General features: G+C 40.6%; 2 protein-coding genes and 1 pseudogene across 2 annotated transcripts; 2 read left to right on the forward strand and 1 right to left on the reverse strand.

Moving 5' to 3' along the window:
* Positions 1–26,436: 26,436 nt before the first annotated feature.
* LOC147441973 (uncharacterized) lies at positions 26,437–117,097 on the forward strand (annotated as a pseudogene).
* An 8,027-nt stretch (positions 117,098–125,124) lies between these two features.
* LOC147441974 (uncharacterized) lies at positions 125,125–126,959 on the reverse strand. The gene is made up of 3 exons (XM_086529316.1): positions 126,732–126,959; positions 126,537–126,638; positions 125,125–125,163 (listed from the first exon to the last, which is right to left on the reverse strand). The coding sequence occupies exons 1-3, from the start codon at positions 126,957–126,959 to the stop codon at positions 125,125–125,127; spliced, it is 369 nt and encodes a 122-aa protein (XP_086385442.1).
* A 2,470-nt stretch (positions 126,960–129,429) lies between these two features.
* On the forward strand, positions 129,430–129,880 carry LOC147441975 (uncharacterized). The gene is made up of 2 exons (XM_086529553.1): positions 129,430–129,563; positions 129,646–129,880. The coding sequence occupies exons 1-2, from the start codon at positions 129,430–129,432 to the stop codon at positions 129,878–129,880; spliced, it is 369 nt and encodes a 122-aa protein (XP_086385679.1).
* The last annotated feature ends 14,299 nt before the right edge of the window (positions 129,881–144,179 follow it).

Raw genomic sequence — 144,179 nt, forward strand, 5'->3', positions numbered from 1 at the left:
TCCCTCATCTATCACATCATCAAGAAAAGCATTAGTAAAGTAATGATGTAAAATTATCGATTGACCAAACACAAGTGAAAAACTCCACCAATGATGAGGCAACAATCATGTAATCAAGATTTGATGTGGATACCACAAGGCCTTGACGGCGATGATGCTACTTGACATATGAACACATAAAATTACATGAAGTATTTTATAACAAATTGCAATGAGATCAAAAGTATGCACAATCGTAAATTGCATCTAATGGTATGATGATATTTTTTAAAAATATCAAAAATTGCACTCAAAGTGCTGAGGCTCATGCAACTTAAGACGACTCGATGAGCAAGACACTAATGATAGGCTTGTCAACTAAAGATGACTGGACGAGCACGTTCTTGCATGTCTTAGAAGCCAATAATAATAGGCTTGTCAAATGAAGGTGGCACATTGAAGGTCTCTCTTTTTTTTGTGCCTGGGTAAATTAGCTTTGCATCTTTCTGCAAATCCTCTCCCTGTACGCATGCAACTCAAAGCTTATAAATAGCAAAGGAACACAAATTAATTAGCCAAGGTACGTAAACTACTTCAATTAGCAAGAATGCGTTAAATAAAGCAAAATTTTGTGTGTGGAGTCCGCAACCTGTCTTCATTAGCGTTGAGTTCTGCTTACGCAAAATAGAAGGCAGAGTCCTCGACTTCAACGCTTTTGAACTTCTCTACTGAGAGAAGCCCATTAAGTGTGTGGGCGCCATGCCGCTTCTCTCAACTACTCTCTCACTTTCATCCCTGTCTCTCCTGCAAAGTCTCTATATAATGGTACTGAGGCATCTTTGCTTGAGGAGGGTTGCCCTGATTGGTCGGATCTTGGATGCAATACCTTTCTCTGTCTATAAACTTCGCTTTTGGTCAGAATAAGCTCGGCATGAGCTAGTGCTTTCCTTCTTTACACACGTCCTTCTTTTGCATGCTCAGAAAAATCATGCCGATCCTTCACACACACATCTTTCTGCGTGCTACTACCACATCCCTCTTCTATCATGGCTACACAAGCACGCACTAATTCGTGAGCACCCATCCAACTTTTTTGGTCTAATTGTTGTAAAGGTCATGGGTTCTATCCTCAAAAAAAATTCTTGCTCCAAACTCCACGAAGTAAAGCATCTCGCCACTGAATATTTTGATGAAGCTTAGTACGTGTGGAACGTCTGTTTTTGAAAATTTCTTAACTCCTTCACTCACCCAAGATGATACAAAGCTCGGAAAACGGGCTCTAAATAAAGATAAGATAAAAACAAAAAGCAGTATATATCAAAGCTCCAAACACAACAGCGTGTAGAGAAAGCGAACAAAAGGTAACAAAAAGCAGCTACAAAACCGTGGCTTTGCTACCCAGATCAAAGAAAAGCCAACACAAAATATAGACATTGATGTAGATGAGTAAATATGGCCATTGACGTAGACCAGTAGGATGACTTCATGGTCATTGACATAGACGAGTGTGAAGTATGGCCATTAACAAAATCACTTCATGGCCATTGACGTAGACGAGTGTGAAGTTATCATAAATTTTTTGTCTCTTTGTCCCATCCCATACAATTACCCTGCACAGCTCCACCATTAATTAATCTCTATATCAGACCATCTGGCCTCCCACAAGAAGTTTTGGATAAATTCTCACAATAATTCCCACATTGTGACTTACCTCAACATCATGAGCTTTTGTGAGGGAGGCACTGCATACCTAGCTAGGTACGATTGGGGGCAGGGGACCGCCGGCCTGGTGGGGGGGCAGGGGGTCCCCTGCCCAATCGTACCTACCTACGTATGCGGTGCCTCTCGAGCAGAAGCTCATGATGTTATGCATCGTATAAAAAACACTGAAAAAGACTTTGTTTTTCTACATGAGAAAATTTCTAAATCTTCTTGTGTCCCTCGCAACAGTATGGTGATGGTGGTTGATCTTGCTAACACTATTTGTAAGGTGAGGTCGAGTTGTGTACGAAGGCTTGATTGTAGGACAGGGTCAAGGAGCTATCAAGCAAAGCTTAATGATCAAAATGAGGTCTCTCTTCTCAATTTATTTGAAAGTCTAAGTACAAGACCTACAAGGTTTTTTACCATGCTCGTGAGGCTCAAGTGGGGACCACTTTAAGGCAATGGTTTGGGATGGGGCTGCAGACCCGGATTGAGGTCTTGGTGGTCACTAAGGCTCTCCACTACAACTACATTGACCTCGCCTAGACACAGGGTGAGTTTGTTAACTCACCAAAATATTTGAATAACGCTTTCTCACGTAGCCTATATGTAGGCAGGGATAGTAAATTTTCTACTTTAAACTATAGAAATACCTATACTTTTCCAAATTATGCAAATATGAAAAACATGTAAAAGTTTGTGTAACACATCCTCTCCTCCTTTGTTCTCTCCTTAGACCTTTATATGGAGAGTGTGGGTTATTAAACCCACCGTGTGAAGGCCCTCTAAGCACGACTCAATACAAATTGATTGTTCCATGAGAGTGTACAACCATTGACCCTTGAGGTTGCATCTACGCACAAAAAATAAATCAATTCTTGTAATTCGTTTCTACATTAATGATCTACTAAAGTCGCACCATTAGATGCAATTTACGAGCGTGCATGCTTCTAATCTCGTCGTAATTTGTTATTAAATACTTCATGTAATTTTACAATAATTTTATGAAGGTACACTAACGCGTGTGTTCATATGTCAATTAGTATCATTGCCATCAAGGCCTTGTTCTAAGCACATTTAATCTTGATAACATGATTGCTACCTCGTCATTGGTGAATTTTTTCACTTGCGTTTGGTCAATCGATACTTTTACATCATTACTTTACTAATGCTTTTCTTGATGATGTGATAGATGAGGAATGTGACAAGGTTTGTGCGTACTTGGAGCTCGGTGTCTTGTTTTATGATAGAGACCTTGTCTGTGTACTTGAGAGCTCAGTGCCTAGTACTCACCATTGGTGTTATATTTATTTTGTCGTCATATTGCAAGTGAAGATATTCACGGCATCAAGGATGAGGGATGTGACAAAGTTTATGCATACTTGGGAGCCTGTTGTCGTCATCTTGATTGGTGCTATGGTTGTTATCGTCTTATTGCACCCTCGTCATGGTGCTATGGTTGTTATCATCTTATTGCACTCTCGTCGTTGTGGTGCTATGGCTGCTATTGTCTTATTGCACCCTCATCATCATTGGTGCTATGGCTGTCATCAAAATTTACCAGTTGTCACTATGGATCACTTGTGTTTCACGTATTTGTGTCCCAACTTGTGTTTATGTGCGTTTTGAATGCAACAATTTTAGGAACTTTGCCAAGGAGTGTCCCATGAAGGCTAAAGTAAGTACCAATACTAAAGTGCAAGAGTCCAATCTAAGGAGCGAAAATCAAGTTCTTGTTAGGGAAGCACTTGTGGAAGAGAGTGAGAAACGGACAAAGAAGGATGAAGAGACAAAAATAGGGGAGGAAAATGAGGCCATTATTTGCAATTGGGCGATGAATAAAATACAAAAATGAAGCATAAGTCAATGGAAAAGTAGAGTATGAGACCGCAAATCATTGACGGTCCAAGCAATAAAAATATTTTTGTATTTCCTTTTATTGCATCTAAGCTTCTAGCAATTACAACTACCTCGACCGTGCAAGTTCTAAGGTTGAATGTTGGAGCTATATATGGCTCACTATACTCAACTTGGTCTCACCTATATATGTGTATCTTGTCCTCAACATGAATCCATCCTTGGGAGTGTACATGGTGTGTCTCTTGTATCCTCTTCACCTCTCTCTCTCTCTCTCTCTCTCTCTCTCTCTCTCTCTACATCTCATCATGGTATCAGAGCAAGAATGATCACTCGACAATTAAAGTACTGGTGAAGAAATAGAGTATGTGTATGCGGTTTACTTGTAAGATCATAATTACTACAAATTTTATTTTTAAGGATCGATTCTTGTTAATTATGATTTTTTAATGTTCAAAGGAATATAATTAGTATTTTGTAAACCATTTATTACTAATTAAATTTTGAGGGTCTTGTGCTCAAAGTTGGTTGTTCGTCTACTCGTGCTTTTTGTTTTGACTCCTCAATTGTAGCAAACGGAGTTGGCAGTAGAAAGTTATGCTATTATTATTGCAATCGCTTGACATAGGTTTTGTCTTTGTGATGAGGACTCTTTTATTATTGACTTCTCCTTTCACCTATTTTTTTGGGTGTCGCTTCTCGTCATCTTTCAACTTTTGCAGATTGGAAAAATTGTAGTTATCTTTGAACTTTTGCAAATTGAGAAGAAATGACTGCAACATTTGTCTTTTGTCCTTAGTCGTGGCCTTCATCATACATAGTGTGAGAATTTTGCGATCTTATCTAATACGTCCTTGTATCCGTATATGGCTATCACCATTCTTATGTGTTTTTCCTCAGGACTCTTTGACGTTGTTCTTGGAAATCATGTATGGTCATTTCAGCCTATTGACCTGGACCATGATAACGGTTGTTAGTGTGCAAACAAGAAGGAAAAAAAGTACCTTTATAGCCTTGCACACACCACACCATCGGAAGGAAACATCATAAAGCTCCGGAAAACACCTATGTCGAACACTTGTAAAGTCGGGCGGGAAACAACCCTACCCCCACCCACAATTAAAATTGCTGAAAACTGAGACCATAAAGATGAATTTCTTGTCGTGTAGACCTCCGTAGAGTATCCATATGCTTGATTCCGACAATAGAGGGAGAGAGTTACAAGCTTTCGAAGTTGGGGTATCTCTCAAAAGCTCCAAAAAAGCTTGTCTCTTCAAGCAAAAAAGGTATGCAGGGAATTGTAGCTATTAAAAGGGGGATTTTTTTGACTCTTATCCCAAGGTATTTTCTCTCCCCTCTTAGCCGACTTGGATCTCTTCTTGGTCACCTTTTTATTGGCTCATTTTGGGCTTAATTTGGGTGGAAAATGGCATGTCGGCCACTTTTTGATCAAGGAAAAGAGGGGAGGGGAAGTGTCCAGAGGACCAAAAAGCATGTCCAGGCGCCTGTCCAGCTGGTGGGAACCCAAAATGGGCACCCCCTCTCTCCCTCAACACCCATGAGCCCCCATTAGCAAGGCAAGAGAGCACCATTTCCCATTTGATACAACCTTAGGGGGTACCCACTCCCCCCCTTATATCCTCCATTTCCACTTGCTCCCCCCCATGTGGGATTACTCCATTGCCACTTGTCACCATCCCCCCATCTCTTCACTTAAGCACATAAATTTTCTATTTTTTGCTACCCACACCGAGCAATTTTGACGGAGGTGTGGCAGGTGATTCTGAGGACCGAATGCGACGCTGTAAAGCCCAGCAAGGAGCTTATTACTTCGGCCATTTCCAAAAATCTTTGACCACACATTTTCTAATTAATTCTATCAAATTGGCCCACTTGACTTTCCTTGCATGCATCTGCACCCACTTTCTAAGTTAGGAACCGCCCATTTCAAATGCACGTAACTCATGATGTATGAGTCCGATTCACTGGCTATCAAGCACGACTGAAAATACTCATTGAAAACCACCTTTTAGAAGTTTGACCAACCCAAAAATCTTACAAAGGACTAGCAGAGCCAAGCCTTTATACATAAATTTTACAAGAGCACTCTGAAAACTCAAGAATTATGTACATTTATGTACTCAAGGCTTTTGAGCAAGCTTTTTAGCATGGATTAGGGACTTGAGAGCAGGAATATCCACTTCAATTGGCAATAAAGCTTCCTTGTTATGGACCACGTGGTAAGGGGAAAATATTGTGCTCGTTTTGAAAGCAGTTCTGTAGGCCCATAACGCACACATCAACTCTAAATCCCAAGTCTTCCCATGTGTCTGAGTCATCTTTGTCAAGATCTTTACCAACTCTCCATTCAGCCTTTCATTAAGACCATTGCATTGTGGATAATAGGGAGAAATGTACCTATGTTGTATATTGAGCTTTTTGCATAAGAAATCAAACAGATCTCCTCTAAATCCTGGTCCTCTATCAGAAAGTAGCTCTAGTGGCACAACATATGTACTCAGAAACAAATTTTCCTATCTCTTTACTTGTACTCTGTTTGACAGCCTTGGCTTCTGCCCATCATGACAAATAATCCACTGCTGTCAAAATGTAAGCATTTCTTTTGCTAGTCATAGGTAAGGGTCCAATAGCATCAAGACCCCATTTTTTAAACACATCAAAAGATAAAATTATCTTTCACAATTTAGGCTTCCAAATTTTCTTTCCCATCCTTCTGACGAGGCAAACACGACTTCCACCAATGACTAACATCCCATTGAATACTCGGCCATATGTAACCTTCTTGCAAGACCTTATGCAACATGATCTTCATAGCAAAATGGCCTCCACAAGATCCCTCATTATTTTCTTCCAGGATTTTGTAAGTTTCCTCTTTCCAAGGCACACAACACAAAACCAGATCACCTCCTTTCATGTAAAGCACATCATCAAGAATTTTGTATTTCCAGGCTTTTCTTATGAACGCATACTTTTTAGAAGACGGTAAACCTTTAGGTAGAGCACCTATCAATAGAAAGTCCACTTCCTTTGATAAGATTTCTCTCCCATGATATAAAGGGGCATCTGCCTTTACCACAAACACACAAGTGATCATCTCTTGGGCAGCATCATGAGCTTCTTCATTTAGAGACCTCTCAATATGCTGCAAAATCCATGCTTCAAGTTTTTGAGCAATGCTTTCACTTTGAAGCATAAATTTTTCAGTTTAGGGTTCTTATTCTTCCATACTCCCAACACTTGCTTCACAACCAACAAAGCATATCCTTTATTTTGCAAGCATTGTCAGGCACCTTTTGGATAAGCATGAAATCATTGATTCGTGCTAAAAATCTTTCCCACTAGCCTCATGTATATATGTGTACATAGCCCTACGAGTTTTGAAAATGGCTCTGTAAAAATTCATGTACAAAGGTATGATTTTGCCAAGCTTGAGTGATAATGTTTTGGGTTTTTCAAGACTTCAAAATATTCTTTTAAATAATTATTTTCATCCGTGCTTTATAGCTTGTGAATCGGACTTGTACATCATGAGTTATGAGCATCTGAAGCGGGCGGTCTCAACTTAGAAGGTGATTGCAAGTGCATGCGAGCAAGGAAGCTAGGCCAACTTGGGGGTCTAAGATTAGAAATGTTGAAGTTTTATATTTATGGAGATAGCAAGGTGATGGGATTCGAGCCGTGTGTCACGGTGCGTCATTCAGTGTCCGGAGCAGCAAGGTATGCCTCGGGGAAAATTGTCCAAGAAGTCCTCTCATGCTTTGGGAGAAGCTGAATTTTTGGGGAATTTGGGGAGCTTGGGGAGAGTTACCATGTGTCATGGAAGTAATCCCACATGATAAGAGTAAAGGGGAAAGTGAAGGGTACATAGGGCACTTTGGGAGCCCATTATGGTGTATCAAAGGTGTGAGGAGCTCTCTCATGGCTTGGTTGTCGGGGCTCGTGGGCCCTATAGTCCTTCTCCTCATCACTCTGAAAGGCAAGAGAGGAAACAAAGGAAGAAAAGGGCTAGGAAGAGGTCACCCTCTTCTCCTTCTTCTTCACCTTCCGCCTCTTCTGATGAAAGTTATGGCTATTCAGCTAGAGAATAAAAGAGGGGAGGACATCGCAAATCATTTCCTGCATGGCGAAGGTCACAAAAGCTAAAGAAGTTCAAGGAGGGAGGAAAGAGTATCTCTTTTCTCACCTACGATGGCACCTTTGGTGCTACCGACAAAGTGTTGGCCTTCATCCAGCAATTTGATGCGGCCTTTGGGGACGAGGGCTTCACAGAGTCCTCCAAGCTACGCCATGTAGCTATGCACTTCCAAAAATCAGCTCGTCAATGGTGGGCTAGCCTTCGCGGCAATGGAGAAGCCCCAAAGACATGGAAAACTCTACGAGTTTCCATCATGAAGCAATTTCTGCCAAGCGATACTAAAGATAAAGTTCTTACCGAATGGCGCGGCTTGAAGCTTCTCTCTCATGAGTCTATCAACAGGTATGTAGACAAGTTTTGGGATTTACATCTCAAAGCTACTATCTTTCAAAAGATAGAGTTTGCCGAGCAAAGACAACAATTCTATGAGGGATTACCTGAAGAGATGGCCGAATATATCAACTCTCAACGGCCCGGTACTATTACCGAAGTAATCCACCACACCATGGTTGCTTCACGCATCAATTTCCATCAAGGGGCTAGATGTAATGTCAAGCCCATGGAAAACAAGGATAAAAATGATGCAAAGGGGAAATCCAATGCTCAAAATAACTCCCAAAGCACTTCCAACAACAACAACAAAAACAATCGGTCCAAGGAGAAGGGAGTTTACAAAGGTAAAAACAAACTCTCTCCTGAAGAGCTTGAAGCTTTTTGCAAGGACCATAAGTGTTTCAAGTGTGGAGAGCAAGGACATGGCTATCGTTCTTGCCCCAAGAAGAATACTCGCAATGAGACTCCTAGAGCTTCCACCATCGAAGCTCCAAACGAGGATGCTCATTGCAAAGTATCATCACTCTCCTATGCTTGGGGAAAGGTAAGAGAGCATGATGCCTTCATCTTGTTTGACCCAGGCTCTACTCTCAACTTCATATCAATAGAGTTGGCCACCAAGTTGGGCATTCAAGCTTTTGAGATGGGAGATATAGTAGCGCTGATTCAGCTTTCAAGGGACAACAAGCCTCCGTTACTCCCTTGATTGGGAAGTTGAGGCTTCATGTCCAAAGCTATGTCGACAAAGAAGACTTCTTCATCTCTCCTCTCCAACATCAGGATGTTATCCTAGGGGCACCATGGTTTGATCGCATGGCTGCCCACATGAAGTTCCCTGAAAGGAGAATTTACTTCACTTACAGGGGAAAGAACATGTATATAGATGCTAGTGACCGTGGTTGCACTATTCCACTTGTAAATCCTCTTTCTTTTGATAAGTCAATGAAGAGCTCACTTTCTGCGTACATGATTTTTGTCAAAGAGTCTCCAAAAGATACTAATGTTTCATCAAATGTAAATGATAGGAATCAAGAAGAGTTAGACTTGTCTAATTTTCTAAAAGGATTCCAAGATGTGTTCATCGATGATATCCCTATGGACTTACCTCCAAAACGAGGGGATGATGACCATCGTATTGAGATCCTTCCTGGAAGCTCACCACCTAACAAGCCTCCTTATTGAGTCTCACAAGCTCAACAAGAGGAGATCATGAGGCAAGTACAAGAGCTGGTAGACAAAGGGATGGTGAGACCTAGTTCCTCTCCCTTTTGTTCTCCAGTCCTTTTAGTGCAAAAGAAAGATGGTACATACTGTATGTGTGTGGACTATCGAGCACTAAACCATATCACTATCAAAAACAGATTTCCCGTACCTCGGATAGAAGATCTGTTTGATAAGCTACAAGGCTCTACCTACTTCAGTAGGATTGACCTTAAGAGTGGCTATCATCAAATAAGGATAGTGGATGAAGATATCTTAAAGATCGCGTTTCGCACAACGTTTGGTCTTTATGAATATCTAGTCATGCCTTTTGGCTTGACTAATGCACCAGCTACGTTCAATCGTTTGATGGAGAAAATTTTTAGACCATATCGAAAATTCACTGGAGTGTTCTTTGATGATATCATCATCTACTCCAAGTCTTTGGAGGAACATAAGTAGCATCTCCAAGTGATTTTTCAAGCATTGAGGGAGAACAAGCTTTATCTCAACCAAAAGAAAAGCGAATTCTTCCTTCAAGAGATTCAATATTTAGGTCATATTATCTCTAAAGATGGTATCCAAATGGATCCATCAAAGTTAGAGGTAATAAAAGCATGGCCTAACCCAAGAAATCTACATGAGCTAAGAAGCTTTATTGGTATGTGTGCATACTATAGACGCTTCATAGCAAAATTCTCTCAAGTAGCAGGACCACTACACGACTTAACTAAGAAGAACGTTAAGTTTGCATGGACTGCTAAGGAGCAAAATGATTTTGAAAAACTCAAAGAGAAGCTTACTTCCCAACCAGTCCTCGTGCTTCCAGATCTCTCAAAGCCATTTGAGGTCCAATGTGATGCTTGTGGTGATTGCCTTGGAGCGGTTTTGCTTCAAGAAGGGCATGCCATAGCATATGAGAGCCGAAGGCTCAATGGTGATGAACGAGTCTTGGTCATTTATGAGAAAGAGCTTTTAGTTGTTCTACATGCCCTGGACACATGGAAGCACTACCTATTGGGGACTCCATTTATCCTACAAACCGACCACCAAAGTCTCAAGTATTTCATGACGCAAACCAAGCTTTCCGACAAACAAATGAGGTGGGCAAATTTTCTTTCGCAATTTAATTTCCATATTGCTCACATAGCTGGTAAGCACAATCAAGTTGCCAATGCACTTTCACGACGACCAAAAGTTAATGCGGTGTCTATAGCTACTCACAATGATCTATCCTCTATGATAGATGAGTATGCTACTAACCCTGACTTTAGAGACATAATGTCAGCCCTTGCTTTGGGGAAGAAAGAGGAACCATTCACCTTGCAGGATGGTTATCTTCTCCACGGCAATAGGCTATGTGTTACTCATTCCCTTCGTGAGAAGGTTATGTATGAATCCCATGCTCCTCCATATGCAGGGCATAGAGGTATTCAACCTACTCTCCGAGGAGTAGAGACGTATTTCTATTGGCCTACCATGAAAGTGGACATACAAGAGTATGTTTCAAAATGTGTCGTATGCCAAAAGACCAAGTATGATAGAGGGAAGCAACCTGAATTACTCCAGCCATTGCCTATTCCAAATTCACCATGGGAGAGTATATCCATGGATTGCCCAAGTATATACATGGGAATATAGGAATATGGACAATAGTCGAAAGGTTTAGCAAGCAAGCACATTTCATTCCTATCAAAAAGACTATTAAGGCACACCAAATGGCAACTCTCTTCATATCTCAGATTTTCAAGCACCATGGATTACCCACATCCATCGTGTCAGATAGAGATCCTAGAATGACCAGTAATTTCTGGAAAGGTCTCTTTGAAAATCTAGGCACAAGATTGAATTTCTCTTCGGCCTATCACCCACAAACGGATGGCCAAAGTGAGATAGCCAATCTTACGATACTCGATCTACTCAAAACTTATGTTACCGAAGTAGATCAACGCTCACAATGGAAAAAGTATTTACCGCTAGTAGAGTATGCCTACAATAATACTGTACATACTTCTACGGGGAAAGCACCTTTCGAGATCATAGAGGGGAGACCTAAAAGTCCCTTGCTACTGAAAGTACATGGGAAGATCTTCGCCGCCAATGAGTATAGCCGTGACCTACAAGAATCTTTTCAAAAGATTAGGGAGGCTATAGCCATCTCTCAACAAAGGCAAAAAGCTGCTGCTGATAAGCACAGAAGAGCCTTAATGTTCAAAGAAAATGATTGGGTCTTACTCAAGTTTCCTAAGGCTCGATTAAGGCAAACGACGGGCAAAAATCCTACGGGCCATCAAAAGTATTATGCTAAACTAGCAAAAAGATACTATGGTCCTTTCCAAATCTTAAAGCCTATCAATGAGACGGCTTATCAACTCAAGTTGCCCAACCATTGGTTTATACACAATGCCTTTCATGTAAGCTTACTTAAGCCCTACAAAGGAGAGCCACCAATTGAACCAATTATTGAAGACCCTCCCGAAGTCGAAGACCAAGAAGAGGTGCTACAACCCAAAGCTGTCCTTCGGCATAAAGACAAGGTACTACGACATGGTAAGATAATCCGACGGTATCTTATTAAGTTCAAAAATTATCCTTTTGAAGATGCTAAATGGATGCAAGGACAGTATGAACCTTGTCAATGCTTACAATGCTACATTAGAGTAAGCAAATGTACAAATTTCTTTTAAATGACTCATGTTTTTGTCTTATATGACTAGTCCTCTTTTTAATTGTGCACAAATTTAACTAGTATGCATGCTTAGAATCATGTTTGTGATGACGACGTCTCTCAAACACCAAGTAGAATTTGTCACTCTACTTTGGGAGAATGAAATGGACTAAAGAGCAGACATGATTGCGGCACCTATGTCTCCCAAGCACCAAATGGATTAGTCATCCACCTTGGAAAGATGTCGTAGGGTAAAAAGGGATCCTTTACCCGCTAAGTACGATTGACTAATGACTAAGACTTTATCTCTTCTACCTCATAGTCGAGGACGACTATGATTTCAAGAGAGAGGTAATGTCATAAAATCTAACATCTAACCAACCCAAATGATTTTCTAATATTAAATTGATCACTTAATGTGGGAGAATAAACGGGAACAAGTGTTAGGATATAGATATGTGCTTATAGATCTATCTCAACACGGGGCCAATGGTAAAGGGGCCCAAAAGGGAGATGGTCTATCAAAGAGCAAGGCTAACCAATGGAGAATAAGACCTTATGGTTAGCTTCATTGAAGACCTCCAATAAATGTGTGTAAAAGTCCTTTGACCTTAGGTAAGCTAGGGCTGAGCTTTAGGTGGGAACCCGGCCCAAGCTCGAGGTGCTTGTCCTGCTTGAGGTGTTTGTCATGCTTGAGGTGCTTGACTGGCTCCATGCTTGAGGTGCTTGACTTGCTGCATGATTAAGGTACTTGAGGTGCCTTGAGAAGCTTGCCTGAGATGCTTGTGGGAACACCCCCTAGTTCAAGTGCTTTGTCATGCTTGGTGAGTAAGGTGCTTGATCACCTAAAGTCAAAAGCATTCCTACAAGAGGGGGGGCGAGTCCTTTTCCTAGGGGCTAGAGAGAGAACACCCACTCACACACACAAGGGAAGCCCCAACTTGAAGAGGCAGCAAGGACACATGTCAGGCCCCTACGCATGTTACCTTCATATGTTGCTTGAAGCCTATTGGATAAGCTTCAAAGGGGTCCAATGATAAATTACATGAATTATCTAGTTGTTTTAGCATTTATCTAGCCCTCTCTCTCAGAAAGGAAAGGGGGACACTTGTCTCAAGGCTACCCCTGCTGCTTGTAATGCTTATTGCTCATGATTGGCTAGGCCTGGGAGGGTCCAATTAGCTTCAAGCATGAGCTACAAGGGGGGGTCGACCCAAGCTAGATAGGGGCTTGCTTGAGGGGTATACTCACCCACACACACTCACAATCACTCTCATTGTGTGCTATGCAAAGGGCAAGAGCTCCCTCTCCAAGCAAGTAGAGGTTGAGAGCCTACACCAACACTCTTGGCTATGGAGTGCAAATCCAACCAAGAGCCATGCTTCAATGCTTGAGCTTGTCATCTCCTTCTTCTTCATTACTATGCTATTATGTATGCTAGCAACAAGAGTATGATAAGTGAGGAACTAGTTCTTTCTCCTATGAAATGTTTCTTCTTCCTCTTCCCTACCCTCATTCCCTGCTAGCTCTCTCCACCTTCGAAGGTGTTTGAGGTCTTGGGACTGAGGCTTGGGACAATTAAAGCTTTCTTCAAGTTCATGTTATGCTATGATTGTGATGCATGAAGCTTTCCATCTTCATTGCATCACCTAGGTCACAAGGAACACAAAGAATGTATTGTAACAAGTCTCTCTTAATGGGAGAAATCATAATACAAATGCCTATTGGAGGGGGGACCGGCTCCACATAAATCCGGTCCTCATCTGTTGTCATGTTCTCTAAATTCTCTCTCTTGCAAAAGTATTGTTCATGCCAAGTTAACTAATTGCTATGATTATGTTGCTATCTTCAATTATGTCTACCCGCTATGCTCACAAAGTTATTTCTCGAAAGTATTCTCATTAATTTCCGCTATTCTCAAGTTGAATAGGCTAATTCCATTACATAGAGGGATGGCTCAGGCATGTGAAGCTCGTCCTAATGATAATGCGGGTCATGGACAAGGGGGTTGTGATCCGCAGAGGAGGTTCATTCCTACTTGTTATAATTGTGGTGAGCTTGGTCACATTAGCACTTATTGTCCAAAGACAACAAGGATGGCAGGGGATATGTTTCCACTTCATCAGCAGATTCCGAATAGAGCTAATGATTATGCATTAGATATATGAGGAGATCAAAGTACTGGACAAGAAAATCAGGTCTCAACCTCTGGTGATCATGTGGGCATTGTGCGAGTCAAAAAGAAAGAAGCAGATGTGCTGCTAGTAGGCAAAAGAGAGAGGGAAGGCTATGCAGTACCAGGGCCTAGCAGAAAGAAAGGGAAGGAGAAAGAGGGTGAAGATGCAAAAGCCAAGAGAAAGAGATAGCCTCATAGACAATTTGAAGTTGCAAATTTATTGTTGGGAGAAGGCCAAACAGCTTACAGTTTAAAGGAAGACCTGATTGGGAGGAAAGTAGATTGTACTTTTGGAAATTTGATGAATATGGTGCCCAAATTGAAAAGGCAATGGAAGTCAATAGGGAATCCAGAAAAAGAGTTGAAGCATGGATAAGTGAGAGTGTTGTTTGTGGGAGAGTTACCCGACATCTGTCTTGTGGTGAACGCTTGGCACAAAAATGTGGGCATGAGAGAAGCCTACATTGATGGAGGTGCTCAAGTTTGTGTGATCACAAAGTCATGTGTGGAGACTAGGTCTCATTACTTGTGGAAGCTCTGCGTTTTGGATTTGACTAGCAAACCATGCCAAAGTGAAATGTTTGGGAATGATTAAGAATTTGGGAGTCAAAATCTGTAACATGAAGGTTATAGTAAATTTTTATGTTATGCCAGCTGGTCTGGGAGCCTTTCCTTTCGTTTTGGGATGATCTTGGTTGAGAGTTGTGGGTGTTGGGCAAGATTGACGCAAGGGCACAATCCGTGTGCATGCAAGAAGTTTGAAAAGCGATTGTTTGATATGACTACCAAATAGCCTATGGCACTTGAAGATGTGAGTGAGAATGATGAGTCCAAAACTACCAGTGATGATAGTTCTGAAGACTCAAAAAGTAGCACTACTTCGAGTTCCAGTGATGAGGGTGAAGTGTCATTCTTGTTGTTGGATGAGGAATAGAAAGAAATTACGGAAGTGTTTCAAATATCAGGGAATATAAATGCTTCAAGCCGTTTAGAGAAACTTGAAGAGTTGATGCAACCTAAATAGGAACTACCAGTGAAGAAAGAGTTGATTAAGAATATGCTGAGTACTGATTTGAACAAGGAGAAAGAAGGGAGTACTTAGCAATGTTGGACAGGTTTCCAAATATTTTCCTTACCTCATGTCAAGAAAATAAGGGGTTTTGTTGGGGACCCTGTGAAGATCAAGCTGGTTGAAGGGGCAAAGCCAATACGATAGAACTTAAGAAGGATGGGTAAGGACCGAATGAATGCTTTAAAGGAAGAAATGGATAAGCTTTTGGATGTAGGGTTCATTGTGCCAGTGCGTAATGCTGAATGGGTGAGCTCTGTAGAGTAGTCACTTCAAAGAAAGATGGGCGTTGGAGAGTTTGTGTTAATTACAAGCCACTAAATGCGGTGACCAAGAAAGATCCTTAACCTTTGCCTTTTATTGATCAATTGTTAGATGTAGTGGTTGGTTTTGAGAGATACAGTGTCCGTGATGGGTATTCATGATACTTTTATCTTATCCTTGCTCCTGAATATCGGAAAAAGACTACTTTTATCACACCATGGGGTTGTCTCTGTTTTTGTTGCCTTCCTTTTGGGTTGACAAATGGGCCTAGAGATTCTGAAAGGAAAGTGGATTGGGTCCTTACCCCGTTCCTTGGAAAGTTTATCAAAGGGTTCATAGATGATTTCTGCGTATACAGTTCAAGGAAAGAGAATGTTGAAAATCTTGAAATGACTTTTGCTAGATATGATGAATGCGGGGGTCAGCTCAATCCTAAAAAATCTCAGTTGGCATAGCCACGGGTGAAGCTTCTTGGGCATGTTATTTCAGAAAATGAAATTTAAGCAGATTCAGAGAAAGTGGAGGCTTTGCTATTACTTTCATCTCCAAAAGATACCAGACAGTTGGCCACTTTCATATAAAAAGTTAAATATATGTCTCGCTTCATATTTTTGGCATCACAGCTATTGTATCCATCGCAGCAAATAGTTAATAATGATCCTTTTGGAGTGGTCTCATGACTATGACGATGTTTTTGACAAAGTTAAAGAGGTTTTGAGTACGTTACCTTTTATGGAAGCTCCTGACTGGGAAAAGGAGTTTTATGTCAACCCATCAATGGGAGATGATGCTATTAGAGCTATGTTATTGCAAAGGGGGAAGGAATCTCAGTATATGAAGCCTGTTCATTATTCTAGCAGAGTGAAGACTCCTCATGAAAGATATTTTTCTGAAATTGAATTGGTGATGAACAGTATGGTTTATGCTTGCAGACGATTCAGACACTACTTGCTGCAAAAATCATTCACTTTTCTCACCAGTTATTCATTGCTTCCCCAATTGTTCAATAATTCAAATATATCAAAAATAGTTATGAAATGGGTTATTGAGCTTCATGATTTTTAGTTCACCCTTTGGGTGGAGGAAACTACTCGAGCTACCCTGGCAGATCTTCTCACTTATAAGGATACTCCAGTTTTGCTTAAAGAAGTGGTGGTGCGAAAGAAGGAACTCAAGACTCATGCCATCCCTAATGCTTCACTGCTATACTTTGATGGTTCTTATCAAAGAAGTCATGATGCTGCTTCAGGAGGCATTTTTATTTATGATGCACAAGGAAAGCTTTTGAGGAAGCAAGGGCTAAAACTTGATGCAAAGATTAACAATGAAGTAGAATACATGGATCTTGAAGGTGGTTTGCATATTTGCTTACAATTGGGAAGTAGACGCTTGCAAATTATTGGAGATGCTTTATTGGTTGTGAAGAAAGTGTTGGGAGTATGGAAGAATAAGAACCCTAACTGAAGAATTTATGCTTCAAAAGTGAAGGCGTTGCTAAAAAAGCTTGAAGCATGGAGTTTGCAGCATACTGAGAGCTCTCCAAATGAAGAAGCTCATGATGCTACCCAAGAGATGATCACTTGTGCGTTTGTAGTAAAGTTAGATGCCCCTTTATATCGTGGGAGGGAAATCTTATCAAAGAAAGTGAATTTTCTGTTGACAGGTGTTCTACCTGAAGGTTTACCATCTTCTAAAACGTATGTGCTCATAAGGAAAGCAAGGAGATACAAAATGTTGGATGATATGCTTTACATGAAAGGAGGTGATTTGGTTTTGTGTCATGTGCCTTGGAAAGAGGAAATTTACAAAATCCTGGAAGAAAATCATGAGGGATCTTGTGGAGGCCATTTTGCTACGAAGATCATGTTGCATAGGGTCTTGCAAGAAGGTTATATATGGCCAAGTATCCAACGGGATGTTAATCATTGGTGCAAGTCGTGTTTGCCTTGTCAGACTATGGGAAAAAGAATTTTGAAGCGTGAATTGCGGAAGACAATTCTAGCTTTTGATGCGTTTGAGAATGGAGTCTCGATGCCATTGGACCCTTACCTATGACTAGCAAACGAAATCCTTACTTCTTGACCGTAGTGGAATATTTTTCACGATGGGTAGAAGCCAAGATTGTCAAACAAAATAATAGTAAAGATATGGGAAAATTTGTTTATGAGTACATATGTTGCAAATTTGGTGTGCCACTAGAGCTACTTTCTGATAGAGGACCAGGATTTAGAGGAGAGTTGTTTGATTTCTTATGCAAAAATCTCAATATACAACATAGGTAGAATTCTCCCTATTATCCACAATGCAATGGTCTTAATAGAATGTTCAATGGAGAGTAGGTAAAGATTTTGGCAAAGATGACTCAGACACATGGGAAGACTTGGGATTCAGAGTTGCCTTGTGCGTTATGGGCCTACAGAATTGCTATCAAACGAGCACAGGATTTTCCCCATACCACTTGGTTTATGGCAAGGAAGCTTTGTTGCCGATTGAAGTGGAAATTCCTGCTCTCAAGTTGTTGTCATTGGAAGATGAGGAGCAAACAAATGCATGGCTACTAGATTTACAATGCTTGCAATTGGATAGAGTTTTAGCTTATGAGGAAGTGTCAAGGAAGGCTCATCTAAAAGCCAATGAGTGCATGGTGGATTAAAAAATTGGGAAGGGTGATTTGGGGTTGGGATACAATAGTATTTATACAATACCTTTCAGAAGAAATTTCAAATCAAATGGGAAGGTCCTTTTACTGTTGTAAACAAATTTGAAAATGGCATATATCAATTGACAGACTTAAATGATGCAAAGCATAAATATCATGTCAATGGTTATAGATTGAAGAAGTATCTAGCATGTTTGATGACAATTGTGACTGATGAAATGCTATGAATGGAAGGAGACAATGTCAAGACATTTGAAAATGTGGATGAGGTTTCTGGGGATGAAATGAAGCAGTTGTTCACCCTAGGAGCCTCTGCTTGTCATGAATGACTAAGCACGCTAGGCGGGATTAGCAAGCTATGTCAGGAATTTTTTGGATAAGCATAAAGTCATTGATTTGTGCTAAAAATCTTGCCCACTAACCTCGTGTATATATGTGTACATAGCCCTACGAGTTTTGGAAGTGACTATAAAAAATCATGTACAAAGGTATGATTTCTCCAAGCTTGAATGTTGATGTTTAAATTTGTTCAAGACTCCAAAATATGGTTTTTAATAAGTATTTTCATTCGTGCTTCATAGATTGTGAATCAGACTTCTACATCACGAGTTATGAGCATCCGAAGCGGGCACTCTCAACTTAGAAGGTAATCAGCAAGTGCATGCGAGAAGGGCAACTAGGCCAACTTGGGGGGGGGGGGGGGGGGGGGGGTCTAAGATTATAAATGCTGAAGTTTTATATTTTTGGAGATAGGCGAGGTGATGGGCTTGAAGCCGTGTGTCACGGTGCATCATTCGGTGACCGGAGCAGCAAGGTATGCCTAGGGGAAAATTGTCCAAGAAGTCCTCTCGTGCTTTGGGAGAAGCTGTGAGTTTTTGGGGAAGTTGGGGAGCTTGGGGAGATTTTCCATGTGGCATGGAAGTAATCCCACATGGGAAGAGAAAAGGGGAAAGTGGAGGGTACATATGGCAATTTGGGAGCCCATTATGGTGTATCAAAGGTGAGAGGAGCTCTCTCAAGGCTTGGCTATGGGGGCTTATGGGCTCATGGGGAAGGGGATGGCAAAATTTTCATTACACACCAGCTGCCCAGGCACCTGGCCACATTTTTTGTTCCCCGGACACTTGCCCCCACCCCATTCCTTGGTCAAAGGGTCACCGAGAGGTCATTTTTCACCCAAAAAAGGCCAAAATTGGACCAATTAAAAGGTGCCCAAGGAGAGAACCATGTCGGCTAAGAGGAGAGAGAAAATTCCTTGGGACAAGAGCCAGAATATCCCCCTTTTTGAATGGCTGCAATTCTTTGCAGACCTGCAAAAAACTTCTAGAGAGCTCATTTTTCAGCAAGAAAAAGGACACCTCCATGTTCGAGCGGCCGTAACTTCTTTGTTCTTCTCTGTTTTTTGCCTATGGATACTCTACGAACATCTCCACAAGAGGAGATTTGTCATGATGTCCTTTTTTTCTCATGATTTGGAGTGTGTTCGATTCTTCGAGGGTTTTTCATAAATCTCTACAGGTGTTTACTGCAGATGTTTTTGGTTGTGCAATAGTTCTTTGTTCCGATGGTGTAGCTCGTGCAAAGCTATAGGGGAATTTGTTTTCCTTCTTGTTTTCCCACTAACAACGTCTAATTCCCAATTGTAAGTAAATATGCAAACCACCTTCAAGAACCATGTATCCTGCTTCATTGTTACTTTTGGCATCAAGTTTCAGCCCTTGCTTCCTCATAAGCTTCCCTTGTGCATCATAAATAACAATGATTCCTGAAACAACATCATGACTTCTTTGATAAGAACCATCAAAGTATAATAATGAAGCATTAGGGATGGCAAGAGTCGCGACTTCCTTCTTTCACACCACCTCTTCTTTTACCAAAACCGGAGTATCCTTACAAGTGAGAAGGTTTGCCAGCGTAGCCCGAGTACTTTCATCCACCAAAAAGGTGAACTAAAACTCCTAAAGCTCTATAACTCATTTCATCACTATTTTTGATATATTTGAATTACCAAATAGCTGCAAAAGTAAAGAATAACTGGTGAGCAAGGTGAATGACTTTTGCAGCAAGTAGTGTCTGAATCATTTGCAAGCATAAATCATACTGGTCATCACCAATTTAATTTTTGGAAACAATCTTTCATGAGGAGTCTTTACTCTGCTAGCATAATGAACAGGCTTCATATACTGAGTTTCCTTCCCCCTTTGCAATAACATAGCCCCAATGGCATCATCTCCCACTGATGGGTTAGCATAAAACTCTTTTTACCAATTAGAAGCTTGCATAATGGGGATCGTACTCAAAACCTCTTTAACTCTGTCAAAAACCTCGTCACAATCATGAGATCATTCCAAGGGATCATTCTTGATTGTTTGCTGCAATGGATTTTATAGCTACGATGCCAAGGGTATTAAGCGAGACAGATATTTAACTTTCTGTAATATCCAACCTCCGACAAGTTTGGATCTTATTTGCAAAAAATTTACCGATCCCCACCTTTTGAAAGCTATGCCACATCAACAATTCTTACAAGGCCCATGTTTGAGTCCGAACTTTTCCTAATGTGACATGAAGACAAGGTATTGAGAGGCGGTAAGATTATCCAACGGTCTCTTATTAAGTTTAAGAACTATCCTTTTGAAGATGCTAGATGGATGCAAGGCATACAATTAAAGGATAACCTAAACCTTTTCAATGCTTACAATGCTTCCCTAGAGTAAGCAAATGTAAAATGAACAAAGTTTTTTGCCCGGGGAGGTCACCTAATGAAAATGTAACCTATCACGTGAGTTCAACAGAAGGGTATTTAAAGTTCTTAAAACTTACAGGAATATACAGAAGGGCATTATTTTTTCAAATTGGAAAAAAAACTTAGAGATTTTAAAAGAAAAGGGTACATTGTATTCCTTAAAAAATTCACAGATAAGGGGTTTTACAAACATGTCTTGAACGCACGTGATATGGTAGTTTTACACATAGTGAACCCCTCGAGGTTTTTTTGTCTTATAAGACTCTCTTTTTCTTTATTGTGCACAATGTTAAGAAGTATGCATGCTTAGAATCAAGTTTGTGGAGACGACATCTTCCAAACACCAAGTAGAACTTGTCACTCTACTATGGAAGATTGATAGGACTAATCCGCAGACATGCTTGTGGCAGCTTAGGCTCTCAAGCGCCAAATGGATTAGTCATCCATTATGGAAAGATGTCGTAGGGTAAGATAGGGATCCTCTACCAGCTAGAAAAATAAAAATAAATAGGCTTTATCTTCTCTACCCCATAGTTGAGGACAACTATGATTTCAAGAGAATGGTAATTTCATAATCACTAATATCTAATTCTCCTAAATGATTTTCTCATAATAAATTTATTATTTTATATGGGAAACTACCAGGGGAGAAAAAGATACAATATTGGTTAGGCTAGCAGACTGGCCACAGTAGGGATCCAAAGGAGAAAAAAAAGCACTACAAGAGGTACTTCACATTAGCGACGCTCGCAGTGCGATGCTTAAAAATGAAAATTCACGGCATTGCTATGGGCGTCGCTACAAGAGTCGCTAGTTTATTTGAAACATAGCGACCCTCATAGTGACGCCCATAGCGATGCGGACAGGGGTAAAAAATAAACTAAGAGCATCCAAAAACTCAAACCTCAGATCTGAGTTTTTGGCACTCAAGCAAGCAAAGAGGTAACCCACGCTCTCCCTCTCTCTCTTTCTTCTCCACACACACACACTTACACGAGGAGAGGAAGGAGAGCCACATATGCTCCTTCCTTCTCCTCTCTCTCATGTTCCCTTCCCCTCTTTCTCTCTCTCTCCCTCTCTCTCTCTCTCTCTCACACACACACACACACACATTGTGTTTTTGAGAGAGAGAGAGAGAGAGAGAGAGAGAGAGCACATGCATAAACAAAAAATACACACACACACACACATGCATAAACAAAGAATGCATACACACACACATTGAAAGAGGACAAGAGAGAGAGCGAGAGACAGAAAGATATAAAACAGAGAGAGAGAGGGAGAGAGAGAGAGAGAAGAGAGAAGAACAAGAAGAAGAAGAAGAGAGTTTTAACGTCATAGGAAACTATCCCAAGAGACCTTAAAGATCTAGCCGACGAGGAGTTGAACTCAAGACCTGTTATTCAAGAGGGAAATGGCATAACCAATCTACTACACTTGGGTGATAGAAATGTTATACCATTTTCCTCTTTTTATTGGCACACACACACACACACACACCCAAGAAGAAGAGTGTTTTAACATCATAGGAAACTATCCCAAGAGACCTTAAAGATCTAGCCAACGAGGAGTTGAACTCAAGACCTGTTATTCAAGATGGAAATGGCATAACCAATCTACCGCACGTGGATGATAGAAAGGTTATACCATTTTCCTCTTTTTATTGGCACACACACACACACCCACACACACACACCCAAGAAGAAGAGAGTTTTAACATCATAGGAAACTATCCCAAGAGACCTTAAAGATCTAGCCGAGGAGGAGTTGAACTCAAGACCTCTTATTCAAGAGGGAAATGGCATAGCCAATCTACGACACTTGGGTGATAGAAAGGTTATACCATCTTCCTCTTTTTATTGGCACACACACACACACCCACACATACACACACCCGAGGAGAAGAGAGTTTTAACGGCATAGGAAACTATCCCAAGAGATCTTAAAGATCTAGCTGACGAGGAGTTGAACTCAAGACCTGTTGAACAAAGAGAACGAGAGAGAGAATAAAAAACCAAAGAGAGAGAGGGGGGGAGAAGACGAAAGAGAGAGGTAAGGGGAGAAAACAAAGAGAGAAAGAGATTATGTTAAAATTTCAATTAGATGAGGTTAGATTACATTTAGCTTTATGTTTATGTTGAGTTTAAGATTATGTTAGATTTAAATTTAAATTAGATTAGATTTAGGTTTATTTAGGTTAGATTAGATTAGATTTAGGTTTATTTTGAGTTAGATTTACGTTAGATTAGATTTAGGTTTATTTACGTTAGATTTAGATTTAGGTTTATTTACGTTAGATTTAGATTTAGGTTATATTAAATTAGATTTAGGTTTATTTTGAGTTTAAGATTAAATTAGATCTAGATTTATGTTCAATGGACTAGCTTTTTTTAAGATTTAGGTTAGATTTTAGTGCATGTCAATGAAGGTGCGCTTTCCATGTCAATGAAGGTGCGCTCATGATGCTAAGCATTGTATGAAAAACACTTGCTCATATTATGAAAAACACTGAAAAAGACTCCGTTTTCCTACATAAGAAACTTTCATGTACTCACAACCTCCATAGTCCATACGGACCAGCAATTCCACCTGCATATTTGATTGTTGCTACCATACAATAAGTCGTCATGATCAGCCAATGGAAGAGCAAATTGAGTCTACACAGAAATTAGTGATGCAAGATGACGATTCCAAGGATCACACACACACACACACCACAGCCCGTCAAATCTAGAGTAAGAATTAAGTGCTTTGAGCATGCATCAGCTACATTGCAAGAATGGCGTACCTGCATGCTACAGACAAAGATCTACTATTAAGATGCTGTGAAATGCTATAGCTAGAGAAGAGGCAAAGGGGTTTTTTCCACTAAATGCACTATCATGTAGACGTGGGTGTGTAGATTTCTTGTACCCACAAATATAGGCATTGACCAATAAAGACGAGATGATAACCCGGTGGTTCTGATCTCTGTGCACCTCTAGACCGTGGTGTGTGGGGACTCGACATGACTAGAGAATGTGAGGTTGTTTACAGTGTGAACAAAGAGAGAGAGAGAGAGAGAGAGAGAGAGAGAGAATACGGAGGATGCCAATAGAAGATTAATTTTTTGTCCAGGTTATAAGGTTTTGACCCTCATTATGAGTAGTGACGAGGATGTGGGGCCGTCCAACCGAAACACCTATCTCTCAATTAGGATCTTATGTCCTTGTAATCAATGCAAGCATGATGTGCGACGGACAAGACATGTTTCTTTGCATCATGTTCGCGAATTTGGCGAGTTCGATCCATCTATTATAGATCGATTTGTTGCCAATTATAACTTGTCGGACTTTGACGCTAGCCAACAGGCAGCAATCTTGCAGCCCAATAGACGTGTTTGTGCAGGCGCTTTGGTCAAGCAGCATATGTGAGCCCACAAGATGTAGCCTCTGACAGCTCGGGGGATAATCATGCAGACCACATCCCCAAGGAGGCAATGTTTGAGCCTGAGATCGATGAAATGATCGAGATGATAATGGATTCAGAAAGGCTTATCTATGATGATATAAAAAGTGAAGCTGATGCACCATTTTATGATGGAGCACGTGTCTCTAGATTGAAGGTGCTCCTCGTTCTTCTCAACATGCAGACAAAGTTTGGATGGAGTGACACTAGCGTCACAACGCTTTTTAGGTGATCTATTACAATGAGTTTACTTTAATAAAAAACTCTAGATGTATAATGATCTGATAGATTTTTACACGATTGTACCGCTTTTTTTTCGCTGTGTAGATTGCTCAAGGGGCACATACTGCCAGCTGATAATGTGATGTCAGATTCCATAGAGGAAGCAAGAAAGATCTTATGAAACATGGGGATGGATTACAATTCGATCCATGTTTGTCCTAACGACTGTATTCTTTTTAGAGAGGAATACATAGACATGGAGAAGTGTCCGAAATGTGATTCGGAGAGATATCGAGAAGATCTTCACGGAACAAAAATTCCACAAAAGGTTTTGCGAAATTTTCCTCTGCTTCCTCGCATCAAGCATTTCTTTGAATGTAAGTCCATGGCCGCCCTAGCATCATGGCGTGCTACAGATGGTGTGCTACAGATTCCTGCAGATTGCGTAGCCTGGAAACATATAGATGAAACATGGTCGGATTTTTCGGATGGTGTGCTAGAATAAATCTTCGGATGGTGTGCTACAGATTCCTACAGATTGCGTAGCCTGGAAACATATAGATGAAACATGGTCGGATTTTTCCAGGGAAGCTGAAAATTTGCACCTAGGCCTGTCTATGGATGGCGTTAATCCATTTGGTCAAAGATCAATATCTTATAGTGTATGGCCCGTTGTCATCGTCAACTACAACATTCCCCACTGTTGACTACGAAGAAGGGGCACCTATGGCTAAGCTTGATTGTGCCGCGGCAATATAAAGTGAAGAATATGGATGTGTATCTTCGTCCACTATTGGAGGATCTACAACAATTGTAGATTGGCATAGAAGTGGTGGATATGAGTCGACACACAAGTTGACGGAATGCTTTGATCAGAGGCATCGAATGTGGACCATGCATGACTATCTCGGACTAACAGAATGCTCAGGTGACTTACACTTAAACTCAAACACTGTAAATCTTGGTTTTTCTCAAGCTTATCTATTATCATGAGTATACATGCAGGGCTTCAAACAAGCGGATACAGAGCATGTGTCACATGTGGACCTAGACTGAATGCACATCGGGCATCCTCATTGAAGAAGCAAATCTACGAAGGTCATCAAGCGTATCTTCTAGAGAATCATGTGTTACGCGATGGATTTTTGGGAAGAGAGCCACCGAGGATGTCTACACAAGCATGGTTAGAGTAGAAGGAGATGTGTGATGATGGTTTTCCCCCAAGGATGAAGAGACTCTCTCTATGGTACGAGTTACCATATTGGCCCCGACCCATGATCAATCACTTGCTCAATCCAATGCACATATTCAAGAATGTGGGTAATCTGCTATGGGAATGTCTGATCGACAAGAAAGATACTTTGGGAGCTAGGGTTGACCTTAGAAATGTGGATCGTATGGAGAAATATTGGCCGCAGACAACATCCGATGGATCGATAAAACTCCCTAAGGTGCCATGGATTTTCACAGGAGCCCAAGAATGCAAAGTAAAAGAGACCATTTGATATGTGTGGACCCCCATTGGCGTAATTCACTCGCTTCGAACGTGTTTTACTAAAGAAGGAAAGCTGACCGGTTTGAAGTCACATGACTGGCATAAAATGTGTCAGGTATGTTCATTGTGAAATATCTCATAGTGGGAATTGTGTAACAAATTTGTGTGTGGACTTTAATATCATTGCTGCACGTGTTTTGCAGTTTATGTTACCGGTGGCCATTGAGGGATGTTTGTCTCTTGACGGCCGTAACACAATCTACAAACTTGCGAAGTTGGTGCAATGGATCTCACTAAAGGAAATCAACATAGACTCCATACCATTTGCCAAACTAAACACTACGGAGGTTGTGTGCATCTTTGAGAAACACTTTCCTACTACCATGCTAACCATTCAGGTGCATCTTCTTGTTTACATAGTTGATGAGGTGGAAATAGATGGCATAGTACATTCCAGATGGATGTTTTTTTTAGAACGATTCATAAAAACGCTCAAGGGATATGTGCGTTAGAAGGCATGTCTGGAGGGTAGCATGGCAGAAGGTTGGCTGGTATCAGAGTCCCTGGTGTACATTGGAGACTGGCTAGACGGATTTGATAAAGCCCAGGACAGGCTATGGCGAACCATAGATGATGAGCGCATATCTGGGATTGTCATGTGCAATCTCGGTGTTGAGAAGAAGATGATGGAAGATCTAGAGGCTAAAATCAACCAATTTTGCATGCTTCACAATCCAGTGATGCAAAAGTGGATTTCACAATATGAGGATGCAAAGCAAGAGCGACAAAGGGCACGAATCGAGTGGAGACGGGGAAGACAACCACCGATGCACTATCCGACAGGTCTAGAGAGCCTACCAACATTCATGAGCTTAAGATGGTTGCACAACCAATTGAAAAGCGCACAACAATGCAGTGAATAAGTGACTGAGGAGGAGTGGGAGTACTCTCGAGGTTGCACGACCAAGGTAAGTTTTACTTTTGTGCTGGACCAAAAAGCCCAATTTTCAACAAATCGTCCTCACCTTGAATGTAATCCTGGTGCTATTTGCTCAGGTGCCCCTTTGGTTGAAGCTCACATTTTTAACCTTTCATCATGATAGAGTCAAGTGTGTCCACATTTTACAAGAGGGTAGCATGTATGATAGTTTCTTCAAGCTATATCTTGCCCATCAGGTAGGAGGTCCGTATTTGTGTCAATGGAGTTGCGAGCCTTTGCGACCAACTTGTGACAAATTATCTTCACAAGCTCTCTCACTTTGCCTTTGCACACCTTCAAGACTAATATGATACCCAACGGAAAGAGGGAGAGAAATTATAATCTCCGTTATTGCCTCTAGCATTATCACGCAATGATTTAGAGACAAAATCTACAAATTTGATAATTTTTTTCCATTTTCTTCAAAAATTTACCAAGCATGAATTTGTTATTTTTCATTAAAATTTTATATTAAAAATAAAGAGATATATTATCATTAAATCAATTAGAGCCACTTGATTTTCATTCTTTACAAAAATGAAGATTGTGTGTGTGTGTGTGTGTGTGTGTGTGTGTGTGTGTGTGTGTGTGTGTGTGTGAGAGAGAGAGAGAGAGAGAGAGAGAGAGAGAGAGAGAGAGAGAGAGAGAGAGAGAGAGAGAGAGAGAGAGAGGTATGAAGGAAAGAGACGACAAAACATTTTCATAGAGTAAATTATACAAAATATTTATAAATCATCATCCAAAAGATCTATCCAAATAGCTTGATCTAAATCTAAACTCTTGGCTCCTAAATCAGTAAGAGAGAAATCAAATTCTCATTTGTGAATGTGTTGGCTTCATGATCTTACATCTCATCATGGCAATCATCCTCACTGAGAATGGCAACACTAGGAATTGAATCATTGATCTCTCTGTCCATTGTCTCCCCCTCATTCAAAGTAGTAGGTGGCAGAGGTTTCAAGATGGTCTCTACTTCATTAATGCAAATGATGGTTCTTCTCGAGGTGTTATAAGAAATATTAAGCAAAGTTTTTGTTGATGTATTGATGGGATATAGAGGACGTATAGAAGAGACATCCAAAGTGAGTGGCATTGGTATTATGTTACCAGCAAATAAAGGTAAAGAAAGTTTACACTCACTTCGTCAATATTGTGTGGCAAAACTAAGTTGTCATGCCTCCCCGTGTGATAGACACTAGAGTCCACCATGTAGAGCCGTTTCTGATGCCGTCTACACAAATTTGCAAACCGCTTGCACTTACGGATGAAAATATGAAAGGTTCTAAAATTGACCTTTAGTATCCTTTCAATAGTCCCACAATATCTAGATTCATTTGTGCCAAAGTTGCGCATGATGCCACAATCCATGGTGGTTCGATGCTCATCAATGTGGCGTGTAGAAAAGTGTTGACCCTTTGACCACATAAAGTTAAAGGAAAGGTACTATAAAATAGAAAACATCATACAATCACTTACAAAGATAAAATCAAGAAAAAACTATGCAATATGGTTTAAGCATATGAGTACTATACCTTTGGTACGCAACCTCGTGCATACTCCTATTCTTTTTTGGTTTTTTGCAGATCGCCGCGACGGACGTCCATAGCATAGCTCTCACGCATCAACATTAAATATCAATACAAGGGAAGCGACCTGGATAAGGCATGGAAACTCACTAGGGATGTCATTCCTAATGAAGTGAACTCGATGAGATGCAGCTACTAACTCTGCAAGAAAATCGTGCGCATTAAAGCCAAGCAATCTGCCTATGTCCTTCTACACAGCTCTACAGTCATCACGGCCGTTTACCATGCAAATCATGTCGGATTGGCATGAAACTTGAAGGGGAGATACAGGGGACTATTTAGAACCTATCCTATCACTCTCATAGCATTCTGGAGAGGTACAAAGATAACGATTGTTCATCCCAAAGTCAACAAAAACAGTGAACATGTGATCCCAAAGGGTCGTTTTAGGGTCCCTAAAGCCTCTCCTAGGGTCAAAACAATATAAAATATGCATATAATCACTTAAAACAGCGATTTAAGACTCCAAACACGTAGTTGAAAACCTACACCAAATCTTGAATGAGTACACTTGAATGGAAGAGCAAAGTAAGAGAAACACAATGCAATAAACGAATCTGAATTTGGATTACCGTAGCCACAGTAGCGAAGATTACAAGTTGGAGCAAGAGGAAGCTCTGAAACGTACATTGTCTTCTCAGTTTTGTTATAAAAAAAGATAATGTTCAAACTTACAAAACTTGACCTTTATAGTTTAGGTCTGTACAAATGGCTTGTCCGACCAAAAGCTCCTAAACTTCTAGCTGGCTCTCTAATATACAATTGCTCCCAGGAAAATAATCATAAATTCTTTTACAAGTTCTCGGCTTAGAGATGCTCTCTTACAAAATAATTTGCAAGGAATTCCCACAAAAATGTGACTCTTTCTCTGGAGACCATCGATTTGTCCGCCAAACACTCCCCCCTTCCTTATCCTTGCACGTCCTTGTGCATGTTCAGAGCTTTGGTCGTTGATGGGGCTCCAAGGAGGCAAGTGTCGCAGAAAAGCTTTGCGTGCGGAGCTGTCTGAAAGGATTTTCACTTAATGTGTGTTGGTATGTTACGTACCATGCCTTGAGGTCCTTCGCCATAGGATGAAAGATTCTTGAGTCGATTTTGAAAAAACATGTGATGAAGGCCTCCTAGAATGTCTGTAATTAATGTGATGGTAGGTACATGAGTCTTGAGTACATTGCCATCAAAATATGTCGTGGCACTGAATCTTGGAGATTCCATCAGATCCCTCTATGCCCTTCAAGGAACAGGTTCCACGGATGATCGTCGCCTTTAGTTTCTTTGAACACCTGGATGCAGGTGGCGATCATCTGGGCTATCTTTACCAGCATCTGACAGGCCACATCTGGGACATCCCGCAGCAAGGTGATTTTTGAATTCAGAGTGTTGACTAAATACGCTATTGTAGGAGGATTTTGCGCTATCACGACTGGGTAGTTCAGCTTTTGCTGCCTCGAGCCTTTCCATGTGGCAAACTCCTTCCATGTGCGTCTTCTAGGTACTGGGCATAACGTAGGATCTATTTGAATGTGCTGAGGAGCGTTGTGGAAGTTGGTTAGATCCTGTGGCCGCTTGTCCAGCCACTTCTTCCTCCTCTTTGGGTGGTCGTCTATGAGTACCTGTGCTTCTTCAGCTATTAGCGCTACACCTTCGTCTATGAGTACCTATGCTTCTTCAGCTGTTAGTGCTACACCTTCGTAACCCTCGTCTTTGTTTTGTGGCAGGGTCAGCCACATCTTCTCCTCCCATAGGATTGCTTCCTGGCATATCATGGGAAAAGGTAGGTACTCATGGCCAAACCCCTCCACCTGCTCTTCTGGTTGTAACAAACGCTAGGGCCGCTGACTTCATTATCTTCTTTTCGTATATCATGTAATATTTTGTTGGTCCCTCTGGCATGTCCTTGATGGTCCGAGTTAGACCATCCTTATCTCCAGATTTTCCTCTGTTGATCCTTGCTCTTGTTCTCCTTGGTGTGATGTTTCAGGCAAGTCAGGCATTTCTTGTCCTGACAATAGTTGCGGTTGCACTTGGGCTTCCTCTGTTCTGATTTGGGGTTGAGAACTCAATGCTTCTTTCACTTTCAGAAATGTGTCACTGATCTCCTTCTGAGTCTCTAACTCGGCCCTTTCTTGTGCGAGTTGTTGCTCCAACTCTTTTACTTTTTGCTCGTAGGCCGCCATCTGGGCCATCGTTCCCGATAAGAGCAGCTATCTTTGAAGTTTTTCTTGCTCTAGCTCTCCTTTCAGCGCTGCAAGGGTGTTCACTGCTGCATCATTGTCTGATGAGGAGACCAATGCTCTAGCAGGTTCTTGGTTCGCCATTAAGGTTGTTAAAGTACTTTTGACAGTGAGGTATGAGTTGTTAACCCTCTGGAACCTTGCATTTTCGTAATCGAGCTGCTCCATTTCTTTCATTACCCTTGCTCTCAAATCCTGGCATTCCTTTTCCTCGAATGTCAACTCCGTCCCAACATCCACCAGATCTTTGATCAGAGACTGAGCCTATTGTCGCTCAGTGTCTCTTTCCTGCGTTGTGAGCTCTAGTTGTGCTCGCAAGCTCTCTAGCTCCTCTTGCCCAAATTTTTGCATGTTTTGAGCCTTCTGTACCAGCCTTTCCTTTTCTTCTAGCACCACATGCTGGCATCAAAACTGTTTTTCCAGATCTTGCAAGGTTTTTCTGTAGTCAAATTCAGCCATAACCTGACAGGCTTCTTGGTACCCTATTGCTTCAGTAGGGGGCAAAGAATCTTTGTGTGCAGATGATGGAGGAGGAGGTGGTGGTTTTTGGGTTGATGGAGAAGGAGGAGGAGGAGGAGATTTTGGCGAGAGAGGAGGTGGTGATTTAGGCGAGGGAAGAGGTGGTGATTTCTCCACTTCTTGTACATGCCTCTTTTTCGATGCATCTTCCCTTGGCTGTGAAGCAGACGCGTCCGCTTTTCTTTTCTTTAAAATCTTGATTATTCTTTGGTGAGTCCATTCCGCTGCTTGTCGTGCTTCCACATTCTTTTCTCTTTGAGCTTTCTTCCGTTGCTCTGCTTGGTTTGGGTCTCCAGCCACTTCTTTCTCCTTTGTTCCTTCAGTGGATTGAGAAGAAACGTCCACTTCTGCAGTCTTTTGTTCCGCTTCTAACCTTTGTTTTTCCGCCCGTATGCGAGCTGCATTTTCTATTCTTGCTTTTATTTCCTTCTCGAACCTTAGTTTTTCTGTTTGTTGTGTTGCAGCTGCTCTTACTTTTCTGTCAGCCCGCAACTTGGTCCTTCTTTCCTCAATTTTTTGTTGGGCCTCTGCATATGCTTTTTGAAGGTCGGTGGACTACGGCACTATACTTCTTTCTATTTTTCTTTTTTCAAGTGGTGTGGTGGAGTCTTCCTCTTCGCTTTCTTCAAATTCTGATGGTCCTTTGTCTTTTGACCCTTGAGAGTTTCCCTGGTCTTCAGTCTCCGTCTCTTCTTCACCACTTGAGCTTTTGTTGGATGCCTTGGTCGAGCGCGATGATGTTGTACTAGTGATTGTCCGTACTGAGTGAGCAACTAGCTTTGCTTTCTGAATCAAGGCCGTTTGAGAACTGGCCACCTGGAGGTCTTCAATCATGCCCAAAGCTTGATATGCTATTCTTGTTAGCATTGGCCTTGCACTCATGTAGCTTTTGTTCTTTGCCGAGCTTTTCAAATTTTCTTCGATCAAGTTCTCCAAGATGTAAGAACAATAATCGCATTGGATGGTTCTGTATTCCGCTGTTGCTAGAGACATGACCACTGCAATGTGCAGGATCGGCTCGGTGTAGCGAGGAGGCTTTTTTACCCTGAAATGTTGAGAGATCAATCTCATTGGTAACTCCAGCTCACTGTATATCACGTCACTGTACTTGTACTTGTTTCCTTTTGCTTTGATAAATGCCTTCTCGTTATCCACTAACTTGGTCTTTGCCAGCAAGTCGTGTTGCCCTGGAAGGAAGTGCAAAGCTTCGTTGATGATTTCTTTTGTGATCTTTACTTTTACCTTTGAGCCATCCTTGTCGGTGAGCATTGCTCGCCCATCATACTGTATCGAGCTCATGAGCTCGTGGGCCCTCATGTAGTCTGTTCCCCATGGCTGCAATCTCAAAAACTGCTCCAAATGAATAGTCTGCATGGCTTCAGTGACCTCCGGCCTTCTGTGGAGATTCCATGTAATAGGACTAGTCTTTGAAGTTATTAAAGTCGAAAAGAATGTAGCAGGGCATATCTTTCGTTAGTACGATTTGAAAGATTGTTGAATAGTCTATTAAATAGAGCTTATACGAATGAGTTGAGATATTAAGAGAGAACATATATTCTTTTTTTTAAAAAATAATACACTAAAGACGGATTTGATAAAGATTAATGAATAACAGATAGTCTGTCTATGAACAGTAAAATTGAGATTTTTATTAATATCAATGTTTTATATTTATGTGTTTTAGCTTAAAATGCATGGGTAGGCTTAAAATAAGTTGTAAAAGTAGTGGAGACCCAAAAATAGAGGTTTTATGAGTCGCGACCTAAAAGTTACGTTTTTAGCCAAACAGAGATGTTTTTCGCAATTCTGTCCGCGTTGCATTGTAGACCAGACCTATTCCCGTCGTTTTGAGTACCTGGATTGCTCTGTTCTGAGTTCGTTTGTAAAAGTTATGATGAAAACAAACAGAAGGCAGAAACAGTGTAGTGTACACAGGGACAGACAGACATACAACATCATACAGTTCTCCCTGCTATCAACCAAGAGGTGGATTGTTTTTTCATGATAGAGTATGAAAATTGAGATTATGAAGATATATAATTATGTTTTTTTACTTTGATTATCATGTTGAATTGGTTGCACGAGTATATTCTTTTGGCTATTTTGTAGGCGATGCAGAAATCAATGTGTGAAACAGGATCTGTGCAAAGTGTCATGATAGAAATCTAACCTTTACGGATCGCTTAGCGATCACGTTCTTATATTATTCTCGCAGGTATACTTGGTACGAAAATCGTGCAGGCTTTTCGAGGAAAAGAAGGATAAAAGCACGACGGGTGGTGCGTTTGGGGATCATTCACCGATCTCTTCTTCTGCGAGTGCGAGTGCGAGTGCGAGTGAGAGTGAGAGTGAGAGTGAGAGTGAGAGTGCGAGTGCGAGTGCGAGTGCGAGTGCGAGTGCGAGTGAGACGCTGCATGCAAGCGAACTGAAGCTCGGGGGTGGTCGGGAGGTTCGAGCTCCGTACAACGGAGTGCGCCCATATATTTTGCTCCTCTGTTGTATCAAATCTCTACAAAGATTCGTCAATACAAAGATCTCTTTCTCTATCTTTTGCTATCGATCTCTATTATTCGGTTCCCGTGACAATTGGTATCAGAGCAAGCGGTTGATTCTGGACATGGAAGGATACGAGAGGAGGATGAAGGAGCAAGAAGACCTGATTCGGCGACTATGAGAAGATCTCAAAATTGCAAATCAAGAGCGTGTTGAGGCTCTGCGGGGCAAAGCAGCACGAGAGCTTGATATCTATGTAGACTTGATGGCCAACATGAAGGTGAAAACCATGCTAATCCACCTGGAAACAATAATCATCGTGGTGGCGCTGGGGTACCTCCAAAAGAAACGATGACGATATGGGAGAAGCGACAACCAAATCATTCTTAACGAAGGCTAAGCTTAAAGAGTTTGATGGCATAAGAAAGATATGGGAAGATTTAGAAGCGTGGATTGAAGAACTCAAAGATTGGGATTATACTTTCAATATCGAGAACACGACCACGAGACTTTCGAATGCTCGAGCAAGGTGACCGGTAAGACAATACGTACCAAGATGACTCAATTGGAGACTTTTGGCGATGCGTACGATAAAGGTAAGTCATCTACCCCTTCTTCGTGATGTTTTATGTTTTTGATACGGCCTTTGAAAGCTTCTGTGAGATCGAATTTATGCGTAGAAGTTGAGATTAAAATTTGAATTTCTTAATTGATTTGGATAGTATTCATTGCTTCTTATCGTCTAAATTGATTGAGAAATTAAACTTGAAATTAAATCGAGAAGTTAAAAGTCTTGTGGATTTAACAAGTGGTAATAATAGTTTCACGAAAGAGTTAGTAGAAAAATTGTTTTTTTTTTTTTTTTTTGAAGAGTCGAAATCATAAAGATGATTTCTATAACATAAACATTGATATGCATGATGTTATCATTGGTATCAATTAGATCATTGAAAATCATGTTTTGATTGATTGTTAAGAAAGAAAAATATATCTTTAATCATTTGATGATGATAAGTCACACTCTTTGTGGAAAGAAAGAGATTCTAAATCTAGTTTTGGCAATGGAATTGATAAGGTGACTTAGATAAGAGTGTGAGACGTTGCTTGTGTTTGCTAATGAGATTAAAGAAGAATCTGGGGATAAACATAAAGAGACAAATCCTGAATTTATAGAGGATCTCTTACATGAATTTAAGGATGTGTTTTCGGACGATCTTCCTGGTATGCCTCCGCCTTGAGCGGTAGACCACGCCATAGATCTATATCCAGGAGCAACACCTTATTCAAGAGCTCCATACAGGTTCAATATTGATGAGCTTAAAGAGCTCAAGATACAACTTGATGATCTTTTGAAAAAAGGGTTTCATTAAGCTTAGTGTATCTCCTTGGGGTAGTCTTGTGTTATTCAAAAAGAAAAAGGATGGTACATATAGGTTATACATCGACTATAGGGGATTAAACAAACAGACCATTAAGAACAAATATCCTCTTCCTCACATAGATGAACTGCTTAGTCATTTGAGTGGTGCCACAATATTTTCAAAGGTTGATCTTCGTTCTGGCTACCATCAAATCTGCATTAAGGTCGAGGACATTCCAAAGATTTCTTTTCGTACACGTTATGGACATTATGAATTTAGAGTTCTTGCTTTTGGTTTGTCTAATGCACCAACAACTTTCATGTGCTTAATGAATAATATTTTTCACCCGTATCTTGAGGACTTCATTCTGGTATTCTTGGATAATATTTTGTGTATTCTACGAATGAAGAAGATCATGCATTGCACTTAAAGAAAATATTTGAGGTTTTGCGTGAACATAAATTATATGCCAAAGCAAGTAAGTATTCTTTTGCAAAGAATCAGATTGTGTAATTGGGAAGAGTGATTTCTAAAGAGGGGATTCACATTGATTTTGATAAAGTTAAGACTATGTTAGTAAGAGATGTAAGAAGCTTTATGGGTCTAGCACAATATGAGAGAGCACACATTAAAGATTTCTCTAAGATAGCAAGTCCTTTGACCGAATTGACCAAGAAAGACAAGGGTTTTGTGTGGACTTCTACCTGTGAGACTGCTTTTGAGACCTTGAAGGCTAAAATAGCAGAAAATTGTGTTTTGAAAGTTCCTGAGATGGGCAAACCGTTTGTTGTGTCATGTGATGCTAGTGGTGAACAACTAGGGTGTGTTTTGACACAAGAAGGAAGAGTGCTTGCATATGAGTCTAAGAAATTAAGACGACATGAATTGAACTATGCAACACATGATCTAGAATTGCTTGCTGTTGTTCATGCATTGAAACATTGGCGTCATCTTTTGCTTGGTGTCAAATTTTAATTGCGTACTGATCATCAAAGTTTGAAGTATATTTTCACGCAGCCATTGTTAAACAACAGACAAAGAAGATGGATTGAATTGCTGGCTGAGTATGACTTTGATTTGAAGTATTTGTGTGAAAAAGAAAATAAAGTTGCACATGCATTGAGTCGTAGGCCCATGTGTAATTTGTTGACTGTTGTGCGATCCAATTTGATTGATGAGATACATACTGAAGTTGAAAATGATTCCTTTTATATGCCTATTTTGAAATTCTTGCGTGAGATGTATGAAAATAGATATCACTTGTATAAGGGAAATCTGTATTGTTATGACCGCTTGTGTATTCCTGCAAATTCTTCTTTTAAGAGTCAAATTCTGCATGAGTGTCATAATTCACCTTTTTTCTGGTCATCCTGGATTAAATAAGACATATGAAAATATTAAAACCTTATTCTTTTGGCCGCGTATGAAATTGGATGTTAAGAATTATGTGTGTGAGTGCTTTCAATGTCAACAAGTTAAGATTGAGCATAAGAGGATGCCTGGTGACCTTCAACCCTTAGACATTCCTTTACAGAAGTGGGAGTGTATATCCATGGACTTTATCATTAGACTTCCTACTACTCGTGGAGGGTATGATTCGATCTTTCTGGTGGTAGATAGACTCACAACACAAGCTCACTTCTTTCCTGTAAAAATAACTTATACTGCATTGACCATTGCATACTTGTTTATGAAAGAGATATTTCCTTTGCATGGCATGCCCAAGAGCATAGTGTCTGACAGAGATTCTAAGTTCACTTCTCATTTCTGGAGAGCGACTTTTGACTCTATAGGTACCCAGTTACGCATGTCTACTGCTTTTCATCCTCAAATAGATGGGGAAACGGAGAGAGTGAATCGTATTCTAGAAGATATGTTACAAATGTATGTCAATGAAAACCAATCTAATTGGAATGAATATCTGCCTTTGGTGGTTGAATTTGCATATAACAGTTCATATCATTCATCTATTAGGATGACTCCGTTTGAGGCAATGTATGGCTATAACTATCCTACACCTATTCATTTTCTTAATTCGAGGAATAAGGTAGAACTGTCACGTGAGATGCTTGAGAAAATGGATAGCGAGTTGGCCAAAATCAAGGGGAATATTAGAGAATCTCAAAAGAGACATAAACTGTATTATGACAAGAAACATCGTGTTGTGGAGTATGAAACTGGTGATATGGTTTTTTAAAGGTTATTCCTGAGAAGTCTCGTTTGATTCTTGGAAATGATAGAAGATTGTCTCCACGATTTGTTGGTCCATTTAAAATTTTGAAGCGCATTGGTTCATTAGGTTACAAATTGGAATTGCCTTCTCATGTTAAAGTGCATCATGTATTCTATGTGAGTTTATTGAAAAAGTATGCTCCTAATGTGCATCATGTTTTAGAGGACAACTCTAAGTTGAAAGATGACGGATCATTGACTGTAGAACCAGACTTAGTACTAGATAGGCGTTTTAAACATCTGAGAAATAGAGACATTGTGGAAAATTTGGTTAAGTGACAGAACTATCCAGTAGAGGATGCATCATGGATTGATCTTAGTGTTTTGCAAACAGAATTTTCCTCTCTTTAGACCAACTCTGAGGACAGAGTTAATTTTGATAAGGGGAGAATGTAATAGGACTAGTCTTTGAAGTTATTAAAGTCGAAAAGAATGTAGCAGGGCATATCTTTCGTTAGTACGATTTGAAAGATTGTTGAATAGTTTATTAAATAGAGCTTATACGAATGAGTTGAGATATTAAGAGAGAACATATATTCTTTTTTTTAAAAAATAATACACTAAAGACGGATTTGATAAAGATTAATGAATAACAGATAGTCTGTCTATGAACAGTAAAATTGAGATTTTTATTAATATCAATGTTTTATATTTATGTGTTTTAGCTTAAAATGCATGGGTAGGCTTAAAATAAGTTGTAAAAGTAGTGGAGACCCAAAAATAGAGGTTTTATGAGTCGCGACCTAAAAGTTACGTTTTTAGCCAAACAGAGATGTTTTTCGCAATTCTGTCCGCGTTGCATTGTAGACCAGACCTATTCCCGTCGTTTTGAGTACCTGTATTGCTCTGTTCTGAGTTCGTTTGTAAAAGTTATGATGAAAACAAACAGAAGGCAGAAACAGTGTAGTGTACACAGGGACAGACAGACATACAACATCATACAGTTCTCCCTGCTATCAACCAAGAGGTGGATTGTTTTTTCATGATAGAGTATGAAAATTGAGATTATGAAGATATATAATTATGTTTTTTTACTTTGATTATCATGTTGAATTGGTTGCACGAGTATATTCTTTTGGCTATTTTGTAGGCGATGCAGAAATCAATGTGTGAAACAGGATCTGTGCAAAGTGTCATGATAGAAATCTAACCTTTACGGATCGCTTAGCGATCACGTTCTTATATTATTCTCGCAGGTATACTTGGTACGAAAATCGTGCAGGCTTTTCGAGGAAAAGAAGGATAAAAGCACGACGGGTGGTGCGTTTGGGGATCATTCACCGATCTCTTCTTTTGCGAGTGCGAGTGCGAGTGCGAGTGAGAGTGAGAGTGAGAGTGAGAGTGAGAGTGCGAGTGCGAGTGCGAGTGCGAGTGAGACGCTGCATGCAAGCGAACTGAAGCTCGGGGGTGGTCGGGAGGTTCGAGCTCCGTACAACGGAGTGCGCCCATATATTTTGCTCCTCTGTTGTATCAAATCTCTACAAAGATTCGTCAATACAAAGATCTCTTTCTCTATCTTTTGCTATCGATCTCTATTATTCGGTTCCCGTGACATTCCATATTTTTTGTGGCATGATAGTCGTCTTTACCATGTCACCATCAGCATCCCTAAACTTCGCGATGAAAATATAAGTAGGGATCTGAGCTAGTGTTTCATCTAAAATGTGAGCTTTTTTGTTCGTAGAGAGCTCATCCACTTCATATGGTGTTGCTATCCACTGCCTTGCTTGCTTTTGGCGAGGCATTCTGTGTCATTAGAATCACAAGCTGTCAGGATTTTCCTTTGGCAACCAGTAGCATTTAGACTTTAGTAAAAATCAATTCAAAAGTTAAAATTGATCATAACTTGAAAAAATCTCATCCATTCTTGTCCTTATTTCACCAGTGAGACTAGGAAGACTAGAGCTATGACTGATTGAAATCTGAGCCAAATCTGGGCCTGAGGTACACCGATCGCAATCGTAGTACAGAGGCCAAAATGAGATTTGATCACATGAGTGGTTTGCTAATAGCTAGAGGGTCATTTTGGTCCACTCTGTCTTTTATTTGAACCACTTTTGAGTTTATAAGTCCCAATTTTGGGTTACAAGGGAGTTTTGGACTAGACTTTGAATTTTCATGGGTTTTTGATGTCCAATTGGCTTGAAACTTGATGTGTGACTTGAAGAAGACGTGTACAAGAGATGTGTTAGGTTTTGGTCAAAATATGATGCTGAGGTACACCGATCGAGATCGTAGTACCTGGGCTTTTTTGGGTGAAAACTGGATGGCTTTGGTCCCCTATGCTTGCCTAGCCCACTGATGATTTATTTTCAAGTTTGGACTTAAAATGAACAAATTAGAGCAATTTTTCACTGTTTGACCTTATTTTACTAAGTCTAACCATATTGGGTTTTCCTGATGAATTCTGGTTAGATACTGGAGTTAGTTGATGTTAGTGTTTGGGCTTTTACTGCTTCCATGATGTGTTGCTATCACCAGCCCACTCCGCTGTCTGATTCTGACTTGATCAAGAACTTTTTACCCCGTCTTTGGAGATTTTCCAGAATTGGGTACTTTTTCAGGCATTCTTTGGATACCAATGGGATAATTGGGCATCTCTAAGTCGCCTTTTAGTCTTTGACATTAGTTCGGACAAATTCTTCCCTTGTGTAATCACTCGAGACTGAAATGGTCATCTCCGTCCTTGTAGGAGATTCCGAGCTCCAATCAGGGTGTTCTACTACCGTGCTGACTCCTAGTCGGACAGGTATGCCTTTCAAACCACGCGTCATAATTTTCAGTCGAATTTTGGTAGTTGTAGGTCAAATTTCCCGATTCGGGTGTGTTTGACAAATTTGGCCCATTCTATGAGCAAAATTTGTGCATTTTTCATGAAAATTCAAGAGAGTGTATCCCTCACTGAGTTCTAATTTTTGACACCTGCAGGTTGTTGATGAAGTTGAGGGGAGGCTTTTTGCAAATTTTGTGTCAATTTTGGTCTGTGGGGTACACCGATAGCGATCGTTGTACCTCCACCAAACTGAGATTTGATCACATGGCTTTATTCCTAACATTGCGTAATAGACTTGATCTTTACTTGATAAGGAACATACCTGTGAAATCTGGTATGAAATGCTGGCCCTGAACATCCGTATGGGGTAAAAATGTGGCAGCTCGCTCTAGGTCAAGAAGCTCTCTTCTTCTCTCTCAAAATGTGAAAATGAACAATGAGCTAGAATTTGGCCTACCTGACCCATATCTCCCGAGGTTTTCGTGACATAGGTATTATTTTCATTACCTTTGATCCCAATATAATTTGCATACCATCTATGGGTCGAAACGTTCATCATTCTGGTGTCGTATGACCATTTGATGCGATTGTGGTGAAATGTGGTCATGATCATTAAGGCTGAAATTCAACATCTTCAGATTATATTCATATCTTCCATGCTTGATAGCCCTATCATGATACTTCGGCGCTTGCTTCCAGAACTTGATTTTGACAGTGTGGCGATATTTTTTAATTTTGGAAAATTATTAACGAAAACCAAACAAAATAAATTGACAATACTTATTAACTGGCGAAAATTAGCCAAAAATTATTATACTCACCTTTAAGAATATATTTTCACTAGAAGCATCCCAATGCTCCAGATTTTGTCATTAGAGCTCATTATTATTCTGGTTGGATGATAAAAACACAAAAAATGCCAGATTTTGATCAAATTTGTTCGAAATTGAACTCTAAAAAATGAAAAAAAAACAACAAACACATGCATTGTGTACATATATACACGTTGGACCCCTCAATGGTCCTGACTGCTGCTAGATTCAGCAGTTACTCCCCCTTTTCTAAACTGAGTCGTCTCGGACGAAGGTTGTTTGCATGTGCATGGGTTTTGAAATCTGTGTCTATGCAGGACCGTGTAATGTGGCCCTATCCTCATGTTTGAGACAATACATTGGGAAACAAAGTGTTGTGAAAGATGCGTGGACTGAATGTAATTTTCAGTGGCTTTGGATGGCGAGGCTAGCTGTTTATGGAACAGAAGAGCTTGCAGTTTGATTGCTCTCTCCTTGATTGTTGGTTTTTTGATGGCAACTATTTTTGGAACCCATTTGTATTCAGTTTTTTTCATATTTTCCAATTTTAATGTAGGTTCCTAAATTTTCTTAGGTTTCCATTGCCATTTTGTTAGATTAGGCTTCCTGTGTTTACTTTTTGGTCTCTCTTCGATCTTTGACGCCGAATTGTTGGTCGTCTCCAGCTTTGGTTGCCATTTCCACTTTGGATTAGCTCCTGCAGGTCTTTGATATGGTGTTTCTTTTGTCAGGAGTTGTGCCTTGGGTAGCCATATCTGTCTTTGTTTGTTCTGCATGATGGTTTTCTTTATCCATACTTTCGAACAGCCGTTTTCGATGTTTCTGGCTGATAAGTTGATTGCTTTTTGTCAATGGGGATAATCGGCCACGAGTGATCTATTTTGGCGAATGGAGTCATATACGTGTTCGAGTTGTGTGTGTACATCAGCGCATGTGCTGACCATTCGGTAACTGCATTGTACGTTCTCATCCATGGAACTCCCAAAGATAGTGATTCTCTGATTCCTTCGTCTTTCATTACGAAAAATTGATGAGGACAACTATTTCCACAATATTGATTGGTAAGTTTACTAGTACCAATGTTGGCATTGTTGCCCCGTTTGCGGCTTGTAAATCTCATGTGGATTGCACTAGGGGTTCATCGGTAAGCATCTTGTAAGTGGAGAAGTTGACCAGATTGACTCTTGCCCCTGTGTCAATCAATGCTCTTTATATCTGCCATTCGGAAGTCTGATATTGATGTGAATATCGATTCCTATTTCCCATTGCTCGTCAGTGTGAATTATAGAAAGAGGAATTTGAGCCGTATCTGCTAGTTGAGGAAGTCTTTATTGTTGTAATTTCTGTTTGCGCTCTAAAATCTTGATTTTGGCCTCCTCTTGTGCTGAGCTTTTGTCTCATTTGCTTTGTTCTTGCGCTCCTTTGCAGCACGGATTTTGGCAAGCATCTCTGAGGTTAGTGGTAGGTTGTACTTCTTTAATCTGCAGCCACTAATCCAATTAGGCATCTCCTCTCCCTCTAACGTCGCAAGCTTAATGGCACCGCTAGATGATATGTCATGAATCACATAGGGTCCATTGCCTCGCTTTTTGAGTTTCCGGGAATGTTGTTTCAGGGTATACATTAAGATGTAATCCCCCATAGCAAATTCCTTGCTGATAACATGTTGATCAAAGAATGATTTCATGTTTTGTTTTTGCGTGTAGATTGATGCAATGGCTCTCAATCTAGTTTCATCCAGTTTTTCCAGGATATCTATTTGATTGGATAATTCATGGCATGTCCATTCTAATTATTTAGCTACCCGAAGGATGGGGATAAGAAATTCAAGTGGCAAAATTGCTTGAATTCCATAAACCATGTTGAACGGAGTCGTTCCGATCGAGGTTTTGTACGCTACTCTATATGCCCATAAAGCTGAATGCAGCTTTTGATCCCATTCGGCTCTCGATTCACTAACAGTTTTTGTGAGAATTGTCACCAAAATCTTGTTTGTACTTTCTGCTTGGCCGTTAGCTTGTGGATGATAGGGAGCTGACCTCTTGTGAATTATCATGAATTCATTCAATAGGAATTCGATCACTTCATTGACGAAATGAGTCCCTCTATCGCTCACTATCTCTATTGGTAAGCCATACCTGGTGAAAATGTTCTCATACAAAAACTGTGCTGTCGTTTTTGCATCATTTTTGGTAGTTACTTTCGCTTCAACCCACTTTGTTAGATAATCTGTTGCCACAATAATGTATTGAGCCTGCGTTTTATATCCAGGAGGCACAATTGGTCCTATAAAATCTATTCCCCATTTTGCAAACGCTCTTGCCCCCAAGGGCATGTCATCTCGTGCTCTAGGAATCTTTGTCCTTTGGCAATCATCACATCGTTTCACAAACTCTTCGGCGTCCATGAATAGTGTAGGCCACCATATGCCAGCAATAAGAATTGCTTTGGCCATTTTGTCAGCTGAGAAATGTCCTCCAGCTTGTCCGCCATGTGCTTGCTCTAAGATAGGAACACATTCCTCTTACGTCGCTCGCACACATTCTCAATGATTGTCTTTTTCCCTCTTGTAAAGATTGTCCTCAATCAATACATAGTTTTCTGCCTCTTTCATGATCGTTTTGATACGTGATCTACTCATCCCTTCAGGCAGTTTTCTGGTGGTGAGGTATTCTACAATGTAGTTACTCCATCTGGGTGCTACAGATAATTTGAATAGAGTCGCGTGTTCTTTCGGCTTTTGAAAAGTGCAGATAATACATGATTTGATATGCATATGAACACTTTGTTGCATTTTCGGCCAATATACACCCATTCTCATCAATCTTTGATACGTCTGTGCATGCCCATTGTGAATCCCCATTGTTTGTACATGAGACTGGTGTAGATACAAGTCCTGTTCACTTGATTCAAACAAGGCCTAAGGATTTGATCCGATCCCTGTTTGTATAGCCTTCCAGCCAACATTACCAATGATCTAGATGCTGCAATGGTAGATAGTTGTCTTGTCAAATTCAATGACCCAATAGTCAACAAAGGAATTACATCCTTGCTCCATCTTGGAACCATTTCTATGTTGAAGAGATATGCATCTGGAAAATCATCATCAACTCCTACAGGGTTTTCTCCATGAACCATTCTAAATAAATGATCCTCTCTTTGGTGTGTAGTTCCTTTTTTTACTACAATCGTGAAGTCAAACTCAAGCAGTATGATGAACCATCATACAATCTGCCCCATAATGCAAGGTTTGTTTACCAAGTACAACAGTTCTCGGTGATCAACGAAGAATAAAAATTTATTAGTAGGTAATGTCTAAACTTTTTCACAGCATAGACCATACCCAAAACCTCCCTTTCAGTTGCTGTGTAATTCTTCTCTGCACTGTTTAGTTGTCTACTGGAGTAATCGATTGGAAAATCCATGTTGTTTTCTCCAGGTTGTGCAAGTATGCATCCCATAGCATATGCTGATGCATCTACGTGGACGTGGAATATCTTTTCCCAATCTGGAGCCTTCAAAATTGGAGCCGATATCAATCTTTGCTTCAAAGTTTGAAAAGCTTTCTTCCACTCATCTGTCCACTCAAACTTAGTTATCAACACGTAAAGCGGTTTTGCAATTATAGGGTCTGAGTAGATAAATCTGTGATAATATCCACAATGCCCCATAAATGCCTGTACCTCCTTTACCTTTACTGGTCGTGGTAGATCAACAATTACGTCGATCTTCTGCATGTTTGTCGAAATACCATTTTTGGACACTATATGTCCCAATATTTTGCCTTGTCTTACCATGAAGACACATTTCTTCGGATTCAGGAAAATCCGATATAGTCTGCATTTGTTGAACACTTTGGTCAAGTGCTCTATGCGCTCCAATCTTATGAGAGAGTGAACGCACAAGTCATCCATGTAAATTTCTAAGAACTGTCTTAGATATTCTTTAAAAGCATGACCCATCAGCCTCTGAAATGTGGCTAGTGCATTCGTTAAGCCAAAAGCCATTTACCTTGAATGCAAAAATGCCCCATTCACTTGAAAAAGCTATCTTGTGCTGATCCTCTGGCTTTATTGCGAGTTGGTTGTAGCCTGAAAAGCCATCTAAGATACTGTAAGCTTCTTTTCATGCCACTCTTTCTATTACATGATCAGTAATGGGTAGGGGATAGTTGTCCCGAATTGTAGAAGCGTTTACTTTCTTGAGATTGATGCACACTCTCAACTTTCCATTTTTCTTTGGGACCACCACAATCGGTGAAATCCAGTCAGTGTGCTCAATTTCGTAAATAAACTCTGCCTCTTTCAGCTTATCTATCTCCTCCTAGATCTTCCTTGCAAACGTCTCATTGTAAGTATAAGGATGTTGTCTGCTTGGTTTGGCGTCATTCTTAAGGGGTATTGTGTGTTGACAGATACTTGGATCCACCCCCTTAAGATCTTTGTATGACCATGCAAACACATGTCTATACTGTTTTAGAGTAGCTATCAAAAGCTTTTCCTCCTCTTCAGTAAGATCCGTGGCAATATATGCAGGTTTTGGATCTTCTCCTGGCTCCGCTAGATCTATTCATTTGACTTTTTCAGGACCGTCGTATGATGTACCAGGTTCCCTCAATTCTCTCATCGGTTGTTGCACTATGATTTTTCTATCTTCTATGGTATACCTTCTCATAATGGGACAGCACATCCATCTTGTCAGAATTCGTGTCCTCATCTGTTTCCATTTCACTTGTCCATATGTCTTTGAGGGTCTGTTTGAGCTTATTGTACTCACGGGGCGGTCACTTTTTAGAATGTGTATGCTATCACGTGAGTTAACCGGAGAGGATTATTAAAAGATCAAAATGTATACATACAAAGGGGGGTGGGGGTTTTTTTAAATAAGCAGGTAGTGTAAATATAGTATGTATATTGAGGTATTATTAATAACCTATTCAACGCACGTGATATAGGAATATTTTGATAAGTGACCGCCCCAAGATTGTACTCTGCTTTCCTCTCTGTTTTGGTCATTCTAGACCTTGTTTCCCCCTCCTTATGTATCTCAGTCGTTTGCTTTTTGCGCTTGTTCTTCTTGTTGTTTTTCCATGGTTTAGTTTTGATAAACCGGCCAGTGACCTTGTCTTTGACACAATCGTCAGCTTTTACAAGCCTTAGATATCCATTCTGTCATTAACAAGAGGCATGGGTTTATGCGTATTTTCTCTTGATTTCCTTGTTCTCTTTGATCTATACCGCTCTTGTCGACTAGGTTTTTGGTTAGAAAACTCGTAAAACCTGTCCGGTCTCGATATGTACTTCATATTTGTCTCTGATCCACTTGACCGTTCATCATCAACATCTATCATTTGGATTTCATCACCCAGTGATGGAAGGTCATTGCTTAGTGAGTGTGTGAATTCCTCCTTTGTTCGATTCCTATCATCCAATACAGATATCTCATCAACTATTCTTTACACTCAGTCTCACGTAGTGGTTCTTCTTGTTCCTCGCTATCTGATCCTGACTCAAGGATGATGCTAGCCATTTGCAACATTATTAGTTCGTATCCTTCATCGTCACAAATTTTATAGGCGTGCATTCGTTAACGTATACATCCAAGGTTGACAATATTTGAGTCCACCCAAATGGCTCAAATAAATGTTCAGGGAAAGGTTCTTGGAGATAAGCCTCGTCTTCTACTGACCTTTCCAACACACATTCCTCTTTGATTAAGTCTCCACAATCGGATTCTCCACACATCTAGAGATAAGCTTTCGTTTGTAACCATGCAGGTATTTCTTTTCCAATCACTGTGGTTGAATCAAATTCTTGCACTAGTGTTTTTGCAACGTCTTTATAGCTGTGATCCTTCATGTTGATTTTCGTTATTAGCTCCTCATGCCTTAGGTAAATTTGGTTGTACCCCCAATCTTGTATCATTTTGAGTTGACACATAAAAGGTCGCCCTAAAATAACGTCAAAGTTGTTCATTTTCCCGAAATCTACCACAGCAAAGGTGTGCTCATAGTTAATTCCACACGAAGTTACAACTATTTGGTCCATGACTCCCAATGGTCTCTCTCAATACCCATCTGCAAGTTTCATTTTCATTCTTGTCTTTCTGAGAGCTGGACGGCCCCATTTCTCCCAGATTTGCTTTGTAGCAATCGCAACTCCCGCTCCACTGTCTAGGATAGCTATCGTCTTTGTATCCCGATATTCGACACGTAAGGTTGTATTACCTTCCTCACCTTCACAGTAATCTCTGACCTTGTTTATGGGCAGAGGTTGGGCTTTGGGTTGACCTTCCCGTTTGTTTTCTTCTACCGTAGGGTTTGTCTGAAGAGGAATCTTTATTCCTTTGTTCTCTAAATGTTTCCCCATGTCTTCCCATAAGTGTGGTCTGACTCTCAAGAGTTCTGACAGTGTGATTGTGCATGTTATAGGTGTCGACAACATCTCTTGAAGACTTTTTGAGTCAATCATTTGTGGAATAGCTCTCATCTGGGATGAAACTAATCTTATCTCTGATTGTGCCTCGTGTTCGCCTATAAATGAAGGCAGAGTTTTCAGGGATTAAGCTTCGCTTTCCATCGAAGCCTCTGCTCCTGCATCTCCATACAACGATTGTATATCTTCTGGATAAAATTCATTGTCCATGTTAACCTTAGGAATTGGTACAGATTGTAACGTCGCGCTTCCGTTCTTTCTATTTCTAATGGTTTTCCATAAGTGTTGTGGCCATGGTTCTTCCACTTCTGGAATTGGCATTATAGTCATTGACTTAGCATCATCAGTGGTGTTTGGCACCACTCGGTGATCCAATGACAATATAGTTTCAGGCCTTGGTCCGTCGCTCCTTGTGAATCAGCACTTCTTGTTCTGGGGTTCTAATCGCATTAGGTTCCATCAATGCCTAGGATTTTTCAATGAGGTGTTTACACATTTCCAAACGCTTCGTTTCCACTTCTGGTTGAGGATAAGTCAACCATCTCTGCTCTAAGGTTTGGTTTGTTTTTAGCCTTGCTTCATATGCTTGTAATAGAGCATCTAAAGGCTCTAGCACTTTCTCGACCAAGACTGATCCCCCCTGAGGATGCTTTCCTTGGCTTGTTGTTGTCCTCAGAGCAGTTTTACTATCTCTCTCTTGTTTTAGTTGCTCTTTCGTTTCAGTAACTCATTTTGCATGGCAATTTGGGTTTTTATCCTTCTTGTTTTATTCTGTCTTGATCGCCTTCTAGGATTTCCGCAGTGTTCTCACAGATAAACTCTCGTTTTCTGTGGGTATTGGCAACTCGACCTTTTCTTCCAATGGCTTTTTTTTCTCTAAGTCCTTGGCTTGGGCTTTGGTTACCGCATTGATCTAGATCATGGGTTCGGTTTCTGATTCACTGCTTGCACTTGGTAACACCCCCACAATATTCATAGTTGCTTTTCTCTTGTTGTCCGGATTCCTTGGGCAATCTAGCAGTATGTGATTCACACCACAACCGTCACAAAACCCAAAAATTTTCACTCTTTCGCCTTTGAAAGGACAACTACGCTCCCAATGATCTGAACTTCCATAGTTATAGCACGGTGCAATTGGTGGTTGATTTTGAGGAGGTGGTCCTATAGGTTGTCCCGCCCTATTAGGGTATCCTCTTGGTTTGTAGTTCTGGTTCGCAATGAACATTAGCGTTCTTTTGTCCACCAAATATTTATCCCAAGAAGGTTGTGCTACATATGTTGGTGGTGCCATACCCTCGTTATTTCCCCACGGTTGATACTAGGCTTCGTCTGCGTACATCTGAGGTTCAGGTTAAGTTACGTAAGGCTCATTCGGTTCCTCGTAATAATAAATTTGAGGTGTATTATTTGTTCCTGGTGATGCTTCATAAGGTTGAGCATACCTAATCATGGCCCTATTTTCCTGTGGTAATGGAGGTTGCTGACCCAACACATGTTGAGGTCTGTCTACTCCTGCTACCATATTCACATTTGGCCCAACTTGATATCTTGAAGGAGGTGGCTGGGGTGGTCTTGCTGGAGGTCCATACGGCCTTTCCCTCACATAGTTTTTGTTGTAAAAACACTCATCCGTGCCATGGTTCGTCCATTTTTTCTCTATTGCGCACCATTTCAGTACTCATCCATTCGCAACTAGTGCTTTCGGCTGTTGTGTGCACCACGGCGCCGGGTGATCCCCCCCACATATGTCACATTTCCTCTTCTGAGACTGTCTCATCACCGGATTTGATCTCATATGTTGCTGCATTCTCTTAGTTACTTCCTCTATCATTTGGTCAGCTATCGGCATCAAAGAAGCCTGAGCATCTTTCTTGGTAGAGGGTTCACTCTTAATAGATGAAGAGGGTTCACTCTTAATAGATGTAGAGGGTTCACTCTTAATAGATGAAGATCCACTGGTTATTGAATCAATATACTCTAACACTTCCCCATATGCTTTGCAGTTATCAACAAGATATAATGCTTCCCTTGTAACCTGTTCAAATGTGCTACAAGCTTTCAAGTGAAGGTCCTTTTTCAAGGTTTCGTTTCTAAGTCCTTCAATGAAGAGCACAGACAATCTCTCGTCCTGCGGTAATTCTCTCCTTGGGCACCTCTCAATGTATTGCTTGAATCTCAAGGATGCTTCCTTTACTTTTTCGTTCTCCTTTTGTTTAAAAGCATACATCTGTGATACAGTATTATGATTTATACCCCGTTTTGAGAATTCTTTCGCGAACTCCCGCAATACATGTTTAATATTCGGACAAGTTTCAAAGTTCAAAGATTGAAACCATGTTAAGGCCGTCCCTTCCAAGGTCAGCCTGTTGAGTATGGAAATCAGTGATCTGCTCTGCTCTTAAGACTTTCTTGAAGAGCGACACATGGGCATATGGATCACGTGGCCCGCTTTACTTCTTTGGCATGCACTTCGCTACTTGGGATGGCCTCATCCGTGTATGGTTTGCGACCAATGTCAATGCTCCCGCGTCTCGACTTAATCGTTCTCGTACATCATGGATATCGTGGGTTGCTCTCGGTGGCCCCCCTGCCACAAATCTACTACTAGGTGGCAAATGTGACGGTGTGGCTGCAAATGTCGGACCTACTACGGTATGTGTAGAGATAAGAACTGTACTACCCCGATTCATAGCCATTGATTCTCTGGAAGGTAATGTTCCCATGGGGCTTGGCATAGAAGACTGAGATTGACTGAAAGAATCAACTACATGAGTCCTCTCTCCACCTGTTGCCATCGGGTCTGGCATGATAGTTGTAGGTGCTGGTCTCAGTGGGCTTGGAGTGACATAATACTGGTGGAGTGGTCCCCCAAAGTACGTATATCCTTCCAACTCTTTTTTATCAATTGCTGTGTATCGTCTTCCATATTTGTCGTATGCGACGATTTTCGTTTCTGATCCCTTTGTGTAGGTGAAGACATAAAGTCTTTTCCGCTCTATCAACTCTCCGACGTAGGGTTCCTCGCATCTATAATAGAGATCTTCCTTTCCATTATTATACTTGTATAACCCCACGTAGACGTTGTCTATGTTGACTCTCAAAGTTACGTTTTCTCGCCTTAACGTCGCATTAGGGAAGCTCATTGTTGGTGCTTTCTCCTCAGTTTCCTCATCTACTTTGTCTTTCGTGCCCATCAATCCCCACTTGTCCACAATGTTAGGATTCAAGACTACCAAGGACATGATACCTTTGCCATCTAGGTACCTATCTCCACTATAGCTCACAGGCACTAAGTTCTTGAACTCACTTGGTCTATCTTCTATTTCACACAGTAGCGGTCCATACCATCTTTGTAGATCTTGGCACCTTGCTTGTTTTCATACTGATACTTGATGAACAATAGCTTCATTGTGGCCGAAGGGTTTGATGGTCCTGCTGCCATGTTTTCTCTTTTGTTTAGGTTTGAATGTCCCAAGTGATCTCTCTAAAGAAGTATCGGAAATACTTCCTTTAGGGATTGGCTCTAACTGTCGTACTACACCTTGGTTTATGCTCTTCTCCGTTGATAAAACACTTGCTTGATCCGCTAAACTTCGATGTTGGTTGTTGATTTGTTTTCCTAATCTCAAAAACATGAAGAAAGTGGAATTTACGGATGGAATCCAAACCTCTTACCTGGAGATGGAGTGATCTTCCAACTCTCACGACTGCATGGATTGTTACTTGATCAGTCTCTGCAAATGAATACACTTGATGGCTATGAGATCACTGTATCATTCCAACTGTCAGCAGATTCAACAATTTCACAATGACTTCAACACAATTTTGCTTGCAGATTATTGACAGTATGTCCAATTTGGGTTTTGACAACTCCTGATATCTTAAATAGTCTAGGTCTATGAACATGCCAAAAATGAGTCAAATCTGGCACAGAGGTACATCGATCTCGATCGTAGTACAATGCCCAAATTTGATGAAACTTCACCAGATTGTTCACTAGGCTATTTTAAGGCTACCCACCAAATACTTTTGTATTAAAACCCCAAAAAGTCCAACTTTTACCAGTTCTTGGTTGGAAGTAACTGTTTTCCTGAATCTATCAATTTGACTTGATTTTGGTGTTTGTTTTGGGATATGAAAGCTATCTGGGGTTGTCCTGTGTATAGGATCTCCCTCTGTGTAGTCTATACCCAATTTGATGTATATGATCTTGATGAAAGTCAATTTCTATGTCAGTATATCAATTTTCGACTTGGATCAATACTCAAATGATTTGACAAGTATTTTGAGGTTTCTGGCTCTAGGTTCTTTAGACTTTTATGTTTGTATACCCTTGAGGAATCTACTCATCAAATCTCGTGCAAATATGAGGTCTAGGTACAATGATCGCGATCGTAGTTTTGAGCCCAAATTCAACCAAATTTGGCATGCTTGTAGACACTGATGTTTTAAGGCTATCCCCCAAGTCTTTTTGCATTTGGATCACCAAAAGTCAAAATTTTACAGTTTCTGGGTTTGTCAGGCTAGTTTTACCCAAGTGGCCTAAGTTCCTTGATTTTTGATGTTTTTTGGGTGTGGTTGCTTTAGACAAACTTGTTTAGAATCTCATCAGGAAGGCACATGTCAAATCTTGTACAATTTTGACACTGAGGTACACCTTTCGCGATCATAGTACCTGGGCCAAATCTGATGAAATTTAGTATGCTCCCTCTGTCAAGTGTTTTACAGTGTTTTGTGCTACCACTTGGTGATTTGAATCAATATCAACCCTGTTCGGTCAGATTTTCTAAATTTCAGAGTCTTATCGCCTTTTTGCCAAGGTTATGGTTTCCTAGTTTCTCGAATCTAACTTTTGCCCCAAATCTGACTGGAATGTGAATTACTTATCCTACTCCTAAGTACAGAAATGAAAGAACATAAAGAAATGAATCAAACAAAACAAACAAGACAGATTTCGGGTGAGATTTCAGTACTCAATCAAATTAGATAAATTGAAGAGAAAAAATGCTTTGAACACTCTCACTCACAGCTCCCTGAATCTCTTAAGAGAGGATCTAGCCGGTCCACAGACTCTAGACTCCACTAAGCTCTAAACCCCTCTCTAGCAGCCTAACTTAGGTGTAAAATGGATTTGTGGATTGATCTTTTTTTAAGGAAGCTAATTGCGCATTTGGTCACTCATCACCTAAGGTGCATTCCCCGGCAACGGTGCCAATGTTTGCGGGTCACCGCGACGGATGTCCATAGCATAGCTCTCATGCATCAACATAAAATATCAATACAAGGGAAGCGACCAGGATGAGGCATGGAAACTCACTAGGGTGTCATTCCTAATGAAGTGACCTTGATGAGATGCAACTACTAACTCTGCAAGAAAATCATACGCACTAAAGCCAAGCAATATGCCTATGTCCTTCTACACAGCTCTACAGTCATCATGCCCGTTTACCATGCAAATCATGTCGGATTCTCACGAAACTTGAAGGGGAGCTACAGGGGACTATTTAGAACCTATCCTATCACTGTCACAGCATTCTAGAGAGGTACAAAGATCACGATCATTCATCCCAAAGTCAACAAAAACAGTGAATAGGTGATCCTAAAGGGTCGTTTTAGGGTCCCTAAAGCCTCTCCTAGGGTCAAAACAACATAAAATAGGCATATAATCACTCAAAACAACGATTTAAGGCTCCAAACATGTAGTTGAAAACCTACACCGAATGAGTACACTTGAATGAAAGAGCAAAGTAAGAGGAACACAATGCAATAAACGAATCTGAATTCGGATTACCGTATCCACAATAGCAAAGATTAAAAGTTGGAGCAAGGGGAAGCTCTCAAACATACGCTATCTTCTCAGTTTTGTGATTAAAAAAGATAATGTTCAAACTTACAAAACTTGACCTTTATAGTTTAGGTCTTTACAAATGGCTTGTCCGGCCAAAAGCTCCTAAACTTCTAACTGTCTTTCTAATATACAATTGCTCCCAGGAAAATAATCATAAATTCTTTTACAAGTTCTCAGCTTAGAGATGCTCTCTTACAAAAGAATTTTACAAGGGTTTCACAAAAATGTGACTCTTTCTCTGGAAACCATCGATTCGTCCACCAAACATTGGTCATGGAAACATACAAAGTGTCGAGGATTTGGGGTGCCCTCCTGTTTCCTCAGGGGGGGGTCACCATTATGTGACTATCACGTGATTGCAGGAGGTGGGGTTACTAATACTCTCAAAAGTGAACAAATTCCTCTTGCAGAATCCATCCATCAACCATGCATGCCTCTTGTCAGGCCCATAGTTGCACAAAATCTATGAGAGTCTATCATGTCCACACTACTCCACATATAGAAATCTCCTCAGCCACATGAACTAAGAGGTGGGCTTGACTAAGAAGAACCGATTGAGGCTGGAAATGTATCCTCAAAGGCAAACAAAATTTCCATCGCAAGCAATTGAGCAGTAGGGATGGCATCTATTTCAATTCTTTTGGAGATGACAAATCTACAAGGTAACACACAAGAGTACACTAAGAAAACACACAAGAAGATATAATGTATAAAGAAAAGTTAAGTTCAATAGAGATATGGGGTATATTTGTAGCATTTAATGGCCTAAAAACTTGTGTGTAGCGGAAATTAGCATGAACATAGTGGGCATTTCATTAGAATAGATTCCTAATGAGAATTACAAGAGTGCTTGGGTGGAGAGAGCAACAAAAATAATAACACTTAGTTACTAATAGCATGAATGATACTTTCGAAAGAGAGAGAAATTAAGCTATTGACAACAGTTGAGGACCGGATTTAGATGGAGCCGGTCCCCCCTCCAAAAGGCTTTGTATTATGGTTTCTCCCATGAAGAGAGACATTGTACAATACAATTCTTTGTGTTCCTTCAAGACTAGCTAGTGCAATGAAGATGAAAGCTTCATGCACTGAGCAAAACACTTATCAAACACAACATCAATTCTCTCCGGTCTCAGACCCAAGACCTCACACACCTTCGAAGATGGTGAGAGCTAGCGGGGTATGAGAGTAGATTGAGAGGAAGAAGGAGTAGTCTTACAAGAAAGATGTACATCTCCTCACATAATCACTCATATTAGCATAGCTTAGCTTAGTAATTAGTATGGTAGAGGAGATGAGCATGCATTGAAGCTTGGCTCTTGGTTGGATTTGCATCACAAAGCCAAGAGTTGTTGGTGTAGGCCTCCCTTCTCACAAGCTTGGAGGAGGTGGTAAGCTTTCCATTAAAGCTCGAGAAGGAGAGAGAGTCTTCTTTACTTCACACATGAGATTGTGTGAGAGTGTGTGTGATAATGCCTTGCAAAAAATCAGCCCCCTCTCTCTCTTGGTCGACCCCTCTTGCTATTTGCTCATGCTCCACTCTCATTGGACCTCCCTAGGGCTAGCCAATGATAATTAAGCAGTATAAGTGATAGCCTTCTGACCTGTGTCCCCCTTTCCCCTTTTGTGAGAGCTTTATGTAATTAATAAATGCAACGAAACTCTCATTGGACCCCTTTGCCTCCTGGCCAATAGGAATCAGGCAAGCCATTGGGCTCCTGAATGCTCATTGGTCCCCTTGGGAGATTGTCCAATAGTCTTCTAGAGATCTTAATTCTCATTGGTTCTTTTATTAAGTGTTTTAAATTAATTAAACTAGATTTACTCTAGCCTAATTCTCATTGGTCCACCTCCAAGGCCATCCAATAGGAATTGGGTACACCTTGTGGGCATCTAGGCTAGGCAGCTGACTTGTGTCCCTCATTCCCTTTGTGTAAAGGGAGCTTGTGTGTGTGTGTGTCAGTTACTCTCTCATCCCCTACTCCCAAGGCTCGCCCCCTCCTATGTAGGGATTGATAAAGACTTTTTCGTCACACACAAAGCATCCAATTCCTCCCATGCTTGACCTTTGGACACAACCTTTGAATTTTGGAACCTTAGCATTCTGGAAGTCTTAATGGGCTTAACCTTAGGGTCTTTTAATCCCATTGTTGCACATGGATCTTTTGCGGATGGCCCCCCCTTTGGATCCCTATTTTCCCTCCTTTGGATCCCTACTGTGGCCGGTGTGCTAGCTTAACCAATATTCTAGCTTTTTCTCCCCTGGAACTTCCCCATATTAAATGATCTGTTTAACATGAGAAAATCATTTAGGATAATTAGATATTGATTATTATGACATTACCTCTCTCTTGAAATCATAGTCGTCCTTGACTATGGGGTAGAGAAGATAAAGAATATTCATTAGTCCTTTTCTTAGTGGGTAGAGGATCCCTATGTTACCCTACGACATCATTCCACAATGGATGACTAGTCTATTTGGCGCTTGAGAGCCTGAGGCTGCTGCAAGCATGTTTGCACATTAGTCCTATCAATCTTCCATACTAGAGTGACAAGCTCTACTTGGTGTTTGGGAGACGTCGTCTCCGCAAACTTGATCTAAGCATGCATACTACTTCATTTATGTGCATAATAAAGAAAAAGAGAGTCTTATAAGACAAAAACTTTGTTCATTTTTAACATTTTGTACATTTGCTTACTCTTGGGAAGCATTGTAAGCATTGACAAGGTTTAGGTTATCCTTTAATTGTATGCCTTGCATCCATCTAGCATCTTCAAAAGCATAATTCTTAAACTTAATAAGATATCGTCAGATAGTATTACCGCCTCTTAGTACCTTGTCTTCATGTCGGAGAATGGACTCGGGCTGCAGCACCTCTTCTTGGTCCTCGATCTCCCGTGGGTCTTCAGGAGTTGGTTCTTGAGGTGGCTCTCCTTTGTAAGACTTTAATAGGCTCACATGGAAAGCATTGTGTATGAGCCAATGATTGGGCAACTTGAGTTGATAGACCATCTCATTGATTGGACTAAGAATATGGAAGGGACCATAGTACCTTTTTTCTAGTTTAGCATAGTACTTTTGGTGTCCCGTAGGATTCTTGCCCGTCGTGTGTCTTAATCGAGCCTTGGGAAATTTTAATAAGACCTTATCATTTTCTTTAAAGGCTTGGGCTCTTCTGTGCTTGTCAGCAGCGGCCTTTTGCCTTTGTTGTGAGATAGTTTTAGCATCCTTAATCTTTTGAAAAGATTCTTGTAGGTCTCGGCTTTACTCATCTGCAGCGAAGATCTTCCCATGTACCTTAAGTAGCAAGGGACTTTTTGATCTTCCCTCAATTACCTCGAAAGGTGATTTCCCTGTGGAAGTATGTACAGTGTTATTGTAAGCGTACTCCACTAAGGATAAGTACTTCTCCCATTGGGATCTTTGATCTACTTCCGTTACATAGGCTTTTAGTAGATCGAGAATTGTTAGGTTAGCTATTTCACTTTAGCCATCCGTTTGTGGATGATAGGCCGAAGAAAAGTTTAGCCTTGTCCCTACATTCTCAAAGAGACCCTTCCAAAAATTACTGGTCATTCTAGGATCTCTATCCGACACTATGGACATTGGCAAGCCATGGTACTTGAAAATTTGTGAAATGAAGAGGGTTGCCATTTGATGGGCTTTGATAGTCTTTTTGACAAGTATAAAATGAGATCGTTTATTGAACCTATCTACTATCATCCATATTCCTGTATTCCCATGGATAGACTTAGGCAATCCAAATATAAAATCCATGGATATGCTCTCCCATGGTGAATTAGGGATTGTCAAGGGTTGAAGCAATCCAGGTTGCTTCCCTCTATCAAACTTTTTCTTTTGGCATACCACACATTTAGAAACATACTCTTGTATGTTCACTTTCATGGTAGGCTAATAGAAATATGTTTTGATTCCCTTTAAGGTAGATCGAATCCCTCTATGCCCCGCATAAGGAGGAGCATGAGATTCATACATTACCTTCTCACGTAGTGAGTTAGTAATGCATAGACTAATGCCATAGAGAAGATAACCATCTTGTAAAGTAAATGGTTCTTCTTTCTTCCCTAATGCAAGGGCTGAAATCACATCTCTAAAATCGGGATCAATAGTATACTCATCTATCATTGAAGATAGATCATTGTGAGTTGCTATGGAAACTGCATTCACTCTCGGCCGTCTTGAGAGTGCATCTGCTACTTGATTATGCTTGCCAGCAATGTGAGCGATATGAAAATGAAATTGTGAAAGGAAATTTGCCCACCTCATTTGTTTGTCGAAGAGCTTGGTCCGCGTCATGAAGTACTTAAGACTTTGGTGATCCGTTCGCAGAATGAGAGGAGTCCCCAATAAATAGTGCTTCCATGAATCTGTTGGACGGATACTCCGCGATAGACATCAATACAGCGAGAACTCACCTAACATATAATGTCAGCCCGCAGGCGTATGGAAGCAAGCATAAGGTGTCAACTTACACTCGACCGACTCCTAACTAATTCCTACAGAGGTCTCTACCAATTGTCTAAGTCACAGCCTTCAAGAGTGCATAAGAGGAAACTTCCTACAACGTTTTCTAGAGCTAAACACCCATCAAACAATCTCGAAACACCATATAACTTGAAGGAGACCCTGCTAATACCAATAGGTTGCTCTCCCTAAGGTCTATGAACCAAAACCCCAACCCAAAACACCCGGTGCAAAATCACGTAGGATGTCTGGCCAAAATTTGCATGTCTTCGTTTTTGAAATCTAAAGTGCCTAATGTGTAGCTCTACTCAATGTGAACGCGTGGATATGCTACAATGCAAAATCCGACAACTTATGCTCACCGAATCACTAGATGAAGCTCGTAGAAGGAGCTCGCAAAACCAGACCGTACGCGCGCAATGTAGGTATCGGTGTGTAGCTCTTGTCAGGGGCAACACACTGCACTTCTCCGCACTTGATTCTGACCACCGGTGCACAGGTAGCGTCCAGATGAACTCACACTCTCTCTCGTACATAGTACGCTCGCTCACAGACTTCAAAACTTGTTTTTAAAAATGACAAAAGGGTTTTTTCATTAAGGTCAAAAAGAGGTATATATACCTTACAATTCTCAAACCCTAAATTTCCAAATTAACCATCTACTGAATCTAACTATCAAAACTGGAATACAATCTGGAAACTTCTATAAGCCCCAATATTTACAAGGTGAAAAGTCGGGTTTCCTCAATAAATGAATAATTACAAAAAAATGATAATCTTTCGAGTAGTTAGTTTCCGTGGGGTGTGTCCAGCTTCTAACACTCCCCCCCTCCTTGCTCATGTCATCCCTGATATGTCCACTGATCTGCTTCTTCATCGTATGGTTTCGCACATCTTGATCAATGATTCGTATCTTGATCAATGATTCGTATCTTGCATGTAGATTCATCATTGTGGGGCCAAAAATATCAGTGTTTATTGTGAAGAAGACGATGTAGAACGCTTCTTCAAAGGCTTGGAGGTGATAGGATGGTAGAAACATTATCCTTTGATACAACGCATGTATCACCTCCTTGGAAGGCTGACCAGACAGATCATAGGCACATCTGTAAGTATCTTGGAAGAAGAAGATATTGTCTCACTACAAGGCATGCTTAACATTAGCGACGCTCATACTGCGACGCTGAAATATGAAAATTTCCAGCATCGCTATTATCGTCGCTATGTCAAGAGTAACATAGAGACGCTCATAGCGACGGTCATAGCGACGGTAATAGCGACGCCGGCAGGGCTAAAAAAAATAACCGAGGGCGTCCGAAAACTCAGATCTCAGATCTGAGTTTTCGACGCGCGCTCAAGCAAGCAAGGTGACTCTCTCCCTCTCTCTCTCTCTCTCTTTCTTCTCCACACACACGAGGAGAGGAAGGAGAGCCAGGTATGCTCCTTCCCTGTCACGGGAACGGAATAATAGAGATCGATAGAAAAAGATAGAGAAAGAGATCTTTGTATTGATAAATCTTTGTAGAGTTTTGATACAACAGAGGAGAAAAATATATGGGCGCACTCCGTTGTACGGAGCTCGAACCTCCCGACCACCCCCGAGCTTCAGTTCGCTTGCATGCAGCGTCTCACTCGCACTCGCACTCGCACTCGCACTCGCACTCGCACTCGCACTCTCACTCTCACTCTCACTCTCACTCGCACTCGCACTCGCACTCGCACTCGCACTCGCAGAAGAAGAGATCGGTGAATGATCCCCAAACGCATCACCCGTCGTGCTTTTATCCTTCTTTTCCTCGAAAAGCCTGCACGATTTTCGTACCAAGTATACCTGCGAGAATAATATAAGAACGTGATCGCTAAGCGATCCGTAAAGGTTAGATTTCTATCATGACACTTTACACAGATCCTGTTTCAGACATTGATTTCTGCATCGCCTACAAAATAGCCAAAAGAACATACTCGTGCAACCAATTCAACATGATAATCAAAGTAAAAAAACATAATTATATACCTTCATAATCTCAATTGCCATACTCTACCATGAAGAAACAATCCACTTCTTGGTTGATAGCAGGGAGAACTGTATGATGTTGTAGGTCTGTGTGTCCCTGTGTACATTACACTGCTGCTGCCTTCTATTTGTTTTCATCATAACTTTTACAAACGAACTCAGAACAGAGCGATCCAGGTACTCAAAACGACGGGAATAGGTCTGGTCTACAAGACAACGCGGACAGAATTGCAAAAAAACGTCTCTGTTTGGCTAAAAACGCAACTTTTAGATCGCGACTCATAAAACCTCTATTTTTGGGTCTCCACTACTTTTACAACTTATTTTAAGCCTACCCATGCATTTTAAGCTAAAACACATAAATATAAAACATTAATATTAATAAAAATCTCAATTTTACTCTTCATAGACAGACTATCTGTTATTCATTAATCTTTATCAAATCCATCTTTAGTGTATTATTTTTTTTATTTTTTTTAAAAAATATATGTTCTCTCTTAATATCTCAACTCATTCGTATAAGCTCTATTTAATAGACTATTCAACAATCTTTCAAATCGTACTAACGAAAGATATGCCCTGCTACATTCTTTTCGACTTTAAGAACTTTAAAGACTAGTCCTATTACATTCTCCCCTTATCAAAATTAACTCTGTCCTCAGAGTTGGTCTAAAGAGAGGAAAATTCTGTTTGCAAAACACTAAGATCAATCCATGATGCATCCTCTACTGGATAGTTCTGCCACTTAACCAAAACTTCCACAATGTCTCTATTTCTCAGATGTTTAAAACGCCTATCTAGTACTAAGTCTGGTTCTATAGTCAATGGTCCGTCATCTTTCAACTTAGAGTTGTCCTCTAAAACATGATGCACATTAGGAACATACTTTTTCAATAAACTCACATAGAATACATGATGCACTTTAACATGAGAAGGCAATTCCAATTTGTAACCTAATGAACCAATGCGCTTCAAAATTTTAAATGGACCAACAAATCGTGGAGACAATCTTCTATCATTTCCAAGAATCAAACGAGACTTCTCAGGAATAACCTTTAAAAAAACCATATCACCAGTTTCATACTCCACAACACGATGTTTCTTGTCATAATACAGTTTATGTCTCTTTTGAGATTCTCTAATATTCCCCCTGATTTTGGCCAACTCGCTATCCATTTTCTCAAGCATCTCACGTGACAGTTCTACCTTATTCCTCGAATTAAGAAAATGAATAGGTGTAGGATAGTTATAGCCATACATTGTCTCAAACGGAGTCATCCTAATAGATGAATGATATGAACTGTTATATGCAAATTCAACCACCAAAGGCAGATATTCATTCCAATTAGATTGGTTTTCATTGACATACATTTGTAACATATCTTCTAGAATACGATTCACTCTCTCCGTTTCCCCATCTTTTTGAGGATGAAAAGCAGTAGACATGCGTAACTGGGTACCTATAGAGTCAAAAGTCGCTCTCCAGAAATGAGAAGTGAACTTAGAATCTCTGTTAGACACTATGCTCTTGGGCATGCCATGCAAACGAAATATCTCTTTCATAAACAAGTATACAATGGTCAATGCAGTATAAGTTATTTTTACAGGAAAGAAGTGAGCTTGTGTTGTGAGTCTATCTACCACCAGAAAGATCGAATCATACCCTCCACGAGTAGTAGGAAGTCTAATGATAAAGTCCATGGATATACACTCCCACTTCTGTAAAGGAATGTCTAAGGGTTGAAGATCACCAAGTATCCTCTTATGTTCAATCTTAACTTGTTGACATTGAAAGGATTCACACACATAATTCTTAACATCCAATTTCATACGTGGAAAAAGAATGAACTTTTAATCTTTTCATGTGCCTTATTCAATCCAGGATGACCAGAAAAAGTTGAATTATGACACTCATGCAAAATTTGACTCTTGAAAGCAGAATTTGTAGGAATACACAAGCGGTCATAATAATACAGATTTTCCTTATACAAGTGATATCTGTTCTCATACCTCTCACCAATATTCTCACGCAAGAATTTCAAAATAGGCATATAAAAAGAATCATTTTCAACTTCAGCATGCATATCATCAATCAAGTTGGATCGCACAACAGTCAACAAATTACCCATGGACGTACGACTCAATGCATCTGCAACCTTATTTTCTTTTTCACACAAATACTTCAAATCAAAGTCATACTCAGCCAGCAATTCAATCCATCTTCTTTGTCTGTTATTTAACAATGGCTGAGTGAAAATATACTTCAAGTTTTGATGATCAGTACGTAATTCAAATTTTACACCAAGCAAGAGATGACGCCAATACTTCAATGCATGAACAACAGCAAGTAATTCTAGATCATGTGTTGCATGGTTCAATTTATGTCGTCTTAATTTCCTAAACTCATATGCAACCACTCTTCCTTCTTGTGTCAAAACACAACCTAATTGTTAACCACTAGAGTCACAGGACACAACAAATGGTTTGCCCATCTCAGGAACTTTTAAAACATAATTTTCCGCTATTTTAGCCTTCAAGGTCTCAAAAGCAGTCTCACAGCTAGAAGTCCACACAAAACCCTTGTCTTTCTTGGTCAATTCGGTCAAAAGACTTGCTATCTTAGAGAAATCTTTAATGTGTGCTCTCTCATATTGTGCTAGACCCATAAAGCTTCTTACATCTCTTACTAACATAGTCTTAACTTTATCAAGATCAATGTGAATCCCCTCTTTAGAAATCACTCTTCCCAAATACACAATCTGATCCTTTGCAAAAGAATACTTACTTGCTTTGGCATACAATTTATGTTCACGCAAAACCTCAAATGTTTTCTTTAAGTGCAATGCATTATCTTCTTTATTCGTAGAATACACAAAAATATTATCCAAGAATACCAGAATGAAGTCATCAAGATACGGGTGAAAAATATTATTCATTAAGCACATGAAAGTTGTTGGTGCATTAGTCAAACCAAAAGCAAGAACTCTACATTCATAATGTTCATAACGTGTACGAAAAGAAATCTTTGGAATGTCCTCGACCTTAATGCGGATTTAATGGTAGCCAGAACGAAGATCAACCTTTGAAAATATTGTGGCACCACTCAAATGACTAAGCAGTTCATCTATGTGAGGAAGAGGATATTTGTTCTTAATGGTCTTTTTTTGTTTAATCCCCTTTAGTCGATGCATAACCTATATGTACCATCCTTTTTCTTTTGGAATAACACAGGACTACCCCAAGGAGATACACTAGGTTTAATGAAACCCTTTTTCAAAAGATCATCAAGTTGTATCTTGAGCTCTTTAAGCTCATCAATATTGAACCTATATGGAAATCTGGAATAAGGTGTCGCTCCTGGATATAGATCTATGGCATGGTCTACCGCTCTAGGCGGAGGTATACCAAGAAGATCGTCCGGAACACATCCTTAACTTCATGTAAGAGATCCTCTATAAATTCTGGATTTTTCTCTTTATGTTTATCCCCAGATTCTCTTTAATCTCATTAGCAAACACAAGCAACGTCTCACACAAGCAAACACAAGCAACGTCACACTCTTATCTAAGTCACCTTATCAATTCCATTGCCAAAACTAGATTTAGAATCTCTTTCTTTCCACAAAGAGTGTGACTTATCATCATCAAATGATTAAAGATATATTTTTCTTTCTTAACAATCAATCAAAACATGATTTTCAATGATCTAATTGATACCAATGATAACATCATGCATATCAATGTTTATGTTATAGAAATCATCTTTATGATTTCGACTCTTCAAAGAAAAAAAAACAATTTTTCTACTAACTCTTTCGTGAAACTATTATTACCACTAGTTAAATCCACAAGACTTTTAACTTCTCGATTTAATTTCAAGTTTAATTTCTCAATCAATTTAGACGATAAGAAGCAATGAATACCATCCAAATCAATTAAGAAATTCAAATTTTAATCTCAACTTCTATGCATAAATTCGATCTCACAGAAGCTTTCAAAGGACGTATCAAAGACATAAAACATCACAAAGAAGGGGTAGATGACTTACCTTTATCGTACGCATCGCCAAAAGTCTCCAATTGAGCCATCTTGGTACGTATTGTCTTATCGGTCACCTTGCTCGAGCATTCGAAAGCCTCGTGGTCGTGTTCTCGATATTGAAAGTATAATCACAATCTTTGAGTTCTTCAATCCACGCTTCTAAATCTTCGCATATCTTTCTTATGCCATCAAACTCTTTAAGCTTAGCCTTCGTTAAGAATGATTTGGTTGTCGCTTCTCCCATATCGTCATCGTTTCTTTTGGCGGTACCCCAGTGCCACCACGATGATTATTGTTTCCAGGTGGACTAGCATGGTTTTCACCTTCATGTTGGCCATCAAGGTCTACATAGATATCAAGCTCTCGTGCTGCTTTGCCCCGTAGAGCCTCAACACACTCCCGATTTGCAATTTTCAGATCTTCTCATAGTCGCCGAATCAGGTCTTCTTGCTCCTTCATCCTCCTCTCGTATCCTTCCATGTCCAGAATCAACCGCTTGCTCTGATACCAATTGTCACGGGAACGGAATAATAGAGATCGATAGAAAAAGATAGAGAAAGAGATCTTTGTATTGATAAATCTTTGTAGAGTTTTGATACAACAGAGGAGAAAAATATATGGGCGCACTCCGTTGTACGGAGCTCGAACCTCCCGACCACCCCCGAGCTTCAGTTCGCTTGCATGCAGCGTCTCACTCGCACTCGCACTCGCACTCGCACTCGCACTCTCACTCTCACTCTCACTCTCACTCGCACTCGCACTCGCACTCGCAGAAGAAGAGATCGGTGAATGATCCCCAAACGCATCACCCGTCGTGCTTTTATCCTTCTTTTCCTCGAAAAGCCTGCACGATTTTCGTACCAAGTATACCTGCGAGAATAATATAAGAACGTGATCGCTAAGCGATCCGTAAAGGTTAGATTTCTATCATGACACTTTACACAGATCCTGTTTCAGACATTGATTTCTGCATCGCCTACAAAATAGCCAAAAGAACATACTCGTGCAACCAATTCAACATGATAATCAAAGTAAAAAAACATAATTATATACCTTCATAATCTCAATTGCCATACTCTACCATGAAGAAACAATCCACTTCTTGGTTGATAGCAGGGAGAACTGTATGATGTTGTAGGTCTGTGTGTCCCTGTGTACATTACACTGCTGCTGCCTTCTGTTTGTTTTCATCATAACTTTTACAAACGAACTCAGAACAGAGCGATCCAGGTACTCAAAACGACGGGAATAGGTCTGGTCTACAAGGCAACGCGGACAGAATTGCAAAAAACGTCTCTGTTTGGCTAAAAACATAACTTTTAGGTCGCGACTCATAAAACCTCTATTTTTGGGTCTCCACTACTTTTACAACTTATTTTAAGCCTACCCATGCATTTTAAGCTAAAACACATAAATATAAAACATTAATATTAATAAAAATCTCAATTTTACTCTTCATAGACAGACTATCTGTTATTCATTAATCTTTATCAAATCCATCTTTAGTGTATTATTTTTTTTATTTTTTTTTAAAAATATATGTTCTCTCTTAATATCTCAACTCATTCGTATAAGCTCTATTTAATAGACTATTCAACAATCTTTCAAATCGTACTAACGAAAGATATGCCCTGCTACATTCTTTTCGACTTTAAGAACTTTAAAGACTAGTCCTATTACATTCCCTCTCCTCACTCTCATGTTCCCTTCCCCTCTTTCTGTCTCCTTCTCTCACACACACACACACACACACGAGAAGAGGAAGGAGAGCCAGGTATGATCCTTCCCTCTCCTCACTCTCATGGTCCTTTCCCCTCTTTCTCTCTCCCTCTCTTTCACTCACACACACGCACACACACACACATTGTGTTTTTGAGAGAGAGAGAGAGAGAGAGAGAGAGAGAGCACAAGCATAAACAAAAAAATCACACACACACATGCATACACAAAGAAAGCACACACACATTGAGAGAGGAGAAGAGAGAGAGCTTGCATAAACCAAAAATGCGCACACACACATGCATAATCAAAGAAAGCACACACACATTGAGAGAGGAAAAGAGAGAGAGAGCATGCATAAACCAAAAAACCGCACACACACATGAATAATCGAAGAATGCACACACATTGAGAGAGGAAAAGAGAGAAAGAGAGAGATATATATAAAACAAAGAGAGAGAGAGATAAAAGAAGAAGAAGAAGTGAGTTTTAACATCGTAGGAAACCTCTGATGCAGATCCTGTGGTGGCGGAACTCACTTATTTCGGCACGCTACAAGAGATTTTGAAGATCGATTATAGAGGATTTTTTGTCGTCTTGTTCGACGTGCAATGGTTCAAGATAATCATGGAGGGTCGCAACGCTACTGTACGTAGAGGAGAGTCTGGTTTTCTTGAGGTGGATTCAACTAAGAAATGGACTGACCTAAGAGACACTTTTGTACTACCCGAGCATTGTGAACAAGTAAGTATGTAAATAGTTAACGTGTGTTTTATAATTTATGTGCTTGGAAGCTCTCATGTAAGTTATGTGGCTCTGGCAGGTGATATTTCATCCCACAAAGTCTGCATCAAACTGGTGGTACGTCATAGAGGTAGCCCCTCGTAGTGCACAGACGTATGAAGGCTACCATGTGCCAATCACAGCGGCATCAATGGAGGAGATCGGAGAAGATGCTCAGTGAGAATCCGTGGAGGTGGTGCCAGACGAACATCAACATGTTACTTTGTATGGGGTGCATGCAGAGGATCTACAAAATGAAACAGAGGACATCTGTTTAAACGGAGATCTCTATATAGATATAGGAAGTTATGCTGAGCTATGCGAGGATGAGAGAGAGATCTCTTAAAGCCATAAATATTGTTTTGTAAATTCAGAGTTATGCACTTGCCTCTTTCATCACTCAAGTTGAATAGAAGAAAAACGTTTTCTGTTGCTGCTAGCCATTGAACATTCCAAAGCTACAAGCACTGGAGTGTTCTTGTATGATTCTTCGGCTCTTTAAGTATTTGCGTCATTGTGTCATTGTATTTATCTCTCTCTCTCTCTCCCTCTCTCTCTCTCTCTCTCTCTATCTCTCTATCTACTTGTCCATGTTTTCTACTCCATTCATTCAATATTAAGTTTAAATGTTCGTGTGTTTAATGCAGGTATGGATGATGATGAGGTTCTTTCTTCTTTGTCACCCCAGCAAAGACAGTGGTACGTGGAGCATCATCGCTCAGGCGCACCATCGCGCGTTCCTACTCCATCCACATCTCCCTCTGTTTTGAGTCCTCAGTGCGCTCCGAAGCTTCGGTGTCGACGAGACGATCTTCACACTCGTCTAGGCACCAGCGCTCTAGTGGTGGCGGTGGCGGTGGCGGTTGTTGTGGGGGTGGCGCCACCGATGCTTCGACACCGCCTCGTGTTCGACGAGGCTCTTTATCCTTCCCTTATTTGCCCATCCCGACACCAGCCACGACATCGCCATCGACACCAGGTTTTGCGCGGCTGAGTGCCGTTCCCCACAGCTACACACCACTAGCTACTCCTCCAGGAGTCACTCCAGTGGACACTTCTCGCTTCGCGGCTCAGACTCCAGTGGAGACACCTGGCGTTCGTATCCCCATTGACACGCCACTAGAGACCCCTGTCGACACACCCAGTTTCATGCGTCAGCGGCGAGAGGGCTTGCCTTACTCCGTCGACTTCAGCGGCGGCATCATCTTGGATGATGACGGCAAGAAGGTGATTTCGCGCATGCGCGGTCTTTGCTCTCAGGTGTTTAGACACTACATACTAAACACCTGGAGTGAAATACTAAAAGAATTAAAAGACAGAGTCATCAACATGCTTCATGACGAGCTTCCCGTTCCAACACGGGATGACCGCTTCAATGAAGATGTGATGAAGGTTTGAATGCGCGAATACTACAAGCATAAGCGTTCCGAAGTGCAAAAAGCAATCAAGCATGGATGGAACAGACCTGATTGGCTGGCCAAAGAAGATTGGAAGCATGCGAAGAAAGAAGCGCGCGAGAATCCCGACAAGTGGAAGCAACAAAAGGAGGCAGCCCAGAGTGCGAGTAGAGGCAGGGAGCTTGCACCACTTGGGGAGCGGCGGGTGGGCATCATTTGAGGCCGATTTTGTAAGTGTTTTCGCATCTATGTTGGATAGTTTAGGGTTTATGGGATTTGAAATTCTAACATAATGGATTCTTTGTATGTTTTGGTAGTGGTCGTTTACAGGACGTGATCCCACTCCGTACGAGCGTGAGTACGCACGCAGGAAGGGCTTAAACGCCCTTATAGACATCCTGACTTCTCGCGGCAGCATGGTTAGTATTAGGGTTTATTCTTTTCGATTTATTGTATTGTTTTATAAACGTCGCTCGCTATATGTTTAATTATACTTAGAAAAAGCTATCTTATTGTTTTTTTTTTGCAAAATCCGACAGATACGCCGCTTGGACGCGATGAGACGTCTGATTAGACGACGTCAGTTTAGCCATAGCTAGATAGCATTAGTTTCTTTTTGTCCTAGCTTATGTATCATGAGACCATGTAACTATGTATTTTTGAAAACCATGTATATTTTTTAAATAATGACAATGGTTTGTATCTATTACATTTGCAATGATTAACAATCAAGTGATTTTGCTGCTGTGTACAATTTTCATTTATTTACTTCCATCAATTCACGCTTGTCATTTTTGTATCTTTATTTTGCAAACAATACGTACTATGGATGATGGAGTTAATGATTATATTGTCTTGTGGCTGACTATTTTGGGTGTATATTTACCTTTGTACTTTTTTTCAAAGGTAAATTGACCAATGAAACATTCAATATGGTTGATGGGTGGCAGGGCATTCAATGCCTTGCCACCAAAAATTTTAATCTCGGGCGTCGCTACATTGTGCACTGCAGCGTCGCTATTTATGGCCCTGCAGCGTTGCTATATGCGTCGCTATGAGCGTCGCTATATAGTGACGCGTATAGCAACGCTCATAGCAACGCATGTAGCAATTTCTATAGAGACATTCTCTTATCCACGTTGTTAGCGACGCTTTTTGCGACGCCGGGGGATTAAAAAAACCAATGTATTTCCGTCGCTATAAGCGTCACAAGAGTACACAACCTCTTGTAGTGTCTGTCACCTGGCCTGGCTTGAATGTCTCAAATACTGCTAAAAGGGTTTTGCAAATTTTTTTCATCATGATGTACGTAAGGTCAGGTGAGCCAGTGAACAATTTGATGGCGCCCGTTAGGGTTTTAACCATGTATTGGACTCTTATTCTCTCATCTGCCTTCAAGACCGACAGCTTAGGATAATTCAGCCAAGTGGGTTGGCTCCTTTGTTATACCTCCTGGGATTTCCATGTCCTGATCCTTGGTAGAGGACAAAAGCTGAGGTTGTCTCTGATGTTTTTCCGTGCCTCTACCAAGTGGATTAGGTATTGTGGGTACTTTGTGAGCTAAGACTTCCTCCATTTGGGCTGAGAGTCAACTATTAGCCTGACCCCTTCTGATTGGGAGATATCTGCATTGTAGAGTGGCACGGTCAACTCTTCTCTAATCCTCTTATTGACGGTGGCGGCTTCATATTTCAGCAAAGGATATGGGAGAGAGGGTTGAAGCCATTCGCGCCTGAGGTTGTTGGCGTCGATATTCTAGATAGTCATGGATTTGAAAACCCTCTGCTCCCACTCCAAGGCTTCCTTTGTTGTCTCTCTGATCTCCACCTCTATTGCCTTACGCAGCTTTTCTTCCTCCTCATGTGTCAGATCTTGTGGCTCTTGAGAGGATCCTTCTAGGATTTCCTCTTGCATAGGTGTGTCCACCAGATCTGCCACATTTTCTAAATCAATGCCTTCATTGGCCGGTGGCCCTGTGCCCTCTTGCTCTCCGGCTTGCTGTCCTCTCATCTCCTCAATCTGCCTTAGGATTTTTTTTTTTTTCATCTTCTTCGCCCATATTCACGAGGAGGTTGTTCAACTCGACGTTTATCTTCTCCGCCTCCTCAAGCTTTCTTTTGATAGTTCCTAACTCCTCTTGCATGGCTTTATGTTCTTCTTCCATTTGTGTTTGCATGACAATAGACCCTTCTGCCATCATCAATCTTTGATTTTTCTCTAGAGTCAATTCCTTCTGAAGTTATTGCATCTGTTCTTCATAAAGTTGACTTTCCGTAGTGATGTGAGTTGAGCTAGTAGCTCTTCCTCTGGTAGGGGATGCCCGCAGCCTCTGAATGGTTTGATCTTTCACTTTGAGCTGGTCCTTGAGCTCAAGGACCTCATCCTGGCTGGCTTCTTGATCTATCTCCACCTTTTATTTGGTGTTTCACATGGCTTCAACTTCTTTAGATTCCTCAGCCAGCTGTAGGTTCAGGTTATCCCTTTTCCTCTCGGCCTCTATCAATGATTTGCTGAGTTTCTTACATTCCTCTTCAACTCCTCGCATTCTTTGTGCTGCTGCTTGATTTTCTTTCTCCATTTCTTGGTATCTTTGCAATGCCCTTGCTAGGATGGCCTGTAGCTCCGCTTCTCTCTCTTTCTGCCTTTGGCTTTGTCCTTGTAGAGAGTTTACTTCCAGCTTTATCTTTACTTTTGTGGCCTTGAGAGCTGCCATCTCACTTTATGAGGCCATGGACTGCGCTCTTAACCTAGTTAACTTTGTCATCACCACATCCCAGTTGATGGAGGGCGGGTGCAGATCCACTGTATCTGTGGCCATTTCTTTTAGTTCTACTAACCTGATGCTTTGCATTTGTTGCTTAGGCCCTGTGCTTGCCAAGTCGAATGCGACTGTGGCAGCCTCTTCTTTCGTGTATCCTGCTGCTAGCAGGTCCAAAAATGTGTTATATGAATCATTTGGCTCTTGTTGCCCACTTCGAGGCTTAGCCTCTTCCTTTGGTTCCGGCTCCTGCCTCTGCTCTTGCTTGGCCTCTTCTCGCTCTTCTGGTTTGTCTTCAGCCTCTTTATCTTCTTGCGGAGGGCTGCTAGGAAGTGGTGAGGGTTGTGGGCTAGCCGGTAGAGATGTAGGCTTTTTCTTTAGATCTCCGTGTGCCTTTGTTTTTCTTTCTCTCTCTTGGCTCTCTTGCTCGTCTAGCAGTTTCTGCCGTATTTGCTTCACTTCCTCTTCTGTGAAAGGTACATGCGGGATATTTTCTGATGCGGCATCAAGAATCTCAAAATTTTTAATGTAATCTTCGAATCTATCCCTTTGCACCCTTTAGGATGATCCAGACATTGCTTCTAGAGACGGCTTCCAGAGTTCACTCAAATCACCTTTAAGGGCTCTTTCTGCTATGAAGATCTCCATCAGCTGGCTGCTCCCCTTGAACAGGTTCTTGCCGTCTTTTCAATCTTGTAGCAACCCTTGGTGCTCTTTGTGGCTCGTCTTCTTTGTCTTCTTTGAGCCTCAGTCAGTCGTTCTGAGACGGGGGGTCACGCCATTTTCCTTTTGCGTGTAATGCCCCATAAATCACCTTAGTGATTAGTTCTCCTGGCACAATATACGTTGGCTTCTTGTTACCCATCTTCACTAGGTTGTCATGTATATATGCTGCATAATTGATTATCTTTGGAGTGCTCTTCATCATTGCCCAAGTGAATGTCGTGGCAATTGCACCTGGCAGCATTCTGTACTTTTGTGGCCTCTTCGTACACATATGGAAGTATTGGTTGTACAACTAACTCATGATTGCCACTCTTGGGTTGGCAATATCTTCAAAAGTGTAGTTTCCTTTCTTCTCATTGTACACCTTGACATCATCCCTTCTTTTAGTTACACTATCTCCCTTGTTGGAGAGGTCTAGTGCATTTGCTACAACCTACTCGGTGATGACTATTTCTGTTTCTGGCCTGCCTTGCAGATCGGTTACTTTGGCCACTCCATCTTTCTTTATTGTTGTCACAAACTCCCAGACTCTCTTTATGTCAACCACTGTCGGCACTGCTTCAAAATAGTTATGGAGATCAATCTTCTCAAAGTACCCGGCCATCTTGCTTCTTACGAACAAATTGAGTTCCCGTGGTAGCATTGGTAGCTCGATCACATTCCCTTCAGTGTCCTTGAAAACTCCTTGGTAGATCTTTAGTTCGTTTGACTCTAGCAGAGCTTCTTAGATCCATGTGCTGGTGGGCTTTAGTGTTCCTTCTGGTATGACGAAGGGATCCACTTCCTTCAGGTAATCCTTAATGGTCATTCTTTTCTTCTTTGCCGGTGACTTTGCGGCTGCCATAGATCCTGTTGGACTCAGTAGTCCGAACTTAGCGTTTTTTGCATATTAGCTGAGAAACTGAGTTTTAACTATCCAAATGACTTGAAAATAGAAAATAAAGCTTAAAAGGAACTTGTGAAACTGTGCATGTGCTCACAGTGCAATTGGATGAAAGCATGTTAACCTGTCATGCATTTTCATGTCCCAGACAATGCTAACTAGCACAATTTTGACATATGCTAACTAGTATAATAACTTGAGCTACATCTCCAAGATTTATGACATATGATATATCAAGGAATCCAAATGTACAACCTCCGACAAATTTTAATATTATTTGTAAAAAATTTACCGGACGCCCAACTCTTTGAAGATGTGCTAACTTGAAACTGCTAACTATCACAAAAAGCACGACATGTTAACATGCTTTCACCCAATTCTTGCCAAAATTTTCCATTTAGACATCCTACGCTCAGGATGTCTTTTTCATCAGAATTAGTTGATACTTGAAATGCTGGTAGTGCATGGCTTATGGAAAATGGCTATGTGCTTGGATATGAATTTGGATATCAAAAAGTGGATTTTTTTGGGCTGATTCAGGCTTTAGGTCACAAATTGGGTAGAAAGTCCATAACAGGTAGCAATTGATGTCCAATTGAGTTGAAAATTGGTATATGGGCTCATTGCACCATGGTATTGGCTTCCAAGATGTCACTCTTTGCACAGAAGGTCTAAAACATGCTAGAGACATCCTACGCGTAGGATGTCATTTTCATCAAAATGGCATGAGATTTGTTCTGTGGGTTGTCCTTGGCCTATGGAACATGGCTATGCCTTTGGATTTGGATTTGGACAGGGATTGATGCTTGCAAGAGCTTGTGTAGTGTTTTTGGGCTCAAGAAGTGTATCTTGAAGGTGTTGGGGGTCAAAATTGATTATAATGGCTTCAAAATTGATATATGAGCTCTTGATGATGAGGTGATTGGATCTGGAATGGTCAAACATCCTTTATAGGCCAAAAATGTCAAATAGACATCCTACGCGTAGGATGTCTACTTCGCCAATTTTTGCTTCTGACCACACAGATTGGTTGTTGATGTGTTGGTGAATGTGTTGTACAAGTTTCATGTGATTTGGACAAGATTTGGTAGGTCTATGGCCCATTATTGCCTCTATGCCCTAACTTTGCATTTTTTCATGCATATGAGGTCAATTTTGGTCCAAATGTGATGAGACTTGGTGTATAGCATGTAAAGGTCATTCAGAAAATGTGTGTGATGAAAAATGTTGGGATCTGTGCCCAGAAATGCCCTTGAGACATCCTACGCGTAGGATGTCTCCTGATGATTTTTTCATGGATTGTGTCCCTAGTGCCTGCCCTTAGTCCCCTTGAGTCCCTTTTAAGCCTAATTTCAACAGAAAAGTCAAATGGATAGAAATTAACGCCCTGTGTGGACTTCAGAGCCTCCGAGCCGTTTTCTGACTTTTGGAGTGCTTTTTGGCGATGAAATTTCTTGATGTTGGTCTCCATAGCTTCCCGATCCCTTGGGGATCCTTGCCGTATGGTTTTGGTCGACTTTGGCTTCACCGGAGCTTCATTTGGCAATTTGTCGCTCTAGAAGCACCCGTGGTTGCGTTTACATGTCTTCGATGATTTGTGGTGGTCCACCACCATAGGACTTGGTTGTTGATAGTCTAGGAAAGCTGCTCGTGAAGTAATTTGGTGGCAAACGGGCATGCGGTTTGGCCGCGAGAGCAATTTGATGCTTTGTGTGTCTGATGCCGTTTCTGAAGTTTAGTGCTGCTTCAGGTCACTTTTTGGTCATGTGGGTCACATAGACTTGTCGAGCATGTCGAGATGCTCCTACCCATGAATTTTGGTACTATTTGGGTGCCTTTTCATCGATTTCCCATTTGGTGGCCTCTTGCGGGATTCTAGGAATTAGGATTTTTCCCGATGGTTTTCTACTGCCTTTGGACATCCAAGACTGGTCTCCTATGCTAGGGTAAGCTGTCGATGAAGTTTCATTGCTTTTGGGTTAGCCATTAGGTCGTCGCCTCTACTTGTAGGTCTCTAGCGCCCGCTTTGTGTGTGAACCCTACGGTAGTTTTCGCGACAAAACGACAAACATGCGCGAAAAGCTCAAGGTGGTGAGCCTACCTCTCATGTCTGAAGCCCGTTAGGTAGTCGTGCACGTCGTAAAAGCTGCTGAAAGGTCCGTTCGCTCTAGGTGGTAAAAGCTCTCTCCAAAAGGTCAATAGTGAAAATGAGCTAAAAATGAGGTGAAAATTTCTTATAATGGAGGTCTCCGAACCACTTTTCATGAAATTTGACATGTGCTCCTAACTTCCTGAGAGATGTGGTTTAGGCTCAAAAATTTCTTGATCTGGACTCTATTTGCTCTGTTTACCCGAAATTTGGCATTTCGGTCAAAACCTGCCAAAACACACTTTCCGCTCCAGTCTCATAATTGCACCCCCACTGTACCATAGATTTTCCTATAGTCACTGATCATCCCCATATTTTTTGTTTTTCATTACGACCGTTTTTCACCTGCTTTTTGTATTTTTGAAGTTTTTTTGCCAAAAACTAGCAAAATTAAAAGGAAAATAGCGAATCAAACCCAAAAAATTCCCAAAAATCATAATAAATCACAAAAATCTCCACAAAACATTATATACACTCTCATGCAATTTTTATGGCCGGATTTCTCTGTTTTACCAATATTTTGCCTGAAAAATGGCTATTTCTACTTATATACACACACCTAGGGGCTTGATTTGGCGTTTGGCTCCATGTACCTATAGATACATGCTGTATAAGGGCATATGTACTTGGGTTAGTCCAGAAAATTTCACTATCAAACAACAACCCTTAAAATAGTCAAAAATCATGCCCTTTTTTTTCTCTTTCTGCTATTAGTTCCCCATTTGAGAATGCCCCCCCCCCCCCCCTAACCGGAGTCTTCACGGACGACAAGGTATCGCCTCGGAGTATGTGCCGTGCATAGGTTGAAAAATTTGTGCTAATTCTTGGCCGATTAATGTGGCCCTAATTGATGTATACTCAGTCAATGCATGGAAAAATTAATGTTGTGCAAGAGAAGGGAATAAGCAATATGCCTATTGGCATTCACTATCAAAGTTTCCTATTTTCTTTGCAAGTGACCGCTGTAACTCTACTGCTCTCTATTTAATTGTCTTTTTTGCAAAATGCAATCGCTTTGCTGCTACTGTTGATATGGCCATAGTTGTTTCTATGGAAAGGATTGGCTTGGCCGGAATGGCCGTGGACCGTATTTCCTTTGCTTTCCATTGGTAGCTTATTTTTGCGGGTTCTTGTAGGTTTTTTGCTAATTCCTTGGTTTCCACTATTTTGTTGCGGATTGGCATCCACATAATTCGGTTTTCCTTTTTCAAATGCATCTGTCTGTCTTCCGTTGTTGCTTGTACTGAAGGGAGTTCCTTTTTCTTTTGTTTTGGTATCCAAATGCGACTAACATTTGGGTTATTGTTGAGCATTTTCTTTGGGATCCATATTTGTTTTATGACCTTGGTTTTTGGTTGAACTATCTGCTTCGGTTGAATTCTTTCGTTGCATTGTTGTTTGTCTGCCATGTCATTTCTGTCCTTCCGCATCCATACTTGTTTCCCTTGTTTTGGTAACCTAGATCTTTGCACTGCGGTCGGTGACTTCGTATGTATGTAATTAACTTGGTTGGCTTTTACCTATCTGTTGGCCCTGGGCATCATGTTGTTCGTTGGTGGCATTCTTGCTTTTGGCTTTTTTGGTAGCAGTTGATTATTCCGGTCTTGTTGAGCAAAGGCTATTACTTGTTGTTTGTGTGCATGCTGAATTTTGACTGCATTTTCATTCCAATCTATCTGCACATTGTTCTCTTTTTGCCAAGGTTGTCTCAACATCATTGGGTGTTGTGTGCTGTCATCCTCTACCACATAGAATTTGTGTGGGTAGATATATTGATTTATTTGAACATGCAATATAGTCCATCCCAATGTTTTCAACGAGTGTGATGTACTACTTTCCAGCACTTGAGGAGTAGGATAAATTTGGCCTGTGGATTTGAGATGTTGGTATAATCCGTAAGAGATCAAATTTTCTTGAGCTCCAAAATCAAGCAATGCCGTCGATTCAACTTGAGTGCTACCCGCTTTGACTGCAATTATTGGCTCCACTGTGTCTTCATCCAATTTTGTTAGTCGAATGGCATTGATTTGCAATGGTGCTCCACTTTGTTGTTGTTGTCGCAAAAGTCTTCATTTTGCAATGCGTTCTTTTTCTTATGCTTGAGCTTCTTCTCATACACGTTGTTTTTCCTTCATTCGTTGTTTTCCTTGATGAATTTGTTGAAGCATATCCTATGTGAGTGGTAAATGATCGACATCCACTAATCCAGTTTAGCATTTCTTCACCTGCTAATGTAGCAAGCTTGACAGCTCCGCTTTGTGATAGATCACTAATCACAAAGGGTCCCATCCCTCGCTTTTTAAGTTTCTTGGTATGTTGCTTCAAAGTATAAACAAGTACATAATCACCTGTTTTGAACTCTTTAGTGTGCACATGCTTGTCAAAAAACTCTTTTTGTCTTCTCTTTTTAGCATAGATTGAAGCTACAACTCTCAAGTGGAGTTCATCTAGCTTTTCAAGATCATCTATTCTTGAAGAGAGCTCATGCCCTGTCCATTCTAAGCGTTTAGCTACTCGTAGAGTTTGAATTTAAAACTCTATGGGTAGTATAGCATTTAGACCAAACACCATGTTTTACGGTGTTGTTCCTATCGATGTTTTGTAAGCTACCCTGTATGCCCATAGTGTTGAGTGTAACTGCTGATCCCAATCTGTTCTTGACTCTGACACTATTTTAGTGAGAACCGTGCATAGTGTTTTATTTGTGGCCTCAGCTTGTCCATTTGCCTGTGGATGGTATGGAGCAAATTTCCTATGTATGACCATGAATTCCTCTAGCAGATATTCATTGACTTCATTAAGAAAATTTGTTCCACGATCACTGACAATTTCTATTGGTAAACCGTATCGTACAAAAACATTCTCAAACAAAAATTGTGCAGTAGTTCGTGCATCTGCTTTTTGCGTTGCCTTGGCTTCGACCCATTTTGTGAGATAGTCCGTAGCCACAATGATATATTGGGTATGGGTGCGATATGCAAGGAGTGAGATAGGTCCCACAAAATCAATGCCTCATTTTGCAAATTCTCTTGCTCCCATCATTGGCCGTAGTGGCATCTCATCTCTCTTTATCGGCACCTTGGTGCGCTGACATGTGTCACAACGCTTTGCAAACTCTTCAGCATCCATATGCAATGTAGGCCACCATATACCTGTTGTTAAGACAATTTTTTCCGTCTTATCGCTCGAAAAATGGCCTCCACTTATTCCGCTATGTGCATGTTCTAGAATCAACAGGTATTCGCTTTCACTTGCAGAGATTCTAAGTTGATTGTCCTTTCCTCGCTTATAGAGTTGGTTCCCAATTAACTGAAAGTCAAGAGCTTCCAGCTCTATAGCCCTTTTCCGTGCTCTTGTGATGTTCTTAGGAAACGTCGTGGTGGTTAAGAAATCAATGATATATTGACTCCATGCAGGTGCAATGTTTACCTGAAACAATGTTGCGTGATCCACTGGTCGTTTGGCACTACATATAGTACAATTGGTAACATGAGAATGTGTGTCTGCATACATAGGTGGCCAATACACCCCTAACTGTTTCAGTCTCTGGTGTGTTTTCATTGTTGAACAATGAAATGCACAATCTTGGACATGTGCTTCTTCAATGTAGCACTCGAATTCTTCCGGATTTATACATAATCGTAGGATTTGGTCCGATCCTAGATGATACAGCCGTCCTGCTATCAACTAGAAGTTTTTTGTTTGTCGAATTGTTTGTTGTTTGGATTTGTATTTCGTATCATCAAACCTACTTCCAAAGGAAAGAATGCTAATAATTTCCTGAGACCATTTGAATATCATTTCAATATTGAAAAAATAAGCATCTGGTATGTCATTATCTACTCCTTCAGGAGCTTTCCCGTTGTGTATCCTTGAAAGATGATCCGCTCGTAGATGGGTTTTACCCTTTCTGACCACCACTGTGAAATCAAACTCTAGCAATATAATAAACCAGCGTACAATTCTCCCTGTATTGCATGGTTTATTTACCAGATACAAAAGAGATTGATGATCTGTAAAGAGCACAAATTTGTTTGGGAGCAAATAATGCCGGAATTTCTTTACAGCACAAATCATTCCTAACCCTTCTCGTTCGAGGGTTGTGTAGTTCTTTTCCGCACTGTTTAACTGTTGGCTTGCATAACACACTGGAAAATCCATTGTTCCGTCCCTAGGTTGAGCTAGAATACTCTCGATTGCATATGAAGAAGCATCAATGTGAACATGGAATATCTTTTTCCAATCCGGTGCTTTAAGTACGGGTGCTGATATAAGGTTTTCCTTCAGCTTTTGGAATGAAGTTTCACACTCCTCGGTCCAATCGAAATTGACTAGCAAACGATACAGAGGTTGTGTGATGACCGCATACATGTATATGAATCTTTGATAATATCCGCAGTGTCCCATGAAGATTGGACTTGTTTCAAATTAGTAGGCCTGGGTAGGTCTACGATGAATTTGACTTTGTCTAGGTCAGTGGTGGTTATGACATTTCTTGAGACAATGTGTCCTAAGATGCAGCCTTGCTTAACCATAAAGATACACTTTTCCGGGTTAAGACAGATTCGATATGTCCTGCATTTTTCAAAGATCTTTTGCAAATGTTCAATATGTTCCTCTCGTAGAAGAGAGTATACACAAAGATCATCCATGTATATTTCTAAGCATATTCGCAGGTATTCTTTGAACACGTGCGTCATTAACCTTTGGAAGGTGGATGGGGCATTAGTTAAGCCAAACGGCATAACTGGATATGCATAAATTCCCAATTCTGTGGAAAATGTTGTTTTGTGTTGATCCTCCCTTGCAATTGCCAGTTGGTTGTATCCTGAAAATCCATCCAGAAAGGAATAAGCCCGTTTCCAGCCACCCGCTCAAGTACACGTTCTGTGATTGGAAAGGGATAATTATCCCTTATGGTGGCTGCATTTACCTTTTTGAGGTTTACACACACTCGCAGTTTTCCATTCTTTTTGGGAACTACCACAATGGGTGACACCCAATCTGTATGTTCAATTTCATAAATGAATTCAGCTTCCATCAGCTTATCAATCTCTTCTTTGATTCGTTTAGCAAATGTATCATTATATGTATAAGGACGTTGTTTGCTAGGTTTTGCATCCGATTTCAAAGGAATTGTATGTTGGCATATCGATGGATCAACTCCTTTGAGGTCTTTATAGGACCATGCAAACACATCTTTATACTTCTTGAGAAGTTGTGTTAGTTGTTCTTCTTCTTCAGGCTCTAAATTGTTTGCTATATAGACCGGCTGAGGCTTTTCACCTGGTTCCGCGAGGTCTATCCTTTTTGCATTTTCTGGCCCATCGTAAGATTCTTGGTTGTTTCTTTCCTTGACTAGTGGTGTCATGATGATCTTTCTGTCTTGTATGGTAAATTTCCGATAGTGTGATGGTACTACATTCATGTTTCCCTTTTCCGACTCCCTTTACCATCAATATCTGCTTCAGTAGTCCATATCCCACGTAAAGACTGTTTCAGTTCTTGGTATTTCTGTTTACGCTCCAGTTTGGTCCACTCTAGGTCTTTTGTTGTTTCTTTTTTTGATTTTTGATATTTTTGTGATTTTGTTTCTGTTTTAGCTTTTCGTTCCTGTTTTATTTCCTCTCGCGTTCTTTCCTCGCGATCTTTAGAGAATCTTCCTGATATGTGATCTTTTACACAATCCTCTGCTTTTACAAGCATCGAATAGTGAGTTTTACCTTTTATCCTGGGCATCAGGTTCTTTCTCGCTTTGTTTCCTGCTCGTTTCCTCCTATAGCGTTCCTGGCGTCTAGGGTGCTGATTAGCAAAATCATAAAACTTGATATTCTCGGTTTCCCTTCCACGCTCACTTGAGGTGTCTGAAGACTCATTATCTGCATCATCATTTACTTCTAGATGTTCAGAGGAGTTATAAAACTCTTCTTGTTTTGGTGATTCTATCGTCTCATCTTCTCCGGGTATAATGCTTACCATGTAGTAGGGTAGCACATCATAGCCATCCTTGCCGCAAAATTTTGTTGTTGGACTATCTATAATTGTACAGACATCCAATTTTGCTAGTATGTGTTCCCATTCTAGAGGTTCCAAGGCATCTCCAGGGAAAGGTTCCGGAATATACTCCTTGTCCTCTATCGCTCTTTCTAAGAGGCATTCCTCTCTTCTTAAGATTCCAAAATGTGAAGCTCCGCACATCCATAGCTCTTTTTGTTGCCCTAACCATGCTGGGAGTTCCGATCCTGCTACTGTAGCTGAATCAAACTCTTCCACAGGTGTTTGGTTCACATCTTTGTAATTATGGTCTTTCAGGTGTATTTTAGTTGTTGTCTCGCCATGTCTGAGGTATATGTGGTCATAACCCCAATCTTGGACCATCTTCAATTGTCGCATGAATGGTCTCCCCAAGATGATCTCATAATTGTTCTTTTTGTCAAAATCGACTATCGCAAATGTATGCTCATACTCGATCCCACACGAAGTGACAATCACTTTTTCTAAGAGTCCTAGAGGCTTCTCCATGAACCCATCTACCAATTTCAATTTCATTCTGGTAGCTCTCAAAGCTGGTTTTCCCCTTTTTTTCCAGATCTCCTTGGTGGCGATAGCAACTCCCACTCCACTGTCAAAAATAACTTTGGAAACTACTCCTTGGAATTCTACTGGTAGCGTGCTGTTTCCATCTTCTCCCTCGCAATACTCTCCAACTTTGTTTAATGGTACTGGCCTACTATTTAGTTGAGGCCTATCCAACTCTTTGATCCCTTCCTGTAGCCTCAAGGTGGGGTCTTTCACTCCAAATTTTTCTAGGCAATTACCTATTGTGGTCCACATGTTTGGTCGTAACCTGAGGAGTTCTGCTAATGTGATTGTGCATGCCACCGGGGTGGACAATAACTCAATCAACCCTTGTGAATCCATTACTTTGTTAGAAGAAAGTCTTTGAGATGGGATTGCTCTCACTTCAGACTATCCCTGGTCTCCCCCTTGTGAATGTATCTCAAAGTTCATTTGTGACCTTGCCTCAAATGCTTCAATAGGAGGTGAGATCACGTTGTTCTCTTTTCTCTTGCTATTCATGTGGTTACTCATCCTGTTAGCCTCGTTGGCCGCACGGATTTGCTTTCACAGATCGTCTAGACCGTTACAATCCTTACCCGTTTCTGTCAATGTTTTAGACTGGAACCCGTCACTTGCCTCATCTGTTGTATTTGGTACTATGATAGGCTCTCCTCTGGACTCATAGGCATTAGTGAGTCTTTCCTTTGTTTCTACTTGTTCCTGTAAAGTTGGTTGGATAGGGGTTGGAGCTGGTGCCTCATGCCAATTTACAGGTTTACCCAACGGGTCTTCCATCAATGATTGAGTTGTTTCAATCATCCTTTTACACATTTCCAACCTCTTTTTTTCTATTTCCGCATATGGATAAGTTATCCACTTTGCTCCTGGGTTTGGTTCTTTTTGAGTCCGGCTTCATAAGCCTTGTCTACCAGTATAGATCCTCCTGATCCTGCACTTTTCGGCTCTGCTATTTCCTTGGGTACTATGGTTTTCGTGGTGTGTGAGCTTAAGCTAGCCAGATCCTCTAACTGCTCTAATCTATCCTTTGTATGTTTCAACTCCTCGGATAGAGCTGTTTGCTCTCGTTCTTTCCTGGCTTTCATACGCGCTTTTCTAGCTTTCCAAGTGCTTCTTTGATTTTTTGTTTCTGAACTTTGGGCATCTTTTTTTGGCTCTTCAACTAAGGGTTCGTTCTTCATTCTTTGAGCTTGGGCTCGTGTTACCGCCTGAATAGGTATGATTGTTTCATTTTCCGACCCTCCACTGGAAGGTACGATTTCTAGCATGTTCAAGGTGGCTTTTGATCCTTTGCTCGGGTTTTTAGGGCAATCGGGAATCAAATCAGTAACTCCACACTCGGTGCAATATGCGCTGACTCTAATGATTTCATCATGAGGACAGTCTCTTAGCCAATGGTCTCCACCACGCTTGTAGCAGGGTCCCTTGGGTTGTTGATGTGATCCTTGAGGTGCTCGTTGTTGGTATACATGTATCTGTCCGCCCATGCCTCCGTTGGCTATGAACAACAATGTTCGTTCATCTAAGCTATATCTTCCTTCTCCTGTTGCCTGTGCAACTGTTGGTGGTCCTGTACTTCCTATCGTGCTCCGTGGTTCTGGTGTCGAGGGTTCATGCGATGGATAATAGATAGGGTTTTCCGCATATCCATTGGGATCTTCATAATATGCATGCATAGGCACCAAAGCCTTATCATCTGATTCGGTTACGATTGGTGTGTATCTTATACCGACTGGTCGTAATCCTGGTAGGGGTGGTTGTTGCCCCAACACCGGTTGTGGTCTTTCTACACCTATAGGTCCTGGTAGGTTGCCTGCTTGATACCTAGGCATCGGTGGAACTTGAGGAGAAGCTACCGGAGCTTGGGGAGCGTAAGGTCTCTCTCTCACATATCCCTTGTTATAATAACATTCCTCTGTCCCATGGTTTGTCCATTTTTGTTTAATAGCACACCACTTGGGCTGTTTAGCCTGGGGTTTTGCGTACAAGTTAATCTTTTTTAGCACTTCATCTACAAGATGCTCTTGGTTTACAGCTACTTCTCCTTTCGGTGCTCTCTTAGAAGACTTGCTGCCACTTTGTTGTGAAGATGAATCGTCATCGAGGTCCTTGAGCTCCCCCTCTTTGCAAACCGCACAATTGTCCACAAGGTATAGAGCCTCCTTGGTTAACTCATTCAATGTCGTACTTCTCTTCATATGTAAATCCTTCTGGAGATCTGCATTCCTTAGTCCTTGGATAAATATAAGCATAAGTCTGGACTGAGTTGGCAATTCTTCCACGGGGTAGAACCTAACATATCTTTTTAATCGTAGGGCTGACTTTCGCACAGATTCTCATCTTTCTGTTTGAATTTATGTATTTGTGAGACTATATTATGAGCTATTCCCCTTTGTGATAATTCCTCGATAAATTTGTCAAACACTTCCTCCATAGACTCAAAGTCTCTACGCTCTACAGAGTCAAACCAAGTGGCATCGTCATCCTCTAGGGCTAGTCCAAACCCTGCAAATTGGGTAGGGAAGTCTAACACCTCTTCAGCTCTAATTACAAGCACAAAGTCTGCTACATGATCTCTTGGGTCTCTGTATCCTGTGTATTTCTTGTTTACCCATTTTTGCACTTGAGAAGGTCTAATTCTACGATGGTCTACAGACCTCATCATTGGATCTCCACGTCCTAATCGATATACCTCCTCATATCTTCTGTAGTAGGCTGGTTCCTCTCCCAGTGGTGCTCCTAAGCCATAATTTCTAACAATTCTCGCCAGAGATGGTTAATCTCTTCGAACTCATTCTAAGGGTGGCCCTCTAGGCTCTGTTGACCCTTTAGTCTTTGGCTTACTCTCTCCTTGATACCTTGAATAGAGTGGTGGTTTTTGCAAATCCCTTAGCCCTCGTGCGGCTTGATAACCATCTTGGTTTCAGTCTTGTTCCAATGTTGCACTCTGTCGAAGCCATGCCTGCAATGATGGCTGGTTTGCTCGTTGGTTTTGGTTGTTGAATGCCTACGGTCGGGTGGAATGTGAGGTGGTGTCATAATATTCTGAGAAAAGATTCGTCGACTTGCTTGGGGTGTAGGTGGCTCTTGGCACTTCCTCAGGGGCATATGCTGATGCTCCTAGACCTGTTGCCCTTTCTACCTCCTCTGGGAGAATACGTTGGTATTCTCGCCCGTATCTATCAACAAAAACTATACCCTTCCCCATAGCAGTTTCATAAGAGAATAAGTAAAGAACCTTGTCTTTTCTTAATTCGTTTACGTATGGTTCTTTGTTGCGAAAGTAAGCGACTATACCCTCACTCTCATGCTTGTAGATTCCCACATTCTCATTATAAGTTGGAACCCTGGTTGTTTTCTTATCATACATAAAAATATCTCGGAGCTGATCAATACTTGGTGGCGGTTATTGAGCTTCTGAAACCATTTTCCCTTGCGCCACATTATCTCCATATCTATTGTAATCTTCAGGGTTACTGACTATTAAATAGTGGTTCCCCTTTTCGTCTCGGAATCTATCTCCATCATCATAGACTCGAATTATCTCCAATCTCTGTGTTAGCCTCTCTTCGATACAAATGCACTTGCGTCCTCGATAGTCAGAATAGACTAGGGCTCCCCTCGAGTTTGTTTCCTCTAAGAAGATCACAGTGAGTTTGGAATCATTCAAAGGATTTAGGGAGGTGCTTCCTCTTGGCATTGGTCCGTCATAGGTGAAACCTCTTGGCTGTTGACTACCCATCATTCAAAGGATTTAGGGAGGTGCTTCCTCTTGGCATTGGTCCGTCATAGGTGAAACCTCTTGGCTGTTGACTACCCATCATGAAGAAAGATTTGTCTGACAAAGTGTCAGTATCACTACCTCCCTCAATAATCGGTGCTAGCGGATCTAGCCTTGCCTCAGTTACACTCTCCTCGGTGGACACTAAGCTACCTTGGTCACCTGCCACCTTCTGGTCGCTAACAATGTATCTTCCTAATCTTAAATTCATCAAAATTATCAATGCAATTTATCACAAATCCAACAACTCACCTGGCAAAGGATGAGTCTCCGCACGACTTCTTGCTTTGTTTGTTGAATATACCTGTACACAAGCGTTTAATTTCGGCAATCGAATCAAAGCATTTATCTACTAGAGGTTATCTTAGTAATGATTGGTATAACTGGAGAGTTAATCTCAACCACTACTGTATTTTATATACTGCTGATGTTCTGGATTAGGTCGGCCATTCTGGAACTGTACTTCCCTCGGGTGTTGGTCAATTTACGTAAAAAAGTCTGAGTTTAGTCTTTGCTCCTTCAAATGGACAAACAAGGTCCAATTTCACTTCTGAAAGAGGTTCTGGAACCCTTGAGCCAAATGGAATCTCACTGTCTAAGCCCATTCAAATTTTCTCTTCAATAGGCCCCAATAGACATCCTACGCGTAGGATGTCTCCTGCTTTGTTTTTCCTAGATTTTTGCACTAAGGATTCCCCTTTATGTGCTGAGTCCACAGTTGTTTTTACTTTTTGATTTGGACACCTATAAGCTGGTCAATGAGTCAGAAATCTATTCCGACAGCCTGTTGCTGATCTTGATCAGTCTAACCAACTCCAATTTGGACCAAAATTGACTGGGAGGCTTGCCTTAGGCTGCACAACACCTTGCTATGCCCCCAGTCAGTGTATGGCTTCAATTTCTTGCTTTAGACATCCTACGCGTAGGATGTCTTTTTCATCAGAATGGATTCAAATTCAAAACATAGGCTCCCCTTGAGTTGTTGATCACTTTGGTATGCTCAAAATTTCATTTGGAGTGCAAATTCACACAGAAGACATCTTACGCGTAAGATGTATATTTGGCCTGTTTGACCCCAGACTTGACCCACAACTTCTCCTTGATGTCAGAAACCCAGTGGTATGCTTAGATTTTGGTTTGGATTTTAAAAGTCCCCAATTTTAGCTGTTCTTGCCTTTTTCAGTCAAAAGTGCTAAAGTCTGATTTGAACCCAGTTTTCTCACCCAAATGAGGTGAACCCCTCTCAGTCACTTAATATATCATGCAAGTCATGGTCATGCAGTCATCTTATGGTTTTAGTCTTAAAATAATGCTTTGGCACAATTTGGGTAGGATGTCAGGCAATTTCAGTCTACCTGGCCTTATCCTGTCAAGATATGGTCAAATTTCCACTTTTCGATTGAAATTAGGGTAAACCCCATCTTCTGAACACACTGGTCAACTCAAAACTGCAAAATTCCCACCAGATTAGCCTGTAGACATCCTACGCGTAGGATGTCTCCTGGCTTGAAATTAATTTTTTTCCTGAAAAAAATGCTCCTGATGCTCTGCAGCTCTATCAGAAACACTCACAGTAACTTTTGGACTTCACTTAGGCTTTCAAACACACTTTTGCGTCTTTTACAAACTTGTAATGAATTTACCAAGCAAGTATACATGCATAAAGTGCTCTAGATCCTGAATCATGATGTTCTACATACTCTACTCCTACTCATCACATGTGAAATGGTGATAATGGTGTTTTGGTTGCTTTCTGGCCTCTCCGGACTCTTGGGCTCTCCTCTTACCGCTTCTACCACTCCAACTCCTACTCAAGAACTCAACTAATACCTAAAACTATCTTACTCTACCTAAATCTACCTAAGTCGAAGGATCTAGGCCAGACACACGCTTCCTAGACTCCCTCTAAGACCTAGAGAGTCCTCCACCCTCTGATCCTATCTAAATGTAAAATGAGACTACTCTTGGCAAGCCAAAAATCCCTATCCTCAAGGACTAGTCTCGGTCACCTACCTAAGGTTTTCGTCCCCGACAGCGGCGCCAATGTTGGACGGATACGCCGTGACGGACATCATCACAACGAGAACTCACCTAACATATAATGTCAGCTAAGGACGAAGCTCGACCCGCAGGCGTGTGGAAGCAAGCATAAGCTGTCAACCTACACTCCACCGACTCCTAACTAATTCCTACAGAGGTCTCTACCAATTGTCTAAGTCACAGCCTTCAAGAGTGCATAGGAGGAAACTTTTTACAATGCTATCTAGAGCTGAACACCCATCAAACAATCTCGAAACACCATAGAACTTGAAGGAGACCCTACTAATACTAATAGGTCGCTCTCCCTAAGATATATGAACCAAAACCCCAACCCAAAACACCTGGTGCAAAATCAGGTAGGATGTCTGGCCGAAATTTTCAGGTCTTCGTTTCCGAAATCTAAAGTGCCTAATGCGTAGCTCTACTCAATGTGAACGCGTGGATATGCTTCAATGCAAAATCGGACAAAGTATGCTCATCGAATCACCAGATGAAGCTCGTAGAAGGAGCTCGCAAAACCGGACCGTACGTGCGCAATGTAGGTATCGACGCGTAGCTCTCGTCGTGGGCAACATGCTGCACTTCTCCGCACTCGATTCCGACCACCGGTGCATACGTAGCATCCAGATGAAGCTCACACTCTCTCTCATACACGGTACACTCACTCACAGACTTCAAAGCTTGTTTTTAAAAATGACAAAAGGGTTTTTTCATTAAGGTCAAAAAGTGGTATATATACCTTACAATTCTCAAACCCTAAAGTTCCAAATCAACCATCTACTGAATCTAACTATCAAAACTGGGATACAATCTGGAAACTTCTGTAAGCCCCAATATTTACAAGGTGAAAAAGTCGGGTTTCCTCAATATATGAATAATTACAAAAAAAATGATAATCTTCCGAGTAGTTAGTTTCCGTGGGGTGTGTCCAGCTTCTAACAGAGTCTAGCGCATGTCGAACTGCAAGGAGTTCCTTTTCATATATGCCTAGAGCTTGCTCAACAGGGTCGAGCCTTTGACTTTCATAGCCTATGGCGTGCCCTTCTTGATGCAAAATAGATCCAAGGCAATCACCACAAGCATCACATTGGACCTCAAATGGTTTTTAATTATTGAGTATTCTTTAATTTGCATCTCTGCCTTGGCGAATTAAACAAGAGTTTGGTCACTGCACCCTCGTGCCCTTTTGTTATACATTTTGAGTTTAGTTATGTTAAAACACAAGAAGTATTGGACAAATTCTAACAATAATTCCCACATTATGACTTGCCTCAACATCATGAGCATCCCCCCGCTTACGAGTGGGGAGGGGGAACGGCAGTCCTTTGCCCCCAATCGTACCTAACTAGGTGTGCCGTGCCTCTTTCACAGAAGCTCATGATGTTATGCATTGTATGAAAAACACTTAAAAAGGCTCCCTTTTCCTACATGAGAAACTTCTTAATCTTCTTGTCAAACCCAAAGGGATTATTTAAACTAGAACTTTTCATTTCCAACCAAACATTCATTAAGGTGTAGTACTCAGCATATATCCATTAGTTGGCAATAACATTTGTAGGTGTTAACGCCATATCCTGAGGTACATCTATACGCTAGTTACCAAGGGCCAAGGGATCTACTGCGTATATTTTCGTAGTTACTCCCGTCTCCCACTTTTATTACCAATCCTGCTTTGGTGATAAAACATTCAAAGTTAGCTATTTCTCTCTGCCTGTGGCAAAAAGTAAAGAACACGATTGAAAATTTCAAAACAAATAGAAAAATAATGACAAATATGGCCGACATCTTCTGCCGCGGCATGTCACTACTTTCTTGGGATTTCCATATGTCCACAAGAGCGACGCCTATGACATCCATCATGTTCTCGATTTGACCTCACAAATTGAGGCAGCTGCCTCATCTCATTAAAGAAAAACATAAACAATATTGTTTTACAAGTGAACCCCCCTCGTCTTCTACCAACACCATCCAAGCGGGGAAATGGATTACTTTTGTGCTGGACCAGATAGCCCATCCTTCAACAAGGCTGTCCTCACCTTGAATGTATTCCTGGTGCTATTTGCTCAGGTACCCCTTTGGCCAGAGCTCACATTTTTCAACTTTCATCATTATAGAGTCAAGTGTGTCCACATTTTACAAGATGGTAGCATGTATGTTAGTTTCTTCAAGCTATATCTTGCCCATCAGGTAGGAGCTCCGTATTTGTGTCAATGGAGTTGCGAGCCTCTGCGAGTTGGTGGGCTCAACATTGACCACCTTGTGATGAATTATCTTCACAAGCTCTCTTACTTTGCCTTTGCACACTTTCAAAACTGACATGATACCCAATTGAAAGAGGGAGAGAAATTATAATCTCCGTTATCGCCTCTAGCATTATCACAGAATAATTTAGAGACAAAATCTACAAATTTGAGTGTTTTTTTTCATTTTCTTAAAAAATTACCAAGCATAAATTTGTTATTTTTCATTAAAATTTTGTACTAAAAATTGAAATATATCTTATCATTAAATTAATTAGAGCCACTTGATTAACATAAAGTTTCATTCTTGACAAAACAGGAGAGAGAGAGAGAGAGAGAGAGTCCAATTGTGAATTGAACATGCTATTAACTCTAAACAAGAAATGGTAATGTTCCAGATAGATTTTACCAAAGCATTTGACACTGTACAGTTGGACTTCGTGACTAGCACTCTCAAGAAAATGAGATTTGGCCCTAGAATCAGTGGATTCATTTACCTGTGTTGAGAGAAGGAGAGAACACAGAAGTAGAACCCCAAAGTGTGTAGAATACACACATGAGATGATGTATATATAGAGGGGACCTGGGTGCCATATATAGAGAAGCCATATATTGAGTAGCTTCACATATAAGCTCAACACCCCCGCTCAAATAAGGGTCCCTAACTGTGGATGAAAAAACCCTTGGGGGATCAAGGGAAAAACCCACAGCTCTATATACACCCACCGTTATATTATAAAAATCATTAAATATACAAATGTTTACGAGGAGCTACATCACTCCTTTTACAATGAATGTTTTATGAGGAGTTCTATCAAATACAATAATGAATACAAAGGTTCAATAAAGAGGTATAAAAGCTATCGATTAGCTTGTAATCAAAAGTGTCTCCGTGAATCTGCTGTGTAGCTTGTCATCAATATCGCATCACCAAACATGTCTTCATGTTGTCATCAATATGGCATCACCAAACATGTCTTCATAAATCTTTTATTGTCACCAAGTTTGTCTTCATAAAATCAATTCTTTGATCAATCCTACATAGATCATAGACTCCAAAAAGAACATGTCATGAAAATTATTAGCATCGTTAATGAAATAATTACGTTCACAATGCCATAAGAGATGGTTCGCGACGCCACTCTTTTGACGACATATATACGCACGACAACATATGGTACATAAAGTAGAAACGTAAAAGTACAAAATGTGTGATTACGTGATACAAATGATATGTGTATATACTACATAAAACAACATTTATCAATGTAGTGATCAATGAATACCATCAAAGTATTAACAAAATATTATCATTATATCAATAAAAATGAATAAATGACCATGGTATCAACGAAAAGCATCATGATATCACCAAGAATAATCATTGTATCAACGAAACAACATTATGGCATCACCGAGAATAACCATGGTATCAACGAAACATCATCATGGCATCACCGAGAATAACCATGGTATCAACGAAACAATATCATGGTATCACCGAGAATAACCATGGTATCAACAAAACATCATCATGGTATCAACAAAAATCACCATGGAATCAACGAAATATCATCATGGAATCACCGAGAATAACCATGGTATCAACGAAATATCATCATGGCACCACCGAGAATAACCATGGTATCAATGACATATCATCATGGTATCAACGAAAATCACCATGACCAAAGTATTAACAAAACATCATCATGGTACCATCAAAATCACTATGGTATCAATGAGAAATTATCAATAAAACGACGTAAACTATATCTCTAAAAGAATAATTATACGAGAATCAATGAACAAGTATATCATATAACAAAAGATCATGTACCAACAGTAGCTCGATAGAATTTGGACGATCATCAACGGCTCGACTGAATCGGAACGATGTGTAACTGGCTTCTGCAGCAAAGTTACGTCAGTAACAAATATATGATTGATGAAGAAAAAATATAATTGAGAAGTTTTCAATTATGAGAAAAATCAAAAGCAAAAAGTAAAATTTTGATTTTCAAACATATTCGCAGTCCGAGACGATAACCCAAAATCGGTGCAGAATTTAGAGAAACTTTCTTCTGCAAAGTTATAGACCACATCGATTCCAATCCCCATAGCGGGTAGTTTCTTCTGCAAAGTTGTAGAACACATCGATTCCGGTCTCTCATGCGGGTAGTTTCTGCAAAATCCTTTTCAATAAGTAGAAAAATAAAAAACATAAAACGGAAATTGCTTTTTATGTATGTACGCAGTCCGCGAACGATAACTCAAAATTGGTGCAGAATTTGAAAACACTTCCTTCTGCAAAGTTGTAGACCACATTCATTCCGGTCTCTATGGCGGGTAGTTTCTGCAAAATCGTTTTTAATTAGCAAAAAAAATCAAAAACAAAAAGCGAAAGTTGCTTTTCAGGTATGTACGCAGTCCGCGAACGATAACTCAAAATCGGTGCAGAATTTGAAAACACTTCCTTCTGCAAAGTTGTAGACCACATCGATTCCGGTCTTCCTCGCGAGTAGTTTCTGAAAAATCGTTTCCAATAAGCAGAAAAATCAAAAACAAAAAGCGGAAGTTGCTTTTTAGGTATGTACGCAGTCCGCGAACGATAACTCAAAATCGGTGCAGAATTTGAAAAAACTTCCTTCTGCAAAGTTGTAGACCACATCTATTCTGGTCTCCTTCGTGGGTAGTTTCTACAAAATCGTTTTTAATTAGCAAAAAAATCAAAAACAAAAAGCGGAAGTTGCTTTTCAGGTATGTACGGATTCCGCGAACGATAACTCAAAATCGGTGCAGAATTTGAAAACACTTCCTTCTGCAAAGTTGTAAACCACATCGATTCCGGTCTCCTTTGCGGGTAGTTTCTGCAAAATCGTTTCCAATTAGCAGAAAAATCAAAAACAAAACGCGGAAGCTGTTTTTCAGGTATGTACGCAGTCCGTGAACGATAACTCAAAATCGGTGCAGAATTTGAAGGAACTTCCTTCTGCAAAGTTGTAGACCACATCGATTCCGATCCCTCCAAAGGGTAGTTTCTGCAAAATTGATTTTGATCAGGAGAAAAATCGAAAACCAAAACGTACTACTCTGATACCATGTTGAGAGAAGGAGAGAACACAGAAGTAGAACCCCAAAGTGTGTAGAATACACACATGAGATGATGTATATATAGAGGGGACCTGGGTGCCATATATTGAGTAGCTTCACATATAAGCTCAACAACCTGTTAGGTAGTGGAGTATTCTCGAGAGTGGTGATTAATTCCCGGGTATCTCACAAAGTCCATACTGCTTGATCAGTGAGGCAGGGGTGTCTAGCCAGTCGTCTTTCTTTTTACAATTGCTACCCACCTTCTATATGCATATTTGGATGCTTTGTATTATTCTGGTTTCTTGCAAACACTTCAGCTAGGGTCTAAGCATATTAGAGGGAGAGGCTTGCAGATGATATATTTCTTTTTCTGAAATCTAATAATGTATACATTATGAGATGTACTAAAAAATTAGATTTGTTTGCTTCTGCTGCTAGCCTCAACCTTAACTTGACAAAATCAGCCTTGATAAATATATCAGCAAGAATGCCTATTTAGGAATTTTGGGAAAAATTCGTAATTTTGGGACATATTTGAACCTGGATCCCGTGCTTGCCATGTCAAACCAAAATATAAATCCTAATCATGAAGTATGCTAAGGGATCAAGCTTACATTCTACAATAGAAGAAGACACATAAGGTAGTAAAATTTTGTGATGCGCAAAATATGTACATTGTGGATGATAGACCAACCAAGATTGAAGCTACTTCACGTAGCAACAAATGACTTGATCAAGTAGTGCACTACATGACTTTTCTCTGGGATAATTGCAGTGTTTCAAATTCTAATGAAGAAACGGGGATCCAAAAACACAAAAGATGGGGGCCTGATTGAAAGGAAGTGATATATACTGATATCCTTGTTAGAGTACTTACTAGGTGGTCTTGCTAGTGTATCTAGAAATTAGAGACAAATATTGGATTAGATATGCAAATGAAAGGAAAACTAGCAACATATATCTTACATGAGAGCAATCGCCACCACCTTAATGGGGAGAGAAGATGAGGCAAGACTTCAGCCTTTCTTCAAGAGAAAGTGTGGCACTAAGATGAGTGTGTCACAATGGAATTGAGCTATTCTCACTCACTCATAACTTGTCCCAATGAAGAGAAGGTTGCCCTTTTTATAGGTGAGGGAGCCATGCTTTACATAATAGCTTAATTAGGCTAAAGAGTTAACCCAAATCAAATGTTCTTTGGATATTTCTTAAAATGGGCAATATTAGGACTCAAAATATCATGAAATTCAGCATCTTTGGTCGTTGAGGCTCCATGTGGGTGCATGATGTATGTGGGCCCCACCTAGGCATCTTCTATGTGGCTCCAGCAGGTGGTCCCAACTTGTGTGTCTTGTCCTTCAAGGCATCTTTGAGGTGTCACATTCACATGCTTGTGTCTTTTATCCTCCAAATATCTTATTTTATGGAAAAAGACCAAGATTACCTCTTTTCACTTGATTCACCTGTTTACCATCTCTTCTTGCAGTGTAGTTGTGAGAGGATTTTTGACTCTTTTCCCTGTAACTTTTGACCTGTATCTCAGATTGACATGCTTTGAAAGGAAAAATTGGACTACTAAAAGAGCTTGACTTGGTTTTGGAATTTTATCCATGCCCTTAGGTCGGGATTTTCAAATTGGGATGGTCCAAGAAGCTTTGGATCTTCCTTTTCATAAAGCCTTCTAGTAGGCCCTTCCCTCTTGTATGTATCCAAGAAGGTATGCATTATTGAAGAGTTATATTATTAAATAAATGTGAAAAGAAGAAAATAATTTATATATGGTAGGGTATAGCTGAGATATTAGAAGAAATATACAAATGCTTTTCCCCCATACAAAAAGAGGCACAATCATTGATACTTCTCTTGCAGTACTTTCTAATAGTAATGTACATTTCTATTACTTCAAAGGTAATACTAAGGTATGGTAGAAAGCTTTTATTTATGCATATGAGTTATTATATTAAGTATACTTATGCGTCAAAAGTCACAAGATAAATCGTTTAATGCCCGTTCTCAGTATATACGTGCCACAACACGACATCCACCCCCTCTAAACCTGCACATCCTCCGGTATGTGCCACATTGTCTCTTTGTAAGATCAGACCACTTGTACATCTTCCTTGCTTTATTCTTCATTGGATGATTCCAGAGCTTCATGTTCACTTTGATCTTCACCTGTGTTTTTCTCTTCCTCTTCATCAACATCTTCTAGATCATTGTCTCCTCTTCTCTTAAACATTTTGATCCTTTTTCCCGCAATGGGAATATTTAGTTCTGTACCATCTAGTTCAGACAAGTTGTAAGTAGCATTTTCATGCACATGCTTTACAACATACGGTCCAAACCATCTTTTTGAGAACTTACGCATGACTGTGTGCTGGTTATCAAGGCTACTCTCATACACTAAAACCCAGTCACCTTTGTCAATTGCTTTGCTCCTGATTCGATGTCGCTTATCAAAGTAGTCCTTGTTTTTCAACCTTGCATGTTTGAGTCGTTCTTTTGCAGCTTCAATGTCTCCAGGTCTTCTCTCTAGTTGCCTTATACGCAATGCAAGGAGATCTTCCCTGCTAAGCCCCTCTTGCCAAGGTAGTACATTCCATGTGGGAATTGTATCTTCAATCGGCATCACTGGCTTTTGACCATACATTAGCTCCACAGGCATGTAGCCAGCTACTCAGCTATGTGTTGTACGATCAGCCCATAAAGCATATGGTAATAATTTTGGCCACTCACCAACTCTTCCTTCGCAAGCCCTAGCCAAAGCTTTGATGATAGGAGGATGCCTTCTTTCACTCTTTCCATTGCCTTCAGGGTTGTAAGCTGTGGTAAGAGAAAGCTTGATTCCTAATTTGGTAAAGAAATCCCTTACTTCCTTAGCATCTAGCTCACCTCTATCTGCAGTGATCTTTCCCACACAGCCATAACGGCAAATCACCTCATCAAGAAGGAATTTGCACACAGCTTCTGTGGTTTTAGCCCTTAATGCTCTTCCTTCAACCTGGTTAGTTAGGTCCTCTTGTGCAAGAACCAAGTATCTCATCTGCCAGAGTCTTAAAGGCATTGTGACTAGATCCACAACCCATTTATAGTGCATGGCTAGTGGATATGTAGGGTGCAATCCATCACGATGTCGGACATTTGAATACATTTGACAAGTTACACATGACTCTACAAATTGAGATACATCTTTATACATACCCTTCCACCAGTATTTTTCTTTCAACTTGGAGTAGGTTGCCCACACATCCCTGTGTCCAGTCCATAGACTCTCATGAAACTCTTGCATGAGCTTTACTTGAGTCTCTTTTTTACATAGAACCCGTTGTGGTGTAGCACCCTTTTGTTTAGGATGCTTCCACAAGTAACCATCCCTCAAAAAGTACTCATATGCTTTCCTGCGTATCCTCTTGAATTCTTGTTCAGACCAATCATCCTGTTTTGTTAGAGTACTCAAGTAGCTTCCAATAAGAAGCCAATCACCTTCATAAAGCTCTTTCAAGAATAATTCAAGTAGATTAGTCATGCAGACATTGTTACCTTTGACATGAGAGATAGAATAGAACTTTGTGCCTACATCATCTCCCTCGTCAATCATTTGTGACTCATCTTCATACCTTGCCCTTGATAGCATATCTGCCACTATATTGTCTTTACCTGTAATGTGCTTAAACTCAGGAGTTAAGGACTTAATGTAGGCAATCCACCGCAACATAGCAATGTCTGGCGTTGAGCAGCTTGTAATCATCCCAAGAAGTGGTAGACAATCTGTTTCTACAACCACACATGCACCAATTAGGTACTCTTTCCCACTTTTCAAGGCTGTAATCATACCCCATAACTCTCTCTTTATCTGTGGATAGTTTCTTTGGAGAGCACTTAGTACCTTTGCTCCAAATCTTACCACATACCTGTGTCCTTCTTTGTCATCTCGCCCTATTGCCCATCCAATCCCTGTAGGACTGGTGTCTACTGTCACAATTACTGGCCTTTGACACTCATAGTCTACCTTTCTCAAAGTTGTTGCTGACTGGAGCAACTCCTTTAGCTTTTTCATGGATTTTACATGTGCTTCTGTTCATTAAAACTTCTGATTATTTCTAAGCAGCTGATAAAGAGGATCAACTACATGTGCATAATGTGGAATCCAAATAACATAGAAGACACATGCTCCCAGAAACCTTCTAACCTCAGTGATGCTAGTGCATGTTTCTTTCATTCTTTGGATGGCATCTACCTTTGCTGGACAAGGTTTCCTACCATATGGCCCGCACATGTGCCCCACAATGAGCACTTCATTGACACCAAACATAGACGTTTTCCCTGACAATGTAAGATTCACTTCTTCCAACTTACACAAAATTTTATCACAATCATTTATGTGATTTACCACAAACCTGCAACATCCCTTGAGATCCAAAGCTTCATCTTTTTCACTTTCTTCACATCCTTTGATAGGCAAATCATCAATGAAAGGCACTGTGCTTTGAGGAATAAAGTCACGTAAGACCTTATTCATGCCATTCATCATATGTGCAACCGAGTTGGTTGCTCCCTTTGGCAAGGTACACATCCTTACCAAACCCAAAGGTGTCCTCATGGTTGTCAAGTCTCTGCTTTCGATTGCAAGCTGAAATTGATCATACCCTGAGTAGATATCCCCCATTGAGTAGATTGCCCTCCCTGCAAACGCCTCTGCAAACTCATCCACAATTGGACCTGTACCTACATTTCTAATCGTCACCTTGTTTACTGGTTGCATATCTTGGATGATGCGTAGAGAACCATTCTTGTTTGGAACTGTGAACCACATGTTTGAGTATGGAGCACAAGAAGGCTCCAAGATTCCCATTTTGATTTTCTCATTTAGTAGCTCTACTAACTTTGGCAAATGAGCCTTTGGATTTGGAATAGGCCGCAGATTCCAAGGCACATGAGGTATTGTGAAAATTACCATAGGATCTACAATAGAAGGATCAACACATCCTATCTCATGTGGCTCAAATGCAAAAGCCTTACCATGCTTTGAAAGCATTTCTTTGAAGCACTTTGTCTCCTCCTGTGTTAGAAACTCCTCGCGACCAATCTGCAACTCTTGGCAAGACTCCTTTGTAAAGGTATGCCCAATATTCTTAGGATTCCTCAAACTTGGTTGTAAAGAAACCTGCTCTATTTTTTCCCTATTGTTGGGTGGTAAGGGTGAAGCTACTGGTTTCACCTTCTTTGCTACACTTTTGTACTTAGTTTCAACATGAACTTCTGGGCCAATTGTTTGGTTTTCTTTAAAGGCTTCTATTAGTTGATACATTTCCATAGAGCAAACTTCCATAACTTCATTTTCAAGATGCAACTAGACCCCATTATAGCATCAAGCTCACCCATAGTATCTAGAAAAGAAACTTGTTCACACAAACCCAAAACATTTTCAGTAGGCTCTAGCAACCCACTTTCTTTCATGCCTATTTGTATATTATGTACATATTGCCTCTTACATCTCTTCAAATCTTTAAGTTTTGTAAAACATACTAATCCATTCCTTGTTAGCAAGGAGCCCGTTGAGAAATTTTCACCTATTTTTGGATCAGGCGAGACCCTTTTTCTTTCTGTACCACTGCAATCCCGCTTTACAATGATACTTGGCCAAAACCCATCATTTTCCTATGGTCATGAAACTCTTTTCTCACCTTTGGTAGAGGATGTTCTCTGAGGTTGTAACGATTTCTTTCATGGTTCACACAAAATGTGAGAAATTGGACAGCACGTTTACCATCTTTGCTACGTATCCTAGCATATGCAGAACCATCGTCCATTACCTTTGTTTCCATTCGAACTCCCACAATGTAGGGCTATCCAAGGATGAGATGATATGAAGATGTATCCTGTACAAAGAAGTTTTGGTCAATCTTTACATCACCTATTGTCACCTTCACACCTGGACATGCTGCATACAATTCATCGGATGAATTGTTTTCCACTTTTACCATCCAGCCATGATCTGTGTCCATTGGCCATTTTCACTTGTTGTAGAGACTCTTTGACATTATGTTTATTTCTAAACCATGGTCAATCAAGGCAACAAATGGTTCTTCAAGATCACCTACCTTGACCAAAGTTTCTGTAGTAGCCCTTGCCCAGTGACTTCGTGAATAGTAGCTCCTAGGAATATCTTCAACTTCTTCATCATCATTTGAGAAATGCACTTGCTTCACTCTCCCACTAGATTGGTAGCATCCTACCACAACTCCATCATCCTCCTTATTTTGTAGTTTCATCCCTTGTGTCTTCGAGGTTTCCCCTTCAACCTGTGGAGGAGAAACTTCAGCAAGGGTTTGCCTCTTCCTCTTGATGATGTCAATGATCTCCTCATGGAATTTACGCTTTGCAATGCCAAGAACTTCTCCCAGAGTAAACTCAATCTTGCTATTGAAGATCCTTTCCTCCAAGACTTTCTTTAAATCTGTAGCAACCTCAATATCAGATTGTAGTTTATAAGTTGGGCCTTTTGTCTTACCTTTCGCTGGCTCTTTCTTCTTTTCTGTTGTAGACTCCTCCATGAGTACTTCGGGTGGAGATTCTCCTTGTGTTGAGGTGTTTGAGAAGGCATTGAGTCGCTTCTTCCCCCACTTCTAGAAGCTCTTTTTGATGGTCCTTCATCAGCATTCTCATGCCTGCGCTTCTCTTCTACAATCGCCTCATTTTGTTGGCATTTTGTAATGTAGGAATGCACTGACAATGAGTCCACTGGATCATTCCACCCTGTTTCTAGACGTATGAAATCATCTGCTTCATGTAGAATCTCTTTTGTAAGATTTCCCTTTTTAGCTAATTGCATGAAATTTGGCCAAATTTGACCATGATGGTCATTCACCTCTTCATCACTAAGATGCTCAATTTTTACTCCATGGTTAGTTGCCATATCTTCAACTAAGGTTTGCATCCCCCCCTTCCCAAAGTTAGTTCTCAAGGGTAGACCTGTCTCTCTTAAGTGGATTTTACCATCCTTAAAAAAGACAACATCTTTTGATAGAGCATCACTAAAATCATCACAATCCCTTCTTACATGGTCTGTACTATCACACCAAATACATCTATTAACAAAACCTTCTTTGGGTTGTTGCCTTTGCCTAAAAAGTGGCCCTGATGATTGGCCTTTTTCTTCAAGCTTTGCAAGCTTCATCTTCAAGTCACGCATTCCCTTCACAAGCTCATCTAGCATGGACTCATCAAACTTAGGAGCGATAAAAGTAGGCTTTACCATTTTGTCAGAAGTTGAGGTTGAAGGACTTGTAGTGTTTACTACCATCTTGTCCCTTCTTCTTTGTCATTTGGCAAGCAACGAGACAGCACCTTCAACTTCATTCCAGTCGGTCTTTAGTCCTTGATCAGTATCTTTATCTTCAAGAAGAAGCTCTAAATTTTCTTGAAACTCTTTACCTGCGGATTGTAAGAAAAGATCTGTCTTCTCTGCATCTAGTGTGGCCCTTTCTGTCCTGGTGAGTTGTGCATAGCGCCGCTCAAATTCCCTAAGTAGCTCTGTTATTGATAGTCCTTGCTTTGGCTTGACTACCCATTCTAAGAACGTCCTTTTGTCACTCTCTCCGAGTCCTCCATGAAATATTCCTCCTTTAAAGCTACTTTGAGTTCTTTCCAATTTCTCCCATGCCCATCTTTAATTCCCTTAACATGCTCCCTAATTTCTGGAGCAACAACTAGCTCTAAGCTTTGAATCATCTCACCTTCTGACACGCGATGCAACACCATCTCCTTCACAAACTCGCGTAAGTACTTGGTTACATCTTTGACATTGAACTGATCCACTCTGTTGACGATTGCTTGTATGGCCTTCGTTGCTGAAATCTCCCTTCTTTCAGTAGCATGTTGTTGTTGCATGAACATTGCAAATGCTTGAAACATTTGCATTGTTGCTGGGTCAAAATGCACACCCTGTGGCTCAACATGATCACCCATGGTTACCCACAAACTCTCACCCTGGCAGATTCGCGTCGGGTTCACCAAAAATATGTCAAAAAGTAGGCGGTCTTGCCAGGAAGGCACCGGGCCTCTTGCTGTGAGAGTTTGTGAGGAAGCTCAAGGGTTATGAGAAAGAGCTAAGATGTAGATAACATAGCTTCTAGAGCTAAAGAATAAATGTAGCCAAAGAAGCCGCTCACTTTTCCTTACAAACACACACGTGATGGAGAGAACTCATGAAAGATAGTCAGAACGAAAAAAAATTGAAAACATCGAGATTACGATCATATCGTATCATGGGTAGGATAAGAGGGTTAATGGATGAGTTAATGATATTTAATCTTTGTTGTCCAAATAAGTTGCAGATTGCTCTTTGGAACTATAGCTTTGTGCTTACTATAATGTATATGTTTTGTCTAGCGATTGGGATTAGTTGTGAGTACAAATCCTCTTGATTCATAATAAAATAACCACATTCACATCAAAAGAGAATTCATAGTCAATAATAGGTAGTATGATGGGATCTGGTGAGAGAAGTACTTCGTTGAGCCTTTCAGGACCAAATAGAAACACTATGCGTTGCTGAAAGTGAATCTTCCGGCTAATCCAAATGTTGACCCTAAAAGATTGCACTGAATGAAATTGAAATAAATTTACTCTATGTGGATTATGGTTATTCATCAATGATATACATAGTATGTTCAAAGATAAAGGTGTGAAAGAAGTGAAAGGAGAAGAAGAAGAGAGTTTCTATCCCAAGCCCTATTGTTGCCCTTAGGCAATAAGGATACTGCGGGGAGAGAAGTACCTATAGCAAGGAGATTCTAGAGTTTGTGGAAGATAATGAGAACCTTAAGAGAGAGAGATGCTTGTGGAAGATGAAGATATGGTTACTAATCTTGTGCACATAATTGTTTCCCGCAAGAAGGTTGTACCCATTACATTGACAAGGTTGCTGCTTGAATACCTTCCAATGAAACAATTAAGACACAACAAGAGAGATTAAAGGAGTAGTAAAGATATAATTAGGGATAGATCTAAGTGTGGTGGTGATATTAAAGATAGATAATGAGGGATAGAGATAGAGTTGGAGACAAATATTGGATTAGATATGCAAATGAAAGGAAAACTAGCAACATATATCTTACATGAGAGCAATCGCCACCACCTTAATGGAGAGAGAAGATGAGGAAAGACTTTAGCCTTTGTTCAAGAGAAAGTGTGGCACTAAGATGAGTGTGTCACAATGGAATTGAGCTATTCTCACTCACTCATAACTTGCCCCAAGAAGGTTGCCCTTTTTATAGGTGAGGGAGCCATGCTTTACATAATCACTTGATTAGGCTAAAGAGTTAACCCAAATCAAATGTTCTTTGGATATTTTTTAAAATGGGCAATATTAGGACTCAAAATACCATGAAATTCAGCATCTTTGGTCGTTGAGGCTCCATGTGGGTGCATGATGTATGTGGGCCCCACCTAAGCATCTTCTGTGTGGCTCCAACAGGTGGTCCCAACTTGTGTGTCTTGTCCTTCAAGGCATCTTTGAGGTGTCACATTCACATGCTTGTGTCTTTTATCCTCCAAATATCTTATTTTATGGAAAAAGACCAAGATTACCTCTTTTCACTTGATTCACCTGTTTACCATCTCTTCTTGCAGTGTAGTTGTGAGAGGATTTTTCACTCTTTTCCTTGTAACTTTTGACCTGTAACTCAGATTGACATGCTTCAAAAGGAAAAATTGGACTACTAAAAGAGCTTGACTTGGTTTTCGACTTTTCTCCATGCCCTTAGGTCGGGATTTTCAAATTGGGATGGTCCAAGAAGCTTTGGATCTTCCTTTTCATAAAGTCTTCTAGTAGGTCCTTCCGTCTTGTATGTATCCAAGAAGGTATGCATTATTGAAGGGTTATATTATTAAATAAATGTGAAAAGGAGAAAATAATTTATATATGGTAGGGTATAGCTGAGATATTAGAAGAAATATACAAATGCTTTTCGCCCAGACAAAAAGAGGCACAATCATTGATACTTCTCTTGCAGTACTTTCTAATAGTAATGTACATTTCTATTACTTCAAAGGTAATACTAAGGTATGGTATAAAGCTTTTATTTATGCATATGAGTTATTATATGAAGTATACTTATGCGTCAAAATTCTCAAGATAAATTGTTTAATGCCCGTTCCCACTATATACGTGCCACAACACGACACCGTCATGTTCAACTAATGGAAGAGCAAATTGAGCATACATAGAAATTAGTGATGCAAGATGACGATTCCAAGGGTCACACACACACGCACACACACACACCACATCCCGTCAAATCTAAAATAAGAATTAAGTGCCTTGATCAAACATCAGCTACATTGCAAGAATGACGTACCTGCATGCTACAAACAAAGATCTACTATGAAAAGATGTTAAGATGCTGTGAAATGCTACAGCTAGAGAAGAGGCAAAGGGGTTTTGTCCACTACATGCAGTATCATGTGGACGTGGGTGTGTAGATTTCTTGTACCCACAAATATAGGCATTGACCAATAAAGACGAGATTATAACCCGGTGGTTCTGATCTCCGTGCACCTCTAGACCGAGGTGTGCAGGGATTGGATATGACTGGAGCATGTGAGGTAGTTTACAATGTGAACACGGAGAGAGAGAGAGAGACAGAGAGAGAGAGAGAGAGAGAGAGAGAGAGAGAGAGAGAGAGAGAGAGAGAGAGAGAGAGAGAGAGAGATAAAAGACAAAGAATGCCAATAGAAGATTAAATTTGTTGTCCAGGTTATAAGATTTTTGTCCTCATTATGAGTAGTGACGAGGATGTGGGGCCGTCCAACCGAAACACCTATCTCTCAACGAGGATCTTATGTCCTTGTAACCATTGCAAGCATGCTGTGCGACAGACAAGACGTGTTTCTTTGCAACACGTTCGCGAATTTGGCGAGTTCAATCCATCTATTATAGATCGATTTGTTGCCAATTATAACTCGTCGGACTCTGACGCTGCCCAACAGGCAGCAATCTTAAGCCCGAAGTTGATGAAATGATCGAGACGATCATGGATTCAGAAAGGCTTGTCTATGATGATATGAAAAGTGAAGCCGATACGCCATTGCATAATGGAGCACGTGTGTCTAGATTGAAAGCGCTCCTGGTTCTTCTCAACATGCAGACAAAGTTTGGATCGAGTGACACTAGCATCACAGCGCTTTTCAGGTGATCTATTACAATTAGTTTACTTTAATAAAACTCTAAATGTATAATGATCTAATAGATTTTTACACAATTCTACTGTATTTTTATGTTGTGTAGATTGCTCAAAGAGCACATACTACCAGTTGATAATGTGATGCCAAATTATCGAGAGAAAGCAAGAAAGATTTTGTGAAACTTGGGGATGGATTATAATTCGATCCACGCTTGTCCTAATGACTGCATTCTTTTTAGAGGGGAATACATAGACATGGAGAAGTGTCCGAAATGTGATTCAGAAAGATATCGAGTAGATCTCCATGGAACAAAAATTCCACAAAAGGTTTTGCGACATTTTCCTCTACTTCCTCGCATCAAGCATTTCTTCGAATGTAAGTCCATGGCCGCCCTAGCATCATGGCATGAGGAGAATAAATCTTTGGATGGTGTGCTACGGATTCCTGCAGATTGTGCAACCTGGAAACATATAGATGGAACATGGACGGATTTGCCAGGGAAGCTCAAAATTTGCGCTTAGGCCTGGCTATGGATGGCGTAAATCCATTTGGTCAAAGATCAACATCTTACAGTGTATGGCCCATTGTCATTGTCAACTACAACATTCCCCCGTGGTTGACTACGAAGAAGGGGCACCTATGGCTAAGCTTGATTGTGCCGGGGCGATATAAAGTGAAGAATATGGATGTGTATCTTTGTCCACTATTGGAAGAGCTACAACAATTGTGGATTGGCATAGAGGTGGTGGATATGAGCCGACACACAGGTCGACGGAATGCTTTGATCAGAGGCATTCTAATGTGGACCATGCATGACTATCCTGGACTAACAGAATGCTCAAGTGATCTATTTACACTCCTCACTCAGACACTGTAAATCTTGCTTTTTCTCAAGTTGATCTATTATCATGTGTATACATGCAGGGCTTCAAACAAGCGGATACAGAGCATGTGTCACATGTGGACCTAAACTGAATGCACGTAGGGCGCCCTCACTGAAGAAGCAAATCTACGAAGGTCATCAAGCGTATCTTCCAGAGAATCATGTGTTACACGACGGCTTTTTGGGAAGAGAGCCACAGAGGATGTCTGCACAAGCATGGTTAGAGCAGAAGGAGATGTGTGATGATGGATTGCCCCCAGAGATGAAGAGACTATCTCTATGGTATGAGTTACCATACTGGCCCCGACTCATGATCAATCACTTGATCGATCCAATGCACATATTCAAGAATGTGGGTAATCTACTATGAGACCATCTGACCGGCAAGAAAGATACTTCGGGAGCCAGAGTTGACCTTAGAAATGTGGATCGTATGGAGCAATATTGGCCACAAACAGCGTCCGATGGATCGATAAAACTCCCTAAAGCACCATGGATTTTCATAGGACCCAAGAACGCAAAGTAAAAGAGACCATTCGATCTTTGCGGACCCCCACTAGCGTAATGCACTCGCTCCGAATGTGTTTTATACTTTCGTACTACCCGAGCATTGTGAACAATTTAGTATGTAAATAGTTAATGTGTGTTTTAGAATTTATGTGCTTGGAAGATCTCATGTAAGTTATGTGGCTCTGGCAGGTGATACTTCATCCCACAAAGTTTGCATCAAACTGGTGGTACGTCATAGAGGTAGCCCCTCGTAGTGCACGGACGTATGAAGGCTACCATGTGCCAATCACAGTGGCATCAATGGAGGAGATCGGAGAAGATGCCCAGTCAGAAGCCATGGAGGTGGTGCCAGACGAACATCAAGCTGCTACTCTCTATGGGGTGCATGCAGAGGATCTACAAAATGAAACAGAGGACATCTGTTTCAACGGAGATCTCTATATAGATATAGGAAGTTATGCTGAGCTATGCGAGGATGAGAGAGAGATCTCTTAAAGCCATAAATATTGTATTTGAACAAGTGTGCTCCGTTTTGTAAATTCAGAGTTATGCACTTGCCTCTTTGATCACTCAAGTTGAATAGAAGAAGAACGCTTTCTGTTGCTGCTAGCTTTTGAACATTCCAAAGCTACAAGCACTGGACTGTTCTTGTACGATTCTCCGGCTCTTTAAGTATTTGCTTCATTGCAACATTGTATTTATATGCCTCATTGCGTCATTGTATTTAATGGTCTTTGTGTCCACTCTAGGTACGTATGCTCTAGGTATGTTCTCATTAGCAGAGACGACGAGCAACTCCTCTTCTCTCTCTCTCTCTCTCTCTCTCTCTCTCTCTCTCTCTCTCTCTCTCTCTCTCTCTATCTACTTGTCCATGTTTTCTACTCCATTCATTCAATATTAAGTTTTAATGTTCTTGTGTTTAATGCAGGTATGGATGATGATGAGTTTCTTTCTTCTTTGTCACCCCAGCAGAGACAGTGGTACGTGGAGCGCCATCGCCCAGGTGCACCATCGCGCGTTCCTACTCCATCCGCATCTCCCTTTGTTTCGGAGTCCTCAGCACGCTTCGAAGCTTCGGTCTCGACGAGCGTGCTCTAGTGGTGGTGGTGGTTGTTGTGGGGGTGGCGCCACCGATGCTTCGACACCGCCTCGTGTTCGACGAGGCTCTTTATCGTCCCCTTCTTTTCCCGTCCCGACACCAGCCATGGCATCGCCATCGACACCAGGTTTTGCGCGGCTGAGTGCCGTTCCCCACAGCTACGCACCACTAGCTACTCCTCCAAGAGTCACTCCAGTGGACACTCCTCGCTTCGGGGCTCAGACTCCAGTGGAGACACGTGGCATCCGTACCCCCATTGACACGCCGCTAGAGACCCCTGTCGAGACACCCAGGTTCACGCGTCAGCGGCGAGAGGGCTTGCCTTACTCCATTGACTTCAGCGACGGCATCATCTTGGCTGATGACGACAAGAAGGTGATTTCGCGCATGCGCGGTCTTTGCTCTCAGGTGTTTAGACACTACATACTAAACACCTGGAGTGAAGTACCGAATGAATTAAAAGACAGAGTCCTCAGCATGCTTCGTGACGAGTTTCCCATTCCAACACGGGATGACCGCTTCAATGAAGATGTGATGAAGGTTCGAATGCGCGAATACTGCAAGCATAAGCGTTCTGAAGTGCAAAAAGCAATCAAGCATGGATGGAACGGACCAGATTGGCTGGCCAATGAAGATTGGAAGCATGCGAAGAAAGAAGCGCGCGAGAATCCCGACAAGTGGAAGCAACAAAAGGAGGCAGCTAGAGCACGAGTAGAGGCAGTGAGCTCGCACCACTTGGGGAGCGGCGGGTGGGCATCATTTGAGGCTGATTTTGTAAGTGTTTTCGCATCTATGTTCGATAGTTTAGGGTTTATGGGATTTTAAATTCTAACATAATGGATTCTTTGTATGTTTTGACAGTGGTCGTTTACAGGACGTGATCCCACTCCGTACGAGCGTGAGTACGCAGACAGGAAGGGCTTAAACGCCCTTATAGACATCCTGACTTCTTGCGGCGGCATGGTTAGTATTAGGGTTTATTCTTTTCTATTTATTGTATTGTTTTATAAACGTCGCTCGCTATATGTTTATACTTACAAAAAGCTATCTTATTGTTTTTTTTTGCAGATTCCTATAGATACGCCGCTTGGACTCAATGAGACATCTGATTAGACGACGTCAGTTTAGCCATAGCTAGATAGCATTAGTTTCTTTTTGTCCTAGCTTATGTATCATGAGACCATGTAACTATGTATTTTTGAAAACCATGTATATTTTTCAAATAATGACAATGGTTTGTAACTATTACATTTGCAATGATTAACAATCAAGTGATTTTGTTGCTGTGTACAATTGTCATTTATTTACTTCCATCAATTCACGCTTGTCATTTTTGTATATTTATTTTGCAAACAATACGTACTATGGATGATGGAGTTAATGATTATATTGTCTTGTGGTTGACTATTTTGGGTCTATATTTACCTTTGTACTTTTTTTCAAAGGTAAATAGACCAATGAAACATTCAATATGGTTGATGGGTGGCAGGGCATTAAATGCCCTGCACCAAAAAAATTTAATCTCGGGCGTCGCTAAATTGTGCACTGCAGCGTCGCTATCTATGGCCCTGTAGCATCGCTATATAGCGACGCATATAGCGACGCTGATAGAGACTGCGATAGCGACGGCGACGTTCTCGTATCGACGCTAATAGCGACGCTTTTAGCGACACCGGGGGTTTAAAAAACCCAATGTATTTCCATTGCTATAAGCGTCACAAGAGCACACAACCTCTTGTAGTGGCTTGAGTTCTAGAAGCAAGCTAGCTAGTCCATTGCAACAATGTACAACCTACAAGAAGAAGACTATTACCACATGACAAGTGCTTTGACACAGACGGAGGCCTTGACTCAAGGGAATCTTGAGAAAAGCTTGTAGTCCTACTTGAGCTCTGCTGACCCAAACTCAAGCTTGACCATCCAAGCTCTAGTTTCTCTAGAGTTGCAAGGGCATGCTCTAGTTGTAGAAGCAAGTAGTTCATTGCAATTGTTTAAAGGTTACTAGAAAAAAACTCGTACCACATGATCACTATGTTCACACAAAAGGATAGTCTTGAAAGGGAGACTTGAGAAAGCCATATAGCCTCGGTCTTGCTTCAAACAGGATAGCTAGAATTGGACATTGAGCGCCCAAGCTCTCGTTTTGTAGAGTGACATGTGCATGTTTGGTCACGAGGAATCTAAGGAAAGCTCTGGTCTTGTAGAGTGGCAAGTGCATGTTTGGTCATGAGGAATCTAGAAAAAAAGAGCCAATCCTTTTGCAAGAGTTTAAGCATGCCTCAAAGACATTGCGAGACTATGAACATATGTATTTGGAGAAAGGAATTTAGTATTACTTGGGCTAGGCTGGCTCGAACTTAAGAGGGAGCTTGAGATCTGACTCGAGAAAGACAATGACGGTACTCCAGAAGGGCACCACAAAGAAACCCAAAAACACTCCATGAGGTCACATTGCACAAGCAAATTTCAAATTTTGAATCTGACGGAAAAATTCAAAACTGATAGCAAGCTGCCATCAACTATACCTTGTAGACAGAAGGAGGAAGTTGCAATGAGGAATGCGCCTTGGCAACCTTGCTTTGGTCCTATGACCCTGCTTGGCATGACAATTACACACAGAGGTTCGTGGCAAGATCATTTTTGAATAGGAAGAGAGCTTTCTCAGGTTCCATGGCTTGAGGGAGATCAAGGGTGGATTGATGGAGAAGGCACATGTGTCCTTACGAAGGTGAGTTGAAGTTGATTTTCTCACTGTTTTCTCAAAGTTCTGTAAGATCGATAGATTTCAGCCTTTTGTTGGTGCAGCGGTATCTCAAAGACTACGACACCTTGAGTCAGCATTTTGCTCCAAGGAGATTTTTGAAGCTCGCAACCGGACTGCATGAGGCCGATATCTTGATACTATTGATGCCCATGGATTTGTGGTCTCGAGACATTTCTGAAGCTCGGGCTTTTTTGGGTGCAGTAATATCTCGAAGACTAGATCGGAAGCTCGCAACCTAGCTATAGGACTGCATATCAATATCTCCATATATATTGCTTATGTTCATGGGTGTGCAGACTGATGTCCATGGGTTATCACTGAGATACTATTCAGTCCTGAAGCTCGCATGGAACTGCATGTCGATATCTCCATATTTCTGATGTCGGTGGGTTTGTAGGCAAGAGAGACTTCCAAAGCTCGCGACAACCTATCAAGGTATGAATCAGATTGTAGGCCAATATCTTCATATTTTAGATTTCCGTAGGTTTGCAAACTTGAGAGATTTTTGAAGCTCGCAACCTGGCAAGGTATAGTGAACTAGACTACAGCAGGCCTTGAAGCTCGCAACCTGGCAAGGTATAGTGAACTAGACTACAACAGTCCTTGAACACAAGCTTGCAAAGTAGTAGTATACAAACCTAGCCTCGACCACATGATTTGATTTTACAAGCACGCTACGGTCTTCTTTCTTGGAATCTTGGTGGGGGATCTCTTCATTACTGCCACGCCTATGAGTATGGCAGCCGCACACTCTATTGTGTCTTTCCTAAATTGGATTGGGATCCAGCTTTTGAGCGGCTAATTTCTTCTCTACGTACAAAGACAAGCTTTGGTGTTATGAGGGTCTAGCCCGTTGAAGTCTGGATAAGGTTAGCGCTTATAGAGGCTAACCGGTTGTGCCTTGTTTGGTGGAAGGCATTTGTATTTGTTGAATAAAGGATAGAGTAGGAGTTGTATGGCAACTATGGCTACAAGTCCACTAGAGGTTACGGTTTGAGTGCTTTTGGCTTTCGATTGGCCAGAGTGAGGTGTATAATAAAAATTAATTAGGGTAGAATTAGTGTATTTTCTATATGATAAAGAAAGTAAATTTCATGAGTATTTGAACTAAGCCTCTCTAAATGGCTAAAGCATACTATAGTTGGGGACCCTATTAGTGGAGATAACCATGGGGCTCACACCTAATTTTGAGCCTCCAAGGCGAAAAAAATCTGTGAGCTCTAGCTATACTAGCCAAGAGACCACCTATAAGCATAGAGGCTCAAAATTTAATTGGAGCATCCAACTATACCAGCCAAGAGACCACCTATAAGAGTAGAGGTTAGAACTTAAGCTCGACCCTCCAACTATACTTGCCAAGAGACCACCGATAAGAATAGAGGCTCGAACTTAAGTTTGAGCCTCCAACTATACTAGCCAAGAGACCACCTATAAGAATAGAGGCTCCAACTTAAGTTTGAGCCTCCAGCTATACCAGCCAAGAGACCACCTATAAGAATAGAGGCTCAAACTTAAGTTCGAGCCTCCAACCGGACTAGGCAAGAAACCGCCTGTGAGAGGATAGTGGGAAAGAAACCATTTGGAAGGATGGAGGCTCAAACTTAAGTTTGAGCCTCCGACAACACTAGACAAGAGAACCACTTGTAAGGAAACCATTTGTAAGGATGGAGGCTTGAACCCTCTAGCCACAAGAGACAAAATATTCTTTATAAAGAAGCTATGAAAGAGACAATCTATAAGCATGCTCAGTGGCTCAGCTTGAAGTTTAAGCCTTTGCCCACAATGGGCAAGTAACCACCTTTAAGGATGGGGGATTGAACTTAAGCCAGGCTAGGTGACAAGTGATTTAAAAGGATTGAGGCTCCAACTTAAGTTCAAACCTTTTTCCTCATAGGTGAAGATGTGGAGTCTCAAACTCTTATAGTGTAATTTCCTAGTGATCTAAGGTAGGTGAAGGTTGAAACTGCTAGCCACACTAGATAAGAAAACCATCACAAGTCTTGAGCTTGAGTTCGAGTCTCCAGACACCCTACGTGGGAAATACCATGAGTGCTTGAAACTCCACTTCTTTGACCCTATATTTCCTAAGTGGAAGAACATGAGTCTCTTCTTATTTGGGAATATTTTAGCCTCCAATTGGAACATATGGGGTCTTTGTCTTTCATTCAAGTTGTTTTAAAGTTAAGGATTTTTCTCCTTAGTAGATATGGATGACACTCCAGCAATAAGCTTAAGTTTATTCTATAAATTGTTAATTAGGTCATAAGGCACCATAGAGTTTGGACTCTGCCGCTACAGCTAGAATAACATAGCCGCTACCAAAAAATAACTAACACTTCGAGAAAGACTTATCAAAGGTATTTGTAAGTTCATAATCATCATTTTAAGGAGGCTCAACTTCTTTATCCAAAATATAAGGCGTCATCTTAAATATGTCATAAATGACATAAGACACTTCCATTTTGCAAATTTCCTTTAGCATAATAATCTATTCTCCTAAATTTCTAATCTCTCCACCAATGCTTATCGTTTAAAACATGGAATTAAAACTAGCAAAACCACAAAGTAAATCCTATATTTACAAGTCATAGCAATTTAAAGAAATTAAGAATGAATAATATCTGAACCCACAAAGTAATCCTATATTTACAAGTTATACCAATTTAAAAAAATTAAGAATAAGTATGTATCAAATTTGTAATCACCATTGATCATTGTTTAAAACATGAAAATTTAGATTACCAAAGCCAAAGAGTATATCCTATATTCACAGAGTCACAACAATCTAAAGAAATAAAAAATAAATACTAACTATAAAATTTATAATATTTCCAACAATGCATTTTGTTCAAAACATGAAATTGAGTCTACCAAACCACCAAGTGCATCCTACATTTACAAGTCAAAACAATAAAATTAATGAGGAATATACAGTATGTGTCAAAAGACAAAATCCTTCTCAGTTGATGATAAGTGACAACAATATTGACACTTGAATATGTGCTAAATTTCTTGATTGCTTGTTTCAATATCATAGTGGTTGTCTCTATATATTCCACTTGTTTTCTCTACCAGGTGGTATCAAATACGCCAAAGTGAACAACTTAATTCATGATTCTAAATTTCAATAAGAATAAGAATTCCCTTGAAAAAGACTATATTTTCAATCTCATCTCAAAAAATGGGAATTGAATAATTCCCAATTTTCCTAAATTGGTCTTCAAGGGACTTTGATGCACTCATCTGGTCAAGGAAAAGGTATCCTAAAATTCAGGCATGCGGCCTATCCAATAGGCGTGGGAGTGACTCAGAACCAACTTCAGCAATGGGTAGTTGAGAAAGTGCAAGTTAAAATTGCAGCCTGGCATTGTACTGTAAATGGCCATTCATGTGCGCTTGAGAATTGTTCAGTCTGTATTCGTACCTTATACTTTATTATACTTGCCTCTTATGGATTGGTCAGACAAAATGTTGTAAAAGTGTGTGTCTTTGATGTCTAAATTCCTGTGGAATGCTACTTCAACTGTTGTAACTCTAGTTGCAAGGCATAAAATTTCACAGCCATACTTTAAAGGGAGTCTTCATATTAAGGACTTCAAGATCCGTGCTCACGCTAGAAGGGCATGCTTGATAAATCATAGCTGCATAATGATATTGATTGGTCTCTTTGTATGTGAAAATTGATTGACTCTACAATGGTTTACTTTCATGAAATTTGGCATATGTCTAGTAGGGACAAACTGTTTATTGATGTTTCAATAAAAAAATATTTTGGTGTTTCAAATATGCTCGTTAGATCTTGGAAAAAGACATGCTCTAATTTGTTGTGGAAAGGTAGGATTAGATACATCGATAATTCACTAGGAACTGAAAGCTTGTTATGGAGCTTTGTCTTTAAAATTCCACTAGCACAACTGATGGGGAGGTCGGCCCTATCTCTTTTCAAAAAAGGGATAGTGAAAATCAATCAAATGATGGGATCTAACCTCCATTTGAAACTTTTTTCTGCTGCCAGGAGACAATTCGGGCTTGTAAATCATCAGAGAGGATTATGGCCATCAACTTGGAGCACATGTATACAGCGTGGAAGTGTTGGGCCAGCAAAATGTACAAGACAGACACAAAGGCTGGCTACTGCTTGGATATGCAGCCAATACGTGGAACTCCCCATCTTTGGTCTTTTGTGTAGCAGCTCTACCAAAATCATGTATTTTCTAACGATGTAATAAACAAGGATCTCTGCACATGCAAGTCAAATGGTGGGACAAAGTAATATTTGACATTTGGTCTATCCCCAACCAATTTAAATTCAAGTTTTCTTTGTGGAAAGTCTGTAGTGGAGTCCTCCCTACTGCTCTTAACTTCTCTAAGAAGTGGTTCACTGATGGGAAATGCAATGTATGCAAGAAGGACGAGTCGGTCAGACATGTTTTTTGACATGGGGGCTATACAATTGTGGCCAAAAGAAGACGGGCCCAAAAACACTCGGAGGATTGAGCTACTTGGATCCTGGGACCTTTCGAGGGACTCCCTGACTCTGGAAAAGAAAAAAACAACAAAACCTTTAATTAATACAAATGGATACATAATTCTCCATGCACTCATTTTTTAAAAAAATTCATACTTACAGGCTGTAGTGTACGACATGCATTTTCAAATTCTTCGTGATTGATTTTGTTGTTTTCATACAGCCAGCACCATGTCTGATATTCGGAGTGGCTCTCTCTGTATCTCTAGATCTCTCGGCTTGGGCAGGTCATAGTAATATTCTGCTATATATCAATTAAAAAATATCACAAACCTAACCTTATTACCACAAATTAAATCAATTCAAATCAAAATACGCGCACTCTTAAATTTATCTTTCCATGTTGCTTTTTCGCCCGAGCCGTAATACGTGGGCGTTTGCTGCGCCCTCGCCTCCACTTGCCAAGTGTGCACACTAGCACCTACCGCGCTCTCGTCCTCCAGCTCGCCCTAGGGTTTCTCCCACTCCTCGTCGTGAACATTTCTAGGGTGATAGTTGTGACCCTCAGATTCAAATGTTCGCTTTGCCTCCCTCCGCACACTGGACTTCTTATTTTTCAAGAAATTCTTGACGTACTCCTCGAGCCACTACCTGGAGAACTCTTCCACTTCCGGATTAGGAAACCGTATGAGCGATGTCGTGTGAATGCATGTCAAGTCGGCTGGGTCCTGATCTTTGAAAGATTTAAAGCAATCTTGGTATGTTGAGTGGATCAGCTAGTTAAGGTGCCCTCGAAATGTCCTCCCTAAAGAGGAACCTAGATCCACCTTCCCCCCTCGATGTATATAATAGTAGTAGCCACGAGCATCCGGGGTGGGCGCATCGCCATCCTCATCCTCATGTGGAGCTCCAAGGGGTGAGCGAGGAGGTCGGGGTGTAAGAGGAGGTGAATCTGTAGCACTGCCCCCTCCACCACCAAAGCAGCACGAGCCACTACCTCGAGGAGAGCGTGAGCCACCACTACAAGAAGAGCGTTGGCCACCCAAAGAGCGCTGGCCCGAGCCCGAACCGCTGGGTGGTGTAGGCGATGGAGAACTCGACGGTGCGGGCGTGGATCGCTGCGAATGCAAGGTGGAGGGAGGTGCGGGTGATGGGAAAGTCGAGGGTAAGGTGGAGGGAGGCGCTGGGGGAGGCACACTCTGCATGATCGCAGTGCCGACGCCCGATGTTGCAAGCGATGAGAGCCCATAGGCAGCCAATTGTGTGGGTGTGTACCGCCCTAGAAGACTCTACTGCGAGGATAGCCACTCTGCCTGGGCACGGTATGCCCTCACGAGGTCGGGGTCGTGTACTGCATCTCAGAACCATCGAAAGCCGAAGGTGGATTGTGGCTGATGGGAGGAAGACTGCGAGTAGTAAACATCACAAGCGTCCTCGTAAGAGAGGCCCTCAGCGAGAAAGTCCTCTATGGATCGATAGCCGGGCGTGGAAGAGGATGCCATATCCTAAAATTTCACAAAAAAAGGGACCCTAATTAACATTGGATTCTAGTCAAAGTGAGAATCTTTATTGCATAGGATTCCTTTTATCTCCTATTTAAGAAATGGTTTGTGTGCTTTTTCTTTTTTCATCCATTTAGAGTGTGTGTGTGCTTCTAATCAATATATTGTGTGTGTGCGTTAGTGTGTGGCAAAGAAATTAATCTAGTGTGTGTGTGTTGGACCTTAATCTACCGTTGGGCTTCTCGGTGACCATTGGGGTCTCAATCAACATCATCGCACACCCACATGGAGGTATGTTTTGGTATGCTTCTAACGCATGCACACTAATGCAAGCGTTAGCGCATGCACCCACTAATCCTCGCATTAGTGTGTGTGTGCATGCATTAGTGTGTTTTCACACACTAATTAGTGCACAAGCACACACTAATGCAAGCATTAGTGTGTGCAATTTTTTCACACACCAATGCTCACAATAGTGTGTGCTTGTGCATGCATTAGTGTGTAGACACACTAATTTGTGCACAAGCACACACTAATGCTTGCATTAGTGTGTGCTAGAGAGGTATGCACACACTAACGCTTGCATTAGTGTGTGCTTGGGCACAAATTAGTGTGTGGAAACACACTAATGCATGCACACACTCATGCTTGCATTAGTGTGTGTATAATGCATGCACACACTAATGCGGGCATTAATGTGATTGTGCACAAAATACTTTGTGAAAACACACTAATTTTTGCACAATTACACACTAATGCAAGCATTAGTGTGTGTATAATGCATGCACACACTAATGCTTGCATTAGTGTGTGATTGTGCACAAATTTGTGTGTGTGTGTGTGCGTGTGTGTACAATGTGTGTGTGCATGTGTGTGTATGCATTGTGCGTGTGTGTGTGTGTGTGTAATGTGTATGCATTGTGTGTGTGTGTGTATATGTGTTTGTGTGTGTGTGTGTAGAAGAACGAGAAGAAAGAGAGAGAGTTCGAGCACTTACAGTCGTGACCTCGATCTCTTGGATATGGTGGGGATGAAGATGAAGAGAGTAATAGAGCTTGGAGATGGAGAGGGAGAAGGAGAGAGAGCTTGGAGATGGAGAGGGAAACAGGCCCGTGCAGAGAAGGAGCTCGTTTTTTGAATTTTTGGCATTCAATTTCGCGGGGGCATGTAGGTTCCCCCTTTATATAAAAAAGTTTGCTTGAGATTTTACTGCGCATATTATCACGTCTGCTCCCGTGTGTATGACCGCGTGTATTACAGCAAAAATCTCTGATGAGACATTAAGGTTACGCCGACTGGATGACTTCTTGTACCCACCTCTTTACCTTACAGTCCCCTCTATCTTTAATGAGTGTCAGTCATGTCAGTACCAACATTCTTGATTCTTCTTTTTCTTATTTTATTTTTTCTTATTTAGTGTGTGGTCGTGTGTGTAGGTCGATTGGGATGACATGGAGGATTGGATTGTACTCACAACGCTTTTAATTGGTTACTTTGATCACTAATGGTTTCATGTGTTCAGGCAAGCATGGTAGAGGGTTGGATTGTACAAGAGGCTTTTGTGTATGTCTCTCAATATCTTTTCACAATAGACCCATCATTGCCTCGTTAAAGACGGAGGAAGAGGATCCAAAAAAACATGCAAACATTCCAAGTGGGAAAGGTTCTCTCTTGATTTTGGATAGGGAATTTCAAGCCATAGTCAACAACCATTGTCTACTCAATGCTCCTATCATGGGCAAATGGGTGGATATGTATGTGGAGGTGCGTACAACAAGAGAAAGGGAGAGGGAAGCATGGAAGAGGTCGCATGGCGGCAGGCGAGCACCTACCTTTTCTAAAGAGCTTGCCAAATACCCTGATCTAATTCCAGTTGGGTGGATACACAATGCCATGACCACGGCCAAGGCACAAGGAGAACAAATAAGCCCTAAAGAATGGGAGTACGCGCGAGGATGTCTACCAAGGGTAATATACTCAATGTGTTTAGTGTGTGTGTCATCTCTCTCTCTCTCTCTCTCTCTCTCTCTCTCTCTCATCTATCCTGATTGGTTTTTGCAGGCCTTCACATTCAACTCTATGTGGTCCGAAGGACGTCATTTTCGAACCCGCAAGATAGATGAGCGTCAAACCACTCACGATAGAGGAGTTATGGGCAACTTTGACACGACAACACAAGAGGTGAGGGAATGTGGAACAATAGAGAGGATAATCAAAGTGGATTTCGGAACATTTCACAAATATCTCTTTGATTGTCGATGGTTTGCAGGTGAGGTTAAGAGACATGAGAATGGGCTCTATATGGTAGACTCCGGGCAATTTCATCCATGTGCAACTCACTAAAACATTAGATGATACATATAAAACTACATTCATGTTGTTGTTTGCTCTATGACCTACAGGTGTTTTATGTGCCTTGTATGTATCGAAGACGACTTTGGTATGTTATTCTAGTCACACCACGGAGGAGATCTATCTTTGTAGATAAGAACATAGAGACTTTGGCAGATCCCACCATACCATCTCAAGAAGAGGCCAATGACGATAATGCAGTTGAGGTCGAGGAGAACCGACCATTCCCAATAACCAACCATAGTGAGAAGGAGGACGAGGATGGAGAGGATGATGATGATTCAATAGGAGAGGCTGTAGAGGATGAATCAATAGATTTTTTTATTGATTTAGCTACCATGGGTTTGGACATGGATGTAAGCACTTGTAGAGATCTCTTGGAGGATGAAAATTAATAAATATCTTTTGGACTTTGTCTTCTTTCTCTACTTATGCTGTACAAAAGGGCTATTTGTTTATGAACGCAAGACAATACAATTTTGATCATTGTTCGCTTGTCATTTCCATATGAATGCATAGTTGACATAAGATTTTGAGGTGGAAACAAAATATTTTTTGATATAGAATCTCATGGAGTACAAATGAGTAGAGTATATGAGGCAAACAAAGAGAAGAGAGGTACTAAAAATCCCAATGAGAATGGGATTTCTTGCACTCCATGCAAAAAGGGGGTACCAATTTTTGAAAAGTAACAAAATAGAATAGCTAGGATTTATAGAAAGGGAAAAGTGGGAGAGGAATGGGGTCGGAGATTCTTTTTTTATTGCGGTAATCTGCGCGGCTATATGTGCGGTAATACATGCGGTAATACTCGCGGAAAAGTCAGAAAACGCGCCGGCGGGGCTACAACATACAATCTCTCTCTTTCTTGAACCTCTCTCTCTCCTCTTATGCAGTAATGCTGTGCGGTAACAACAACATTCTCCCATAGTGCTGGTCCATGCAAAATGCACATGTATTTGAGGATGCTTCTAAGTCTAATCATATAGACCCTCTGTCTCTCATTAGGGAAAGGATGACAGAAGATGCATTAGTATTACATGAAAAAAGACTATGAAAAAGAGTACTTCTGATCATTGGGAAGTTGAAGGCCTAACACTTTGAACCTCTCTCTCTCCTCTTATGCGGAAATGCTGTGCGGTAACAGCAGCATTCTCCCATAGTGCTGGTCCATGCAAAATGCATGTGTATTTGAGGATGCTTCTAAGTCTAATCATACAGACCCTCTGTCTCTCATTAGGGAAAGGATGACAGAAGATGCATTAGTATTACATGACAAAATACTAAGAAAAAGAGTACTTCTGATCATTGGGAAGCTGAAGGCCTAGCACCTTCAAGATGATTATAAATATGTCAGATAAATCAATTTCCTCCGCCAAAAGAAAGAGAGATTGAGAGACAAAGAGATGTAATGCCTGCTGCTTTACATGGCCTACCCTAACTGTTAAAACACGGCCATCTATTAGCAACCAAACTAGAAGCCACTAACCTCATGCAGCTAACCCTAAGCTACTAAACTTAAGAGGCTAGCCCTAAGTGGATGGAAATGGCCAAACAATGCACTAATCCAATTTAGAGCAGCCTGATCTAAGCATCTTTATACAGCCTACTCTAATCGTCTGAACACGGATATCTATTAGGGGTCAAACCTTAAGTTGCTAATCCTAAGCTGCTTGACACAACCTACCCTAACCGTCCAAACACAACCATCTAGTAATGGTTAAACCAAAAGCCGCCAACCCTAAGAAGCTAGCTCTAAGCAAATTGAAATGGCCCTAAATGGATTGAAATGGCCAAATGCTAAATTTTTGCTGATTGAAACATGCACCTAGCCAATCCTAAGTAGCAAAATAATAAAATGGCCAAACCCGAATACTTTAACCAAAGTGTTTAGGTCTAACCATACTAAAATGGTCAAATGTATGAAACGAACTAAGTTTTAATTTAAACATGAACAAATTAGAAAGTCTTTTGGTTTAAGTATAAATTAACCTAAACCAAATCAAACAACTCAATGATTCTTTTTTACTCTTACTACCAAATTTTAATATGTTTGATTGTGAATGATAATATTTAATCAAACTTTGAAAATAATAAATTTGATATTATAATTTTTATTTATTTTTAAAATGTGTATGTGTGTGTGCATATTGTCCTAAATTGTGTAAACAGATGTGCAACTTTATTTATTTACATGTTTATGCGAATATGTGTATGTGTGTGTGTGTGTGTGTGTGTGTGTTTGTGTACAAGAAAAGAAAGAAATAGCGCACTCACAAGCAACCTAAGTGAGCACAAAATGCTTGAGAGGATTCTGCCAAATCTAGAATAAAAAATGCATATATACACATTCACACACACACACACCAAAACCAAAGAATTGTCACAAATCTGCAAAACAATCTCAGCTTGTTGTTGTCAGCGAGTGTATGACAGGAGATTTGAAGCTAGATAAGTCACACATCACTAGATCTGAAGTAAGGGAGAAGAGGAGAGCAAGAGAGATCTTTAAAAAATGGGACAAAACAATAGAAAAGAACATGTGGTTGTGTTTTTGCAGGTAGCATCGGTGAATGTGTCAGTATGCCCATCGGTATACGTGTCAGTAATTCAAAATTTAATTTTTTAAAGAATTGGATCTTCCTCTAGGTCTAGCAATGCATATAATACTGACAACAACATCGGTAATTTGGCGTAAGTAATGAAGTTATCTCTTCTAGTGATGTGCCAACTCCTGTTCACCCCACATCACTGTGAGGGGGAGGATTCATTAGTGTATATGAGGTGATGATATATGTGAACACACTAGGACATTCAGGGCAAATGGACCTAAATGGATTGAAATGGCCAAATGCTAAATTTTTGCGGATTGAAACATGCACCTAGCCAATCCTAAGTAGCAAACTTTAAACTAAATAAAATGGCCAAACCCTAACACTTTAACCAAAGTGTTTAGGTCTAACCAGACTGAAATGGTCAAATGTATGAAACGAACTAAGTTTTAATTTAAACATGAAAAAATTATAAAGTCTTTTGGTTTAAGTATAAATTGACCTAAACCAAATCAAAACAACTGAATGATTCTTTTTTAAACTTACTCTTACTACCAAATTTTAATATGTTTGATTGTGAATGATAATATTTAATCGAATTTTGAAAATAAGAAATTTGATATTATTGTTTTTATTTAATTTTAAAATGTGTATGTGTGTGTGCATGTTGTGCTAAATTGTGTGTAAACATATGTGCAACTTTATTTATTTACGTGTTGATGTGCATATGTGTATGTGTGTGTGTGTGTGTGTGTACAAGAAAAGAAAGAAATAGTGCACTCACAAGCGACCTAAGTGAGCACAAATTGCTTGAGAGGATGCCGCCAAATCTAGAAGAAAAAACGCATATATACACATTCACACACACACACCAAAACCAAAAAAAATGTCACAAACTGCAAAACAATCTCACCTTGTTCTCTTAATTGGTATCCTCTAAGAACTTTTTCTTGAATGCTAATTTCTTGGTTTTATTTTAAGATAATTGTAGGTCCAGCTCAGAGGATGCCTAAATACATGCATCAAGATTTCATAGACTCAAATACATATACAATTTTGTTCCTGTAAAGGCATGGAGATCTATGTGAGTAGTTATGTTCGCCTTCCCATTTTCACATGGGTTAGCTCAATCCAAAACAATTCCCATGCTGTGACGGGGTGAAGCATTCTTGTGAGCACAAGGGTTGACTTGAATGTGGTCTTCTGGAATGCATTAATGAAAGATCTATGCTTGGAAGCAATAGGTATGGCCTTTGAGAATGATTCTTTTATCCACGTTGGGAATTATGCATGCACAAGGAGTGGAGGATGTTATCCTCTTCATGAGGACCAATTAGTTTGAGGTCATGTCTTTGTTCAATGAAACCTCTTGAGGAGACATTGAAGGCCCTCCGAGATAAACAAATATCTTTATGGTTGGAACCTACTCATTACCTTTTAAACTCACGGGGTTCACTATATGTAGGGCCTCCATAATATATCACATGCATTGAGGCCTAGTTTAATATCACTAATTTGGACATTTTTCATAAATTGAATACACCCATTTCACCTCCCCATCTTTACAAGCACTACGCAGCATGCATGAGCATGTGTCGATATGAAACCATCATTCATAAACTGGAACAAGTTTACTTGTGTGTACATCGTGGCTTCTCAATATGGGTGTGAAGGACTCGTTGTTATGCCTGAGATGATGGGCATTTTACCTCAAAAAAAATGATTTGGGACTAGGTTGTTTGGCACGCTAATTAGGAGTAGTAGTCATTTCATTTTAACTAACCTATAAAAGAAACAACTTCCCTTGAATTCATATAAGGTTGCGCCTACGAATCTATAGCAATAGCTCACATGCCTCATTGTGGTGGCTCTCAATTGGTTTCATCACCATGGTTCACAAGGACACATCAATCTAGATTTAATAATAGATCTACATATGGTAACTCATTCACCATTGTTATGGGTATGTCCTACTATTAACATCATTTGTGAATATTACCCCGAGAGATCTTTTTCGTAAAACAAGATTTATTTTTTGGAATGTTTAAATTTCTTGTAATGGTTTTCATTATGAATTCTCATGGATATTTACATGAGTATATATAAAAGAAATAATACTGTCTAGGTGCTAATTATGATGCCCGTTGTTGCTTGGTTGTGACTGTTAGACTCTCACAACTTTCATCTTTTGGTTGAATTTTCTCATGGATATTTTTCTTTTTCACATGCACATATAAGAAAAATAAAAATTGTGAGGTTGTTTTTTATGGCTAGGCTAGAAGGGTCGCTTGATAAAACATTTGCTACATAATGATATTGATTGGTCTCTCTGTTTGTGGAATGTGATTGACTCTTTAGTGGTTTACTTTCACGGAATTTGGCATATGTCTAGCTGGGACAAACTGTTTACTGTTGTTTCAATAAAAACAGGTTTTGGTGTTTCAAAAAATATGCTTGTGAGATCTTGGAAAAAGACCTGCTCTAATTTGTTGTGGAAAGGTAGGATTAGATACACCGATAATTCACTAGGCACTGAAAGTTTGTTTTGGAGCTTTGTCTTTGAAATTCCACCTGCACAATTGATGGGGACGTCGGCCTATCCCTTTTCAAAAAAGGGATAGTGCAAATTAATCAAATGATGGAATCTAACCTCCAGTTGAAACTTTTTTCTCTTACCAGGAGACAATTCGAGCTTGGCAATCATCAAGAGGATTATGAAATCAACCTGGAGCACATGTATACAACTTGGAAGTGCTAGGCCAGCCAAATGTACAAGACAGACACAGGGACAGGCTACTGCCTGGATATGTAGCCAATAGGTGAAACTCCCCATCTTTGGTCTTTTTTGAACGATGTTATAAACAGTGGTCTCTCCACATGGAAGTCAAATGATGGGACAAAGTGCTATCTGACGTTTGGTCTATTCCCAAACAATTTAAATTCAAGTTTTTTTTGTGGAGAGTCTGTACTGGAGTGCTTCCTATTGCTCAGAACTTGTCTAAGAAGGGGTGGAAATGCAATGTATGCAAGAAGGATGAGTCGGTCAGACATGTTTTTTGGCATTGTAAACTTGTAGCTAAATGGTGGAAAAGGTCAATCAATATGTGATCAGATGCATGGGGGTTACAGCTCACAAAATTTTAGTTGACATTGTGCAAATTTCATACTCATCAAGACTGTGCGGATGCCTTGGAGTTTTCAATCCACTCATACGACTTTGGTTTTTGTGGTTCATCTGGTCCATGCAAAATGAACGTGTATTTGAGGATGCTTCTAAGTTTAATCATACAGACCCTCTCTCTCTCCTTAGGGACAGGATGACAGAAGATGCATTAGTATTACCTGACAAAAGACTAAGAGAAAGATTACTTCTGATCATTGGGAAGCTGAAGGCCTAGCACCTTCAAGATGATTGTAAATATGTCAAATAAATCAATTTCCCCCGCCAAAATAAAGAGAGAGATGAGAGAGATGAACGGGAGACAGGACAAAACCTTCTCATAGAGTAAATTTTACAAAATATTTATAAATCATCATCCAAAAGATCTATCCAACTAGATTGATCTAAATCTAAACCCATGGCTCCTAAATCAATAAGAAAGAAATCGAATTCTCATTTGTGAATGTCTTGGCTTCATCACCTTACATCTCTTCAACAACAACAACTCTTGGCTTGTGATGCAAATCCAACCAAGAGCCAAGCTCCAATGCATGGTCATTGCCTCTACCATTCTAATTACTAAGCTATGCTATGTTTTTATGAGTGATTATGTGAGGATATATATTCTTTCTTGTAAGAACACTCCTTCTTCCTCTCAGTCTACTCTCACACCCCGCTAGCTCTCACCATCTTCAAAGGTGTGTGAGGTCTTGGGTCTGAGACCGTGAGGGAATTGATGTTGTGTTTTATAAGTGTGAGCATGGTGTTTGAAGCTTCCATCTTCATTGCACCAGTAAGTTATTGAAGGAACATAAAGTATTCTATGGGAAAATGTCTCCCTTGATGGGGGCAAACTATAATACAAAGCCTTTTGGAGGGGGAATCGGCTCCATGTAAATCCGGTCCTCAGCTTTTTTCACTAGCTTTATTTCTCTCTCTTTTTGAAGTATTGTTCATGCCTATCTAACTAGGTGTTATGCTTTTTGTTGATCTCTCCATCCAAACACTCTTGCTATGCTCATTAGAAATTTATTATAATGAAATGCTCACTATGTCTATGCTATTTTCCGCTAAACACAAATTACTAGACCATTAAATGTTACAAAAAGAGCACAAAGTTGTCTTGAGTTTGACCATAGGTAGCAATGTGAAGCTATGAGAAGGTGCTCTAAGTTACAATAGTAAATTGCACAATACCAAAGAAGGACGTAAGCATTGGTTAAGAGCTTTGGGGTGTGACAAACACTTTGATTGCTTATGATTTTTACCTTTTTTCCCAAACCCTACCCTACCTGAGTTGATAGCTATTCAGATTGCAAGGTTACGTTGACCATTGAAGCTTGTTCCTAATGCGTTTTGCCTTTGAGTCATGAGGGATTTCCTTGGTAATTTAATGAAAGGTTGCATATGTAGCACTCATTAAAAAATGATAGGAGATGTTTCCCAGTAAGAGAAGATTAGCAAGGTTGGTGGCCTTAGATCTTGGGGGTGCACCCCCTCACATAATGGTGCATGAAATTCTATCAAGGCACTGTAAGTTTTGCAATCAAATAAGGCCAAGTTTGGAAAGACATGAGCCTCGTCTTTGACGATGGCAATTTGGAAGGTTATTTTTTAAGGAAAAAATAATAAGGAAAAGAGATAAAAGCCTAATGATGCATATAATGAGAAATTTGAAGTCAATTCATGGATCAATACAAGTACTCGTCTCTATCTATTGAGCATGAGGTTGAAATAGTATAATGTCTAATTAAGCCTCTTAAGTCCTAGCACTGATATTAGTTGATGGATCTCAAGGAGGATCAAGCCACACAATAGTTATCATTAGTTAAGCACGCACGTGCAAGATCATGTGTACACAATTTTAGCACTTTGGGATGTATTGCCTAAAACAAGCACATACATGGAGACGATTTTACGTAGTGTCCGTTGATCTCAAAAAAAGGATAGCTTTTGTGTGTAACAACTTCTTATTTGACTTATCAATTTCATCACAACTTTGTGATCCTAATAAAGACTTGAATGTAAGTTAGGTTTAACACTAGACTGGTAACCTAACAGGACATAAACGTGTCCTGTTAACTAGACTGGTAACCTAATAGGATATAAACGTGTCCTTTCAGGGTTTTGAGAAAAAATTCCAAAACCATAGTAAATCCACTCATTTTGAAAAATCCTTTCATGAGCTTATAAATCAAGGACTACTACATATGGGAAAAATGAGAAACTTGTAAGATTTCTCATCCCTTGGTCACTACAAGGCTCCAAAGTTGATGGACCAGTGCATTTTCCCAAAACAACAATTTCTTACGGTTGATTGCATATAAATAAGAGTGGGGATTTTTGTAGGACATGAGATAAAATTCCCCGTTAACTTCAATGGGTTGGTGATCAAAACATATGGTTTCTTTTACCCCACCAAATTTTTTTTGGGCAAATAAAATAGGTACAAAAAAGCTGCATTTTTGCCATTCTGCGGACCTATCATCAAAGTTTCTATAGTCACACTCAATATAGATACTATATACATGTTTTCTTAGTTCCCTTTGGGCCTTTGGATCCAAAAGGATCCATGGAGCATGTCAAAAGGATAATGGATCTCTTACTAAGTGGAACCTTGGGGGCAATGATAAAGTGCTAAATACAACAAACATGAAAAAACTAGGTTTAGCATTATGACCTCTAGAAACCCATAGAAGCTACTCAATATCTAGCCAAGTTTGTATTTATGATTAGACATGGTTACTACCTACAAAATACACACAATGGCATATGAAACTAGCAATATTGAGAAAGTTATACTTGCTACTCTAAAATGTTTCGTATTCTTCAGCAATCAAAAAACTCAACCATCATTATATACTATGCTATATAGCATATTAGGTCCCCCAAAACTCAAGGAAGATTAGCTTTATGTTATACATTACACTTACACGATCAAAATTGAATTTTCATATTAAGAAAGCAACCCAAAAATCATAAAAGTGCTAATTTTGGCCAAAAAACAGGACTCCGCAATTCTTGTAAGTTGGTCATAACTTTCAATTTTAACACTTAGCTCTCCCTACAAGCATCAAAACATGTTGAGAACTATGAAGGCTTATCCTCTAGCAATCTAAACCTCACAAATATGAAGTTTAGAGTGGTATAGTTGCGAAAAATGGAAAAAAAGCCAAAAACAGGACCCGATTTTTCACACAGTTTAGGTTCAAAAATGTTGTGTAAGAGTAAATTTAGTGGTAAAATCGATACTCCAAAAAAAATGTCAAGTTTTTTTCAGCTCATAAGGCAACTTTGTGGATATATAGCACATAGAAATTCATTTTCATACTCTTCACTACAAGAGGTTGTGTGCTCTTATGACGCTGTTAGCGACGGAAATACACTGGGTTTTTATAACCCCTAGCGTCTCTAAAACCGTCGCTAATAGCGTCGCTACGAGAGCGTCGCTATATGCATCGCTATAACCGTCACTATGAGCGTCGCTATATAGAGACGCTCATAGTGACGCTTATAGCGACGTTTACACAGAAGTCTATAGCGACGCTCATAGCGACGCTACAGAGCCATAAATAGCGACGGTTATAGCGACGCCCGAGAGAATTTTTTTTTTGGTGATAGGGCATTGAATGCCCTGCCACCCCATCAACCATATCGTACTTGATTCACTTTTTAAAAAAAGTGCAAGGGTAGATAATAGACCCAAAATAGTCACCCACAAGACGCATTGTTTGCAAAATTGACAAGCTTAAAATTGACAATTGTACACATCATAGGCAAAATGAATTGATTGGCAAATGTAATAATGACAATTGTACAACATCATAGGCATAAAGAATTGATTGGCAAAATGAACTGCGGTGACAAATGTAATAATATACATGGTTCAAAAAGACGTATAAAATCCGTCTCATGCTACATAAGCTATGAGAAACCCTAAACTAATGCTATCTAGCTATGGCTAAACTGACGTCGTCTAGTCAGATGTCTCATCGCGTCCAAGCAGCGTATCTGTCGGATTCTGCAAAAAAAGACAATAAGACAGCTTTTAGTAAGTATAAACATATAACGACATTTATAAAACAATACAAAAAATAGAAAAGAGTAAACCCTAATACTAACTATGCCGCCGCGAGAACTGAGAATGTCCATCAGGGCGTTTAAGCCCTTCCTGCCTGCGTACTCGCGCTCGTACGGTGTGGGATCACGTCCTGTCATCGACCACTGTCAAAACATACAAAGAATTCATTATGTTAGAATTAAAAAACTCATAAACCCTAAACTATCGAACATAAAGAGCAATGCGAAAACACTTACAAAATCGGCCTCAAATGATGCCCATCCACCGCTCCCCAAGTGGTGCGAGCTCCCTGCCTCTACTCGCGCTCTGGCTGCATCCTTTTGTTGCTTCCACTTGTCGGGATTCTCGCGCGCTGCTTTCTTCGCATTCTTCCAATCTTCTTTGGCCAGCCAATCTGGCATGTTCCACCCATGCTTGATTGCGGTGTTTCGGTTGGACGGTCCCACATCCTCGTCACTACTCATAATGAGGATAAGAATCTTATAACCTGGACAACAAATTTAATATTCTATTGGCATTCTTCGTCTTATCTCTCTCTCTCTCTCTCTCTCTCTCTCTCTCTCTCTCTCTCTCTCTCTCTCTCTCTCTTTACCTCACATTCTCTAGTCATGTCCAATCCCCGCACACCTCAGTCTAGAGGTGCACGGAGATCAGAACCACCGGGTTATAATCTCGTCTTTATTGGTCAATATCTATATTTGTGGGTACAAGAAATCTACAAACCCACGTCTACATGATACTGCATGTAGTGGACAAAACCCCTTTGCCTCTTCTCTAGCTGTAGCACTTCACAGCATCTTAACATCTTTTCACAGTAGATCTTTTCACTGTTCGTCTAACTCTAAACCCTAAACCGTAATTAATTCTTGCGTGGACTTGATCTAACGTAAATAAGCGTAAATCTAAATAAACGTAAATCTAACTAAAAATAAACCTAAATCTAATTTAACGTAAGTCTATATCTAACCTAATCTTTAACGTCTTTTGGGATAGTTTCATACGACGTTAAAACTCTCTTCTTCTTGTGTGTGTGTGTGTGTGTGTGTGTGGGTAAACCTAAATAAACCTAATTCTAATCTAATATAACATAAATCTAAATCTAACGTAAATTATGTTATATTAAAAACAAAGAACTAAACTAAGAGGGATTATAAGAACCTTAAAACTGATTTAACACATAACTCGGCAAGAGTTGGCATTCTCATCACTAAAGATGTGAGAGTTAACTTCCGGCGGTGACGCTGCCTCATCTCCATCCACATCTGACGACAGCAATTGGCCCTTTAGACCGTTCTTGCTCTTGTTACTAACTTTGAAGTTGTTGTTGAATGACTAGAGGTTGTCTAGATGGTCATTGTGTCGGGGATGTAGTGACTCTTGCCGCCCTGAAAATCCACCTTCTTCCCTATCTTATGAAGAACTTTCACCAGTACTTTTGGATCGACGGAGCCCACCATGAGTGAAGGCAGCAATACTCTATATTCCATTGAGGGATTTCTTCACCCGCTTCATGCAGGCATCGCAATCTATGGAGACCTAGATCTAATCTAATATAATGTAAATCTAAATCTAGCGTAAATAAACGTAAATATAATTAAAAATAAACCTAAATCTAATCTAATTTAACTTAAATAAACCTAAATCTAATTTAACGTAAGTCTACATCTAACCTAATCTTTAACGTCTTTTATGATAGTTTCCTACGACGTTATAACTCTCTTCTTCTTGTGTGTGTGCGCGTGTGTGGATGTGTGTGCCAATAAAAAGAGATAAATGGTATAACCTTTCTATCACCCATGCCAAGTATGATAGATTGGTTATGCCATTTCCCTCTTGAATAATAGGTCTTGAGTTCAACTCCTCGTCGGCTAGATCTTTAGGTCTTTTAATTTTAATTAGTTTCCTACGACGTTAAATTAGTTTCTCTCTCTTTCTCTCTCAATGTGTGTGCATTTTTTTGGATCGTATGCATGTTTTCTTTCTCTTTTCCTCTCTCAATGTGTGCGTTTTTTGTTTATGCATGTTCTCTCTCTCTTTTCCTCTCTCAATGCATGCGTTTTTTGTTTATGCATGCTCTCTCTCTCTTTTCCTCTCTCAATGTGTGTGTGCATTCTTTGTTAATGTATGTGTGTGTGCGTTTTTGTTTATGTTTGTACTCTCTCTCTCTCTCTCTCTCTCTCAAAAACACTATGTGTGTGTGTGTGAGAGAGAGAGAGGGAGAGAGAAAGAGGGGAAGGGAACATGAGAGTGAGGAGAGGGAAGGAGCATACCTGGCTCTCCTTCCTCTCCTCGTGTGTGTGTGTGGAGAAGAAAGAGAGAGAGAGAGAGAGAGAGAGAGAGAGAGAGAGGGAGAGCGTTACCTGCTCCTTGCTTGAGGGCGTCGAAAAACTCAGATTTGAGATCTAGGTTTTTGGGCGCTCTCTGTTATTTTTTTAGCTCAGTCGGCGTCGCTATGATTGTCGCAAATTTACAAAGAAATTTGCGACGCTCATAGCGACGCCGGGAAATTTTTTTTTGAGCGTCGCTATGTGAGCGTCGCTAATATGAATAACCTCTTGTAGTGCTTCAAATAATTCAAGCAAAATGGTCACTTAACAGGACACAAAAGTGTCCAAGGACATAAAAGTGTCCTGTTACCATTCCAGTGTTAAAGTAATGGTGTCTCTAGTTAAAGGATGTTGCAAGATCTAGAATGCCATCATTTGTGCTGCTTTGGTGTCACTTGTCTTGCATCCCAATAGCTCATTAGCTCATGCTAGAAATGGATTACATCAACATCATACTAAAGCCACTATCACAAACTCACTCTCTCTCTCGCCTACAAAAGAAAGGTGCGCTGAACGCAAACTCACACACTTTCAAGGGCTAATCACAACGACAAAGAGGACCTGCTTTGCATCATCGACATCAAGAGCCTCGTAACTCGACGTCAAGATGAAGCGATTCTATGCAGCAGAAGAAGAAGAGCAAGCGGACCACAGAAGCTGCAAGGTGGCACGGCAACAGAAGCATGCCGAATGTAGCTCCTACACTGCTCCTCCTCTAGCACCTGCTTTCCCCATGATCAGGTGCGCTCTCTCTGCTACAAACCCACCCTTTAATGGCGGCAATGAGCAGTACTACCTGTCTGCCGCCGCTGCTTGTTTTCAGGTACCAAGTGCTGCTTGTTCCACGCAGATGCAGCTTGTTGACATGCAAGGCCCCCAGCAACACGTCGTCGGCCGCTGCTTACAAAGAAACTTGGCTTTCAATTACAGGCCAGCATGAAAAGGCGCTTCTTCTTGAAAAACCCTTACAATATACCCCACGCAAGGCCATCTCTGAATTGGGTATCATGCACGTCCCTTCTCCAAGCGTCAGGATGATGAAGGACCTGAAGTTGTGATCAACCTTGACTGGTTTGAATCACCCTAAAGGATGGTAATTTTCAAAAACCCTAAAATCTTGTAGAAGATTCATGCTTTAATGTCCCCATGGTTAATGATATTGTAATTGTAATGAATTAATAATGTTGTGAATCCTGTCCCAAGGCTGTGCCTCAGGACTAAGTAACACCTATATTTAAGAGGGGGAGGCAATGGGATCAAAGGCGGAGAAGCCCACGTGGGAAAGCCGAGAAGATCACAGCCCCAAAAATCAAATAAAAAACTAAACCTGGACACGCACTAAACCTGGACAGCCAGGAAAGTGCATTTTATTTTATAATATCATGTTGTAAAAAGCGGTGTGAGTACACAATGCGTGCGCGGGTAAAGTGGTTAGCCTATGTGACCCTAAACTCGGACAGGCAAGTGTTGGGTTCAAATCGCGCCACGTTTTTCCCGCTGGCCGTGTTTAATGCGCCTCGCCTTTTTGATGGCGCACCTCGTTTTTCTCGCTGGCCGGGTTTAGTGCGCCTCGAGATCTCGCCCCACAGCCCCGACCGTCGATCCCATTACTCCGTCGTGCATTTAATATAGGTGTCATTTAGTCCCAAGGTTGTGCCTGTGCCTGCTCTTTTGGATTTTTAATGTATTTTCTATGCCTGCATGCGGCCGTTTCCAAGTGAAGTTTTAATTATTGAGTATTCTTTAATTTGCATCTCTGCCTTGGCGAATTAAAAAGAGGTTAGGTTATGTTAAAACCTAAAGGGATTATTTTAACTAGAACTGAGCAAATCTCCATTAGGTGGCAGTAAAATTTGTAGACGCTAGTTACTGCTTTTAGTACTCCCGTCTCCCACATTCAAACTTGGCTATTTCCCTCTGATTTTCTTGTGGCAAAAAGTAAAGAACGCAATTGAAAATTTCAAAAAAAATAGAAAAATAATTACAAATATGGCCGACATCTTCTGTGGCGGCATGGGTACTACTTCCATATGTCCACAAGAGAGACCCCCATGACATCCATCATGTTGTCGATTTGACCTCACAAATTGAGGCAGCTGCTTCATCTTGTTAAAGCAAAACATAAACAAGATTGATTTACAAGTGAAGCCCCCTCGTCTTCTACCAATGCCATCCAAGCAGGGAAATGGATTACTTTTGTGATGGACCAAATAGCCCATCCTTCAACAAGGCGTCCTTACCTTGAATGTAACAGGACTTGATTTTGAAGTGTTTTAGCAATAAATCTTGTTTTTCTAGGAAGTTTTGGTCGTTTTAAAGTTGGTCCATTGTGCAGAAGGATGGGTGGATTGTTTTCATCCAATAAAACTTTTTGATCCAGAAGGCACTTTCTAGGGTATTTTTGAAGGTGTTAACGTGGGATTTTGGAAAAGAGATGTATGAAGCGATTGAAGCATGTGTTATAAGGAACAACTTTGGTTCTCTGAGTCTTTAGAGATTTTGATGTTTTGATGCTCGTTGAGGGCCAAAGATTAAGAAAAAAGTGGGATTTGCTGTTTTTGCATCGTTTTTGTAGAAAATATTGTTTTGCAGGTTGATTTTCAGCAAATCAGAGCAGGCTATGGAAATTTTCCAGCACATAGCTATCGAAGAGCACAACGAGGCAACAAGATTGTGTGAGACGGACTTGGGCTGTTTTGGCTCCGTTTGGGAGTTATGTTCAGTTGAAGACAGCTACAAATTTTAGGACCAATATTTCAGTTTCAAAAATCTAACCTTTATGGATCGCTTCGCGGTCACGTTCTTATCTTATTCTCGCAGGTATACTTGGCACGCAAGTCGAGTCGACTGAACGCCAAAAATAGAAATGCGGCTATTTTGAGAGGTCGCATGCTTTTGGAGGAAAAATCAGAAAAGAAAGATGGGTGGGCGTTTTGGGGATCATTCACCGATCTCTTCTTCTACGAGTGCAAGTGCGAGTGCGAGTGAGACGCTGCATGCTAGCGAACTGAAGCTCGGGGGTGGTCGGGAGGTTCAAGCTCCGTACAACGGAGTGCGCCCATATATTTCATTGCTCCTTTGTTGTATGAAAACTCTCCAAAAATACATCAATACAAAGATCTCTTTCTCTATCTTTTGCTGTCTATCTCTATTATTATGTTCTTGTGACAATTGGTATCAGAGCAAGCAGTTGATTCTGGACATGGACGGATACGAGAAGAAGATAAAGGAGCAAGACGACCTGATTCGGCGACTACGAGAAGATCTCGAAATTTCAAATCGGGAGCGTGTTGAGGCTCTACGGGGCAAAGCAGCACGAGACCCTGATATCTATGTGGAGCTTCATAGCGAACAAGAAGGCGAAAACCATGGGATTCCACAAGGAAACAATAATCATCGTGTCGGCGCTGGGGCACCTGGCGGTGGTGATGATGGTGATGATGGAGATGGTGATGGTGGGAACGGCGGTGATGGACGTCAAGGTCGTCAACAAGGAAGAGAACGAGATGACGGAGAAGAGGAAACTAATGAAAGGAGAGGACGAAGAAGGAGACGTGATGAAGAAGATGCAGATGAAGATTCTGAAAGGGCAGCTTTGCAGCAAGTCTTCAAGAAGGCAAAGAAAACTGGCGAAGATCTCGAAGCATGGATTGAAGAGTTAGAAGATTATTTTGCATTGAAGAAGTTCTCTGAAGAAGCAAAAGCAAAGGTTGCAGTTGTTCATCTTCGACAAACCGCAAAGCTTTGGTGGAAAGCATATCTTAAACAACAAACAAAGGTTACTCCAATCACTTGGGAGGAGTTTAAAACGCAAGCGTATAAAAGGTATTGTTCTCCACATTATGAAATGGATAAAAAGATGGAGTTTTACAAGTTTCAGGAGCAATGTGAGGACGAGCCAAGTCTTACTGTACATGAGTATAAGGAGAAGTTCTTGCGACTTCTCAAGTATGCACCTGAAGTAGAAGGAGAGGCGTTGACAAACAAATTTATCGAAGGACTGCATAAAGATCTGTATTATCAAGTAAAGGGTGCGGGGGCTACCGATTTTCTGGATGCTATTGCAAAGGTCGAAAATTATGAGAAGAAGGTGAAGTATGAGAGCCGCAACTCTACTCCAAGCAGAATTATATCTATCGGACATAGAACGCAGAATAAGCCTTTTCAGACAAACACTGAATTTCCCCGAAGGAATTTTACAAATAATCAGAGAAGACAACCTAATAATTTTTCAAATCAGAATCAGAATTTCAATCGAAATCAGAGTACAAATCAGAATGATGTAAACAACTTGTCACATTGAATGTATTCCTGGTGCTATTTGCTGAGCTACCCCTTTGGCCAGAGCTCACATTTTTCAACTTTCATCATGATAGAGTCAAGTGTGTCCACATTTTATAGATGGTAGCATGTATGTTAGTTTCTTCAAGCTATATCTTGCCCATCAGGTAGGAGCTCCGTATTTGTGTCAATGGAGTTGCGATCCTGTGCGAGTTGGGCTCAACATTGACCACCTTGTGACGAATTATCTTCACAAGCTCTCTTACTTTGCATTTGCACACTTTCAAGACTGACATGATACCCAATTGAAAGAGGAGAGAAATTATAATCTCTGTTATCACCACTAGCATTATCACACAATGATTTAGAGACAAAATCCACAAATTTGAGTGTTTTTTTCATTTTCTTAAAAAATTACTACGCATAAATTTGTAAATTTTTCATTAAATTATGTATTAAAAATTAAAAGATATCTTATCATTAGATTAATTCGAGCCACTTGATTAACATAAAATTTCATTCTTGACAAAAATGGAGAGAGAGAGAGAGAGAGAGAGAGAGTCCAATTGGGAATTGACATGCTATTAACTGTAAACAAGATATGGTAATGTTCCAGATAGATTCTACCAAAGCATTTGACACTATACAGTTGGACATTGTGACTAGCACTCTCAAGAAAATGAGATTTGGTCCTAGAATCAGTGGATTCATTAACCTGTTAGGTAGTGGAGCATTCTCGAGAGTGGTGATTAATTCCTGGTTGTTTGACAAAGTCCATACTGCTTGATCAGTGAGGCAGGGGTGTCCAGTTAGTCCTCTTTCTTTTTACAATTGCTACCCACCTTCTGTATGCATATTTGGATGCTTTGTCTTATTCTGGTTTCTTGCAAACACTTCAGCTAGGGTCTAAGCATATTAGAGGGAAAGGCTTTGCAGATGATATATTTCTTTTGCTGAAAGCTAATAATGTAAACATTCTGAGATGTACTAAAACATTAGATTTGTTTGCTTCTGCTGCTAGCCTCAACCTTAACTTCACAAAATCAGCCTTGATAAATATATCAGCAAGGGACTTTGATGCACTCATCTGGTCAAGGAAAAGGTATCCTAAAATTGAGGTATCTGGGCTATCCAATAGGCATGGGAGTGACTCAGAACCAACTTCATCAATGGGTAGTTGAGAAAGTGTAGTTAAAAATTATAGCCCGGCATTGTACTGTGAATGGCCCATTTATGTGTGCTTGAGAATTGTTCAGTCTGTATTCGTACCTTATATGTTATTATACTTGCCTCTTCTGGATTGGTCAGACAAAATGTTGTAAAAGTGTGTGTCTTTGATGTCTAAATTTCTATGGAATGCTACTTCAGTTGCTGTAACTCTAATTGCATGGCATAAAATTTCACAGCCATACTTTAAAAGGGGTCTGCATATTAAGGACTTTAAGATCGATGCTTAGGCTAGAAGGGCATGCTTGACAAATCATATGCTGCATAATGATACTGATTGGTCTCTCTGTTTGTGGAAATTGATTGATGGAATTTGGCATATTTCTAGCGGGGACAAAATATTTATTGTTGTTTTAATAAAAACAGGTTTTGGTGTTTCAAATATGCTTGTAAGATCTTGGAAAAAGACCTGCTCTAATTTGCTGTGGAAAGGTAGGATTAGATACACCGATAATTCACTAGGATTTGAAAGCTTGTTCTAGAGCTTTGTCTTTAAAATTCCACCTTCACAACTGATGGGGAGGTCGGCCCTATCCCTTTTCAAAAAAGGGATAGTGAAAAACAATCAAATGATGGACTCTAACCTCCATTTGAAACTTTTTTCTGCTGCCAGGAGACAATTCGGGCTTGGAAATCATCAGAGAGGATTATGGCCATCAACTTGGAGCACATGTATACAGCTTGGAAGTGTTGGGCCAGCCAAATGTACAAGACAAACACAAAGGCTGGCTACTACCTACATATGAAACCAATACGTGGAACACCCCATCCTTGGTCTTTTATGCAACTCTACCAAAATCATGTATTTTCTAATTATGTAATAAACAGTAATCTCTGCACATGCAAGTCAAATGGTGGGACAAAGTGATATTTGACATTTGGTCTATCCCCAACCAATTTAAATTCAAGTTTTCTTTGTGGAGAGTCTGTACTGGAATGCTCCCTATTGCTTTTAACTTCTCTAAGAAGGGGTTCGCTAATGGGAAATGCAATGTATGTAAGAAGGATGAGTCGGTTAGACATGTTTTTTGGCATTGTAAACTTGTAGCTGAATGGTGGAAAAGGTCAATCAGTATGTGGTCATATGCATGGGGGTTACAACTCACAAAATTTTAGTTGACATTCTCTAAAGTTTATTTCGTCAAGATCCTGTGCATGTGTTGGAATTTTCAATTTAGTCATACAGAGTTTGGTTTTTGTGGTTCATATGGTCCATGCAAAATGCACATGTATTTGAGGATGCTTCTAAGTGTAATCATACAGTCCCTTTGCCTGTCATTGGGGATAGGACGATAGAAGATTCATTAATATTACAAGAAAAAAGCCTAAGAGAAAAAGTATTGCTGCTCGTTGGGAAGCTGAAGGCCTAGCACCCTCAAGATGATTGTAAATACGTCAGATAAATCAATTTCCCCCCCCAAAAGAAAGAGAGAGAGAGAGAGAGATAGAGAGAGAGAGAGAGAGAGAGAGAGAGAGAGAGAGAGAAAGAGAGAGAAAATGACGAGAGAGATGAAGGGGAGACATGACAAAACCTTTTCATAGAGTAAATTATACAAAATATTTATAAATCATCATCCAAAAGATCTATCCAAGTAGCTTGATCGAAATCTAAAACCATGGCTCCTAAATCAATAAGAGAGAAATCCAATTCTCATTTGTGAATGTGTTGGCTTCATCATCTTACATCTCATCATGGCAATCATCCTCAGTGAGAATGGTATTATGCTACTAGCAAATAAGGGTAAAGAAAATTTACACTCACTTGCTCAATATTGTGTGGAAAAACTAAGTTGACATGCCTCCCCGTGCGATAGACACTAGAGGCCACCATGTAGAGCCCATTCTCATGCCGTCTACACAAATTTACAAACCACTTGCACTTAAGGATGAAAATTTGAAAGGTTATATGCTCATCAATGTGGCGTGTAAAAAAGTGCTGAGCCTTTGACCTTATAAAGCTAAAGGAAAGGCACTAGAAAATAGAAAATTCATACAATAATTACAAAGATAAAGTCAAGAACTATGCAATATGGTTTAAGCATATGAGTACTATAGCCTTGGTATGCAACCTCGTGCATACTCCCATTCTTTGTTGGTGTTTTCCTCTCCATGTGCCTTTGCTTCGGTCATTCTTGCATGGATCCACTCCGCACTAATGAGATCACGGAAACATGCAAGGTGTTAAGGATTTGGGGGTGCCCTCCTACTTCCTCAGGGGGGTCACCATTATGTGACTATTACATGACTCTAGTAGGAGGGGTTACTAATTTCAATGTCTTTCACATTTCTACATAGAGAAAGGTACCCTAAGATGGAAATGGGAAAAAAAATTATAGAGTGAATAGGCAAAGGTGTATTTTATTTGTCAAAAAGTCACAAGAAAGGAGTTTAATAAAAAAAATTTGAACGTACATGATATACACAAATAAAATATAGTGACCCCCCCGGAGCTGCCTCCTCAAGCTTGCATTCATGCTTCCATCTCTTGCAAATTCCTTGCCTTTTCCATTCTTCACAAGCCACCTAGATCTTGGGGGTGCACCCCCTCACATAATGGTGCATGAAATCCTATCAAGGCAATGTAAGTTTTGCAATCAAAGAAGGCCAAGTTTGGAAAGACATGAGGCTAGTCTTTGGCGATGGCATTTTTGGAGGCTTAAACTATCCCCAAAAAATAAAAAGGAAAAGAGATAAAAGCCTAATAATGCATACAATGAGAAATTTGAAGTCAATTCGTGGATCAATACAAGTACTTGTCTCTATCTATGGAGCATGAAGTTAAAATACTATAATTTTTAATTTAGCCTCTTAAGTCCTAGCATTGATACTAGTTCATCGATCTCAAGGAGGATCAAAAAGCACAATATTTATCATTAGCTAATAGTGCAAGATCATGTGTACACAATTTTAGCAGTTTGGGATGTATTTCCTAAAACAAGCATTTACATGGAGACAATTTGTTACATTACGTTGTGTCCATTGATCTCACAAAAAGGATAGCTTTTGTGTGTAACAACTTTTCATTTGAGTTATCACCTTCATCACAACTTTGTGATCCTAACAAAGACTTGAATGTAGGTTAGGTTTAAAGTAGGGATGGCTCTAATTCAAGGATGTTACAAGATCTACAATGCCATCATTTGTGCCACTTTGGAGTCACTTTTCTTGCATCCCAATAGCTCATTAGCCCATGCTAGAAATGGATTACATCAACATCTCTCTCTCTCTCTCTCCCTCCCCTTTGAGACATGTGTCACTTATAGATGGACCTTGTGGCACCTCCCCATCTTTGCAACCAGTATGTAGTATGCGTCGATCTTAAGCCATCGTTTGTAAACTTGAACTAGTTTACTTGTGGGTACATTGTGTGAGGGACTCCTTGTTATGGCTGAGATGATGGCGGTTCTACCCCATATAAATGATTTGGGACTAGTAGCTTGTTTGGCATGCAAATCTACTAAAAGCCTTTGTAACGGAAGTACATTGAAGGTCCCAATGGAAGACGTAGTTACCCTTCGTGGAGTATGCCTCTAGTAATATTGTACATACTTCCACGGGGAAAGCACCTTTTCGAGGTAATAGAGGGAAGATCCAAAAGTCCCTTGCTACTTAAGGTACAAGGGAAGATCTTTGCTGCTGCAGATGAGTATAGCCAAGACCTACAAGAATCTTTCCAAAAGATTAAGGATGCTATCTCTATCTCACAACAAAGGCAAAAGGGTACTGCTGATAAGCACAGGAGAGGCCAAGACTTTAAAGAAATTGATGAGGTCTAGCTTGAATTTCCTAAGGCTTGATTAAGGCACACCACGAGAAAAATTCCTACAGGAAACCAAAAGTACTATGCTAAGTTAGCAAAAAGGTACTATGGTCCCTTCCAAATTCTTAGACCAATCAATGAGATGGTCTATCAACTTAAGTTGCCAAGTCATTGGCTCATACAAAATGCTTTCCATGTGAGCCTACTAAAGCCTTACAATGGAGAGCCACCAGAGATTGAGGACAAAGAAGAGGTGCTATAGCTCGAGTCCATTCTCCGACATGAAGACAAGGTATTGAGAGGCGGTAAGATTATCCGACAGTATCTTATTAAGTTTAAGAACTATCCTTTTGAAGACTCTAGATGGATGCAAGGCATACAATTAAAGGATAACCTAAATTTTGTCAATGCTTACAATGCTTCCCTAGAGTAAGCAAATGTACAAATGTTTAAAATGAAAAAAGTTTTTTGTCTTATAATACTCTCTTTTTCTTCATTGTGCACAGATGTTAAGAAGTATGCATGCATAGAATCAAGTTTGCAGAGACGACGTCTTCCAAACACCAAGTAGAGCTTGTCACTCTACTATGAAAGATTGATAGGACTAATGCACAGACATGCTTGTGGTAGCTTATACTTTGAAGCACCAAATGGATTAGTCATCCATTATGGAACAATGTCATAGGGTAAGATAGGGATCATGTACCTGATAGAAGAAGGACTAATGAATAGGCTTTATCTTCTCTACCCCATAGCCGAGGACAACTACGATTTCAAGAGAGAGGTAATGTCATAATAACTAATATCTAATTTCCTAACTGATTTTCTCATATTAAACTGATCATTTTATATTGGGAAGTACCAGGGGAGAAAAAGGTAGAATATTGGTTAGGCTGGCAAACTGGTCATAGTAGGGATCCAAAGGAGAGAAAACAGAGATACAAAGGTAGGCCCATCTGCAAAAGAGCAATGTGCATCAATGGGCTTCAAAAAACCTAAGGTTCAGCCCATTAATACTTCCAAAATGCTAAGGTTCCAAAATTCAAAGGTTGTGTCCAATGGTGAAGCTTAGGGTCAACTAGATGCTATTGGGAAGCCTCAAAAGTCTTCCCACATCCCTATCCTTGAGCGGGCAAGCATTTCTTGTAGGAGATTAGAGAGAAACACATACACACACTCTAGCAAGATCCCCTTACACAAAGGGAATAGGGGACACATGTCAACTCCCTAGCCCAGTTGCCCCCAAGCTGCATTCAAATCCTATTGGATGGCCATAGAGGTGGACCAATGAGAATTAGGCTAGAGTACATTTAGTTTACTTCATTTAAAAACACTTGATAAAAGAACCAATAGAAATTAATCTCTCTAGAAGACTATTGGACAGTCTTGCAAGGGGTCCAATGAGCATTCATCAGCCCAATGGCTTGCCTGATTCCTATTGGCCAGAAGACTAAGGGATCCAGTGAGAGTTTAATTGCATTAATTAAATACGTAAAGCTCTCACAAAAGGGGAAAGGGAGACACAAGTCACAAGGCTATCACTTATGCTTCTTAATTTTTATTGGCTAAGCTTTACAGAGGCCAATGGGATGCCATCAGGTGCAATTAGCAAGAGGGGTCGACTAAGAGAGAGAGGGGGACTGATTTTTTCAAGGCATAATCACTTATACACTCACACGATCTTATGTGAGAAGCAAAGAAGACTCTCTCTCCTTCTCAAGCTTTAATGGAAAGCTCATCATGTACTTTAAGCTTGTGACAAGGGAGGCCTACACCAACAACTCTTGGCTCTATAATGCAAATCCAACCAAGATCCAAGCTCCAATGCATGCTCATCTCCTCTACCATGCTAATTATTAAGCCATGCTAAGCTTTTATGAGTGATTATGTAAGGAAATATACTTCTTTCTTGTAAGAATACTCCTTCTTCCTCTTAATCTACTGTCATACCCTGCTAGCTCTCACCATCTTGGAAGGTGTGTGAGGTCTTGGGTCTGAGACCGTGAGGGAATTGATGTTGTGTTTTATAAGTGTGAGCATGGTGCTTGAAGATTCCATCTTCATTACACCATCAAGTTATTGAAGGAACACATATTGTATCGTAAAATGTCTACCTTGATGGGGGAAACCTAGAATACAAAGCCTTTTGGAGAGGGGATGGGCCCCATGTAAAGCCAGTCCTCAACTATTGTAAATAGATTAATTTCTCCCTCTTTTTGAAGTATTGTTCATGCCTATCTAACTAGGTGTTCTGATTTTTGTTGCTCTCTCCATCCAAGCACTCTTGATATGCTCATTAGGAATTTATTCTAATGAAATTCTCACTATGTCTATGTTATTTTCCGCTACACACAAATTACTAGACCATTAGATGTTACAAAAAGAGCACAAAGTTGTCTTGAGTTTTCTCATAAGTAGCAATGTGAAGGTGCTCTAAGTTACAATAGTGTGACAAACACTCTTATTGCTTACGATTTTTAACTTTTCTCCCGAATCCTACCCTACCTGAGTGGATAGTTATTCAGATTTCTAGGTTACCTTGACCATTGAAGATTGTTCCTAATGCATTTGGCCTTCAGTCATGAGGGCTTCCCTTGGTAATTTAATGAAAGGTTGCATATGTAGCACTCATTAAAAAATGACAGGAGATGTTTCCTAGTAAGAGAAGATTAGCAAGGTTGGTGGCCCTAGATCTTGAGGTTGCACCCCCTCACGTAATGGTGAGGGGTGCACCCCCTCACATAATGGTGCATGAAATTCTATCAAGGCAATGTAAGTTTTGCAATCAAAGGAGGCCAAGTTTGGAAAGACATAAGCCTAGTCTTTGGCGACGGCAATTTTGGAAGCTTATTTTTTAAGAAACTCTTTCCAAAAAATAATAAGGAAAAGAGATAAAAGCCTAATGATGCATACAACAAATTCAATTCATGGATCGATACAAATACAAGTACTTGTCTCTATCTATCTAATCTAGCCTCTTAAGTCCTAGCATTGATACTAGTTTTGGATCTCAAGGAGGATGAAGCAACACAATAGTTATCATTATTTAAGTGCCCATGTACAAGATCATGTGTACACAATTTAGCAGTTTGAAATGTATTGCCTAAAACAAGCATTTACATGGAGACGATTTGTTACATTATGTAGTGTCCATTGATCTCACAAAAAGGATAGCTTTTGCGTGTAACAACTTCTCATTTGACTTAGCACCTTCATCAAAACTTTGTGATGCTGATAAAGACTTGAATGTAAGTAAGGTTTAAAGTAGGGTTGGCTCTAATTCAAGGATGTTGCAAGACCTACAATGCCATCATTTGTGCCGCTTTAATGTCACTTGTCTTGCATCCCAATAGCTCATTAGCCCATGCTAGAAATGGATTACATCAACATCATACTAAAGCCACTATCACAAACTCTCTCTCTCTCTCTCTCTCTCTCTCTCTCTCTCTCTCCCCAACCTTTGAGACATGTGTCATTTATAGATGAGGAGATAGGACCCTGTTGCACCTCCCCATCTTTGCAAGCACTATGCAGCATGCGTCGGTCTGAAACCATCATTCGTGAACTCAAACCAGTTTACTTGTGGGTACATCGTGGCTTCTCAATATTTGTGGGAGGGACTCCTTGTTATGGCTGAGATTTGGGACTAGCTTGTTTGGCACACAGAAAGTACCCAGCTCTTTACCTTGATTATGCAAGAACGATTTCTCCCATACAGGAAGGTGAGGTATGCCACTTGGCATGTGTGCGTTGATCTCGTAAAGCTAAAAGCTAAGCTAAAAATAAGCAGAAAAGTAAGCAGCACATTCTTAGCGTGCAGAAAAGCAACAAGTAGCGTGCGCGTGCACGCGCACACACACACACACACACACACACAGAAAGAGTGCTACATGTTCTGTGGAGGCATGCTACTTCCGGGGGGATATATATATATATATATATATATATATATATATATAGAGAGAGAGAGAGAGAGAGAGAGAGAGAGAGAGAGTGCTGCATGGGCTGCGATTGCTCAGCCGAGCAGGGCAGAGATGGGCTGAAGATGCATCTACTGCCGGGCATGCTACTGCCGGAGAGAGAGAGAGAGAGAGAGAGAGAGAGAGAGAGAGAGAGAGAGAGAGAGAGAGAGAGAGAGAGAGAGAGAGAGAGAGAGAGAGAGAGAGAGAGAGAGAGAGAGAGAGAGAGAGAGAGAGAGAGAGAGAGAGAGAGAGAGAGAGAGAGAGAGAGAGAGAGAGAGGGAGAGAGAGAGAGAGAAAGAAAGTGCTACTTGTCCAGGAAGCGTTGCACTATTTTCAGCAAATGCAAAGCGAGAGCCTCTCCCCAGACACAATCACCTACACTCGCATCTTGCAGGCATGCGTGCATCTGAAGAGATGGCAAGCACCTGAAATGGCATGGAAAGAACCGCCACCCTTTGACTCGGAGAAATTAGATTGGGGATAGGAGTCGCCACGAGGGCACTGATTTTGCCATGTCGAGAGTAGGGTGGCCAATATATGGAGGATGCATGAGAGGGGGTCGCGAGCGAGGGGCATGGCCATGAAGTGCGAGGAGTGGTAAGAGCCAAAGGAGGGCTGCCGCCATAGTGTGTGTGCCCCCCATGAAGGTGATAGCGCTGCATCATGAGAGTGAGAGAGAGAGAGAGTGAGAGAGAGAGTGAGAGAGAGAGAACAAATGAATGAGAGAACCTCCTCTATAGTTTTCTAAGATGGCATGATAGGATTGTCCAGAGAGGCCAGGGGATTATGAACACTTGAAACGGCATGGAAAGAACCGCCTCGCTTTGACTGGGAGGAACAAGATGAGGGACAGGAGTCACTAAGAGGGCAGTGATTTTATCGTGTCGAGATGGGGAGTTGTTTGGAGAGTAGGGTGGACAATATATGGAGGATGCACGAGAGCGGGTCGCAAGCGAGGGGCATGGCCATGAAGTGCGAGGAGTGGTAAGAGCCAAAAGAGGGCTGCCGCCATAGTGTGTGTGCCCCCCATGAAAGTGATAGCGCTGCATCATGAGAGAGAGAGAGAGAGAGAGAGAGAGAGAGAGAGAGAGAGAGAGAGAGAGAGAGAGAGAGAGAGAACAAACGAACGAGAGAACCTCCTCTGTAGTGTTCTAAGATGGCATGATACGATTGTCAAGAGAGGCCAGAGGATTATGATCAGTAAGAGAGAGTTGAAGGGGGATGTGAGAGGCAGCACATCCTCCCCATTAAGATGGCGCTGGTGTGTATGCATGGACTTTGAGAGGGGAGAGAGACTTGTCGCAAAGGAGAATGAAAGAGAATAATATCGCGAGAAGGAGCCGAGAGCGTGAGAGGGAGAGTCTCTTTGCAAGCGAATCGAAAGAAAGAGGAGGATTTTTTTTCCTTTTCTGCAAATCAACAGGAGGAGTTTTCTTTACCTGTGCTACTTGGCCAGGAAGCGTTTCACTGTTTTCAGCAATGCGAAGCGAGAGCCTCTCCCCAGACACAATCACCTACGCTTGCATCTTGCAGGCATGTACCTACGTATGCATCTTGCAGACATGCACCTCTACTCAACATTTTTATATGGGCACAAAAATTCAAAGGCTGTTGAAAAGAGATGCCGTACTTAGCACTGCCTTTGTTGACATGTATGCCAAATGTGGTGTACTACATAAAGCACAACGAGTGCTTGAGGGGCTTCTTTTCATCTCTTCGAATTCCTTGATCGTGGCCAAGAATCTCTGCGTTGTTTTCAGCAAATGAGAAGCAATTACCTATGCGTGCATCTTGAAGGCATGTAGCTCTACGCAAGATGTTGATGTAGGCTTGAAAATTCACTCTGATATTGTTAGTTAGGGTTTGTTGCAAAAGAATATCGTGCTTGGGAATGTTGAGGTTGATATGTATGCCAAATGTGGTGCACTTCAAAAAGCACAAAACGTGCTTGAGGAGCTTCTTGTCTAGAATGTCGTCTCTTGGAGTGCATTGATTAGGGGATATGTGCAGGGCCAGAAATCTCTAGGATGATTTCAGCGGATGCAAAGCAAGGACCTCTTTCCATATGCAATCACATATGCGTGCATCTTGAAGGCATATGGCTCTATGCAAGATGCTGATATGGAT

The sequence above is a fragment of the Adiantum capillus-veneris genome, chromosome 14, assembly GCF_014529385.1.
Source record: "Adiantum capillus-veneris isolate H3 chromosome 14, ASM1452938v2, whole genome shotgun sequence".
NCBI lineage: Eukaryota > Viridiplantae > Streptophyta > Polypodiopsida > Polypodiales > Pteridaceae > Adiantum > Adiantum capillus-veneris.

Excerpts from the sequence above, each read along its gene's own strand:
- LOC147441975 (XM_086529553.1), top strand. The coding sequence starts at position 129,430 with ATGAAGCGATTCTATGCAGCAGAAGAAGAAGAGCAAGCGGACCACAGA. Across the intron at positions 129,564-129,645 it reads CCTGCTTTCCCCATGATCAG|GTACCAAGTGCTGCTTGTTC; the intron begins GTGCGCTCTCTC and ends GCTTGTTTTCAG.
- LOC147441974 (XM_086529316.1), bottom strand. The coding sequence starts at position 126,959 with ATGAGTAGTGACGAGGATGTGGGACCGTCCAACCGAAACACCGCAATC. Across the intron at positions 126,639-126,731 it reads CATCATTTGAGGCCGATTTT|TGGTCGATGACAGGACGTGA; the intron begins GTAAGTGTTTTC and ends ATGTTTTGACAG. Across the intron at positions 125,164-126,536 it reads TCAGTTCTCGCGGCGGCATA|GTAGTAACCATGTCTAATCA; the intron begins GTTAGTATTAGG and ends TGTATTTTGTAG.